We start from the raw sequence: 140,697 nt of genomic DNA, 5'->3' as shown, positions 1-140,697 counted from the left end.
CAGTATGATTTCCCTTCACGTTCTCATCATTGGAAAACCAGCACAAGTAATATCTATCTATATATCTATACACCCAAGCTGAATTGGCAGAGGTTAAACCACCCTTTTAGCAGAGCATCCAATATGCTATGCTGTTCTCAACAACATTACCCTCTAGGTTTTCACTAGCAAACCACCATTTGCCACTTCTCTACTTGCCCAGGTACCACAGCACAACAAAGCATCACTGTCCACAAGTGTGCAATTGTACATCTTTGTGTGATAAACAAGCCTTTCCCCCATCTCCTGAGAACCCTCACCTCTGGACCGACAGATTCCACTAGAGGGGTTAACAGAGACATTGATGAAATATTCAGCGACTCTTCCTGCTCCTCATCACTTTCACCTTCCAGGCTCATGCTCATTTCTTTCTTCAGCTTTTCTATGTCTGGACCATCCTCTTCAAGGATCTCAAAAATTTCATTGATCACTTTAGAGCTATTCATCTCATCATCCACACTCGTTTCAGTTTCATGTACTTCATCTAGGAGGTGATGGTTTAAGAACATTAGCAGCATTCAGAATAAATTCTCCATTCTCATTAACAGAGAGATACTAACAGCTAAGCCAACTACTTTTGCTCCTCAATTAAGCTTGATTAAAAAGCTAGGCATCTAGAACTCTGAAGGATACCTCCATGCCTGTCTTAATATACTATTATCAAATATATTGCATAAATTGATACTTTAAACAAATTTGAACTCAACCAGGTCTGAAATGTAACTGCAAGCCCCTCAGAGCAGTCATTTCTGTCCTTTCCCCATGAACTTTTAAGATCAGCATTTTAACATTCCTTGAAGGCTTGAATAGCATGAAAGAAGAGCTGCAAGAATGGAAGTTTCCTGACTGGTTTTGTACAAGCCTCATAACAAGACAAGCAAGTGCCAGCAGATGCCTGGGGAATCCATTGTTCACACTTGCAGGATATCAACACTCCACTGCACAACTGGCAACAGAGCTAAGTGCCACAAACAAATACAATACTCAATACAAACCTTTTGGTTTCTCTGCAAGTTGCTCAAGTTTTGAGACAGATGTCTCTTTCCCAGGGCTCTTGGGCTCAGTGTTCATCAGAGGACTGGGTTTATCACTTTCTTCAGATTTAGCAGTATCTAAGTTTATAAAGAGAAGTCACAGAAGATTAGAGCTAGCTTTTGAATTACAGTTAGTGAATTTTGGAGGTCTGGTAACAGCTAACCTACAAAAAGCCTGCTAGATTAGGTTTTCCAGCTAGCCTGCATTAAAATACATGTCCTCCATAGCTGAACTTCTACCTTACAATCAGAAAATTCATAGCACAAGAAGTCGAGATGAAATCTCACACTCGAGAGCAAAACAGGGAAAGTTTAAGCACAGTAAGAAACCCAGAACATGCCACAAATGTACTACACCCAAATCCAAGCCAAGAGCAGGATGTAACCCTGTTTTTCTGCAAGTTCACTCCTTCACACAAAATTGGAGGCTCCTCCACTCAGTAAGCACAGGAAAGGATGTTGCAAGCATCTTTTCACATTCTCTGCTCTATGATTACGAAGGGTTACTGACAAGGGAAGAGTTCCTTCTCATTAGATTGTGGAAATTCAGCTACTCAGGTACAGTACACATTCACAGTATCACCAAGGTTGGAAGAGACCTCAAAGATTATCAAGTCCAACCTGTCACCACAGACCTCACGACTAGACCATGGCACCAAGTGCCACATCCAATGAATCTGCAACTGACAATTGTGACTCACTCTCCCTGCACTTCACATCAAAGTATGAAACACAGCTAAAGCCACTGAGAAACAAAGGGGCAGTCTTGCCTTGTGAGTCTTTCAAGTGGTTTAGGAGTGCTGAGTATCATCACCCACAAGATTTAGACAAATCAGAGCCCAAAGAAGTGGTCCAGTTCTGTGCATGCATCAGTGGGATTAGACTTATCTGCTCATGAACATCAAGGGCACTGCTTCAGGCCAGCATTAGGGACAGTTCTTACCTGAAGACTCTGTGCTGGGAGACTTCACTGGCCTATCACATGCTGGTGTCTCTTCTGCTGATTCAAGAGCAGTGGCATCTGAACTGGGAGGACGTTTAGGACTAGTCTGAGCTTGGCTTTCCTGGCAAAAAACCACCACAATAGTATGTTTAGGAAGCAAATATTTAAAGTGACTAAGAAATCTGAAACAAACATTTTAAGACTGCTTGTCATTTAAACCAGAAAAAAGTTGTCTATCCAATATCAAGAAGGACTATATATATGTAAGAAGTTCAGCTGAAGCAGTAAATGCTAAACTAAACTCATAGAATTGTTAGGGTTGGCTGATCTTTGAGGTCCCTTCCACTTCCAAGCCCCCTGCCATGGACAGGGACACCTCACACTACAGCAGGCTGCTCACAGCCACATCCAGCCTGGCTACAAAAACCTCCAGGGATGAGGCTTCCACCACCTCCCTGGGCAACCTATGCCAGTCTCTCACCACCCTCATGGGGAACAACTTCTTCCTAACATCCAATCTCAATCTACCCATTTCTAGTTTTGTTCTATTCCCCCCAGTCCTATCATTCCCTGACACCCTAAAATGTCCCTCCCCACATTTCTTGTAGCCCCCTTCAGATCCTGGAAGGCCACAATAAGGTCTCCTTAGGGCCTTCTCTTCTCCAGACTGCACAACCCCAACTCCCTCAGTCTGTCTCCATAGGAGAGCAACTCCAGCCCTCTGCTCATCCTCGTGGCCCTTCTCTGGACATGTCCCAGCCCCTCCAGATCCTTCCTGTAATGGAGGCTCCAGAACTGGACATAGTACCCCAGGTGGGGTCTCAGCAGAGCAGAGGGGAAGAATCACCTTCCTGGCCCTGCTGGCTATGCTTCTCTTCATGCAGCCCAGGATGTGATTGGCTCTCTGGGCTGCAAGTGCATTGAGTGTTTGTGTGTGAGGAGCTTTTCCTTTTTAAAGTTGTAGAACATAAAACCCCTACACTTGGCATCAAAATAAATCAATTGGCTCAAAGCAGTTTCACTTGTCTCCATTCTGCAGGAGGTAAAACCCCCCCCAAGATCTCATCATTTGTTAACAATCACACAAGCCACTTGTTAAGTGGCGCCTGGCCATTCACAAAGCACAGGTTTGTCTCTCTTTTACATTTACAACTCCGTCCTGGCTTTCAGAGCATCTTAGAGCAATTCACAGCCCATCACCTTTAGGCAGGTGGAGGCAACACCTTACCATTTTAGCTTCAGGAAGTTTTCTCTTTGAACTCTCACTTTTGTCCACACTCCACAGATTGCCCCTGTCGAAGCGGCCACGCAGGCAGGCGAGCTCTCGTTCACGCTCCTAAGCCAGCAGAGGAGGGGGGAAAGCCGACAGCTGTGAGACGCCAAAACCTTTCAGCTGCCTCAGGTAGCTGCAGAGCAGCGAAAGAATCTTCCCCACGCGCACCAGCAAGCTAGCAATGTAGCAAGTCGTACCTGCTTAAGCTGAAGAGCTAAACTGGCAGTAGAGGAAGTTTCATTCTGTTTGAGAAGCCTCTCCTGGATTGTCCTGGTGTTTGGGGTGACAGTGGGAGTTCTGCACCCCGCAGTATTCGCAGCAGGACTCCGTGCACTGCGCTCTTGGCAGCGCTCCCGGCAGCGCTCCCCAAAGCGATCCAGGAAGGGCTTAATTCCTGATCCCCCTGCAAGAACGATTGTTTTGCCTTGAAAGAATCTCTCAAAGACACAGGAAGAAATCACTGCAGTTTTACATCTTGCTGAAGGCTCTCAATGAAGCAATTAAGCTGCCTCCTTTACAGCTCTTACTCTGTTATACTATAAACAAACTAAAGCTGGAGGGCAAATCACCGTGCTAACAGAACACTGATATTAATAAAGCAACATATCAGAGCAAATAGATGTCCTTCTCTTCCTAATATCCACATGTGATCCACCACTTTGCTTTTGCAATGTTTCCTCCACCATTAGCCTCCCTCACATCCTTCCTATTAATGTCTATCTAGTAAATAACATGGATACATTGTTCAGCATCCACCACTTATGCTGACAATGAAAGAAAAGCTCAGTGATCTCGACACGCACTTGTTCTACTCGTCATTATTTCAAGGAGTTCAAGCTGTTAGTGCAAGTTTCTGACCCAACAAGCAGTTGAATGTGATGATCAGTTACTTTGACAGCAATGGTACCACGGAAAAGAAAGATACTAGGCAAAGTTAGGAGCATTTAGCTTTGATGTCTTCTCACAGAAGAGTCTTCAAAGCTTCTTCTACTGAAGATATCTTCTTGTGCAGACTCTTTACCTCATATTGATTAGACACATAGCATCCACCAATTGAAAGGAGCTTTGAATAGTCTCAATCAACTGATGTTAGCAGAATACATTTGGGGTTTTTTTTACATAGAAAAGTTATAGGTTTTAGAAACTCTTGAGAGCAATCATGCTCATGAAATCACCATTGAGAAACATGGAAGCTGTTCATAATTATCACAGAACAATTCAGGACTTCACTTGGGTTACAGCAGAAACACAAACTATGTATTAGTAAAGAATATATGGTGCAAGACAGAACACATAAGCCTGAACATTTCTTGAAGCTGAAAAAGCAGCTTACCTGGTGTTGTGGGTTTCCCCTTAGGTTCAAGTTGTACATGTGTTCCTTTGACTGGCTCTTCTTTGGACTGAACTGGTTGAGGCAAAGGTGGTTTTGCTGCCTGTGCACGCTTCTCGGCTTTCTGAGGGCTGCAGGGGTTCTCCGTCAGCGGTTGTCGCACTTCAGATTCTTTAGAACGAGGAACAGGGACTCTTGAGGGTTGTGTTAAAAGACTCTTTGGATCCTTACAAAGGAAAAAGGAGTAACATTGAGGTGAGACTGTACATTCTTATTCTCTCAGGAGGAAAAAAGCATTGAAAGCATTCTGCACAGCATACTGTAACATAACACAGCATCTTTCCCCTCAACAACAGAAAGCTGAGCAGCTATTTTTTATAGCCAATATCTCCTGTGGTTCCAGCATTTTACTCTAGGTGCCTTTGCCAGATACTTTAGGTTATTTTCCCACATTTCCTTAGACAGGGCAGCACAGGGCAGATATTGTTATGTCATAAACTGAACAATAGGTATTACTATTCTGCCTGAATGTTCATACAGCAACAATATTTGCAATTTAAGCCAACAAACTCTATGAAGTGAAACCAAATACCTCCAGAGGAAGCCCCCTCCAAAAGAGCAACAATTACTTTGACAGCAACTTCTGCAAGGTTTATAAGCACACTCCTCTCTATAATTCAGGTCTGCTATTAAAAAAACAATAGCATGCAGGACAGAAATAAAGCAAAACCTGCAAATAGGCTCAGATTGCTCATACCACAACTTTAAATTCAGGTTAAACAGTTCTGAGTTAACATCTGTGTGTGTCTCCCCCCCCTCCACATTCAAATCAATTTTTAATCAGCAACTAAATCAGACACTCACCTCTATCTTTGAGTTTGCTGGTTTATTAATAGAAGCCTCAACAAGCCTTTGAGAACAGGATGCAGCTTCCTGCTTTACACTGCTACTATTGATTCTAGCAGATGCTCCACTTGTAGTGGACAATTTGGATAAACAAGTAGTGCCAGGCTGTTCTTGTGCATTGTTTTGCTTTGCAGATGGATGACTTAGGTCATCTTCCCAGGAACCAATGGTAGCAGCAAGGTTAGCTAAACGGCCCCTTCTCCCAATAGGGGTATCACTTGCCAGGGCATTAGATGTCTGCTTAGGTGGAGAAACAGACAGATCTTTTGACTGGAGGGGAGACAGAGCAGCACATTCAGAGGGATCTGGAAAAAAAAACCAACATGTTTATTCTGCTAATAAAATATAGAGAGATATATCAGCATCTTCTGCATTTTGCTATACAGAGAGTTGATCAGCAGTTAGATGCTCTTGCCATCACCAGAATCAAGCAACTAGCCCTGAAGACATTGAGACTAATCACGTTAAACTAAAGCTCACTGCAAAGCCAACATATTTGACCAAGTAGTTCCCTAGTTGTATGCCACTGTTGTGATGAGCAAAGCATCACACTAGTAGAGGAGGTAAAAAAAAAAAAAAAAATAAAAACCAAGGGGATATAATTAAGTTGTAGTCACTTTCATTATTCTAAGTCCTCCCCACAGCTGTCCAAGAATTGCTTATGAAAACATTAGCATTCACACACAAAATCATCTTCTGCTAGCAAACCACCATGGAGACAAACACTGAAAAACAGCAGAATAGCTTCACAGGTGACACACACCCTCGGTGTCCCAGCAGCGCCGCTGTTCTGCCAGCTTCTGCATTCGTGTCTTGACTGAAAGGGCTGCAGGAGTTCCTGACTCCATGTTTGTTTTCCCTTTCTCAAGGGGCTGAACCAACGAAGACCTGTTAGAAGCAGCTACGTGCAGCTCTGCAGTCGTCTCAGGAGAACGAGGGCTTGTGGAACTTGAAGGCAGTGGCTGTATGTTCTCTGAACTGGAAGTCTGAGCTTCCATGTTGTCAGGGCAGAGCCTCTTTGATGGTGATGGCTTTGTCCCAGGTTTTCCTGTACAGGTGAAAGCATTCAAGCCAATGAGTATTCAGAGTCTCTAAAATGTTTTCAGAGACAGCACAAAAGTGTCACGCAAACAACATGATGATTTATAAATATCCTCAGATGTGTCCCAGAACACTGCCCTTCCCAAGTTCTGCCAAGCACAAAGCACTATCACTGGCATGATACAACTACTTTTAAATAGCTTACTAATTTCTTAGAGCATCTGCTCTCAGGTTAAGCTAAACATCAGCCATATGCAGTTCTAGTGGCCAGGTAATTGCATCCATCACTGCTTAGTTTAAGGTGAACACTAAGGGTTTTCACTTACCCTTAGCAAAAAGGGGATGAGGCTTGCATCAAAAGACATTTTTTATTCAACTTGTTGCACATACCTTCTTCACCTGGAAGAGGTGCCTGGTTGCCAGTCTCTAACAGAGGCTCTCTGACCCTCTTGTTCTGCATGGGGGGTCTCGCTCCCATCTTGGGCCGCTCAGCCATTTTCTTCTGCAGGTTCTCTCGCCTGGCACGAGTTCTTTCAAGGAGTTTCTGGATAGTCAATACATCATGGTTTACTATACACTGCAACAAGTGTGTTAACTAGCAATAGCTCAGATTTGAAATGTTTCATTTTATACAGCACATACTAAGATATGCAACCCCAGGAGCATACAGTGAATACACAGTAAGACAAACACCTGTCAGATGTTGCTACCTCATCTACTGTGACACAAACAGTCAAGATCTGTTTCCTTCCTCCTAAAAGCAGCATTAACAACATTTGTTTTCTACACTGGCAACTACATGGTATGCTGTGCACACCCTCTTCCTCACTGTGATAACCCCTGATCTCTATATTTTGATTTCACTGTTGCAATACCCACAGCTCCTCCCATGCTCAGCAAGTGCCTGTTAGATAACATGCAGCTCACACTGTAGCACATGCCAAGCTACTTCCTTGCTATCTGATCAGAACACATGTGCAGGTTATCTGAAGTTCTTTGGCCTACCAGACAACAGGCTACAGCTTTCTCTTTACAGAAACAATGGTTTGGGTCTTTTCACCCAGCCACAAGCTTTCATGAAAATTATAGAAGCACCTACTCTCATCAAGAAGGGGTGAAGCTAGACATGGGGTTCCAAAGTCACATTCATTAAATCCACTACTGTCTCCCAGTAGCTTGGCTTTCCAAGGGAACTAGGCTAAAGAGACACAACCAATAGCTACATTTTTAAAGAAAAAGAGCCTGAAGCAGTCAGAAATGCCTGGAGGTTATAACATCTTTATGACAGCCTTGAACTGCCAAATCTTGCGAGGGGGTTTGTTTGACACACTGCTAAAGTACATGGTCAAGTTACCTGATTGAGACCAGCCCTCCAACAAAATAAACACTGAAGTGCTTGCCAAGGAGTCCTAAGAAAATGCAAACTGTGTGCCTGTTAACATTAAAAAACCTGTTGGCATCACACCTTCTAAATCAAAAGGTGAGTTTCTCTACCTCAAGCTTAAGTTTGAAGAACAGATGTTACAACTAGCTCTCTCAATCAATAAGCTCTTTATCACAATAGATCTGTATACAGAAGCACATACAAAATGATGCCCAACTGAGCGACCTGACAACATCCTCCTTGCTTCCCTGTTCTTTGGAAATCTGGATACTGTGATCACTCCTTCCACAAAATAGCTGGTTTAACTAGTGTTCCAAATTAATAGAACATTATTTCATGTTGAATCCTCATTTGAAATAGCTTGAGATTGTGTTTCTTTTCATGACTACATTTATAAATCATGATCACTCCGTTCCACCACATCTGAAGGATGCTCGGTTACTCCTTTGATCTGGATTTTAAAAGCACTTTGGGACAAGAAATTGTGTGACTGAACTAACGGCCTTTAAAGGGCAGCCTATAAACTGCACTTGTTTGGTGGCACATAAATTACCACGAGAACTGTGCCAGCCATTATCCGTCCCGTTGCACAGCAATTAAAAACACATTTCACATTTTTAACTGTCTAAAGCTGAAGTCTTGAACAATGTTCCATTGTAGGGCAACACAGGACAAATGGAATGTCAATCTCAACACTTTTTTTTTTTTTGGTGCAAGCACAAAAAAAATCAGCTTCTCTAACTTCCATAGAAGCACCAGGAGGGCTTTCAATGCAAGTTCCACGCTAGCTGTGGCCACAAGCCACGTTTCTTTATTTCAGCCTCCCAAAGGCAGAGTTAAAGTGCAGGTTAATGCCCATACAAACAAAATCGTCAAGGCTGTATAAATTAACAGCTCTTCCTGCACAACATTGAGTGCATCTCCCACAACAGTATTCCTACAGTTCTATTCAGATACAGGCACATTCCTTTCTGTTTTGTTAGCCGAGTGAAATGGAGTTTCAGTTGTCAGGAATAGGATGTCACTTCCCAAGAATGCACGCCTCTGTGGTAGAGCTCCAGCTCCCATTGGCTTTTTTGCACCTCAACTTTTCCATGCAACTGCCATAATTCAAATCTGCTATTACACATGATGAGTAAGCCAGTCACCAGGACCTGAGACTGACTTTTCAAGTTCATCAGCAAAGTATTTGCCAAAAAGCACGTCCTCCAAGTGTTCTGATGACAGCCAAAGTTTCAAAGTAGGACACATCTACTTAATTACAACTAGGAACCCGAGAACCATCATGTGGTAGTTATAAGATGACAGTTCGTGGTGCAAAAGCATCTTCTAAAGATCAGGAAAGGTCTTCCTACATTAAGCATTGACGGACAACGTTGGGTTTTAAGAAGTATACTTTAAAGCATATATTTAACAGCCTCAGAGAAGACAGTTAGGCTCACATGTGACTACAAAGATTTGTTCTAACTGCCCTGCTTTACCAGCAGAATGCAGAACAAGAGGCAGAGTCATCCAGGACACTGAAGACCCAGCTAACTTCAAATTGCACACATGCAAATTTCCCCCTGAGCAACTTAGTTCTTTGGTCAGTCTCCATGACAGCAAACCAAACTTTGCTCTAGGAATGTTAACATCTACCCCAAAGCACAAAATAAACTAGACTATTTCTAATCACAGAATGTTAGGGGTTGAAAAGACCCTCAAAAGATCATCCAGTCCAACCCCACCCTGCCAGAGCAGGATCACCCAGGGCAGGTCACACAGGAACACATCCAGGCAGGTTTTCAGTGTCTACAGAGAAGGAGACTCCACAACCTCTCTGGGCAGCCCATAATATTCTGTAGTACCAGACAAAGCCTTTTGTGCAAGAAAGGTGGTTTATGAAGTCAGCTAGAAAAGGAAAGCCACAAAGAGCATATCCATTGTGATCCCAAAAGAGTATTCACTACACCATCTCTTCAGTGTGCTCTGTATGAGTAATTTGGTGGAGATTCAAATGTTGGATTTTTTTTCCCTTGCAATGCTAACCAAAAGAAACTTTATTCCATAACTGTCTGATTTAAAAGCATTCCACTGAGTCTTACAGCAAGACTGATCTGAGCTGAAACACAGAGAGACCAGGCCAAAATTTGTTACTATAAAGTGATCAGCAAAGACTGAATTAATGGCATGCTTTGGATAATTCAGGCTCGAATTACACTGCTTTACAGCAACATTTACAATGCCTCACCAGCTCCCTACAAGGAATGTAGGCAAAGATAATCTAAAAATAATTACCATGGTGATTTGTAGACAAAGATTATCTGAAAACAGATAAAACTAACGAAAGGTTGTATTAAAAGAAACCCAGAACATAAATACTTCATAGTAGGTGGCAAAAAGCTTCCTTTTCAGATTGTTTTTGAGGCTATTCAATTGCAATACTAACACACACTGACATTAGCCAGCTTTTTACACAGCAGCGCAATCAATGCCCTCCACAGCAAGAACATTCTTGATAAGGCAACGTTCTAGGCACTTTGCAGTACCAGCTAATGGTGTTTGAGTTGAAGTTTACTCTGAGGAGTGGCCTCACAGTTGGTCACAGCTTTTCAAAGTCAGTTACTTACAAGAAGGGTGTGTTGGGCTTGGAATATCTCCCAGCATTCAAAACAGTTTTAAACTCGATTCAGCGGTCTGGGCTTGAAGTTTATTTAAGGCTAGTTGGATCATGCCACTCTCTACCAATTAAGGAAGGTGGCTTTAAGATGTTTACACTTAGGAAGCCTTTACAAAGGGGTAGGGCAAATCTGTCTTGGCACAACACATTTAGTAAGTACGTTCAGATCAATAATTTATGTTCATTTTTGTAAACTGAATCGTTGTGGTCACCCTTTTTGGGGGGACACTCAGTTTATTTAAAGTAGGTCAGTTTGATACACATATTGTTTCCAAAGTTTAGGCAGGCTGTGAGGCACGTTAATTTTTACTGTCATAGAATCAATAAGGTTGGAAAAGACCTCAAAAGATCATCAAGTCCAACCTGTCACCCAACACCTCATGACTAACTCAACCATGGCTTCAAGTGCCACTTCCTGTCCCTTTTTGAACGCTTCCAGGGACGGTGACTCCACCACCTCCCCGGGCAGGACATTCCAATGACTAACAACCCTCTCTGTGAAGAACTTTCTCCTCACCTCCAGCCTAAACTTCCCCTGATGCAGTTTGACACTTTTCAAAGCAGTCATAGAATCACAGAATTGTCAGGGTTAGAAAGGACCTCCAGGATCATCCAGTTCCAACCACCCGGCCATGGCCAGGGACACCTCACACTACAGCAGCTTGCTCACAGCCACATCCAGCCTGGCTGCAAAAACCTCCAGGGATAAGGCTGCCACCACCTCCCTGGGCAACCTGTGCCAGTGTCTCACCATCCTCATGGGGAACAACTTTCTAACAACCAACCTGAATCTACCCATTGCAAGTTCTGTTCCATCCCCCCAGGTCCTATCACTTCCTGACACCCTCAAAAGTCCTTCCTCAGCTGTCTTGTAGCCCCCACTCACATGGCAGCTGCACTGCTCTACATATCACAGAAAGTCAGACTACAGTAGAGCATCTTTAAGAACACTACAGATGCAAGTCAGTAAGTTTCACTCCTTCTGTTACACTTCAGCCTCCAACACTCGAACACACTACAAACAAATCCACCCTGACAAACGTCTACTAAAGTCTGTTTTCAAAAAAGGGGAACTGCCTGCCGACCAACGTGCCCAATCACAGGAGGCAGGAACAACAAACAGGGCGCATTTTTCATCAGATGGTCGCTGCTTTGCCCAGATTTCACACTCGACCTCCAGATGAGGCATGTGTCAAGACCACTCCCAACAGCTTCCAGCGCGTCCCCTGTTCCAGTCGGAACCTGCCAAACGCACGTGAAAGGACAACACCAAAGCGCCAGTCAGGTAGCAGCCTGATTTAGAACAGCTCCTCTCCGAGGCAAAGCCCTGCACGAATAACCCCTCCGTGCTCTCCCGGAAGGGATCTGACCCCCCCACAAACGCCCGGGCGACTACAACATGGGAGGCACCAGGACGAGAAAGACGAGCGGGCAGTCTCCCCCCGGCAGAGAAAAAGGCTCTTGACAGCCCCTCGAAGCACGTAACAGCCGGTGAAGGGCGCCGACAGGCCTGAACCAGCACTGGGAGAAACTATTCTGCCCCACATGCGCTGACACAGGGAGCAGCTTCCCCGGCCTGGCCTCACCGCCTATGGCCGCCGGCACTGACAACTCGCCCCCTCCCCAGATCGTTGCCTCCACAGCTCACAGGCCGGGGAGCGGCCCAGGCCGTGCCCTCACCTCAGTGAAGGGGTCCATGGCTGCTGCTTCTGCTAGCCGCTCTCAGGCCGCCGGCGTCAGGCCGAACCTCCACCCCAACCGCTGCTGCGATTTGAATTTCAGCGCCCGCCGCGCCCGCGCATGCGCCCGCCCACGCGCCCCGCGCACGCACGTGACACCGGGGAGGCGTGCCCCACCCCGCCCCTCCTGACGTCCCCGGTAGAGTCGCGCCCCGCGCCGCCGGCCGAGCACTGATTGATAGGAGCGCTATCCAATCGAACCGCAGTCTTCCCTGATGGCCCTCCCCCCCCCCCTGCGGGCTGCCCCCACCCTCCCCTAGAGAGAGGGCGGGAAGGAGAAGGTGCTCAGGGGTTTGCTTGGTGGGGTACAGTGTGGCTGCCGCGCTGGTCTGTGTGGCGATCCGGCTGGCCTTCCCTTTCCCGGTGCTGAGAGACGGCCTGGATTCACATCCTGCACCCCCCGGTGCAGCCCCCTGCCGCCCGGGCTGCGCGTGTGCTGGCGCGCAGGGAGCGCATCCAGCCGCGGCAGCCATGTCGCCTTTTACACTCCTTCCACTCGTCCCTGCCAGCCCTGCCAGGCGCCAATTGTAGGGGTATTTTAAATAAAGCTCTCTGACAGGCAAGCAAAGCAATACTGCCTTTTTGACCCCCACGTCTTGGCAGCAGCTGCTGGGTAGGGGTGTCCCGGGAGCCTGTTGATTTGCAGCTTCGCTTTTCAGCTGGCATTGACAGGAGAGCCCTCTAAAGCCTCCGTGCGAATGGACAGGCTACCAAGGGCAGTTCTGGAAATCGCAGCTTCTTCCCTGACGGCCCGTGGTCTCAAAGCTCAGCCACCGCACTGCCCCTCCGTTGCGTTGCTAAACCTCTCTTGATGTGCAAGCGTTCGGGATGCTTGTGCATCCAGGGGGATGCAGAGGGCTGCAGCTGCTCTGCTGTGAGGACAGACTGAGGGAGCTGGGGCTGTTCAGTATGGAGAAGAGAAGGCTCCCAGGAGACCTAATTGTGGCCTTCCAGTATCTGAAGTGGGCTACAAGACAGCTGGGGAGGGAGTTTTGAGGGTGTCAGGGAATAATAGGACTGGGGGGGATGGAGCAAAACTAGAAATGGGTAGATTGAGATTGGATGTTAGGAAGGAGTTCTTCCCCAGGAGGGTGGTGAGAGACTGGCACAGGTTGCCCAGGGAGGTGGTGGAAGCCTCATCCCTGGAGGTTTTGAAGGCCAGGCTGGATGTGGCTGTGAGCAACCTGCTGTAGTGTGAGGTGTCCCTGGCCATGGCAGGGGGGTTGGAACTGGCTGATCCTTGAGGTCCCTTCCAACCCTAACCATTCTCTGATTCTGTGCTGAATTGGCAGAGACCCATCACGAGGGTGCTCAGATCCAGTCCTTGCATCTGGGCACCATCTCAAACTCCCCATGTTGAATGCAATCACAAATAGAGCTGTTGGGATTTTTTGGACTCTGCTGTTCCCCCTGAGAGGCTGCTACAGGCCTGACTGCCCAAATAACTAAACCTCCTCAAATTGTCAGTCTATCCATACATACTAGCACCCTTTTATACATGCTTCTTGCATACAAATAGTGTTCATTACTCTGCACCACTGCCCTTCCTTAGTGCTGCGCTTCTTGCCAGCTGGATTATTTGTAGGCAGCAGCCATTTCTTCTTCCAATCACTTTGCCTTGCTAACCATTCTAATTATCTCTCATTAGAAAAGCTTCCCAATGCCTTATTTACAAACAGCATGGCATCAGCATGCGTCAGGATCTAAAAATAAAATAGCAAATAATCCTTTATCTGAAGAAATCCTTAGGGACTGGACGCCCTGGCTAACAAATGTGCCTGCAATGAAGCAGTAGGGAATCAGTGCAGGCAAAAACCAGGACACAAAATAGCCTATATGGAGCTCAAAGATGTCAGCAGAAAATAAAGAGAGAGTTACCATGAAGTTTTCTCTTTCCTCTGGCATCTCAAATGAAGAAAAACCATGCACTATTTGAGTCCTTTAAAGGAAAAAAAACCCAACAATACAGAATTACTGCAATTTGATACCTGCTTTACATCAGATTTATGCATTGTAGCTCCAGCTATCATTGGTGGATTTCCAAAGGTGGTTCCATCCATTGCTGTCGTCTTCCAAATGATGTTCAGCCTTGGGGGGTGGGGGGGACAAGCAAAATGGTTGTTAGCTGCACTGTTAGTGTACACAATAATCTCATCTGCTATTTCCTATTGGGAATAAAAAACATAGGGAAATAATCATGCTTTATTCTGTAAAATAAATTTCTAGTGAAAAAAGTACTTGGAAGCACACAATTGGAAGAGACCTCAAGGATCATCCACTTCCAACCCCACTACCATGGGCAGGGACACTTTCCACTAGTCCAGGTTGCTTACAGCCACATCCAGCCTGGCTGCAAAAACCTCCAGGGATGAGGCTTCCACCACCTCCCTGGGCAATCTCTGTCAGTCTCTCACCACCCTCATGAGGAAGAACGTCTTCTAACATCCAATCTGAATCTACCCATTTCTAGTTTTGCTCTATCCCCCCCAGTCCTATCACTCCCTGACACCCTCAGAAGTCCCTCCCCAGCTTTCTTGTAGTCCCCTTCAGATGCTGGAAGGCCACAATTAGGTCTCCTCTGTTGTGAAATTGCAATTGAGAATCCTATGAGTGTATAATTGCTTAAAACACCAAGGCAGTGTGCATGTGACAGATGTCCTTTCCTCCTGGTGGCTACAGAACCACTTACTTCTTCATCACTTTGATCCAGACTCAACGAGAGCCTGCCAGAATTAAACAGAATGCTTAGTTTCTCATCTTCTCAAAGGGGTCACATCTGCCTTCCATAAAAGCAATGGGCAGTAACTATATCTTAGCCTTTTCTGGCTCCAAAGAGCTGAGGAAAAGTCAGTCTGGGAGTATAAAGTGGCCATGAGATCCTTTGGCTGTGTAACGGTGAGGAGCGCAGCCTGCAGCAACAGACTTTCTAGTCAATACTTATTTTATTCCTTAATAAGTTAATAAAAACTCTTTGCAGCTTCTGGAGGAAACCAATTAACAGTTCACAATCTGAAGGCATAAAGAAGAAAGAAAAAAAAAAGAGCATACAAAAGAGGGAAATCAAATGCAGTGTTGAAACCAGCCGAACAATGAGCCAGCCCTGCCTGCTGAACAGCACCGTGTTCTATGCCACCCCTTTTGAATTCCAGAGTTATGAATCACACCCTTCACTGTCTGCTTAGAAAGAAGTTCCTCACAGACAGAAAGAGAGATTGGCCACTGGAATGTGCTGCCCAGGGAGGTGGTGGAGTCGCCATCACTGGAGGTGTTGAAAAAGAGCCTGGCTGAGGCACTTGGTGCCATGGTTGAGTTGATGAGATGGTGTTGGGTGATTGGTTGGACTTGATGATCTCTGAGGTCTTTTCCAGCCTGGTTAATTCTGTATTCTGTATTCCTCACCCCATGTAAATGGTTTCAGATTCTTTTTATTCTTCCCCAGGGGTAAGGTGGTGAAAAGTAATCTCTTCTGTAACAATAAATAACACAATACAAAGCTCTTTGGGAACGTTGGGGTGGGTGGGGTGGTTGTTTTTTTTCTGCCTTGCAGTTTTCCTGGGAATTGAAGGCATGAGCATGGAAAGCAGTCATTTATTTTCTAACATGAAAGAAAAAAAAAGCATTTTTAGTGTTCTGTCAATAATTTTTGAAGCACGTTGACTGTTTTCTGGGGAATATTTTCATGTTCAGAAGGTTATAGAAGCTTGCATCAACACTTCAATATCTGTGAAACCCTTCCAGTGTCTCACCACCCTCATGGGGAACAACTTCTTCCTAACAGCCAGTCTGAACCTCCCCATTTCTAGTTTGGTTCCATTCCCCCCAGTCCTATCACTCCCTGACACTCTCAAAAGTCCCTCCCCAGCTTTCTTGTAGCCCCCTGCAGATCCTGGAAGGCCACAAGAAGGTCTACTCAGAGCCTTCTCCTCTCCAGACTGAACAGCCCCAACTCCCTCAGTCTGTCCTCAAAGCAGAGCAGCTCCAGCCCTCTGCTCATCCTTGTGGCCCTTCTCTGGACACCTTCCAGCACCTCCAGATCCTTCCTGTAACAGAGGCTCCAGAACTGGACACAGTGCTCCAGGTGTGGTCTCACCAGAGCAGAGCAGAATCACCTCCCTCAACATGTTTTAAACACTATGGATGCGGTGCTGAGGGATGTGGGTTAATGGCAGTGGAAGTGGAAAAATAAGACATAAGGAGACAAGGAATGAGACAAAACTCATAGTTCATTAACTCAGCATCAGAAAAAATCCCTGGGTGGGTTAATGCTGCATTTTTACCAGGCTGTGGGACCTAAGGGACATTTGTGCACACTGAAAGGATTTATTGTGCTCACAGTTTACTTGGTATAATATTGAGTTTGCATTGCTCAAACATGCAAAGTTTCTCAGGACCTTTCGTTTAGGTCTCCCAACTGATTTACAAAAGAGAAGGGGTAACAGACTTCGTTCTTTTGTGTATCAGTTACAAAACAGTCACTTTGCTTTCTTTATCCATACAGTACAGGACACAGAGCTGTTAGAGTGAGTCCAGGGGAGGCCACCAAGATGATCCAAAAGCTGTAGCACCTCTGTTATGAGGATAGGCTGAGGGAGGTGGGGGTGTTCAGCCTGGAGAACACTCCAGGGGCACCTTGGAGCTGCCTTCCAATACCTGAAGGGATCCTACAGAAAGGCTGCAGAGGGACATTTCATAAGGGTGTCTGGAAACAGGGCAAGGGGGACTAGTTTGGAGCTGAGGGAGAGTAGAGTTAGACTGGAGCTTGGGAAGTTCTTCAGGGTGGTGAGACTGTGAATTAGGATGCCCAGGGAGGTTGTAGATGCCTCCCTGGGGGTGTTCAATGTGGATGAGCAGCAAAATCTAGCTGAGAGGCATCCCCACCCATGGTGGGGAGGTTAGAGCAGATGATCTCTGAGGTCCCTTCCAACCCAAGCCATTCTGCGATTCAATGAAAATTACCTTGAAGTTTTGAACACTGAAGTAGGTGCTCCAGGTTAAGCATAGTCTGTGTGCTTTGCTAAACAAAGAAAGGGCTAAGGATATGAAATGGGTTTTACATGACTTCATGATACCTTTTCTTTGGTTGGCTCTTTTTTTCCTTTCCAGGTCAATCCTCTGCAAAAATTCCACCCAGGAACATGAACTCTTCCCTGCAGTAGTGGCATATTTACACTAGAGGGTGTTACTTAGACAGGAGTTCAGGCTGCTTAGCAATCTGGTCTGGAAATCTCTCTATCAATATATGGGGGGGGGAAGGAAATGCATACCTGAAAGAAGGAGCAGCTAGGTTTGAACAAACACAATTAAAATGTATCAGAGGTGATATTTCCCAAGCATGTACCCATGAGGGACACTGGTAATAAAGTCATCTCAGCTTCAGTTGAAGCTAAAATACATAATTACACTGAGGCTGTGTTAGAGACAAGTAAATATCCCTAATATTCAGCCTGCTTTTGCTTAAAAATAAAGCTATTGTGACATGGAAAATAGACTAACCAAAGGAATAGGAGAATGACAGCACATGGCTTTGTTAAAAGAGGGACAGAAATGTCTGATGGGGTGAAACAAAGTCTATAGCACAAATACAGTGCTGTCTGGGGCTGATATGGTGGAGGGTTTCTCACCTTGCAATAAAGCATGAAAGAAGGCAAAAGCAATGGAAGTGCCCAAGGGGTTACTTTAAATAACTCTCTCCTTCTTCCAGTGGTGATGAGGATTGTCAGAGCCCTGAACATGTCTGTTCACAGCTCCAGGGACTTTGGCTGCCTGGAATCAGAGCTGACATGGGGATTGTGGAGGTCCTGAGCCACTGAGAGAGCCACTGCACCCTGACAGCAGGCCAAGTAAGTGGCTTGGTATGGGCAGCTTGTCTTCTTATACATCTTATCCAAAAAACCAACCCTTTAGAACTCAGCAGGTCTGTAAGAAGGCAGGATGGTGTGTGCCCTGCACTGTCCCCCACTCAGAGGCTCTGAGACTCCAGCAACACCCTGATAAAGTGGTTCCAAGGAATATCTAAAGCCAGACATGGGAAGGAGGAGAACAAAGTCTGAAAAGAACTCTATCTTGGAGAACAGGGTCTGAAAAGAACTCTGTCTTGGCTTATGCTTCTCCCAAACTTCAACACTATTTCCACCAGCTGAAGTTGTCACTGGTAGCACTCCAAAGGGATTATTCAGCAGGGAGTAATTAAAATAGCCGCAGCTGTTTTATAGTCCCACTAAACCCCACAGAATATGCAGGAACCTGCAAGGTAAAGCTTGATAGCAGTGGCAGGCAAGTACTTGGAAACTGGAAAAAGAGAGTGGATTTACACCTCAGGTTCTACCCCTCACTGAGCCCAGCACTTCTCCTCCAAAACAGGACTTACCAGAAGACACCACCTTCTCCAGATCAGGCAAAGCTCATTCTGCTCCATCCTAAGTGAAAGCCCCATCCTAAGTGAGAGCCCCTGGCTGGCTCATGACATTAAATACTTTGATGAAGCTGATCATCACTCTTTCCCCAGCTGCTGGGTCTTTGCTCACTGAGGTCAGCTGTGAAGAGTCCCCCACTCCCAGGACTAGAGCTCCAGCTCTGGGAGAGTGCTGGCCTGGGCATGCAGGTGAGGCCTCTTACAGCACAAGTTACATCATGTAGAAACCTGCCAAGACAGTGCTTTGTGTTTCTTGGATATCCCCTCTTCAGTTTCTGAGTCTGTTGTACAGCCTGGACCAGCAGAAATGAGGGGACCAGGTAGGCAGTGTGGAAGAGGAAGGGATAAGGAAATGAACAGCAACAGGGAGAGGAGCATTCTCCTTTTCTCAGCTTGGTTAAGAAAGAAGTGAAGTCCCCTCTTGGATCAGTCAAGAAGTGAAAACATTTGCTTTTCAACTGAAATTATCCCAGCACCACTAAAGAGTTGGCAGGCTTCAAAAGGTCCAAAGGAAAAAATATGAACACTTAGAAAGCTCTCATCCTTTGGGGGCAGATTGCCATTAGCCCTGCGTGCCTGAGCTGGGGTTTGTGTTGCCAGAGCAAATCATCTGTGACTCACCTGCAGCTGTGTGTGGCTCAGCAGGCTGCCTGCCAGTCCTGCCTGCCACTGCCCAAGGCAGCACCCTGCTTTTCTCAGGACACCTGTACAAGGCATTGCAGCAGAAGGAGGCAGGCAGACAGAGAAGGAAAGGAAAGGTCAAGAGGGGTGTTTTTGTCCATCAGTTCATAGTGTAAGCAAGTACATGCTTGACTGTCATTACTGTGTGCATATAACCCAGTTCTCTGCCATAGGGCAGCAGCCTCCTTCTTCTTAGTAGGTACAAGTGCATTTCTGGGTGTACAATAGACATCTCTAATGGTTTTCCCCTACATGATAACACCCAGCAGCCAGCTACATTTGTAGGGTCACATCAAGAGGATCTTACTCTGAGCTCTACTGCCCACACTAGTTTCTCCTAACAAGGGTTGTTCCCCAGCCCGTTGTTGGGCTGGGGTTACAGTTTTGAGCCTCCTTAGCATAAAGTGGAAACAAATTCAGTACTTAAATCAATCTGAGTGCTGGAGCTGCATCAAATTGTGCTCTTCAAGGCATCTAAAAATAGCAGTCCCATTGAAGAAGGCTGTGAGTAAGCAGCTCCCATAAGCATGTGCTGCTTTTGCTGGGTACTAGAAATGTAGGGCCCACATGGAATCAGATGGCAATGTTAGGACAATGCAGGACGAGTTTCTAGCAAGAATACATCTGGAAGGACTGGTCAGCTGGAGTCCCTTGGTCAGGAAGGGGCTGGTTCAGCCAGCTACGAGCCATTAAGTCAGGGAGGGGAGGCTAGTCTTGCCAGTGTGATGGCAAATTATGCAAAGTTAGTTAAGGACTCTCACTCTCAGCTTTCCTACTTCCTCTTCAGCACACAGAAACAGAAGCAAGCTGTTGGTGTGAATATGGAGGAGGAAGCAAGTAAACCCCAACACCACAACCGCCGTGGGTATAAATATGTAGATGGCTCTTTAGAACCCCAAAGCACATTACACACATCTATTTATAGCTGTGTCTCTGCTTGGCACTCTTGGCTTCTGACAGCTGCAGGGATCAATAAAATGTACTACTGCTCTTCCAGACTCTACCAGCTGCAGATATTCCTCTAAAGATACTCTTCTGCATGCAACACCTTGCAGTACAACCTGAAAATACCTCTGAAGACATAACCAAGGAAACCTGAAATGGTCTTTGGAAGTAATGTTATGTTGAAGCTGAAATGCAAGCTGCAGGTCAGCTTTAATTCTGTCTCCTAAGCGTGGAAACGTGGTATCAAGGCACAGGTCTGTGTGGAACTGTATTATTTAAGCTGTATTCCACAGCATGGCTCATCCAACCCTTACCATTTGTCCCCATGTTCCCTCACTTCACTGCAGTGTGATCCATGCCAGCACCAGTGATAGCCTCCAGGAATTTTTTTCATGACAGAGTAGCTCACTGCCCAGACAGACAGACAGACTTGCAAGCTAAGATGCCTTTGAGGTGAGAACTGTTAGGGGTACATTAAATGTTTATATAGCATCCTTGTCATCTTGAGATACTTGGTAATGTTTTTCCTGACTGAGCTTTCCATATTGTATTTTTAATCAATAAAGGTGACAAAGCTTGCTCAGAGCCAAAGCAGAAAAGAGAGGCAGGTGGCCTTTTAGCCTCCCTCCTCTGTGCCTTCTGCTGCTGCCTTTGGCATCCTCCTGCTACAGCCTGGAGCTAGCCTGACCTAACAAACCCTTCAAGCCACCCAGGAAAGGAAAGAGGCTAGCAGGACAAGAAAACATAAGATGGAAGCAGCAGATTCAGGGGTGACTGAATGCCACAGCATGTGGTGAGAAAGGACACCCAGAGACCAGGCAGGGAATGAGAAAGGCAAAGAGAAGGCAAGCACTGAAGGGAGCAAGGGAAGAGGACATGTGTCTAAAATACACATCAAAAGCTGGAGTTACCAATGTCATCCCTCTGGCTTCTAAGCATATGTGAAGAGCATCACATCTAAGGGGAGAATTTAGGGTCCACACAGCAAAACTGTTGGGGAGTTCTGACTTCACACCACAGCAGCCATCGATGGTTTCTTGATGTGCTGTGCTGATTATTTGCAGGGCTAGAAAAAGATTCACCAGTTTGAACTATTTTTTTCTGCTGTTGCCATGCATCACAAGCAAAGCCTAACCCATTTGTGATGGCTTTGTCTCTCTACATTTCCAAGTGTTTATTCAGTTCCCACAATGTGAGCCTGCAGGTTCCAGATCCTACAGCGTTAGCAAAGTACTTTGGAGTCACTTTAGGGTTTCAGGTTAAACTTAGACACCTTGACAGAGGAGAGATCTTCTCTGTGCTTCAAAGGATTCGAGTTAAAAGGGACATCAAACTTGTCAGCTAGGCAGAAGTGTGTTTCAGCATTAGCTCCTTATTAGCATGACACCTCAGCCCTTTCTCAGCTGGTCTTTGATGGGGGGGGGGCAGTGCTGGATAAAATGGAAATGCATGCTTTAAACTTTTGAATTATGGCCTGTGAAGATTTATATGAAAGCAAACAGAACTAGCTGGTCAGCCACATGATTGCATACGTGCAAGTGTCTATATGTAGGATTCATGAAGGTCAGTAGAATCTTTCCAGGTAGAACACAAAAAAGAGGTTCCCAGGTAGGACACAGAAAGGGGTTCTCAATATTATCCACAAGCTGTGAGCTGTGGAATTCCCATCTCTGCTACCTGATGATACATCCAGATCTTCCACCCCACAGGATGGTGTTATGGAGACAATCTGTGTGTGCATTGCACTGCAAGCATGGGTTTATCAATGGGAGGGAAGGTGGCAGACATCCCACCAAAGCAGCACACGACTTGCCAGCTCTCTTCTCCCTGGCAGATCACTGCATTCACATAATGTGTGCTGGGCACCAGTGTGCAATTGAATTGCTTTCCCCATTAGGTGTTGACCACTTAAGACAAGTAACTGCACTGACACACTAAAATAAATCCATCTGTAACCTGATCTAAAGCCATACAACTTGCTTTAGGTATTGCTGAGTGGGAAAGGTGGCCAGAGCTCTGTCTCCATACTGACTCGTGGATGGTGGCAAATGCCCTGTGGGGGTGGTTACAGCAATGGGAGCAATTGCCAGACAACAGCTCCTTGTGCTGTGTACCCAGGGTGGTGGATGCCCTGCTGAGCACTTTTGTCCCATACAGTACTTTTCCTATCTGCCTTAGATGCAGCAGGTAATTGTCAATTACACCAATTATTATCAGCGACAGCAATTATAATAGTTGATAATAATCTGTGTACTGCAATGCAGTTTCTGGATGCAGTGCATGTTATGCCTGCTAGTCTCTGGCAAAGGATGGTGGTGAAAACCCACTGATGTTCATAGAATCACAGAATGGTTTGGATTGGAAGGGACCTTTAAAGTGCATCTTGTCCAACCCCCCTGCAGTGAGCAGTGACATCTTCAGCTAGATCAGGTTGCTCAGGGCCCCATCCAGCTTCACCTTGAATGTTTCCAGGGATGGGGCTTCTACCACCTCTCTGGGCAACCTGGGCCAGTGTCTCACAACCCTCAGTGTAAAAAATTTCTTGCTTATACCTAGTTGAAGTCTCCCCTCTTTCAGTTTAAAACCATCACCCCTTTTCTATTGCAAGAGGCTGTGATACAAAGATCCTCCCCATCTTTCTTACAGGCTCCCTGGAGCCCCTTTTCTATTGCAAGAGACTCTGATACAAAGATCCTCCCCATCTTTCTTACAGGCTCCCTGGAGCCCCTTTTCTATTGCAAGAGGCTCTGATACAAAGATTCTCCCCGTCTTTCTTACAGGCTCCCTGGAGCCCCTTACATACTGAAAGGCTACAGCAAGGTCTCCCTGGAGCCTTCTCTTTTCCAGGCTGCACAACCCCAACTGTCTCACCCTGTCCTGACAGCAGAGGTGTTCCATCTGTCTGATCGTTTTTGTGCCCTCCACTGGACCAGCTCTAACAGGTCCATGTCTGTCCTGGGCTGAGGGCTCCAGAGCTGGACACAGCAGTGCAGATGGCTTCTCAACCTGCTGGCTGTGCTGCTTTTGATGCAGCCCGGGTACAGTTGGGCTTTCTGAGCTGTGAGCACACGTTGCTGTCTCATCTCCAGCTTTTCATCCACCAGTACCTCAAGTTCACCCCAGGGCTGGTCTCAATTCCTTCATCCTCCAGCCTGGATCAATACCAGGATAGCTTTGCCCCATGTGCAGGACCTGACCTCCTGAGGTTCACACGGGCCCACTTCTCCAGCTTGTCCAGGCGCCTCTGGACCTGTTGCTGGCACCTCACACCGAGCCGTCCCGGTGTGACACGGGGGACGATGGTTTTTTGGCTGCAGCTTGGTACCCAGCTGGCCGGGGCCATCCCGGGACACCGATGTGGCCTCTCCATCCCCCGCACTACAGCTCCCAGGGTGCAGCTCGCCCCTGGCCTGGCCACGCCGCAGCTCGGGCGTCCCGGAACCTGTAGTGTGCAGGGCGGGCCGGGCGCTGGGCTCCGGGGCCGGGGCGGCGGCAGGGCTCGGGTGAGACGGCGAGACCGGCAAAGCCGGCGCCGCGCCCAGCGCCGCCTCCCCCCGGGGCTCGCCGCTCCTCCCCGCACGGGAGGCGGCAGCCCACCGCCCGCGCAGGGCGGGAGGCCAGCGGGGAGAACGGCGGCGGTGCCGGCGGAGCACCATGCTGGAGTCCATCCGTGTCACCGGTGAGTACCGCTCCCGGGCCGGCAGCCTGCGGCGGGACCGGGCACCGGGCGGCTTGGGCGTTACCGGCTTGGCGAGGGGCTTGCGGTGGCAGGAGGAGGGGGCACTGGGGCGCTTTGACGCCCGGCGAGGTGCCGAGGGGTGTCCGTGAGCGTAGCCGCTCCGTGGGGACCGGGGCACGCTGCCTCGCGTCTCCCTGTCCTGAGGAAGGGCGGTGCGAAGCTGGCTGCCCGAGGGCCCTGCGCCCGGCCAGGCACAGCGGGGAGCGGACACCCAACTATCAGCAGGGCGAGGGGTGCAAGGTGCAAACAAACCCGCTGGTAGAGCACAGTACACATGACGTGGGTGCCTTTCCCGGCTTGACTCTCTGCTTTGCCCTTTTTGCAGCTAACTTGCCAAATCTTTATGACCCGCGCCTATCACACCTTGTATTTCGACTACAAAAGCCTAAGGTGGAAGGAAGGGGCTTGTGTGGTGTCAAACCCTCTTCCCATCAGGGCTGTGTGTATGCAGGAAAAATCTGCAACACCGTTGCTGCTGCTGAATACGTTTTTCACTCGGATGTTTTCCTTGTCTGCATTTGGCATCATCTCATTGTGTCATTTCTTCAGCTGCCTCAAGCCGATGTTATTCTGTCGTGGGGAAATCTGTCTAGATGAGAGCTAGTAGAGAGATCTTCCAGCTCACAGAGGTGTCTCACCATCCCCTCATGCACCACTGTCCCAGTCAGAATCAGTATTTCTTACAGCTACTCTTTTTGTTCTGGTGTGTAGTTTACACACTGCTCCATCTGTGCGTGGGTAGGAGTAGAAATAAAGTCCGTGGAATCAGACAGAGCATCCCTAGGGCTGTGCAACAAGAGCTGCAATCTTCAAGGATTAAGATTGCTCAAAAGGAAAGAGTTATTTGAGGTCTATCCTCCCCCATCAAATACTCCAGCATGTAGCTGGGCTGCCGTTGAGCGCGCTAGAGCTTTGCTTGGATGGGAATTTCATCCTGGGCTGGTCTGTCTGTAAATCAATTGTGTGATTAGATCCTGGGTCTATTGAATGAAGCAGAGTTTGTTAGTTGATTCCATTAGGGCCAGTTCTTCACTTCTAGTTGTTGTTACTGTGCTATATAATTTAATTTGAGAGAGTTGGCAAGTTATTCACAGATGCTGGCAGTTAATAAATCAGACATAAAAAGCTGGCTTGTGGTTGAAACATGCCCTTGTTCTTGCAGCCCTGTTGCATGACAGGAGGAAAGCAAGGAGGTGGATATCTTTTAGGGGGGAAATTATCACAGTATACTGTGATAATTCTTAGGTTAAACATCAAAACAGTTAACCACTAGCTGTGAAAGTAGAAAGTAGCAGCACAGAATCACAGAATTGTCATGGTTGGAAGGAACCTCAAGGATCAGCCAGTTCCAACCCCCCTGCCATGGGCACCTCACACTAGAGCAGGCTGCTCAGAGCCACATCCAGCCTGGCCTTAAAATCCTCCAGGGATGAGGCTTCCGTCACCTCCCTGGGCAACCTGCTCCATAAAGCTTTTTGCAGGAGCTCACTGGCTAATTCTACAGCAAAACCATTTTCAGTCACAGAGGTTCCAGTGCTGTGGAGTTTGAGTTGCCTGACCCTTTCTACTCAAATCAAGGCTGTTTGTAAACCTTCAAGGTGTTTTATAGTGGTGAGGAAACTGGTCTGTTCTCCCAGGCAGCCAGTACCAGAACAAGAGGACACAGTCTCAGGCTGCTCCAGGGGAGGTTTAGGCTGGAGGTTAGGAGGAAGTTTTACACAGAGAGAGTGATTGCCCATTGGAATGGGCTGCCCAGGGAGGTGGTGGATCGCCATCCTTGGAGGTGTTCAGGAGGAGACTTGACAGGGTGCTTGGTTGCATGGTTTAGTTGGTTGGGTGGTGTTGGATGACAGGTTGGACACGATCTTGAAGGTCTCTTCCAACCTGGTTTATTCTATTCTATTCTATTCATAGCGTAGACAGATAGATGGATAGATAGAGAGGATTCTGATCAGATTCTGTTATTCCACAGACACAAGTATTTGACACAGACACAAGTATTTGAGAGGCAGTGGAACAGTATGGATACATAAATCTCTCCATTGCCTGCTTGTTGCAGGATATTCCTTCTACAGCCCTCTGCACCCACAGACCATAGAGCCTAGGGCTCATAAACTCCCTGTAGCTGCTAGTCCATTCACAGCACCTCATTATTGAAGCTTAAGAAAGGGTCTTTGCAATGTAGTTGTGCACTTGCATAATGTAGCAAAGGAGGAATCTTGCTTGCCATGTCTATATACTTTCCTCTCCTTTTTCTCAGTTTCAAATGCCACTGTTTCCTTGTTGCTCACATTGCTCGAATTCCTGTACATTAGAAAAATCAAGTCAAAGCTCTTTGGTTCTGATTTTGGACAAAAAGAAATCATACAATCAATTAGGTTGGAAAAGGCCTCAGAGATCATCAAGTCCAACCTATCACCCAACACCTCCTGACAACTAAACCATGGCTCCAAGTGCCACATCCAAGCCTTTCTTGAACACCTCCAGGGATGGTGACTCCACCACCTCCCTGGGCAGCACATTCCAATGGCCAATCTCTCTTGCTGGGAAGAACTTTCTCCTCACCTTCAGCCTAAACTTCCTCTGGCACAGCTTGAGACTGTGTCCTCTTGTTCTGGTGCTGCTTGCCTGGGAGAAGAGCCCAACCCCCACCTGGCTACAACCTCCCTTCAGGTAGTTGTAGAGAGCAAGGTCTCCCCTGAGCCTCCTCTTCTCCAGGCTAAGCAACCCCAGCTCCCACAGCTTCTCCTCATAGGGCTTGTGCCCTTGTGTTCTAAAATGCTCACTGCCCAGCATCCTGGTGGTGTGTTTGATGCTCTCACCCTGGCTACATGTTTGATGCTTTTTCCTTCCGATGGGAACCGTGGTTCCTCACCACGACAGCTCATGGTAAAGCAAAGTAAGCCAGGCAGGCAAGTTGTCTTGTATGTAATGAGGGGGATCTGACAGAATTTGAGTAGGAATGCCAAGGAGCATGTTCCTGTGCCAAGTGTAGAAAGAGGATTCACAAACTTACTGTGAAAGAAAACTGAGCTTGCATTCTTTAGTAGGAGGGAATGATGCAGTGCTCCTATCTTCCTCTCTACTCCACTCTGGTGAGACTGTGTCCAGTTCTGGAGCCTCTGTTGCAGGAAGGATCTGGAGGTGCTGGAAGGTGTCCAGAGAAGGGCCACGAGGATGAGCAAAGGGCTGGAGCTTCTCTCCTATGAGGACAGACTGAGAGAGTTGGGGTTGTTCATTCTGGAGAAGAGAAGGCTCCGAGGTGACCTAATTGTGGCCTTCCAGGATCTGAAGGGGGCTACAGGAAAGCTGGGGAGAGACTTCTGAGGGTGTCAGGGAGTGATAGAACTGGGGGGGATGGAACAGAACTAGAAATGGGTAGATTCAGATTGGATGTTAGGAAGAAGTTGTTCCCCATGAGGGTGGTGAGAGACTGGCACAGGTTGCCCAGGGAGGTGGTGGAAGCCTCATCCCTGGAGGTTTTGAAGGCCAGGCTGGCTGTGGCTGTGAGCAAGCTGCTGTAGTGTGAGGTGTCCCTGGCCATGGCAGGGGGGTTGGAACTGGCTGATCCTTGAGGTCACTTCCAACCCTGACAATTCTATGATTTTATCTCTCTTTTTCCAGTGTAGAAAACACCCAGGCTGTAGTTTTCCCTTCATATGATCATGCAGATGGGACCTCTGTCTTTTTAGGACAGCATTTTTCAGGAGAACCAAAGATCACAGGTTGACATGGAGCTGACACAGAGGTCCAGGAGCATAAAATAGGTTGTCCTGGTGCTTGTATCAGGAGCAAAATCTAATTTTCCTTTGAAAACAAAGCTGAAATGAAGCTACCATAAATTAAACTACCATAGATTATTAATTTATTTCCCCCCCCACCCTAGGAGGCATTTAATGATTTCTTGCTAATGTTCCATTCAGAGTATAATTACTGTATGTGAAGTAATTACAGCTCAGCTATGTATATCTGTGGGCTAAAGCTCAAATCCCTTTTGCAGGCTTTAATCAAGCTCTGGCCACATCTCCTGCTCTTTGGATCCTTTTGTTTTAGGAGCAGCAGTAGGAGGCATTTCTCTGTGGCAGGATTCATTTGTGCCATTCCTCCCAGCTCATAGAATAGAATAGAATAGAATAGAATAGAATAGAATAGAATAGAATAGAATAGAATAGAATAGAATAGAATAGAATAGACCAGGTTGCAAGAGACCTTTGAGATCATCAGATCCAACCCATCATCCAACACTACCTAATCAACTAAACCATAGCACCAAGCACCCCATCAAGTCTCCTCCTAAACACCTCCAGTGATGGCAACTCCACCACCTCCCCAGGTAGCCCGTTTCACTGGGCAATCGCTCTCTCCATACAGAATTTCTTCCTAACATCCAGTCTAAACCTCCTCTGGCACAGCTTGAGACTGTGTCCTCTTGTTCTGGTGCTGGTTGCCTGGGAGAAGAGACCAGCCTCCACCTGTCTACATAGCTTCCTGCTCAAGCAGAGGGGGGTTGACTATAGGACCTTCAGAGGTCCCTTCCCATCCCTATCATTCTGTGATTATCAGTTTCACAGGTAGCCAACTCAGGTCAGCTGTTCTGGCTGGCTCAGAGATGCTAGCAACCTGCAGACCATGGCTAGTCTAGGATCCTGTCCCAGGAAGACCAGGACAATGGCACAACAACTTTCCCAATAGTCAAGAAGGTTTTCAATAGGAAGCTAAGAAGACTTTCAGTGTACTTAGAACCTAGTACTCATACACATCCATAGTTTTAGATACTGAAAGATCCAGTTCTGGAGTCCATATTACAGGAAGGATCTGGAGGTGCTGGAAGGTGTCCAGAGAAGGGCCACGAATGTTCTAGGATGAACTGGTTGGTGAGAGGAGATGGTTAGAGCTAGCTAGTGAAGAGAGTTCTTTCTAACAAACCAGGACAAACAGCACAGTTTTAAACCTCAGTGACTTTTTTTTGTGCAGCTGCCCTGTGCCAGAGACCTGGCTTCCTGGTCAGAGCAAGAGAGGTGGCTCTGTGCACTGAAGGAATCTTACTTGCATAGAATCATAGAATGGTCTGGGCTGGAGGGGACCTCCGAAGGTCATCCAGTCCAATTCCCTCTGCAATCAGCTGGGACATAGAATCTTAGAATTGTTAGGGCAGGAAGGGACCTCAAGGATCATCCACTTCCAACCCCCTGCCATGGCCAGGGACACCTCACACTACAGCAGCTTGCTCACAGCCACAGCCAGCCTGGCTGCAAAAACCTCCAGGGATGAGGCTTCCACCACCTCCCTGGGCAACCTGTGCCAGTCTCTCACCACCCTCATGGGGAATAATTTCTTCCTAACATCCAATCTGAACCTACCCATTTCTAGTTTGGTTCCATTCCCCCCAGTCCTATCACTCCCTGACACCCTCCAAAGTCCCTCCCCACCTTTATTGTAGCCCCCTTCAGATACTGCAAGGCCACAATTAGGTCTTCTCTGGGCCTTCTCTTCTCCAGACTGAACAGCCCCAACTCCCTCAGTCTGTCCTCATTGCAGAGCTGCTCCAGCCCTCTGCTCATCCTTGTGGCCCTTCTCTGGACACCTTCCAGCACCTCCAGATTCTTCCTGGAATAGAGGCTGCATGTGTGGTCTCAGCAGAGCAGAGCAGAGGGGGAGAATCACCTCCCTGGCTCTGCTTCTCTTGCTGCAGCCCAGGCTCTGGTTGGCTTTCCGGGCTGCAAGTGCTCACTGCTGGCTCATGTTGAGCTTCTCATCCACCAGCACCCCCAGATCCTTTTTTTCAGGCTCTCAAGCCAGTCCCTGCCTAGCCTTTATCCGTGCCTGGGATTGCCCTGACCCAGCTTCAGGACCTTGCCCTTGTTCTTGTTGAACCTCATGAGGTTGTCATGGGCTCAGCTCTGCAGCCTGTCAGGGTCCTGCTCATGTAATAGTAAACAGAAAGTCCTACACTTGTTTTGCTGGATCTTCTAAGCCCCAGTCTGATTGTCCAGAAGTGATAGACACACACAAGCCCCCCACGTGTCTAGAAGTCAAGGTTAACTTGGTGTGCCTGCAGTTCAGTTCTGTGTTTCATTTATGTTGCAGTTCTGAGTTCTTAAGGTTAGTTTTGCTGTGTGAAAGGACCAAACTTGTCCACAGCATCTCTTTATGTTTTTGTTTTCCCCTCTCCCCTCCATGCAGAAAAACTTCACTGGCCTAAGACAGAGCTTTCTAAGAAATCAATCCTGAGCCTAGAAGTACACAAGCTGAACATCAACAATGAGAACAGCCTCCAGCACCCGCCTCCTGGCATCCTTAAGGACATCTTTACCACCGGAACCAGCAGCTACAACGTCCTCCTGCAGAGCAAAGAGGAGAAGAAGCACCACGCTCAAAAGCAGCCGGCTGCTCACCACAAGAAGCACAGGAAAGCCCCCAGGTGCTCTGCCGCCTCCCGGGGCGGCGAGCAGCGCAAAATCCCGGGGCCGCTGCCCTTGCTGAGCGGCGGCTGGTACCGCGCCGGCCCCCAGCCCTCCGGCGGCCTCCCCGGCCCGGGCGCCGCCGGCGCGAAGCTCCCCAGCGGCATCGCGGTGTCGGGGGGCGGCGCGGCGCTGCCTTCCCGACCCAGAGGCAGAGCCAAGAGGCATTTACACCCGGCCAAGCCGAAGCACTCGCAGAGCTCGAGGAGCCCCGGGAAAGAAGGGGATGCCCCCGGGCAGAAGCTCTGCTTGCTGACTGCCATCAAGCCTTGCAACGTGGAGCAGGAGAAGGAGAAATTCTTCAAGTCGGACTTCACGTACAACCCTCAGTTTGAGTATGCAAATCCTGCTCTGCCAAACGTGTTAGCTAAGCACAGTCATGCATCTGACAGGTTTCTTAAGCAGGTATAGTTGCCTTGCCCCCCTCCCACCCCCTCATTTTTCACTGTTTGGGTTTTTTAAGCCCTACGTCTCTTAAGGTGCAGTTTGGCTTTGTTTGTGGCAACTTGCTTCTCCTTTTCATCCTCCTGCACCCTGCATTCATGAAAGATGACAATACAGTAGTAGAACTGAAAATGGGGGGGGTTTGTTGATTAAAAAATGGAAAGCTTTTCTAATGGTTCCAGGCTTCTGGAGGAAAAGGCACAGTTCCTTATCAAATGGGTTTACAGGAGGCATAAGTGAATTCCAGAAAGCTTTTTAGGCAATGAAGCAGAGGCCAATAGAGGGGAAAATGCCTCAATAGGCTTTAATGAAGAGGGGGGGGGGGAAAAGCCAAGTAGAAATCCTGCCAATCCTCTTGGTGACACAGGGATTGGGAGGGGATAGGAGTTATTTGAGGTCATAGTTATTGGATAAGCATATGTTGATGTTCCTTCTTTTAATCAACTTTGAAAGGATATTTGCATATACATTAAGCTCAATCAAGCAGTGCTAAATTTCATTCTAGAGGGAAGTAACATTTTAAAAGACTCTCCCTCCTTGGTTTTTGTTTCTTTCCCTTACTCTGCAGCCACACTGCTAACATGCTACAGATGCTCCCATCCTGTGTAACTCATTCCTTGGCTTCTGTGAGTTATCAAAACCCAAAACCCAGCAGGAGCAACAAACCCATGCTTTCAACTTTGACCTAAGTGACAAAAACCCCACTGCTTATTAATATCATACCAGGACCAGTCCTCTTTCCACTATTAGAATGAATATGGTTAAGTCTGACAAACTTTTCTAAATGGAGACTCTCTTGCTTCAAGTGATATTTAACTTGGAAAGAGATCCTGCTGCACCATGAGCTATCCTTTGTGATGTGAATATTGGCCATTGGAATGTGCTGCCCAGGGAGGTGGTGGAGTCACCATCCCTGGAGGTGTTTGAAAAAGGCTTGGATGTGGCACTTGGAGCCATGGTTTAGTTGTCAGGAGGTGTTAGGTGGCAGGTTGGACTTGATGATCTCAGAGGTCTTTTCCAACCTTCTTGATTCTATGATTTCACTTAACATCCCCTCCCCAAATTCCTAGTGAAGAGGATCCCAGGATGTTAGGGGTTGGAAGGTACCCCAAAGATCATTGAGTCCAACCCCCCTGCAGAGCAGGGCCATAGTATCCAGCACAGGTCACACAGGAACACATCCAGACAGGGCTGGAACAGGCTCCAGAGAAGGAGACTCCACAACCTCTCTGGGCAGCCTGCTTCAGGGCTCTGTGACCCTCTCAGTGAAGAAGTTACTCCTGATACTGAGGTATCATAGTATCAGTCAGGGTTGGAAGGAACCACCAGGATCATCTAGTTCCAACCCCCCTGCTGTGGGCAAGGACACCCCACACTAGATCAGGCTGGCCAGAGCCTCATCCAGCCTGGGCTTAAACACCTCTACTAGATCAGGTTGCCCAGAGCCCTGCTGAGCATCACCTTGAACATCTCTAGGGATGAGACCCCAACCATCTCCCTGGGCAACTTGTCCCAGTGTTCCACCCCCTTCATGGTATCACAGTATCACAGTAACTAAGGTTGGAAGAGACCCCAAGGATCATCAAGTCCAACCTGTTCCAACAGACCTCACAACTAGACCATGGCACCAAGTGCCACGTCCAATCTCCCCTTGAACACCTCCAGGAACGGTGACTCCACCACCTCCCTGGGCAGCACATCCCAATGACGAACAACTCGCTCAGTGAAGAACTTTTTCCTCACCTCGAGTCTAAACCTCCCCTGGCACAGCTTGAGACTGTGTCCCCTTGTTCTGGTGCTGGTTGCCTGGGAGAAGAGACCAGAACTTGTTCCTAGCATCCAATCTAAATCTACTCTTCTCTCATTTCAAACCACTGCCCCTCACCCTATCCCCACAGGCCTCTGTAAACAGTCCCTCTGCAGCCTCCTTGTAAGCCCCTTCAGGTGCTAGAAGGCTGCTCTTGGATCTCCCAGAGTCTTCTCTTTCCCCAGGCTGAACCACCCCAGCTGCCTCAGGCTGTCCTCAGAATCTAATGTTTCCTGCACCAAGGAGGATGCAAATTCTTTCATCGAATTTAATTCAAGCTGCAGCAGTTCTCAGCAAGAAAAGCTCTTCTTCAAAGATAGCTCCTCAAAATGCTGAACACCAATCTCTTGCTCTTGACATAAATGACCAGAAAGAAGCAGCTTTTAACACAGCTCCCAGCCCAGCAGATGGCACTCACTCAATTTTGTCTACCACTAGCTTCAGAAATGTTCCTCTCCATGCAGATCTGAGTTTACAGGAAGGCAGGAAGCCTATTTTTATACAGACAGGTTGGATGAGGTCTTGAGCAAGCTGATCTGGTGTAAGGTGTCCCTGCCCGTGGCAGCAGGGTTGGAACTAGATGATCTTTAAGGTCTTTAGAGCTACCAGGATGACTAAGGGACTGGAGCACTACCTGATGAGGAGAGGCTGAGAGATCTCTGGAGAAGAGTGGACTGATGGGGGGGTTTAATAAATGTTTATAAGTATCTGAGGGATGGGGGTCAGGAGGGAGGGGACAGGCTCTGCTCAGTTGCACCCTGGGATAGGACAAGGGGCAATGGATATAAACTGCAGCACAGCAGGTTCCACCTCAACATGAGGAGGAACTTCTTCACTGGGGGGGTCACAGAGCACTGGAACAGGGAGGAGTTTGCAGTCTCCCTCTCTGGAGATATTCAAAACCCACCTGGATGTGTTCCTGTGTGATCTGCTCTAGTTTGTATCCATTGCCCCTTGTCCTACCACAGGGTGCAACTGAGAAGAGCCTGCGCCCTGGGATAGGACCAGGGCAATGGATGTAAGCTGCAGCACAGGAGGTTCCACCTCAACATGAGGAGGAGCTTCTTCACTGTGAGGGTGACAGAGCCCTGGAGCAGGCTGCCCAGAGAGGTTGTGGAGTCTCCTCTGGAGACTTTCAAGCTCCATCTGGCTGTGTTCCTGTGTGACCTGTGCTGGATTGTCTGGTCCTGCTCTGGCAGTGGGGGTTGGACTTGGTCCCATGCTGTGTCCCTTCCAACCCAAACCATTCTATGAAGCTATGAACATATATATATTTAAATAACACTTTTGTTATGGAAGTAATCTGCCCCCATGAGAACAAACAATCCAACCCCAGCCCACCACCACCACTACCCACCAGGAAACCACTACCAACCCAACCCCTTGCTTTCAACTTGGACCTGAGAGACAAACCCCAGTGCTTATCTGTATAATGACAGAACCATCCTCTTCCCACACTGGTTTTATCACCATGCTTTGGAAAGGCAGTATTGAACTCTGACAAGCTTTTCCAAACAGGGAACCTCATGTCACAGGGGATACAGGACAAGGGGCAGTGGGGACAAACTGGAACACAGGAGATTCCCATCTGAACAGGAGCAAATATTTCTCTGAGGGTGCCAGGGCACTGGGAAGAGGCTGCCCAGAGAGGCTATGGAGTCTCCTTCCCTGGAGACTTTCAAACCCCAGCTGGACACAATCCTGTGCAACCAGCTCCAGGTGAACCTGCTTCAGCAGGGGGATTGGACTGGCTGATCTCCAGAGGTCCCTTCCAGCCCCCTCCCATTCTGTGATTGTGTGAACTGGTGGCACAGATCTCCAATGACCAAGAGCAGCTTTCTGTTTACACCTCACTTTCTGATTCATTATTGATGCTGGGCAGCATAAGCCCTCTGCTCCCATGTCAATAGAAACTTAACTGTGGAGTCTCAGGTGCACTGAGAATGGCAATCACAACAGTGAGACCCAGTAGGTAGATTCTCTGCTTGCAGATTGCTTAACACCCCCAAAATGATAGCCTTCTTTTTTTAAGCTAAGCCAAGCCTTTGTGTTGAAATAATCTACTCTAATTATGCTTCTTGAAAAAGAAATTCAGACCCAGCCAGGAGGCCCTTCCAGTTTAACAACAAGTATTAGAGGCAGGCAAAGAAATGCTAAACACCAGGTGCAGTATTTCTCTGGCATTCAGGTAAGTGATAGCCAGCAGGGTGAGGGAGGTGATTATGCCCTTCTAATCCACTCTGCTGAGACCCCACCTGGAGTGCTGCATCCAGTTCTGGAGTCTCCATTACAGGAAGGATCTGGAGGTGCTGGAAGGTGTCCAGGGAAGGGCCACAAGGACAAGCAGAGGGCTGGAGCTACTCTGCTGTGAGGACAGACTGGAGCTGTTCAGTCTGGAGAAGAGAAGGCTCCCAGGAGACCTAATTGTGGCCTTCCAGGATCTGAAGGGGGCTACAAGAAATCTGGGGAGGGACTTTTGAGGGTGTCAGAGAGTGATAGGATTGGGGGGATGGAGCACAACTGGAAGTGGGTAGATTGAGATTGGCTGTTAGGAAGAAGTTCCCCATGAGGGTGGTGAGAGACTGGCACAGGTTGCCCAGGGAGGTGGTGTCAGCCTCCTCCCTGGAGGTTTTTGCAGCCAGGCTGGCTGTGGCTGTGAGCAAGCTGCTGTAGTGTGAGGTGCCCCTGGCCATGGCAGGGGGGTTGGAACTAGCTGATCCTTGAGGTCCCTTCCAACCCTGACAATCCTAGGAGTCTATGATCTCACTCTGTTCACTTTTCTACAGGAGTTTAAGAGTGCCTCTTACTGGCATTTATGGATTTGGGTAGCAGTTTCTCAGGGTTGCTTGGTTTCAGCTTGAGAATTAAACAAAACAATCAGAATGAGCTGGTTAGTAACTGAGAGCTGGAAAATGAATCCTATTTTTTGTGGGCAATAAACCAGTCTGGAAACAACAAGCATCTTCCAACAGCTTCATGCAAGGATCTAAGTGTACTCTGTACAAAGAGATTCAGTCTGCACTATTTCCACCTTCATTAGCAGTGCTTTCTTTGCAGGAACAGCAAGGTTGGACTTGATGATCTCTGAGGTCTTTTCCAACCTTGTTGATTCTATGATGATTATTTTTCTTTTAAGAGTCATATCAGTCATTTTATTTTCTCTGTGAGGTTCTTGGAAGCTTCTGGTGCCTTGTCTATGACAAAAGCTGTTCCCTGTAGCTGGGCAAGAAGCATATTCTAGGCCATAATGGTGGGAAATGACACACTGGGAAGGAGATTTCTGGGGATGAGCATTTGGTACCTCACCAGGAGCATCTTCAACACACAGAGCTCAGATCACCTTATAGGCATTGTTCTGTTCCAGGCCATATTTTCTTCTAGGGGTTTGAGATGACACACTGGGAGGTAAATTTCTGGGCATAAGCAATTGGTACCTCACCAGTCACATCTTCCACATGCAGAGTTCAGATCATAGGCATTGTGCTCTGCCTTCCACCCCCAAGCAGCAGAAGTGTTGATCCTGCTTTGTCTGTCTAGTGAAACCTGCCTCTGTCATTTGGAAGGAAGTATGATGATTTAAATTAAAGGTTTCATTGAAAGCTCTGTGATTAAAGTTTCCTCTTCTCTCCCTTCTCCTTTCTGAAGGAAGATTTCATGGCAAGGAGATATTTTTTTGGTGGAAATGTTATTATTCTAGCTACAGGTCTGCCTGGCTAAGACTCAACTTTCCTGGATTAGAAACTGCCAAGAAATGAAGCCAGGTGACAGTGATAGAATCACAGAGGGTTGGAATCAATCAGGATTGGAAGGGACCTCAAGGATCAGCCAGTTCCAACCCCCCTGCCATGGCCAGGGACACCTCACACTACAGCAGCTTGCTCACAGCCACATCCAGCCTGACCTTCAAAACCTCCAGGGATGAGGCTTCCACCACCTCCCTGGGCAACCTGTGCCAGTCTCTCACCACCCTCGTGGGGAACAACTTCTTCCTAACATCCAAGCTGAATCTACCCACTTCTAGTTTTGCTCCATCCCCCCCAGTCCTATCACTCCCTGACACCCTCAGAAGTCCCTCCCCAGCTTTCTTGGAGCCCCCTTCAGATACTGCCATCGCTGATCTTTGTGAAGTTCTTCAGAGAAGCATAAAAAGAAACCTGCTGGCAATCTGCAAATGTCTTTATGACTTGGGACATCTGCTGAGACCACAGCTGGAATACTGTGCCCAGTTTGGGGCTCCTCAGTTCAAGAGAGAGCTGCTGGAGAGGGTGTAATAGAGAGCAAAACTTGAACATCTCTCCTGTGAAGAGAGACTGAGAGCTCTGAGGCTGTTTAATCTGGAGAAGAGAAGGCTGAGAGAGATCTCAGAGAGATCTGATCAATGTCTATCAATATCTGAGGGGTGGGGGTCAGGATGAAGGTGCCAGGCTCTGTTTAATGGTGCCCAGTGATAGGGCAATGTACAAACTGGAACACAGGAGGTTCCACCTCAGCATGAAGAGACTCTTCTTTGGGGTGAGGGTGACAGAGCCCTGGAGCAGGCTGCCCAGAGAAGTTGTGGAGAATTTCAAAACCCTCCTGGATGCATTCCTGGGTGGCCTGCCCTGGGTGATCCTGCTTTAGCAGCAGGGGGTGGACTGGATGATCTCTGGGGGTCCCTTCCAACCCCTAACATTCTGTGATTCACAAGGCAACTGTGCAACATTCCCCAGTTTAAAGAGAAAAGAGGTAAACATGACATTGATAATCTGGGTTGAGCTGATGTACATGGGTCCAAGATGAGCTGATCAGAATCTTCCCCCCCAGTACTTTGGTGTTAGCCTGAAGCTGGTATAAACTGATTCCAGAGTGTGTCAGCCTGTACCTAATGGCTGTGGCTTGATAGTGACTCCCAATGAGTTAGGGAAAAAAAGCAGAAAGATTTAAGAAAACCAACAGAGATATTGAGAGGGAGGGAAGGATATAGATCTAGCAACCTGATCTAGTGTGAGGTGTCCCTGCCCATGCCAGGGGGATTGGAACTGGGTGATTCCTGAGGTCCCTTCCAACCCTGACAATTCTACCCCAGGATGACCACACACTGCTCAGACTCCCAGGAAGGTGAGATGGATTAGGAACTGGTTACACAGCAGTCCAAAGAGTGGTGGTCAATGGTGCCAAGTTCAGCTGGAGAGCTGTTAACCAGGGGAGTCCCCCAGGGATCAGTGCTGGGGGTTGGGACTGGATGATCCTTGAGGTCCCTTCCAACCCTGACAATTCTATGATCCCATGAATACCTATGGCCAGCCTGACACAGCCTTAGACTGATGCCTAGGAAACTTTCCACTGATTGAGTTCATATTTGCTGTGCATTTGTATTTTGTAGTCTATTAACATTATGGAGAGGACACTGCAGAAATATGGAAGCTATGAGAGGTTTGAGCAGGCCACTGGAGGCAGCTTGCTGACCAAAAGTCGCATCTGGAATCACGTCAGGAAGTACATGGTGAAAGAAGGCTGTCTTGGGGAGGTAAGTCCTGCACTGGGTCAGGAAAGAGACAGTTGGGAGCTTGATGGGAAAACCCCAAGGGTTTCACTGCCAGAAGAGTATTTGTTCTTCTGAAGTGGTGCTGCAGGTGCTGAGCACTCAGCCTGTGACAGGGGGGAAAGGGTTGGGAAAGGATAGCTGCTTTAGAGCACAGAGCTGCAGAATTTGAGAGCTCACCTGTCAAATACTTGAGGTAGAACTGAAGAACAAGTGATAGAAGGAGTAGACATGGCCTCAAGCTGCAGCAGAGGAGGTTTAGACTGGACATGAGAAGAAACTTCTTGTCTGCAAGGGTGCCCAAACATTGGAACAGGGGAGGTGGCCGAATCCCCAACCCTGGAGGTGTTTCAAAGAGGCAGAGAAGTGGTGCTGAGGGTCATGGTTTAGCCTCAGCCTTGGCAGAGCTAGAGAAGGGTTGGACTTGATATCTTAAAGGGCTTTCCCCACCCAAATGAGTCTATGAGTGTATGATCTCTGTAGATGTTAGACCTGAGGGCCCATTTGGGAGGCCGTTCCTCCATCACTGGAAGATTATTCCATCCGTTGCTTTTTGATCCTGGCTGTGCCCAGTCTAACTCTTGACCAGCTGAATGCAGCAGGAATAGGGGTGAGAAGAGAGCCCTTTGCCTACCTGCCCTCTCTCATTTCCAGATCGTGGTCCACCTGACAGAGGACCTGCTGTCCCGAGCCTCCATGACGGTGGTGAACGGCCGCCCCACGCTCACCATCAACATCTCCACTGCACGAGAGCACTGGCTGGAGGGGATGCTGAGACACGAGATTGGTATGAGCAGGGCACGGGGCAGGGCCTGCAGGCATGCTGGCTGCCTCTGCAGGGATGGGCCAGGCACTGCACAGACACCCCAGCAGGGAAGGGCCCTCTCTAAAGAACCTGGCCTGGAAGCGTGCCTGGGGGAAGGAGAAACCTCTTGAATCACAGAGTGTTAGGGGTTGGAAGGGGCCTCCAAAGAGATCCAGTCCAGCTCCCCTGCCAGACAGGATCACAGGAAAGATCACAGGATGTTAGGGGTTGGAAGGGACCTCCAGAGATCTTCCAGTCCAACTCCCCTACCAGAGCAGGACCAGAGAATCCAGCACAGGTCACACAGGAACACATCCAGACGGGGCTGGAAAGCCTCCAGAGAAGGAGACTTCACAACCTCTCTGGGCAGCCTGCTACAGGGCTCTGTGACCCTCACAGTGAAGAGGTTCCTCCTCATGTTGAGGTGGAACTTCTTGTGCTGTAGTTTATATCCATTGCCCCTTGTCCTATCCCAGGCTGCAGACTCTTCTCAGTTGCACCCTGTGGTAGGATAAGGGGCAATGGATATAAACTAGAGCAGATCACACAGGAACACATCCAGGTGGGTACTGAATATCTCCAGAGAGAGAGGTTCCAAGCCCCTCCCTGGGCAGCCTGTTCCAGTGCTCTGTCACCCTCACAGTGGAAACTTTTTTCCTCACATTTCCATGGAACTTCCTATGCCTCAGCTTTGAGGAGCTAATCCTCTGGAGGATCCCTAGGGTTCCTGTGCAGCAGCATCTTGGGGCACTGCAAGCTTTTGCAGGGAGTCTACCAGTTAGTCCCACTTACTGCACTGAGGTTCCCAAGCCAAAGGAATCTTGGAGCAGGCAAAGTGTAACCCTTTCAGATGATGCCTGCCCAGAGGCTATGCTCCAGGGCATACCTTCTGTGCTGTCACTGCTCTGGGCTGTTTTGCTCATGAGAGACAGCTAAAGGCAGTCTGGAGTGAAAAATGACCAACCCAGGACCACTCAAGCTCAGCCCCAGCCATTAAACTGTACAAGCCTGCTTCTGTTCTGCTGCACTGGTTGCCAGTGTAGGCATGCTTTAGGGGTGAAGGATACACCCAGCAGCCTCTCAGCTGGTGTGAGACTCCCTTGAATTTTACATTGCACAAGGCTGGCCCAGCCCCATGGAAAATCTCTACAGCTTTTCAGGGAGTCTGCTTGAATGAAGTGCATCAGACCTGCAGAAGCCCTGCAGTGGCCTTGAACCACTGTGACTCACATTGTGAGGGGACACAGCCCCTGGCCAGGATGCAGTAGGGCTCTTCCAGCAGGCAGCACTTCTGCCCCTTGCCTTCGATTCTGCTCACCACAGTGCCTAGCCTGTGCTAGAGGCATTCAGTATGTAAGAGACTTGGAGAATTCCTTGCCACTGATGTGGGGAACTCAAGTCCTGCTGCCATTTGCATTTCTTAGGCATTTTGGGGAGCCCCACTTGCAGGCAGTTAGGATGTTAGGAACAAGTTCTGCACCATGAGGGTGGTGGAACAGGTTGTTCAGGGGGGTGGTTGAGGCTCCATCCCTGGAGACATTCAAGGTGAGGCTGGACAGGGCTAGTTGAGGACACCCCTGCTGACTGCAGAAGGGGTTGGACTGGATGACTTTTGGAGGTCCCTTCCAACCCAGAGCATTCTACGGTTCAGTAGGTAAATGCCCTGTGACCAACTTCCCCCATGACAGACTCCTCTGCTGCAGACCAGGCCCAGCTTGGCACTTTCCCCAGTGCCCAGCCTTCCGGCCTGGGCATCCCCTTCCTGTCAGTTTGCACTTTGCTCTGCTCACTGGGTGCCACCATGCTCAGTGCCTCCTCCCTTGCTTGGCAGGCACTCATTATTTCCGGGGGTTCAACAACAGCAGCCAGCCCTGGTGCACGTGGCACGGGCGCAGGAAGCACGGCCTGAAGCCCATCAACCCCACCGAGGAGGGCCTGGCCAGCATCCACAGCGTCCTCTTCCGCAAGGACCCCTTCCTCTGGAGGGCTGCCCTGCTCTACTACACAGTCTACCAGGCCAGCCAGATGTCCTTCAGCCAGCTCTTCCAGGACGTGGGCAAGTTTGTCAAGGACCCCAACACGAGGTGGGACTACTGCGTGCGAGCCAAGCGGGGCTGGACTGACACCTCGCAGCCAGGTGGGGCCCCTCTGCTGCCTGCCTGCAGCCTCTCACACCGTGACACCCTTGCAGAAGGGACAAGTGGGAGGCACAGGATGGAGCTGGTTAAAGGAGACCGCCAAGCTCAGCCAGTCCAGCCCTCGACCCTGCACTGCAGGGTCAGCACTAAGCCATGTCCCTGAGCACCAGCTCCACAGGCTGCTGGAACACCCCCAGGGGTGGTGACTCCAGTACTGCCCTGGGCAGAACATTCCAAGGTTTGAGAGGCCTTCCAGTGAAGAAATACTTCCTACCATCCAGCCTGAACCCTTCCCTGGTACAGCTTGGAACCACTGCCTCTGGTCCTGTCTCTTGCCACCAAGGAGCAGAGGCTGCCCCCTCCTCACTCCCAACCTCCCTTCAGGTAGTTGTAGAGAGCAATGAGGTCTCTCCTCAGCCTCCTCTTCTCCAGGCTGAACACCCCCAGCTCCCTCAGATGCTCCTCATAGGCCATGTGCCCCAGGCCCTTCTCTAGCCTCATGTTTGGTTATTTTCTCTGGCTGGAGGGTTTAGCCTTGTGGTTAGTTTTGGGGAAGGCTTTCAAGGACTGGGGTTTAAACATTGAGGGGTTTTCATAAACTTGTGCTGCTGATAGAATCTGAGAATGATTTGGTTTGGAAGGGACCTCCAGAGGTCATCCAGTCCAATCCACAACTAGATCAGCTTGCCCAGAGCCCTGTTGAGCCTCACCTTGACTATCTCCAGGGCTGGGGCCCCAACCACCTCCCTGGGCAACCTGTTGCAGTGTTCCACCACCCTCATGGTGCAGAACTTGTTCCTAACATCCAATCTAAATCTGCTCTTCCCTAGTTTGGAGCCATTGCCCCTTGTCCTGCCACTGCAGGCCTTGGTTCTGCCCAGAGTGGCTTTTGAGAATGAGCCTTGAAGACCCCCTGACAGAGTGCAATGTGTCTTGGTTCCTTTCAGGCTGTTTCAACAAGGACCAGGTGTACCTGGATGGCATCCTCCGAATCCTGAGGTACAGGGAGTCCATTGATTTCCATCTCCTGACAGCCCTTGGCAAGGTGGGTGGACTCCCTTCTCCCAAGGGGCACAGTTCTGTCACTGGGCCAGGCCTGCCTGGAAGAAGCTCTTGAGCCGCTGTGCTCTGATGTGGAAAGCTCTCCTCTGTGCACCACCTTGCATTAGCACCCTGCCAGCTACAACATATCTGCAGGGCCTAGAAGAATTTCTACCAGTTTCCCTTCATTCCTCACTTACCAGGTTAAGATTTTGTGGTCATGTGTCTCAGCCTTGCCTTTCCTCACTTTACAAGGCACTGGGAGGGACCTCAGAGATCATCTGCTCCAACCTCCCTACCATGGGCAGGGACACCTCTCAACCAGACTCAGCTGCTCAAGGCTTCATCCAGCCTGGCCTTCAACAGCCCCAGGCAGGAGGCAGCCACAGCCTCCCTGGGCAGCCTGTGCCAGAGTCTCACCATCCACATACTGAAGAAGCTCCTAAGCTCCAGTCTAAACCTACTCTCTCTCAAGATCATCTAGTCCAAGCCCCATGGTTAATGAAGTGGGCTCAGCTAGACCAGGTTGCCCAGGACCAGGTCCAGTTAGGCTTTTGGAATATCCCCACTTCTTCAATACTTCCACAACCTCTCTGGGAAGCCTGTGCCAGTGTTTTAAGCACCCTCACTGTGTTCAGACAGAATGTTGTGCCCCCCAGCTCTTGCCCTGCCAGTGGGGAATGCAGAGAAGAGCCCAGCTGCTTTGTCAGTCCTTGCTCCTTGCCCTCAGGTGTTTCTACACACTGGTAAAATTCCCCTGAGCCTTCTCTTCTCCTGGCTGAACAGTCCCAGCTTCCTCAGCCTTTCCTCACAGGAGAGATGCTCCAGTGCCTTAATCCCCCTAGTGACCCTCCACTGAGCCTGCTCCAGTCTCTCTCCATAAACTCTCAGGAAAAACAAGTTCTGTGAGCAGAGAAATGTGAAACTTGCCCTGAGCCCTAGCCTGTGGTCATTAGGGGTTTATCCAGACTCTAAAGAGTGATTTCCTTGTTTGGTGAGGGTAGAATAGGGGGACCAAGTCATTCCAAAGGGAGTATTAAGCCCAGCTGGTGTGTCTTCCAGGCTAAGAGCAAGGACACAGAAATTAAACATGGAAAAGCCCAGCAGAGAGGGAAGAAAATTCCCTGCCTTCTGAAGAGTCTCAGTGCTGCCTTGCAGCAGAAGCTCATCCTTCTCTGCATGCCTGCCTTGGGCATGGTGTCCTTGCAAATGCAACCAAAGCCACCAGTGTGCCCAGGTGGCCAAGAAGGCCAAGGGCATCCTGGCCTGCATCAGGAACAGTGTGGCCAGCAGGAGCAGGGAGGTCATTGTGCCCTGTGCTCAGCACTGGTTAGGCCACACCTTGAGTCCTGTGTCCAGTTCTGGGCTCCTCAGTTTAGGAAAGATGTTGAGTTGCTGCAAGGTGATCAATCTGCACACAGCTATTTTCAAAAGCCCAAGAGCTCTCACTTGGCAGCAGCAGGAAGATGTTGAGATGCTGGAAGGTGGCCAGAGAAGGGCAAGAAAGCTGGGGAGGGGTCTGGACACAGCCCTGTGAGGAGAGGCTGAGGGAGCTGGGGTTGCTTAGCCTGCAGAAGAGGAGGCTCAGGGGAGACCTTTCTGTCTACAGCTACCTGAAGGGAGGTTGTAGCCAGGTGGGGGGTTGGTCTCTTCTCCCAGGCAAGCAGCACCAGAACAAGAGGACACAGTCTCAAGCTGTGCCAGGGGAGGTTTAGGCTGGGGGTGAGGAGAAAGTTCTTCCCAGCAAGAGAGATTGGCCATTGGGATGTGCTGCCCAGGGAGGTGGTGGAGTCACCATCACTGGAGGTGTTCAAGAAGAGCCTGGATGAGACACTTGGTGCCATGGTTTAGTTGATCAGATGGTGTTGGATGATAGGTTGGACTGGATGATCTCAAAGGTCTTTTCCAACCTGGTTAACTCTGTATTCTGTAAAGCCTGAACAGAACAGGGGACAAAAGCAGTCCCCTGGGTGCTTTGGCAAGTAGGTAAAACAGCTGTGAAATCACAGCCCTGCATTTCAGACAGAGCAAGGCCAAAGCCTCTGTGTCCTCTGCTCTCATCTGAGTGCTGGAGCCCTGGGCTGATGGGGGCAGCCATGGCTCCCTGGTGCTTCTGACACTGCTTTCAGTGTGGCAGAGAGCAGTGTGTGGAAGCAGAACACATGCAAGCTGTTCAGTGTACCTACAAGTGACTGAGGAAAGGGCTTGAAGCCTGAGGAGAGAAGCTTTTAAGAAGCAGCAGCTTTGAAGCTGCAAACCATTCCTCTAGCAACCGCATGCAGGGGAAGAGAGCTGGAATGCAGATGCTGGAGTGCAGATGTTGGAGTGCAGCATCTCTGCCAGGGTCTGAAACAGCAAAAGGAGCCAAGTGTCACCTCCTACTGTGTTTCCCACAGATGTGAGCATGTGGCAAAGAGCCTCAGCAAGCCTGGTTTAGCCTCAGCCTTTTTTAACCTGGGCCAATGATTTCAATTCCATGTGGGAAGGGAGACAACCTCCTGCCACAGTGGGTGAGATTTTGTGTTCAGGCTCCTCAGGATGTCAGCTTTGTCCTTTTGTTTTAGCAACTGCAAGGCCTGAGGCAATTCATCCTATTCAAACCATGCCTGGGGTCACAGGGCCTTGTTTCTTGCTTGCAGCAGTAAATCATAGAATCACAGAGCTGTCAGGCTTGGAAGGGACCTCAAGGATCAGCCAGTTCCAACCCCCTGCCATGGCCAGGGACACCTCACACTACAGCAGCTTGCTCACAGCCACATCCAGCCTGGCCTTCAAAACCTCCAGGGATGAGGCTTCCACCACCTCCCTGGGCAGCCTGTGCCGGGGTCTCCATGTCACCACCAGAGATGTGAAGCAAGTCTGGTCCCAGTACTGATCCCTGAGGGACTCCACTTGGCCAGGAGAGGGAAAGGTTCCTTCCTCTTTCCTTTGGGAGGAGAAGAGGCAGGATTTCAGGGTGAGGCAGGAAGGAAGGTCAGTATTTAATCTCTTTCAGTGCTGTTATCTCCAGACTGAGAGGAGACAGCTCCTCCACATCGACTTCCACGTGTGGTGTTCAGCTCTCATGCCACACCACCTTCAAGCAGCAGCCTGGGCATGGCTGTGGGTTTGGTTTCTGTCACTGCAGCTGAAAACACACACAAGGCTACCCAGATGCACCTTCATTCTCCTTCTGGGCTTTGTTGCCAGGAGCCTCAGTGAGATGCACCTCTCTCTGCCTGCCCCTGTGGATCAGGCTTAGCAACCAGGATGACACTGCCCTACCTTACCAGAGAGCCCTCCTGTGCCCTTCACACACTCATGCTCACTTGAATCTTTCCTGAGCAGAAACCACCACCTGCTGAGGTGGCAGGCTGCTTCCAGGGAAGCCAGGCTGGGCCCTGCTCAGCTCCTGAGAAGGAACATGGGCTCAAAAAGGTTGAAAGGAGCAGGCTTCACCCTCAAGCCACCTGGCACAAGCCTGTGGGGAGGAAATAGGCTGTGCCAGTCGGTAAGCACAGCCAGGCTGGTGGGCTTTGCCAGCACATATGCTTCTGTCTGCAGGGTGCCCAGCAATGCACAGCTTGTAGACAAAGCAGCAACCACACACATTTCATCAGGCTGGAGAGCTGCCCAAAGAGTCCTCTGCTGGGTTTGCAGGGCAGCTTGTGTAGCTGTTGCACAGCCAAAGCTTTCGTCCTTTCTGCACCATCATTCACAGCACCTTGAGCTGCTGCTACCTCAGGACTTGAAGTCCTAATTTGCAGCACCATAAGACTATACAGAAGACCTCAGCAGTCATTAGAAAAAGGCCCTCTAGTAGCTGGGAAATGTTTGAGCGCCACTCCTGCACCCAGAAGGTTCTGATGCCAAGAGGCAAACCCAATCTCTACCCTATCATCGAATCATAGAATCAATAAGGTTGGAAGAGACCTCAAAGATCATCAAGTCCAACCTATTACCTAATGCCTAACACCTCCTGACAACTAAACCATGGCTCCAAGTGCCACATCCAGTCCTTTCTTGAACACCTCCAGGGATGGTGACTCCACCACCTCCCTGGGCAGCACATTCCCATGGCCAATCTCTCTTGCTGGGAAGAATTTCTTCCTCACCTCCAGCCTAAACCTCCCCTGGCACAGCTTGAGACTGTGTCCTCTTGTTCTGGTGCTGCTTGCCTGGGAGAAGAGACCAACCCCCTCCTGTCTACAACCTCCCTTCAGGGAGTTGTAGATGGCACTAAGGTCTCCCCCTGAGCCTCCTCTTCTCCAGGCTAAGCAACCCCAGCTCCCTCAGCCTCTCCTCACAGGGCTGTGCTCCAGACCCCTCCCCAGCCTCCTTGCCCTTCTCTGTACACGTGTGCCTGCCCATGGCAGGGGGGTTGGAACTGGATGATCCCTGGGGTCTCTCTGATGCTAAGAGGATTCAGAGGTGCAGCAGAGAGGGGCCAGGACTACAATGCAGAACTCAGCCACGTCCTTCCTTGCAGATCTCCTACGAGGACGTGGAGCGCCTGAAGGGCCTGGCCGTGACTGAGAACAGGAGGGTGCCACACTTCCTGCAGGACCATGCCCGCTACATGGAGCACCTGCAGAAGATCATGGATGTCAATGAACTGACTGATGAGGAGCTCCAGGATCTCATCAATTAGCCACAGGAGCCCACCAGTCCCTTGACTCGGGGAGGCTGTGCATCTGCCCCTCCCAGAGCTTGCAGAAGTGGGCTAAGGGGAGGTGGGGAGGGAGGGAGGGAAGGGAAGGGTGGACAGAAGATGTGGAATTGAGAGCAAGGCCTTTTGTGTTCCCTTTGGATTGTGAAGCCACACTGATTATTTTTGAGGAGTTTGTTTTAGAAGAGTTTGGTTTAGAATTCAGCTTAGGAGTTGCCCTGCAGTGCTGTGTCCAGCCACCTACTCTGGTTTGTGTGCTTGGGTGTAGAGCTTGACACTGCCTGTGGTAATATCCTGCCTTTTCCCACAGGTTTAGAGGTGGAGGAGGTGAGAAAGAAGAGAAATTCCCCCTGGTACATGGCTTTCACAGCTCATGACAACAGAAGTGCTGTAGATCACTCTGCATTGCTGTCTGCCTCACCCTTACCCATCAGGTCAGAGAGGGAAGCCCTGCAAACGCTGCACAGCAGCAGGGTTTGAGCTCTGTGGTGCTACTGAAGGGGGGTTTTGTTTTACTGGCAGACTCAGCTTTTACAGAAACCAAGGCAGGTGTTGCTGTTTTAAAGGCTGTCAGCAGGCAGCAAAGTTCTCCCCCATTATCCCCTCAGAAAGTGACACTCTTCCACCTCTTCAGCTGTTCAGTCTGGTTAGCTGGACTCTGAAAAGGGGCAGGAGCAGAGCATGCCCAGGAAGCTCAACACAGCAGAGTTTTGGGAGGAGAACTGGGCAGAAGTGTGGGGTGAGCTGCTTGAAACAGATGCAGGGACACGATTCACCAGAGCTAGCACCACTCACTCCTGCTCCGGGCCAGCTTTTCGAGCAGTACCTCCATGCTGCAGCAGGCTTGAGCTGGCAGAGCTTGTTGAAGAAGCAGGATGTGAATGGGGGGTGGGGGGGAAAGAAAGACTCACAAGTGCCCTTTCCCTCTGTGCCAAGGGAAGTGCTGCACCGCTCTGAAGCAGCCTTGCCTCTGTGTTAACTGCTGCTGCTATAGCCCGAGGCAAGGATCAGGGTTGTCAGGCTTGGAAGGGACCTCAAGGATCATCCAGTTCCAACCCCACCTGCCATGAGCAGGAGCACCTCTCAGCCAGACTCAGCTGCTCAAGGCCTCATCCAGCCTGGCCTTCAACACCCCCAGGCAGGAGGCATCCACAGCCTCCCTGGGCAGCCTGTTCCAGAGCCTCACCACCCTCCTACTGGAGAACTTCTTCCTCAGCTCCAGCCTAAACCTAAGCTCCAGGCCAAGTCAATGATTGCAGTCAAAAGCTATCCTGGGAGTAAATCAGGCAGAGTTGTTCTGAGCTACTCCACAGAGCAATGTGTCTCACTTTGCTGGCCAGGGCCAGTCCTTCATGAAAGGGATGCTTCTGAACTGATTTTGTTCTTAGAGGAGAGATCCCCACCTTCCTCCAGTGACTTCTGCACAAGCCAAGTGCTTTTCTTTCTCCCTCAGTCTGTATGTGCCATGTCCTGGAAACCAGGAGGCTGTGCTTGGTCACCCTGCTTTGCCATCAGGTGCCATGCCTACAGCCCTTCTTCCAACAGCCAGCAGGCTCCTTTCACTGCTCTGGAGCCCTAAATGTGACCTCAGCCCTTCCTGCTGTCCTAAAAGACCTGCATCACATTCTCTCGGAAGCAGGAGGTGAAGAGGTCTGCCCAGTGCAAGCCTGGAGTCTGGAAGTGGCCTTTTCCCCAGTGGTACTGTAGCAACAGGGGAAGCTGTCAGCCTCTGGCTTTGGCATCAGCTTTGTCCTTCCTCCTTTTGTACAAGGAATTTGGCACTGTGGCTTCTGTGCATTTCCCCACCTTGGTTTTTCCCCCCCCACTGTCAAGAAGCTGGTTGCTAAGGGCATAGATTCATTGACTGGATTGGAAGGGACCTCAAAGATGATCCATAAATGCTAGTGAGAGGCACCCCTAAAGCCCTGTAGAAATGTGAGGAGAGACAGAGATCATAGAATCATCAGGGATGGAAGGGACCTCAAGGATCATCCAGTCCCAGTCCCACCTGCCATGGGCAGGGACACCTCACACCAGCCCAGGTTGCTCAAGGCCTCATCCAGCCTGGCCTTCAACACCTCCAGGGAGGAGGCAGCCACAGCCTGCCTGGGCAACCTGTGCCAGTGTCTCCCCAGCCTCACTGCAAAGAATTCCTTCCTATTCCTAATCTCCAGTCTCCATCTGCCCTCCTCAAGCGTCAATCCATTCCCTCTCATCCTAGCACTCCAAGCCCTTGTCAAAAGTCCCTTCCCAGCTTTCCTGTAGCCCCTGGAAGGACAAGTTGTGCAATAAAGAGCATGGAGAGTAGTGCAGGTGAGCTCCCACCACTGCACCTCTGCCTGATGTCAGGGATGAGCTGACAGCCTTCCCTAGCAGCCTGGCTGAGTTGCTTTGCTGTGCATCCACACCTCACCACTTCTGTGTTCTCCCTACCCAGGAACCTGGTCAGACCTGGCTGGAGCAGTCTCCTCCTTTCATCAGAGCCCTTTTAAGAGGCATTTTGTACAGCTTTTACAAATAAAGATAAACCCATGCAGGACAGAGCTGAGAGGACTCAAGTGTTACACCCAGCTGTGCCACTGTTGCTGTCTTTCACAGGGTGGGAAGGGGTTGGGAAGGGACCTCTGGAGATCATCCAGTCCCACCCCCCTGGGCTCACCTACAGCAGGTTGCACAGAATCACATCCAGGTGGGTTCTGGATCTCTCCAGAAGAGGCTCCACAGCCTCTCTGGGCAGCCTGCTCCAGGGCTCCCTCACCCTCAAAGGGAGGAAGTTTCTCCTTGTGTTCAGCCAGAACCTCCTCTGTTTCAGTTTGTGCCCACTGCCCCTTGTCCCATCACTGATCACCACTGACAAGAGCCTGCCCCTGGACCCCCACCCTTTAGATATTGATGAGCACTGGTAAGATCCCCTCTGTCTTCTCCAGACTGAACAGCCCCATGTCTCTCAGGCTTTCCTTGTAAGAGAGATGCTCCAGACCCCTCTTTGCAGCCCCCCACTGCAATCTCTCCAACAGTTCCCTGTCACACTTGAACTGAGAAGCCCAGGACTGGACACAGTGCTCAGAAGCAGCCACACTAGGGCAGAGGGGGAGGAGAATCATACAATCACAGACTTGTCAGGGTTGGAAGGGACCTCAAGGATCAGCCAGTTCCAACCCCCTGCCATGGCCAGGGACACCTCACACTACAGCAGCTTGCTCACAGCCACAGCCAGCCTGGCTGCAAACACCTCCAGGGATGAGGCTTCCACCACAGCTTCCTGACAGGTTCCAGAGAACCTCCCTTGAGCTGCTGCTCACACTCTTCTTCATACACCCCAAGCTACCACTGCCCTTCCTGCCTCCCAGGGCACACTGCTGCCTCATCTCAGGTCACAGAATCACAGAAACACTCAGGCTGGAACAGAGCCTCAGGATCACCAAGGCCAACCCAGAACCCTACTCCACAAGGGTCACTCCTAAACCATAGCCCCAAGCACCACATCCAAACCACCTTGAAACACAGCCAGGCTTGGGGACTCCACCACCTCCCTGGGCAGCTCATTCCAATCCCTGACCACTCCTGCCATGAAAAAAGGTTTCCTACTCTCCAGTCTAACCCTACCCAGTCACAGCTTGAGGCCATTGCCTCTTGTTCTATCCCTAATTACCTGTGAGAAGAGACCAGCAGCAGCCTCTCCACAATGTCCTTTCAGGGAGTTGTAGACAGCAATGAGGTCTCCTCTCAGCCTCCTCTTTTCCACACTAACCATCCCCAGCTCCTTCAGTTGCTCTTCATCAGATTCATTCTCCAGGCCCTTCCCAGCTTCCTTGCCCTCCTCTGCCCTGGCTCCAGCCCCTCCACATCTCTCTTGTGGTGAGGTGCCCAAACCTGGACACAACACTCCAGGAGTGGCCTCCCCAGAGCTGAGTGCCAGGGGACAATCCCCTCCCTGCTCCTGCTGGCCACAGCATTGCTGATCCCAGCCAGGATGCCTTTGGCTTTCTTGGCCACCTGGGCACACTGCTAGCTCCTGTTCAGTCACCTCAGGCCCTTCCCTGCAGAGCTGCCCTTTGTGCCACCCTCCATGGTTGCTTCCAGGGCAATGCAGCTGCAGGCAGCTGGGCCAGCCTAGCTCCTCCTATGAGCATCTTGAAATCAAACATGCCAGGCAGGTTTGCTCCCACAGTCACAGCCACAGTCAGCACTTGTGATTCTGAACCACCACAATGTGACAAAGTCTTTTGGGAACTCTCAACCCCCCTCATGGTCCTCCAAGGATGTCACACACCCACAACAAGCAAAGCAAGCTCCTTAACACCAGTGGAACCCTTGAGCTGTTCAGGCAATGCAAATCCCCAGCACTCAGGCACTGAACTCACACTGATGCTCCACACAAGGCAGAGCTCCCCCAGCAGCTACCCAACACCTCCATCCTCCCCCTTCTGACCCTGTAGGACTCACCTTACTCCAAGGCCTCTTTCTGTTCACCCAACAATTACCATTGCAGCATCCCCACTTCCTCCTGGCAGGCTGGGCTGGGCTGGGCTGGGCTGGGCTGGGCTGGGCTGGGCTGGGCAGAGCAACCTCCTCAACCTTCCTTCCACCTCACACATGGCTTATAAGGGTTGGCTCAGCTCCTCTCCCCTACTTGGCAGCCCATGCTAATGAGCAAGGGCCCCTCCTGCGACTCTGAGCACTGCTGCTAGCAGAGCATCACCTGCGCAGGAGACCTCTCCAGGCATTGTTGCCTCTGCATTTATGTACACCTGCAGCAGGTTAAATGGGATCTGCTCCTTTCAGGTTTGGTTTTCCAGAGCTATGAACTCCTTTCAGCCTCCAAGCAGATTTAAAGCAGGGGGGCACTACCAAGCACTGTATTTAAAGCAGGGGGGCACTACCAAGCACTACCCACTGGGCCAGTGCTTCACCACCCTCAGTCTAAAGAAATCTCTTCCTTCCACCTAGTCTAAATCTCCCCTCTTGCAGTTTCAAACCCTCACCCCTCGTCCTGTCACAGCAGGCCCTGATCAAATGATGGTTTCAATCTTTCTTGCAGGCCCCCTTCAGGTGTTGAAAGGCTTCAATAAGGTCTCTTGGGAGCCTGCTCTTCTCCAGGCTGAACACTCCTGGCTCTCTCAGCCCTTCTCCACAGCAGAGCTGTTTCTGATCACTGTTGTGGCCTCCTCTATGACCTCCTCTGGACCACTCCATCACATTCCTCACCTGGATTTTGCAGTGTTCCAGTGAGAGCTGCCTGGGGGGGGTCTGGTGCTCCTCAGACTGGGGCTGGGGGGAGGAAGAGCAAAGCCATGCAAAGCAGCAGGACAAAGCAGCAGCAAGGATCCAGAAGGGAAGTGGGTGCCAAGATCCCCTGCTGGCTTCTTTAATGACCAGAGACAAGTGCCTGCACCTCCCATTTTCATGAGGGAATGCTGAGCAAGTACAGCTGCAGCTTTGCTCTGGACTCTTAACCTCCTGCCCCAGCAGTGGAATCTCCCTGGGTCTGAGAGTCACACCCAGAGAGTGAGTCCTGCATGCAGTCAGGAAAGCTGTTTGACACATTCAGCTGAGTGGGGCTGCATTCAGCTCTCACCCCCTGGAACAACATGACACTCCAGGAAGCTGGAAGCAAGGAGAATGCTACAAGCATCCAGCACTGCTTTGCTCTCAACCCCTCAGTGAAGACCTCTCCTTTGGTCTGGCACTGCTGTCAGGAGCAGTTTCCCCCTTCTGGCCCAATGAGCTGTGCCAGAGGTCTTTCTTCACAGCTCAGCAGCAAAATGTGTGCTCACCTGCAGCCTGGAGCAGAGGGGGCTGGGCTGGTGAGCAGCTCAGCACCTTTCACACTCCACCACTTGCTTCTGCCGCTGCTGATTTGCTTTTCCCAGTCCTTGCAGGTCTCCCTCTGAGGTCACTGTTTTATTAACTGCTTGCTTGAATGATTTTATGGAGGTAGCAAATCCAGTGCTCCATCCTTGGCAGCTTGCTGAGTGGCGTTCTTCCTACCTGGGACATGCAGGGAAGTAATCCTCACTCCATCCAGGGCTTACCTTACTCAGACCTTATTGTAGCCTCCCAGTATCTGGAGGGGTCTACAAGAAAGCTGGGGAGGGACTTTTGAGGGTGCTAGGGAGTGATAGGACTGGGGGGGGATGGAACAAAACTAGAAATGGGGAGATTCAGATTGGATGTTAGGAAGAAGTTGTTCCCCAGGAGGGTGGTGAGAGACTGGCACAGGTTGCCCAGGGAGGTGGTGAAAGCCTCATCCCTGGAGGTTTTGAAGGCCAGGCTGGCTGTGGCTGTGAGCAAGCTGCTGTAGTGTGAGGTGTCCCTGCCCATGACAGGGAGGTTGGAACTGGCTGATCCTTGAGGTCCTTTCCAGCCCTAACAATTCTCTGATTCTACCCCAGGATGACCACACACTGCTCAGACTCCCAGGAAGGTGAGATGGATTAGGAACTGGTTACACAGTAGTCCAAAGTGGTGGTAAATGGTGTCAAGTTCAGCTGGAGAGCTGTTAACCAGGGGAGTCCCCCAGGGATCAGTGCTGGGTCCAGTCCTCTTCAATATCTTCATCAATGACACTGATGAGGGAGAGACAGAGTCTGCTCAGCCAGTTTGCTGATGATACCAAGCTGGAAGGCTTGGCTGAGACACCTGAAGGCTGTGTGGCCATTCAGAGACTTGGACAGACTGAGAGCTGAGCAGAGAGGAACTACTGAGGGTCAGCAAGGATGAGAGCAGAGCCCTGCAGCTGGGAAGGAAGAATAACCTGCAGCAGCACAGGCTGGGAGGTGAACTGCTGGAGAGCAGCCCTGGGGAGAGGGACCTGGGAGTGCTGCTGGACAAGTTCTGCATGGGACAGCAATGTGCCCTGGGGGCCAAGGGGGTCCTGGGGGGCATTCAGAGGAGTGTGTCCAGCAGACCCAGGGAGGTTCTCCTCCCCCTCTACTCTGCCCTGCTGAGAACTCATCTTGAGTACTGCATCTAGTTCTGGGCTCCCCATTTCAAGAGGGACAGGGATCTGCTGGAGAGTCCAAGGGAGGGCTACAAGGATGCTAAAGGGACTGCAGCACTGCCTGGGGAGGAGAGGCTCAGAGCCCTGGGGCTGTTTAGTATGGAGAGCAGAAGAATGAGAGTGGATCTGATCAATGTCTATCAATAGCTGAGGGCTGGGGGTCAGGAGGGAGGGGACAGGATCTGCTCGGTTGCACCCTGGGACAGAACAAGGAGCAATGGATCTAAACTGCAGCACAGGAGGTTCCACCTCAACATGAGGAGGAACTTCTGCACTGTGAAGGTCACAGAGCCCTGGAGCAGGCTGCCCAGAGGGGTTGTGGAGTCTCCTTCTCTGGAGCCTTTGCAGCCCTGTCTGGATGTGTTCCTGTGTGATCTGTGCTGGATTCTCTGGTCCTGCTCTGCCCAGGGAGTTTGGACTGGAAGATCTGCAGAGGTCCCTTCCAACCCCTGACATCCTGTGAGCCTGTGAACTGCCTGGTCCTCCAGAATAAGCTGAAACCTCCTGAAGGATTGATGGGCAGAGTTAGATGCAACAGGGGCATCAGTCTTTGTAAACCACATCACTGTGGGCTCATCTCCAGCCCTCCCACCAGTGTGTGACCTGTTTCTGCCCCATGCAGAGCCCTGCTTAGAACACTGACTCCTAGACAAAGATTCAGGGCTCTCATAGAATGTTTTGGGTTGGAAAGGACTCCAACTCCCCCTGGCAGTGAACATTTCATTAATGCCAGTTGCAGGGCCAGGGGACAAAGGCTGCTCCTGTAAGGACCTCACCAGGGAGCAAAGAAAAGGGCACTGGAGAAGTGGTCCAGGCTCTCCAGAGGGACAGGTCAGTGGCTTCCCAGCTCCTGAAGGCTATCATGCAGGACAAAAAGCCCAAACTGAGTGCTGCACACCAAACAGAAAGCTGAAACCAAGCTCCAGGAAGCCCTTGTAGGACCTCACTGCTGCCTACAGCTACCTGAAAGGACACTGTGGAGAGGCTGCTGCTGGTCTCTTCTCACAGGTAATTAGGGATAGAACAAGAGGCAATGGCCTCAAGCTGCCACTGGGTAGGCTCAGACTGGAGAGTAGGAAACCTTTTTTCATGGCAAGAGTAGTCAGGGATTGGAATGAGCTGCCCAGGGAGGTGGTGGAGTCCCCAAGCCTGGCTGTGTTTCAGGGTAGTTTGGATGTGGTGCTTGGGACTATGGTTTAGGGGAGAGCCTTGTAGGGAAGGGTTCTGGGTTGGACTTGGTGATGCTGAGGGTCTGTCCCAACCTGAATGTTTCTGTGATTCTATGAAAACACATCCTGTCAGGAGCCTAAGGGGAGAGGAAGGGAAGGATGAGAGGTACCCACATCCATAGGGGGCTGTGGAAGAATGGAGCCTCTCCTGCAGGGACTGCTCAGGCCTCCTTTCAGCTCTGGCAGCCTTTGCAAGTGCTGAACCATATTTGCTGCTTGCCCAGACCTTCCATTGGTACCTCTCTTTTGGAGGAGCCTCTCTTCTTCCCTGGAGTCCCAAGGAAGCAAAGAAAAACCACCATCACTTTCCCCTCACCCTGCCAGCACAGCCCTGCCCAGCTGCCTGTCAGCAAGGACCCCACGGAGTATTAAAAGTACACTTTATTTCCTGTACAGTTCTCAGCCAAATCTCCAGGTGGGGACATCTCCAGGTGGGGACATCTCCAGGTGGGGACATCTCCAGGTGGGGACATCTCCAGGACAGGAAGTCTCCAGGCATGGAAATCTCCAGGTGTCCTCAGAGCAAGCTGCAGCTTGCCGTGCTGCCCTGAGAGCCCTCACCAGTGTCCAGGAGGGGCACCAAGCCGCTGCCACCCAAACCAAGGGCTGATGCTCCCTAGGTGCAGGTAGGAGAGCGAGGAGGAGGGGGAGGGGAGCCAGTCCTGCTGTGCTGCTGATGCCTGTGTGGCAGAGGCTGCAGCTGCCCCCCGGGGAGCAGCAGGGGAGCTCTCCCCTGGGTGTCACCGCTCGTGCCTGGCGTGGCAGTCGCTGCGCTCCACCGTCAGCCCGTTCCCGTTCCGCGGCACCTCCTTCCTGCTCCACTCCTTCTCCAGGTAAAATTCAGCCAGCACAGGGCAGTGGTCTGAAGCCACCCCCCCCCAGGACCAGTTGTCAGGGATCCAGGGGTTCGTCAGGCCTTCTCTCACCACAGCCCAGTGGCCTGCATGGGAAAGAATCACCGAGAGAAGCAAGGTTAGCCCAAGCCTGGCCCCGGCTGCCCGCCCAGCCCAGGCTGTGTGCCAGGTTACCCCCAGCCCTGGAGGGGCTGAATAGAACCTAGCCCCTAGCTGCACAGAGAAACCTGACCCAGGAGGGTCCCCCTCCCAGGGGTCCATTCCACTCCCCCTTCCTGTCCAGCAGGCCTATTTAAGGGAAGCAGATGAATGCAGCAGCTCCTGAACTTAGGACAAGGGGCAATGGATGGAAACTCCAGCACAGGAGGTTCCACCTTAACAGCAGGAGGAACTTCTTCACTGTGAGGGTCACAGAGCCCTGCAGCAGGCTGCCCAGAGAGGTTGTGGAGTCTGCTTCTCTGGAGCCTTCCCAGCCCTGTCTGGATGTGTTCCTGTGTGCCCTGTGCTGGATTCTCTGCTCTGGCAGGGGGGTTGGACTGGAAGATCTCCAGAGGTCCCTTCCAACCCCTAACATCCTGAGTGAGAGCTGTGATTCCTGTGAGCCATTTTCTGTCCCTTCCTCTCGCTCCTGCTCCTTGCATACCTTTTTTCCTTACACCTTTGTAACTTCCCTTTTACTCAAATCACAGAATCACAGAACTGTCAGGGTTGGAAGGGACCTCAAGGATCAGCCAGTTCCAACCCCCCTGCCATGGCCAGGGACACCTCACACTACAGCAGCTTGCTCACAGCCACAGCCAGCCTGGCCTGTGTATTTTGTTAAACTTAACCTTTTTTGCTTCCAAATTGATTCCAGACTCTTTCTTTTGTGGTTTTTACCTCTCTTTTTCTCCTGCCTAATCTGCTTTTCCCCTCCTGGGAAGCAAGGGAGAGGGAAGGCAATCTACATCTGTTCCATTTGGGCTTTTCATACAATCAGACCCAATAAGGTGGGAACAGACCTCAGAGATCATCCAGTCCAACCTATCACCCAGCACCTCCTAATCAACTAAACCATGGCACCAAGTGCCACATTTAACCCTTTTAAGAGCACCTCCAGGGATGGTGACTCCACCACCTCCCTGGGCAGCACATCCCAATGGCCAATCTCTCTTGCTGGGAAGAACTTTCTCCTCACCCCCAGCCTAAACCTCCCTTGGCACAGCTTGAGACTGTGTCCTCTTGTTCTGGTGCTGGTTGCCTGAGAGAAGAGACCAACCCCCACCTGGATACAACCTCAGGGAGTTGTAGAGAGGAAGGAGGTCTCCCCTGAGCCTCCTCTTCTCCAGGCTAAGCAACCCCAGCTCCCTCAGCCTCTCCTCCCAGGGCTGTGCTCCAGACCCCTCCCCAGCTTTGTTGCCCTTCTCTGGACACCTTCCTGCATCTCAACATCCTTCCTAAACTGAGGGGCCCAGAACTGGACTCAGGACTCAAGGTGTGGCCTAACCAGTGCTGAGCACAGTGCAGAATGACCTCCCTGCTCCTCCTGACCACAGCAGGACTCCAGGAGAAGCTTAAACCACAACAGGGATTGACCACCTCAACCCTACCTGTGAAAACCTTCTTCAAGCTCCTGCTGATCCAGATGTTATCCAGGGATTTGGAGCCCTGGGGGTTCTTTGTGCTGATGTTGGTGAAGGTGCTGGAAGGCACCAGGTGATGGAACTTCTCCTTCTTCAGGATGTCATGGTCGCTGCTGTCTGGAGCCTGGTTAAAGTCTCCCAGGATGATCACATCTTTTTCTCCTAGCAAAGAGAAGTAGAAATAGAATCATTGACTCAATAAGGTTGGAAAAGACCTCAGAGATCATCCAGTCCAACCAATCACCCAACACCATCTAATCAACTCAACCATGTCTCCAAGTGCCACATCTAACCCTTTTAAGAACACCCCCAGTGATGGTGACTCTACCACCTCCCTGGGCAGCACATTCCAATGGCCAATCTCTCTTGCTGGGAAGAAGTTTCTCCTCACCTCCAGCCTAAACTTCCCCTGTTAGGAGGGGAGAGACTATTTGCAAAGGCCTGCAGGGATCGGAGGAGGTGAAATGGCTTCCAACTAGAGCAGAGCAGATTTAGATTGGATGTCAGGAACAAGTTCTGCACCATGAGGGTGATGGAACACTGGAACAGGTTGCCCCGGGAGCTGGTTGAGGTCCCATCCCTGGAGATATTCAAGGTGAGGCTCAACAGAGCTCTGGGCAGCCTGATCTAGAGGACAATGTCCCTGCTGACTGCAGGGGAGTTGGACTGGATGAGCCTTGGAGGTCCCTTCTGGCCCCGACCATTCTATGATTGATTCTATGACTGCTCTGCCATGGAGCTCATGGATAAAGCTCCAATTCATGCTGTTGCTGTAGGAGCAGCTAGCCAGGAGAGGGAGCAGAACAACGACAAAATCCATCCCACTGCTGCTTTGCAGGGCATGGAAGATGAATTGGGGAAGGGCAGGAGAGCAGCCAGATCGATAGGATGTGACTTACAAACCCTAACACTTCAAGACTTGCTGCCTGCTAAGGTGCAGAGAGGGCTGATGACAAGGCAGTGAAACTATTTGTGGTCCCTCTACCCTTGGCAAGTCACAAATCACCCTGGAAATGACAGGAGGTTTAAATATCATTCTATAAAGTGCTCATTACAGTGACCTTTAAAAGCAGCAACCCTCCCCAGACCTGAACCTGAGCTGGTTGCATCTGCATCAGAACCCAAAAAGCCAAACCAGCTCTTGTCAAGAGGGCTGACAGTGCCTGCTGGGAGGTGGTCAATCTGCACACAGCTTGTTTCAAAAGCCCAAGAGCTCTCACTTGGGCAGGAAGATGTTGAGATGCTGGAACATGTCCAGAGAAGGGCAGCAAAGCTGGGGAGGGGTCTGGAGCACAGCCCTGTGAGGAGAGGCTGAGGGAGCTGGGGTTGCTTAGCCTGGAGAAGAGGAGGCTCAGGGGAGACCTTCTTGCTCTCTGCAACTACCTGAAGGGAGGTTGTAGTCAGGAGGGGGTTGGTCTCTTCTCCCAGGCAAGCAGCACCAGAACAAGAGGACACAGTCTCAAGCTGTGCCAGGGGAAGTTTAGGCTGGATGTTAGGAAGAAGTTCTTCCCAGCAAGAGAGATTGGCCATTGGAATGTGCTGCCCAGGGAGGTGGTGGAGTCACCATCCCTGGAGGTGTTTAAAAAGAGCCTGGATGAGGCACTTGGTGCCATGCTCTGGTTGATTAGTTAGGGTTTGGTGATCAGTTGGACTTGATGAACTTGGAGGTCTCTTCCAACCTGGCTGATTGTGTGAGAGACTAAGCCAAGGCCAAGCAGGCTGTGGTGCTGTGCCTATGGTTTGCCAGCACAAACATGGCAGAGGAGCTGTGGTTAGGGAGCAAGACCTGCATCCCACGAGGATGGAGGAACCTGAACCTCCTCTGTTGTGGAAGACTGAGCCAAGACCAAGCAGGCTGTGGTGCTGTGCCTACCATTTGCCAGCACAAACATGAGAGGGGAGCCCCAGCACTGCCAAGCTAAATTTAGCTGTGGTGGGAATGCAGCTTTCAGCAGAGCTGCACATTGGTCTGTGCCTCACTTCAGCCTTGGGGGATTAAACCAACAATCCTTTTGTTGACTTTCACCCTTTCCAATTTCAAGGTACATGCACAAACACTTCCAGCAGTGGCACTTAAAAATAGCTCTGGCTGGCTTCTTGCAGCTCCAGAGGGAACAAAAAAAGCCCAGCAGAGGGTGCATAAAATACCTGCAAATCCCTCTGGTGGTCATGCTTCCATGTGACCAACCTGGCTAATCGGGGCCAAACTGCCAGCCACAGGACCGCAGGATTGTTTCTGTTGGAGAAGACCTCTGTTTTGATTTCACAGCATCCCAGCTCTCATTCCCCTGGTAAGCCCAGAGCTGAGCTGCAGGCAGTTCTGCCATCCATGGAACCATCTAGGCCTTGCTGCATGTGTTTTGGAGATGCCTTTCCCTTGTTCTCTTGAAGCTCACACCAGTGGCTGGCTGCTGGTGGAGTTCCCATCTGTGCTGCCCCATCTCTGGTGTGTGTCCATCCCACAGACCAAGGACTGGGTACCTGCAGCTGTTGTCTCTCTAGTTCCTGGCTCTCAGCTGCTCTCTCTCATGGGTTATATAGCCAGAGACTCATAGAATGCTTTGGGTTGGAAGGGATCCTTAAAGGTTCCTAGTCCAACACCCCTGCAGTGAGCAGGGACATCTTGAACCCCATCAGGATGCTCAGAGTCCTGTCCAACCTGACCTGGAATGTTTCTAGGAATGGGGCTTTTACCACCTCTCTGGGCAAGTGTACCACCAGGGGAGGTTCAGGATGGATACTAGGAAATATTTCTTCACTGGAAGGGTTCTCAGACACTGGAATGTTCTACCCAGGGCAGTGCTGGAGTCACCATCCCTGGGGGTGTTCCAGCAGCCTGTGGAGCTGGTGCTTAGGGACATGGGTTAGTGCTGACCCTGCAGTGCAGGGTCGAGGGTTGGACTGGCTGAGCTTGGAGGTCTGCTCCAACCAGATCCATTCTGTGACTAGGAGAGTCTAGAAGACAATGAGCAGAGGAGAAGCACATTTGCCAGGCTATGGATTGCTCAGACTCAGATAGCAGCAGTGACACATGAAGCTGAATGCAGAATACAGAATTCACCAGGTTGGAAAAGACCTTTGAGATCATCGAGTCCAACCTATCACCCAACACCATCTAATCAACTAAACCATGGCACCAAGTGCCTCAGCCAGGCTCTTCTTAAACACTTCCAGTGATGGTGACTCCACCACCTCCCTGGGCAGCACTTTTCCAATGGCCAATCTCTCTTGCTGGGAAGAACTTCTTCCTAACACCCAGCCTGAACCTCCCCTGGCAGAGCTTGAGACTGTGTCCTGGTGAAGGTATCTGTCAAACCTCCACTGAGGCAGATCTTTTGTTTCCAGTTCCTTTTGAGTGACCACATGCATGTGATAGGTGCCAGTTAAACCCCCCTCCCCCAAAGCCCCCAGCCTGTACCTTTGAGAGTCTCCTGCAAAGTCTGTGCAAAGGCTGCCAGCTTGTGGCTGTCGTGGCTCTTGCCGGCGCCGTCCCCCGCCGAGGGCGGCAGGGCCAAGTGCAGGTTCACCAGCGTCAGATCGTTCAAACCAACCTGGCAGAGGGAGGAGGAGAGATCAGTGCCACCCAGGCAGGGCAGGGCAGGGCACCAAGCAAAGCCATGTGCTTGTTCACAGCCCTTTCAGGAGCAAACCTGGGCGAGCGGGGGCTGGGGTGGCTCCCTGCGAGGTGTGCTTGGTTGGGGCTGGTTTTAGGGAGGGCAAAGGGCTTTTGGCAGCTCTGTGTGCAACCTCCTGACACCCTTGTCGGTTCTGGGGGAACTGGTTTGCACAAGCAAACAGCCTCTTTCCACCAGGGTTGCAGAAAGGAGCTGACTGCTTTTGAAAGCCAGTTGTTCATAAGCTGCAAATGACGTGGTGGTCATTACAAGGCTAATTAGGACTCCTGTGATTAGCCTGGGCTCGTCACAGACACAAACCAAGAAACTTAATGTACCTTGAAAGGAGCTCTTGGCTCCCTGCCATCTTCTGCTTACCTTCTGGGACTTACTTTGTCACCTGGCACGAGTAATAGAATCTCAGAATCATAGAATGGTCTGGGTTGGAAGGGACCTCCAAAGGTCATCCAGACCATCCCCCTTCAGTCAGCAGGGACATCCTCAGCTAGGAGCAGGTTGCCCAGAGCCCCATCAAGCACCACATTGATTAGCTGCAGGAGTAAGGCCTCAACTACCTCCCTGGGAAACTTGTGGCAGTGTTCCACCACCCTCGTGGTGCAGAACGTGCTCCTCATACCAACCTGGTTAGGTTATTATTTCATTAATCTTAATTATCAAGAGCTATTTATAGAATGCTGGACTGGTTTGGGTTGGAAGGGACAGGTTGTGTAATGACCACAGCATCATTTTTTGTTCCCTGCTGAGGAAGGGACTGATTGTCTCTACTCTGCTCTGCTGAGACCCCACCTGGAGCACTGTGTCCAGTTCTGGAGCCTCTGTTACAGGAAGGATCTGGAGGTGCTGGAAGGTGTCCAGAGAAGGGCCACGAGGATGAGCAGAGGGCTGGAGCTGCTCTGCTGTGAGGACAGACTGAGGGAGTTGGGGTTGTTCAGTCTGGAGAAGAGAAGGCTCTAAGGAGACCTGAGTGTGGCCTTCCAGGATCTGAAGGGGGCTACAAGAAAGCTGGGAAGGGACTTTTGAGGCTGTCAGGGAGTGATAGGACTGGGGGGAATGGAACAAAACTAGAAGTGGGTAGATTGAGATAGGAGGTTAGGAAGAAGTTGTTCCCCATGAGGGTGGTGAGAGACTGGCACAGGTTACCCAGGGAGGTGGTGGCAGCCTCATGCCTGAAGGTTTTTGCAGCCAGGCTGGCTGTGGCTGTGAGCAACCTGCTGTAGTGTGAGGTGTCCCTGGCCATGGCAGGGGGGCTGGAACTGGCTGATCCTGGAGGTCCCTTCCAAGCCTGACAATTCTGTGACTGTGGTGATCTGCCATGCATGGCAATGTCTCATGGGCTTGACCTCTAATCAAAGCATGAGACTGTGTTGAAGGGATGGGATGGGTTGAAACCTCGTGCAACCTTCTACCTGTTAGAGGACTCTGCATCTTTAAGGCAGCATCTTACCCCAGCATTTCTTAACACAAGCTCAGTTCTGCAAGGGTGGTGGGCACAGTGGCATTTACCTTGAAATGTGCCAGGTATGGGTGAGGGTATGAGTGCCTCCCGTTGCCATTGGTCTGGGCAGCCTCCTGAGATGAAGCATCTTTCAGTTCAATGCCAGCTGTGGTATCCCACAGGAAGCCAGAGTATTCAGCTCCCTGGAATTAGAAAAGGAAAAGGAAGATACTTGAGAAAAGCCAGTAGTAAGAAGGCTAAACCCAAACCATTCTGCCCAAGCCCAGCTTCTCAGGTGGAACTTTTGCCCCCTGTTGGGTGTACCCCTCCCCCCCCCCAAAGACATAGATGCAGTACAAGCTGAGCCACCTAGGCTTGGCTCCTGCTGAGAGCAGGAAGCTCAGCCTGCTGTGCACAAGTGTAAATGAGAAACAGAGGCCTAGGCTACCAGGAGGAGATAAAGAAACAAGCAGAAATGCTTCTTTATCTCATCCCAGATGCCTGAGGAGTGCTCCCTGGGCAGCCCCACACTGAGCTGAATCCCATCGCAGGCCATCGGGCACCCAAGGATCTCATCCTCTGGTTTATCTCTGTCCTGGTCTGAGCTAGAACAGAGCTAATTCTGTTCAGTGGTTTTACTTCTCAGCTCAGTCCCTTCTGACTGACAGCACCTTCTGAGCACTTTCACATAGTGTCTGCTTCTAGAACACTCCATGCTTGTAGCTGCTGCCAAGGACTGGGATGCAGAAAGGCTCTTGCTTGAACTTGCTCTGATGGACACCAAGGTCACTGCCACATCCTGTGTGCCATGCTGGGGGTGCAGTAAGAGGTAGCACTTGCAAGAAGGAGTGGACAGGACAGACTGACCCTAAACTGACCAGCAAGGGATTCCATTCCAATGGCATCCTGGCCTGCATCAGGAATAGTGTGGCCAGCAGGAGCAGGGAGGTCATTGTGCCCCTGTACTCTGCATTGGTTAGGCCACTCCTTGAGTCCTGTGTCCAGTTCTGGGCCCCTCAGTTTAAGAAGGACATTGAGACACTTGAACGTGTCCAGAGAAGGGCAACAAGGCTGGGGAGAGGCCTTGAGCACAGCCCTGTGAGGAGAGGCTGAGGGAGCTGGGGTTGTTTAGCCTGGAAAAGAGGAGGCTCAGGGGAGACCTCATTGCTCTCTACAACTACCTGAAAGGTGGCTGTAGCCAGGAAGGGGTTGGTCTTTTCTCTCAGGCAACCAGCACCAGAACAAGGGGACACAGTCTCAAGCTGTGCCAGGGGAAGTTTAGGCTGGAGGTGAGGAGAAAGTTCTTCACTGAGCGAGTCATTCGCCATTGGAATGTGCTGCCCAGGGGGGTGGTGGAGTCACCATCCCTGGAGGTGTTCAAGAGGGGATTGGACGTGGCACTTGGTGCCATGGTCTAGTCATGAGGTCTGTGGTGACAGGTTGGACTCAATGATCCTCGAGGTCTCTTCCAACCTTGGTGATACTGTGACACAATTCTCCTCCCAAAACCAACCGCAGAACTGAACTGAAAGCTACAGGAGCTAAGAAAAGCAAGAGCTGCCAAAGCAGGGTTGCAAAACGTTTCACTTTCAATGCTCAAAACGTGCTAGAGGGGTGGGGAAAAAAGGAAAAGCAAAAGCAAGAGCTCAGGCTCAGGGATGACTGTACCTTGTGGAGCTGGCCTGAGAGGTTCTCAGAGACAACACCCTTCCAGCATCCCCTCAAGCCCTTCCACCTGCGGATGTTCGGCAGCGTCGGCTGGTTCAGCTCCATACAAAACTGCAGAGAGAGGAAAGGGAAAGGACAAAACCAGCAATTAATATATATGTATATATGTATAAATCAGCTTTGTGTGATTCTTGCAAAAAATGCAAAGCAAAGCATGCAGCAAGGCACTGGTGAGAGGCACCTTGGAGCAGAGGCTGTGCTGCTGCTGCCCTCCCTCCCTGAAGGCTCGCCCGGGAGGTGGTCCGGGCAGCACCCCAGGCTGACTCAGCTCTGACTGGACACCACTGGGAGGTAAACACAAGTTGAAATAACTCAGTGCAAATGCTGGCAGTGGAATTGTGCCCCCTCAGACTCACTTTTCCCCCTCTACATCTACTTGTTTGACTCATGGTTTCTTCTCTGCTGCCTCCAGAGATGCTGGCTGCCTGTATTGCACCCACTGAGGGGCTTCACAAACACTTGCTGAGTATTCCCAGGCCCAGGATGTTTTTATTAGTCCATTTTGATTTCAGAGCATCCCAGCTCTCATTCCCCTGGTAAGCCCAGAGCTGAGCTGCAGGCAGTTCTGCCATCCATGGAACCATCTAGGCCTTGCTGCATGTGTTTTGGAGATGCCTTTCCCTTGTTCTCTTGAAGCTCACACCAGTGGCTGGCTGCTGGTGGAGTTCCCATCTGTGCTGCCCCATCTCTGGTGTGTGTCCATCCCACAGACCAAGGATTGGATACCTGCAGCTGTTGTCTCTCTAGTTCCTGGCTCTCAGCTGCTCTCTCTCATGGGTTATATAGCCACGGACTCAAGAGGGGACAGGCTCTGCTCAGTTGCACCCTGGGATAGGACCAGGGGCAATGGATAGGAACTCCAGCACAGGAAGTTCCACCTCAACATGAGGAGAAACTTCTTCACTGTGAGGGTCAGAGAGCCCTGCAGCAGGCTGCACAGAGAGGTTGTGGAGTCTCCTGCTCTGAAGCCTTTCCAGCCCCATCTGGATGTGTTCCTGTGGGACCTGTGCTGGATTCTCTGCTCCTGCTCTGGCAGAGGGGTTGGACTGGAAGATCTCCAGAGGTCCCTTCCAACCCCTAACATGCTGCAAGTCTGTGACAAGGAGGCATGCAGAGGGTTTTCATGCTCTCCTCTCAACTGATTGCCACCTTGACACACACAATAAATCACAGCTGCAACCATTATTCACTCCTGACGGCATTCTGATGACTGCAAGCAGCATCAATTTGGTGAGTGAGTTTCCTAACATCTGAATAACTTAAACTAGCAAAAAAAACCCCAAAGCACCCCCCCAACATTGTTGGAATTAGAAGTTGAACTGTGGCCCCAACAAAAGAGTTATCTGTGGGCTGCAGCTGCCTGGAGAGCGCAGCCAACCCAAAGTACACAACGGGGCTGAGTAAATCCAACAGAATCCATCTCTTTATTAGAAAGGCCATCTGCAGCTGACTAGTTTGAATCCATTCTTTCCTCCCTCCACATTGAAATGATTTTTAAGGCCTAGCCTTAACTTTGCTCAAACACAAAGATGACAAATAAGATTACATGGCTGGCTCAGAACAAAGCCAGCGGCCCCATCCCGGCCTCGGCTGCGGCAAGCGGGAACTTGGCTGCCAGCAGCTGACTTTAATCTGTGCCCATTTTGCAGGGCTTAGAGGCACAGAGATTTGGAAGCTGTGACAGCAGACTTGCTTAGGTCATGGGATTTGGGTTGGTGGTGGTTTTTTTGCTGAAGTGGGAAGGGCACTTCTCAAATCATGTTACTCTGCCCACAAACCCCACTGTCAAACAGCATTACGCTGCCCCTCGTGCAGTGAAAATAGGCAGGCAAGCTTGGGGATGAGGAAAAAAATGCCTTTCCTCCTTTGCAAAGTCCAGGCAGGGCTGTGCCTGTCCCCTTGGAGGAGCAGGTCTTCAAGTGGTTAAAACAAAAAAAAGCCATCAATTAAAATCTGAGTAAGCCTTTGCCCCCCCCCCCCCCCAAAATCCTGCTCAGGCAAAGAAACTTGGAGCTGTTTTTCTCTGTAGAGATTTTCCAGGCTGCAAGTTTCCTGACATTCATTCAACACAGTCAGAAATAATCCAAGGCCTCATGGGCACAGACAACACCTCCATGTGCCTCTGCATGCTATGGCTACAGAAAGCTCCTTTGTAGGGATAACATCCATGCATGTTGGGGGCCCCAGCTGAAGGCACCTATGGCTTCTCCACCAGCTCGAGCAGGCCTCCTTCTTTCCTGGGCAACTGCATCTTCTGCTTCTTGAAGAGCATCCCAGTCATTCAGACAGACACTTACATCAGCTCTCCAAGCCCCTTTGTGAGCCTGGCTGTGTTTGGAAGCAGCCCATAGCTGTGGATCCAGCTGGACACCAGCCTCTGTCCTGCTGCTGCATTACTCACCCATTGTACTCCATGGAAGTGCAGGAAATCATTCTGGTGGTTGGCTGAACCTTATCTCATGAACCAACAGTGTGGAATGATTTCTTTCCATACACAAAACCTGCTTGAATCAAGTCAGGCTTTAGTTGGAGATCAGTTGGAGAGTGCTAGCAGGGTGAGTTTGCACTCCCAAGTTATTTGCTTCCCTTTTCAAGTACTTCTCTTGGAAAAAATGAGCTGAGTTCCTATGCTGCCCTCCCAGGTGAATTGCAGCCTACCACAGGCATCCAACTGCTGCACTCCTTGGAACATCCAGAGGAAATGACTCTCTTTATCTTCAAATGTGTGAGTGAAAAACCAGACTGTAGCCTACAAAACCAGTCCTTTTGCTTGCCTCTGACCACAGTGTTCCCAGCACAACAATGCAGATCATTCCCTGGCATGTTCCCCAACCTTCATCCCAAACAACAAGTGGTTATTTATATCAACAATGTCTTTTTATAGACCTTCAAAAGAAGACAGGGAGACCTAATAACAACCTTCCAGTACCTGAAGGAGGCCTACAAGAAGGATGGAGAGAGACTGGTTACAAAAGGCCTGCAGGGATAGGATGAGAGGCAATGGCTACAAACTAGAGCAGAGCAGATTTAGATTGGATGTGAGGAACTAAATTCTTCCCCATGAGGGTGGTGGAACACTGGAGCAGGTTGCCCAGAGCTCTGTTGAGCCTCACCTTGAATATCTCCAGGGATGGGGCCTCAATCACCTCCCTGATCTAGCTGAGGATGTCCCTGCTGACTGCAAGGAGGGGTTGGACTGGGAGACCTTTGGAGGTCCCTTCCAACCCAGACCATTCTATGATACCTTTACTGCAGACCAACAGAACAACATCAACAACTGGAAGACACAATGCAGTAACTCTTCTAACACATTTTAAGTGTTAGAAGACATCCCCATTGATGGATTATGGGATGCTCAGCTACCTGCTGTCCAAATGGGATACTAACTTCTGGTGAGCCTCTGGAACAGGCTGCCCTGGGAGGTTGTGGCTGCCTCCTCCCTGGGGTGTTGAAGGCTAGGCTGGATGAGTTCTTGAGCAGCCAAGTCCAGCTGAGAGGTGTCCCTCCCATGGTGGGGAGGTTGGAGCAGATGATCTCTGAGGTCCTTTCCAACCTGAGCTTTCAGGCAGTCTGCCATTTCCTCTGAAGGAGCTGCCTTCAGAGGTGTGTGGTAGGGATCAACTCTGTCCTTTCCCTAGCAAATGCCAACACTGCCCAACATCCATGCAGGACAAGTTTTGTAGGTTCTTAATTCCTCATGTTTCCATTCACAAGCTGAGCTTTTCCCTTGCACTTCTGAAGGGAGGTTGTAGCCAGGTGGGGGTTGGTCTCTCCTCCCAGGTAACCAGCACCAGAATAAGAGGACACAGTCTTAAGCTGTGCCAGGGGAGGTTTAGGCTGGATGTTAGGAAGAGGTTCTTCATAGAAAGAGGGATTTGCCATTGGAATGTGCTGCCCAGGGAGGTGGTGGAGTCCCCATCACTGGAGGTGTTTAGGAAGAGACTGGATGGGGTGCTTGGTGCCATGGTTGAGTTGATCAGATGGTGTTGGGTGATAGGTTGGACGTGACGATCTCAAAGCTCTTTTCCAACCTGGCTAATTCTGTTCTATTCTATTCATGGGACAGACTCATTTCATAAACAACATTTCCTGACTGCTACTTTTTGTCCACTTAGGGATTCTTTTTTCTTTTGTTTTTAGACACAGTGCAGGAGTTAAGGCTCAAGAGGTTGTCAAGGACGGTCACGAATCTTCACCATCTATTCTTCAAGCCTTTCCAAGGGAGTGTTTTATCCTGCACAAGCAGGCAGGATAAGCACTGCCAGGAATAAGGACATGCTAAAGGAACTGATGTGACCTAAAAGAATAAAAGGAAGACCTCATGACTATGAGGCTGCCTTCCTCACCCAGCTGCTTCTGTGAAAGATGAGTGGTTGAGTTCAAACATTTGCCCTGCAGTGGCACCAAACAGGGCTGCTCAACAGCGCAGCTGTGCTGAAACTGCAGGCACACTGTGCAGCCATGATGGGCTTCATAAGATGGAAACACTCAAGTGAGAGTGATGCTGCTGGCCTGGGCTATACCTGTAGCCAGCTCAGCTGCCCTGCCTGACTCCAAACTGCTAACAGCCTGCAGACCACAGCTGACCTAAGATTCCGTCCCAGCAAAACAAGGTCATGCAGCTACTGCTGCAAGCAGTGACTGGCACAACCCAAATCCAGCTCATGCACAAAGTGAGCTGTTGCACAGCTAGCCAGAGGAGACTTCTTTATCAGCAGTGTGCCCAGGTGGCCAAGAAGGCCAATGGCAGCCTGGCCTGCATCTGGAATAGTGTGGCCAACAGGAGCAGGGAGGTCATTCTGCCCTGTGCTCAGCACTGGTCAGGCCACACCTTGAGTCCTGTGTCCAGTTCTAGGCTCCTCAGTTTAGGAAAGATGTTGAGATGCTGGAAGGTGTCCAGAGAAGGGCAACAAAGCTGGGGAGGGGTCTGGAGCACAGCCCTGGGAGGAGAGGCTGAGGGAGCTGGGGTTGCTTAGCCTGCAGAAGAGGAAGCTCAGGGCAGACCTTCTTGCTCTTTACAACTACCTGAAGGGAGGTTGTAGCCAGGTGGGGTTGGTCTCTTCTCCCAAGCAACCAGCACCAGAAGAAGAGGACACAGTCTCAAGCTGTGCCAGGGGAGGTTCAGGCTGAATGTTAGGAAGAAATTCTTCCCAGGAAGAGATTGGCCGTAGGGATGTGCTGCCCAGGGAGGTGGTATCACAGTATCTAAGGTTGGAAGAGACCCCAAGGATCATCAAGTCCAACCTGGTGGAGTCACCATCACTGGAGGTGTTTAGGAGGAGCCTGGATAAGGCAGCTGGTGCCATGACTGAGTTGATGAGATGGTGTTGGGTGATAGGTTGGACTTGCTGATCTCAAAGGTCTTTTCCAACCTGGTTAATCCTGTATTGTGCTTTAACCCCTTACATCCACTGCTCCCCACAGCCATGCAGTGTGCAGCAGATGCTGGGAGACCTAAGCTCCGTGCTCCTGTGGACTAGCTAGAAGGCAATGTGCAAGCAGGAGCCAAGGGCTTCCTGGGAGCTCCTCTTATTTATTTTTCTCTTTAATCTCTGGGCCAATCTTTTCCTCATAAAACCTGAGAGTCAGGAGTCCGTCCCCGCAGCGGTGCGGCGTAAAACCACGCACAGCTTTACTCACCCAGCAACCACTGGGACTGCACAAGGTGCAAATCAGTTTATCAGATCCTAGCCCTGAGGAGGAAAGCAAACAGAAAAATCACCCTATGAGTCATGAGACCCAAAAGTGATAAGAAAGAGTGTTCTGTTCACCAACTGAACTAGCCACCACCAAACAAAGCGGTCACTGAGCTGTGTCCATGTGCCATGAACCTCCCTGCCCGCACTCTGCCTGCAGCCAGAGGGAAAGAGGAGGTGGGGGGAGAAAAATACAATACAAAAGAAGAACAAAGGGAACAGAGCAATCACCTTTTGAATGTTATTAATCAAGGAAAGCTGCCTAAGCATGTAAGATAACCAGGCTGTGTCAGAAGATGTGTGACCAGCAGGATGAGGAACACGATCCTCCCTCTCTGCTCTGCACTTGTGAAATGCCACCTGGAGCACCGCATTCAGTTTGAGTGCCCCCAGCACAGGAGGGACATGGAACTGCTGGAGGGGCTGCAAGATGATCAGAGGGCTGGAGAGCCTCCCCCATGGGGACAGGCTGGAAGAGGTGGGGCTGTTCAGCCTGGAGAAGAGAAGGCTCTAAGGAGACCTTAGAGCAGCCTTCCAGTACCTGAAGGGGGCTACAAGAAAGCTGGGAAGGGACTTTTGACAAGGGCTTGTGGTGACAAGATGAGAGGGAATGGACTGAAGCTGGAAGAGGGCAGATTGTGACTGAAGATTAGAAAGAAATTCTTTGCAGTGAGGCTGGGGAGACACTGGCACAGGTTGCCTAGGGAGGCTGTGGCTGCCTCCTGCCTGGAGGTGTTCAAGGCCAGGCCGGATGAGACCTTGAGCAACCTGGGCTGGTGGGAGGTGTCCCTGCCCATGGCAGGGGGTGGAACTGGATGATCCTTGAGGTCCCTTCCAAGCCAAACCACTGCATGATTCTACTCCATCCCCATTGTGAGAGCATGCTCATTTCCAAAGGGGTCAGCAAGTGATCTTGGGGGGGGGTCTGTGTGGTTTTAGCTGTACTTCAGAACTGTGCCCTTCTGGCACATACCTGGAGGTGAAGACCACAGCAATGTGCAGGATGAGAAGGAGTAGGAGCAGTGTGTTGGGAAAACTGCAGTGACCCAAGGGAAAAGGCACAACAATTATTACACCACCACAATGTGGCCACCTCTCCAGAGCCTTCCATCAAAGCCAGTTATTCCCTGGGCATTTTGCTTTCCTGCTGGTAGTACTACTGGCTTCCCCAACTGATGTCCATCTCTGCTAAGAGCCAGCATTCTTTTCCATGGTGAGAACACAAGAATGAGGAAAAGAAATGTATACATATATAAAAATAAAATGACTCATGACTATTGCCAGCCTCAAATATTTATTCTTCCTTCAGGCACTGATTACAGCACCATCCAGAAGACTGTGCCACATTCTGTGAAGTTAGTTAAGTCTGTCTCACTTTTAATCATTTTATTCCATTCCTCATTTTCTTTTCCCCCTCTGGATGTTTATCATTATGAGGAACCCTTCCAGGCTGCTAGCATTAGGATGTGAGGAGATGTCAGCTCAGCTCTTTGAAAAACAAAACCTCATGTGCTGCTTCTATTCTTTTTCACACCTCCAGCCTTTAAAAAGCCCAATTTGGCACCAAAATAACACAGGTCTGCATGGTAGATGGTTTTGTGTCCAGCATGTCCTCTACAGACTTCACTGCACTGTCCAAAGATCATCCATAGGATCATAGAATGGTCTGGGCTGGAAGGGACCTCCAAAGGGCATCCAGTCCACCCCCCCCCCCGGCAGTCAGCAGGGACATCCTCCACTACATCAGGTTGCCCAGAGCCTTGTCCAACCTCACTTGAATATTTCCAGGGATGGGGCCTCAACCACTTACCCTCCATGCTTACCCCCCTGCAAATGGAAAGCTGCACCTGCCTCAAACATCAAGAGGCCTGGAGCACAGCCCTGTGAGAAGAGGCTGAGGGAGCTGGGGTTGCTTAGCCTGGAGAAGAGGAGGCTCAGGGGAGACCTCATTGCTCTCTACAACTTCCTGAAGGGAGGTTGTAGCCAGGTGGAGGTTGGTCTCTTCTCCCAGGCAACCAGCACCAGAACAAGAGGACCCAGTCTCAAGTTGTGCCAAGGGAGGTTTAGGCTGGAGGTGAGGAGAAAGTTCTTCCCAGAAATAGAGATTGGGCATTGGAATGTGCTGCCCAGGGAGGTGGTGGAGTCACCATCCCTGGAGGAGTTCATAGAATGGCTTAGGCTGGAAGAGACCTTAGAGAACATTTAATCCAACCTCCTTCCCCCAGGCAGGGACACCTCTCAAGTAGCCCAGGTTACTCAAAGGAGATGTTCAAAAAAGGCTTGGATGTGGCACTTGGAGCCATGGTTTAATTAGTCAGGAGGTGCTGGGTGATAGGTTGGACTTGATGATCTCTTGAGGTCTTTTCCAATCTGGTTGATTCTATGACCAAAGTGCTTCTGGGGGCAACCCCTCACAAATAAACAACCTGCCCTGCTCTGCTCTGCGAGGCCTTTTATAAAGAACAGAGATTACAATGGGCTTAATCATGATTAAATACTGATCTGGCTCAATCTACTCAAAAGCAGACAAAAGAGAAATCAAAACCTCCAGCAGATGCATTTCATACTGGAAATTCTGGAACCTCGATTGACGTCACACTTGTTATGTTCAGATAATATCTGGAGGAAACAGCAATGCTGGATGGAGAAAACAAAAGCAAATTTCTAGTTAAAATTCTCCCTGTGCTGCTGAGAAAGGAGAAGGCTACAGCAGGGAACACACAGGGGCAGCTCAGCCTTGCACAAACTCGTTTTTGACCGCAGCCGAGATGGCAGCGGCAGAGCGACGCTGCTAGGAAGGAGCAAGCGCTCCCTTCTGCCCTCATCTCCTGGGGCTCACCAACACCAGGCATGGCATTTCCCCTCAGACAGGAGCAGCTTCTGATCAGTGACAGGCAGCCTAACGCTGTTTTGACTCAAACAATGTCACCAGGTCAAGAGGGACAGGGATCTGCTGGAGAGAGTCCAAGGGAAGGCTACAAGGATGCTGAAGGGACTGCAGCACTGCCTGGGGAGGAGAGGCTGAGAGCTCTGGGGGTGTTCAGTCTGGAGAGGAGAAAACTGAGAGGAGATCTGATCAATGTCTATCAATAGCTGAGGGCTGGGGGTCAGGAGGGAGGGGACAGGCTCTGCTCACTTGCACCCTGGGATAGGACAAGGGGCAATGGATGCAAACTCCAGCACAGAAGGTTCCACCTCAGCATGAGGAGGAACTTCTTCCCTGTGAGGGTCACAGAGCCCTGCAGCAGGCTGCCCAGAGAGGTTGTGGAGTCTCCTTCTACTGGAGGCTTTCCAGCCCTGTCTGGATGTGTTCCTGTGTGACCTGTGCTGGATTCTCTGCTCCTGCTCTGGCAGGGGGGTGGACTGGAAGATCTGACATCCCTTCCAACCCCTCACCTCCTGGGATCCTATGGTTACACTTGCTCGTTCCCACAGCAGCCTTACCTTACAAAAACCTGGCAGAAGGTTACTAATTAGGATGCTGTACAGATCATTTCAATTTTCCTCCATAACCTACCTCCTGAAGGAGAAATGAGCTCAAGAACCTCAGGTTAAGACCTGGGAAGTGCTGGGCATGGGGGGGGAGGGGAGGGGAAGAATCTGACAGACTGCAAAGAAGTTTTTGTTTTTCTCACACATCCTTGCCCATCCTGCTGGCACCAATGAGAACAATCATTGTGGCATACTTGCTGCCTGTGAAAAAAGGACTTACAGATTTATCCTGGCTGTCAATAAAGACTGAGGGAAGAGGTGATAGAAAGCAACCCTGTGGAAAATGACTTGGGGGTGCTGATGGATGAGCAGCTGGACACGAGCAGGCAGTGTGAGCTTGCAGCACAGCAGGCAAATCACACCCTGGGCTGCAGCACAAGATGCACTGCCAGCAGATCCAGAGAGGTGATTCTGCTCTGCTCTGGGGAGACCACACCTGGAGTGCTGCAGCCAGCTCTGGAGCCCACAACATAGGAAGGACATCACAGAATCACTAAGGTTGGAAGAGACCTCAAAGATCATTGAGTCCAACCTGTCACCACAGACCTCATGACTAGACCATGGCACCAAGTGCCACGTTCAATCCCCTCCTGAACACCTCCAGGGATGGTGACTCCACCACCTCCCTGGGCAGCACATTCCAATGGCCAATCTCTCTTGCTGGGAAGAACTTTCTCCTCACCTCCAGCCTAAACTTCCCCTGGCACAGCTTGAGACTGTGTCCCCTTGTTCTGGTGCTGGTTGCTTGAGAGAAGAGACCAACTCCTTCCTGGCTACAATCCCCCTTCAGGTAGCTGTAGAGAGCAATAAGGTCTCCCCTGAGCCTCCTCTTTTTCAGGCTAAACAATCCCCTGGACATGGTCCTGATGGAGAGGGTCCAGAGGAGGGGCAGGAAAATGATCAGGGGGCTGGAGCACCTCTGCTACAAGCACAGGCTGAGGCAGCTGGGGGTGTTCAGCCTGGAGAAGAGAAGGCTCCAGGGAGACCTAATAGCAACCTGCCAGTACCTGAAGGGGGCTACAAGAAGGATGGAGAGAGACTGGTTACAAAAGGCCTGCAGGGATAGGGCAAGGGGCAATGGCTTCAGACTACAGCAGAGCAGATTTAGATTGGATGTGAGGAACAGATTCTGCACCATGAGAGTAGAAACATTGGAACAGGTTGCCCAGGGAGGTGGTTGAGGCCCCATCCCTGGAGATGATTCAAGGTGAGGCTCAACAGGGCTCTGGGCAACCTGATCTAGTGTGAGGATATCCCTGCTGATTGCAGGGGAGGGGTGGACTGGATGAGCTTTGGAGTGCCTTCCAGCCCAGCCCATTCTATGATTCCCTGATTTAAATGCTAAAACAGCCACCAGTGTGAAATGTCACCTGGTTAGGCAGTTCAGCCTGCTAATTACTTGCACAGATTTATTTTCACACTATAAAAACAGCATGTTCCTTGGGAGGATTATTTAGATTTCCCCCCCACACCTTCCCCAAATAAATACAACTAACACTTCCCCAAGTGGAATTCTTCAGCTGTAATTAAGGACTTCCCAAAATAAGACTTGAGCCATGTACTCAAAAACATGCTAGGGCAAGAAGTGTCCCTGAGGCTCTCTCTCTCTCTCTCCAGGGCAGTTCCTCTGGAAGAGGAAGAGATACTTCATGCAGGACACAGAGCCAACAAACCTGCGTGCCTGGGAGAGCTCCTCCTGAAGCCTGAGTGGCCTTGAACCCTTCTGGGGGATGAGGCTGTCGTGACTGCAAGCCCTCCTTTGGCACTTTCTCATCACAGGATGTTAGGGGCTGGAAGGGACCTCACAGAGGCTTGGTTGCCTTTTTCTCAAGCCCCCAGCAGTTCAACTTCTCACCTCCTAGAGAATCACTCAGGTTTTGAGAAGGCTACAACAAACTGCATTTTGCAGGGCCAGGGAATCACAGAATGAACCAGGTTGGAAGAGACCTCCAAGACCATCCAGTCCAGATTCACCCAGCCCTATCCAAACAACCAGACCATAGCACCAAGTGCCTCATCCAGGCTCTTCTTAAACACCTCCAGGGATGGTGACTCCACCACCTCCCTGGGTAGCACATTCCAAGGGCAAATCTCTCTTTCTGTGAAGAACTTCTTCCTAACCTCCAGCCTAAACCTCCCCTGGCACAGCTTGAGACGGTCTCCCCTCCTTCTGTTGCTGGTTGCCTGGGAGGAAAGACCAGCCCCCACCTGGCTACAACCTCCCTTCAGGGAGTTGTAGAGAGCAATAAGGTCTCCCCTGAGCCTCCTCTTCTCCAGGCTAAACAACCCCATCTCCCTCAGCCTCTCCTCACAAGGCTTCATTATCTCCTGATGCTGTCTCAAGGCCCAACAGACTCACTACATGCACGCTTCACTTCACTGGGGCTTGATTTAATGGAGCTAGTCAGCAGCACAAACACCAGTGAGTGCCCTCAAGCCTTTTCAGAGGGCCCAGTGCTTCCAACTCCCTTTGGGTTTCCATGCTAAGCATCAAAAATATATAACACCACCTTCAAATTTGTGAGAAATAACCTCACAAAAGTTCCAAACCATCTGTGACAGCCTAGAAAGTGTCTGATAGGAAAACCACTTTGAGGTTACTGTGTTTAAGCCATAACTAAGATGTTGAGATGCTGGAAGGTGTCCAGAGAAGGGCAACAAAGCTGGGCAGGGGTCTGGAGCACAGCCCTGTGAGGAGAGGCTGAGGGAGCTGGGGTTGCTTAGCCTGGAGAAGAGGAGGCTCAGGGGAGACCTTCTTGCTCTCTTCAACCACCTGAAGGGAGGTTGTAGACAGGAGGGGGTTGGTCTCTTCTCCCAGGCACCCAGCACCAGAACAAGAGGACACAGTCTCAAGCTGTGCCAGGGGAGGTTTAAGGTGGAGGTGAGGAAGAAATTCTTCCCAGCAAGAGAGATTGGCCATTGGGATGTGCTGCCCAGGGAGGTGGTGGAGTCACCATCACTGGAGGTGTTCAAGAAGAGCCTGGATGAGGCACTTGGTGCCATGGTTTAGTTGATGAGATGGTGTTGGGTGATAGGTTGGACTTGATGATCTCTGAGGTCTTTTCCAACCTGGCTAATTCTGTATTCTGAATCATCTTTAAGAGAGTGTCCCTCCAACCCCTAGAAAACTCAATCTTGCAATGACTATTAAAAGATTCTAATTGAATACTCCTCCCTACTCCTGCTCTGTAAGGCAGGTAACTGCTGATTTCCAAGTACAACCCTCAGCCCCTGTGACTCTGCCAGGGGGCAGGACAAGGAATTTCGTTCTAGTCTGGTTTATTATTTCTTTCTTTTTGCCCCTTCCTGCCTTTAAAAGAATAAAGACAGCCAAATTCCTTTGAATTTCCATAATTCCACTCTGTTATGTTCCAGAAGGGCTAAACTGCCCTTTTAAGTGCTTTGAGCTTGGCATTGTATGAAAGCAGATATCAAATAGTCAGAGAGCTCCCTTTAGAAAGATCATTTTTCTGAGGCTGAGCCTTTCTGAAGAGCTTCCTGCACAACTCCAGACAATGACTGCAACAGCCATTCCCACCAGGCTTAGGTCACTCACTCACTTCCCAAGCTGTGTTTTAGGAGGCACTGGGCCAAAGGGAGGTGCAGGCCTGACAGAAAGGAGATAAGTGCAGGGGGTGTGAGGTGCCAGGGAAGCAGCCTGCTGCAAACAAGGACAGCTGGTGAAGATTAACCTGTTTGGCAGAATGAGTGGTGGAGAAACACATCACCTCTGCATGCAAAGCAGCTGCAGGGCCACCTGCCTAGTCCTCTCTCCCTGCCTTTGAACAAAATACAGAATGGAATGCAGAATTCACCAGGTTGGATAAGACCTCAGAGATCATCCAGTCCAACCTATCACCCAGCACCATCTCATCAACTAAACCATGGCACCAAGTGCCTCAGCCAGGCTCTTCTTGAACACCTCCAGGGATGGTGACTCCACCACCTCCCTGGGCAGCACATTCCCATGGCCAATTCACCTACCTGGGCCAAAATCCCAAACCAGTGAGGAGATGCCACCTCTTGAATTAACTGGGTTGTAAATAGGACCTCTGATAAACACATCTCCAGACAGAAAGCTGAAGCACCTCACAGGCTCACAGGCTGTTAGGGGTTGGAAGGGACCTCCAAAGAGCATCCAGTCCAACCCCCCTGCCAGAGCAGGACCAGAGAATCCAGCACAGGTCACACAGGAACACATCCAGACAGGGCTGGAAAGGCTCCAGAGAAGGAGACTCCACAACCTCTCTGGGCAGCCTGCTCCAGGGCTCTGTGATCCTCACTCACAGTGAAGAAGCTCCTCCTCATGTTGAGGTGGAACCTCCTGTGCTGGAGTTTATATCCACTGCCCCTTGTCCTATCCCAGGGTGCAACCGAGCAGATCCTGTCCCCTCCCTCCTGACCCCCAGCCCTCAGCTATTGATAGACATTGATCAGATCCCCTCTCAGTCTTCTCCTCTCCAGACTAAATAGCCCCAGAGCTCTGAGCCTCTCCTCCCCAGGCAGTGCTGCAGTCCCTTCAGCATCCTTGTAGCCCTCCCTTGGACTCTCTCACAGTGCAGAAGTTCCTCCTCATGTTGAGGTGGGACCTCCTGTGCTGCTGGATTTCATTTTACTCATTATTCCTAGAGCACCCAACACTTGCAGCCTTAACACAGTGCTGCAGGACCTTCTCCTTCACACAGACAGGATGCATTTGAGGAGGGAGAAGGTGTTCTCCTTCCTTTCTGAGCTTTCCCAGGTCACTCCTGGGTACAGAGGAGCTGTTTGGGTCAGCACCACTTCAATGCACTGCCATAAGGCAGCAGTTTACCCAGCAGGGCTCTGAATCCTACCAAGCCTCTCATATTTCTATGCTGCCTCCTTGGACTTCCAGCTGGAGGAGGAGGTACAGAAAGCAAATGGAAACCACCAGTCCCAGCATGGGTAGTGGGAGTCCAAAACCAGAATCACAGAATGCTGGGGATTGGAAGGGAGCTCAGAGCAGGACCACCTAGAGCAGGTCACACAGGACCATGTCCAGGTGGGTTTTGACTGTCTCCAGAGAAGGAGTCTCCACAACCCTTCTGAGCAACCTGTTCCAGCACTCTGTCACCCTTACAGGGAAAAGGTTCCTGCCTTCCAGGCCACCAAACCCACAAACCAGTCAGGTATACAACATTTGATTCTTCACACAGAAGGTAATGCTCTACAGGACACTGCTGGGGCTGCAATTCCCTTAGCTGAAGACCACCACCAGGTTTTGTTATCATTGAATCAGAGCCCTGTCCAACCTGATCTGGAATGTTTCTAGGCACCACCTCTCTGGGCAACCTTTACCAGTGTTTAACCACTCTCAGTGGAGAAAAAAGCCATCCTTTATCTAGTCTAAATCTCCCCTCTTTTAGTTTAAAACCATCACCTCTTGTCCTGTCACAACAGGCCCTGCTAGAAGGATTATGCCCATCATTCTTAGAGGCACCTTTTGCAGTACCAATAACTCACCAACCCTCCAACCTTTTTCTTCTGTGGCTGCTGACTTTGCTGTGGCTTCACAGGTGGGACCTCAAGCTGCTGAGCCTTGGCTGAGCCAAGGAAAAATCTTAGACACTGGGCTAGGGAGATGCACCCCCTGAAGAGGACTACACTGCTTGGATGTAGGAAGCCATGAGCTCAGCACTGCTCTGCCTCTGTGACTGACATGAGCCAAGCACAGGCTGCCTGCAAACCACACCATCCCTGGGCCAGTTGATGGACAGCACATCCCTCAGCTCCCTGGAAGCCCAGGCTTTGAGGCAGCCCTATCCCTTCACCAGGCAGACAGGAGGAGAGCTCAGGCTAACAGCCATGAGGATGGTGTTGAGCTGTGAGTTGCTTTGATCCATTCATCACTAAATTAAACCACACCTCTGCCAAAGCATCTCATAGAATCAATAAGGTTGGAAAAGACCTCAGAGAGCATCAAGTCCAACCTATCACCCAATACCTCAGGACTAACTAAACCATGGCTCTAAGGGCCACATCCAAGCCTTTTCTGAACACCTCCAGGGATGGTGACTCCACCACCTCCCTGGGCAGCACATTCCAATGGCCAATTGCTCTTTCTGGGAAGAACTTTCTCCTCACCTCCAGCCTAAACCTCCCCTGGCACAGCTTGGGACTGTGTCCTCTTGTTCTGGTGCTGGTTGCCTGGGAGAAGAGACCAACCCCCACCTGGCTACAACCTCCCTTCAGGTAGTTGTAGAGAGCAAGAAGGTCTCCCCTGAGCCTCCTCTTCTCCAGGCTAAGCAACCCCAGCTCCCTCAGCCTCTCCTCTTGCTATTCCCCTGAGGTGGATGGTCAAAAGTGGCTCCTTGGGCACTTTGTGCTTCAGACATTCATCCTTGTTGGTTCACATTGTCTGCTTAGCAGCTGGAGTAACACGGGGTGCTTTTAAAGTCTGAGTGTATGATGGTAGCTGTGTTAGAGAGATATTTTTAATACCTTTTCCAGGGCTTCTCTATCGACCAGCTCCTGCACAGCCAAAAGCTTGATACTGCAAGAAAAGGAGAAAAAAAACAACAACAAATCACTCAATTGCAAGAATTACAGCAACACAAAAAGACAGCAGCACTGAATCTCTCTTTTTTATCCTCTCACTTCACAAAGAGGTCAGTGTAGAGGCACAGATAGAAAACAAAGAGTGCTCAGGATGTAGCACAGTAAAACAAGAGAGGCCCAGTGTGGCTTGGGTTTGCTTTGAATTAGCTGTTCCAATTGCTTTCTGGATTTACCTTACAGAGAAGCTGCACTAATCATCACATGTTCAATACCCTACATTAACTCTGAAGGGTCTGCTGAAGAACAAACACAAGGAAACCACTCTGAGTATTGCCATCCTCTTCAAGTTCAACTTTGTCCTTCAATATCAACAGGTTTCTGTGGGTCCCACATCAGACATTGCCAGGGATTGAGAGGACTGTGTCCAGTTCTGGGCTCCTCAGTTTAGGAAAGATGTTGAGATGCTGGAAGGTGTCCAGAGAAGGGCAACAAAGCTGGGGAGGGGTCTGGAGCACAGCCCTGTGAGGAGAGGCTGAGGGAGCTGGGGTTGCTTAGCCTGGAGAAGAGGAGGCTCAGGGGAGACCTTCTTGCTCTCTACAACTCCCTGAAGGGAGGTTGTAGCCAGGTGGGGGTTGGTGTCTTCTCCCAGGCAATCAACAGCAGAACAAGAGGACACAGTCTCAAGCTGTGCCAGGGGAAGTTTAGACTGGATGTTAGGAAGAAGTTCTTCCCAGCAAGAGTAATTAGCCTTTGGAATGTGCTGCCCAGGGAGGTGGTAGAGTCACCATCCCTGGAAGTGTTCAAGAAGAGCCTGGCTGAGGCACTTGGTGCCATGGTTTAGTTGATGAGATGGTGTTGGGTGATGGGTTGGACTTGATGATCTCTGAGGTCTTTTCCAGCCTGGCTGATGCTATGATTCTATGACTCTGTATGAGGTACAGTAACTAAGACAACCCAGTTCAAGACATTTAAAGGAGAGATAAAGGAAAGGTGCACAACTGCTTGGAAGCAGAGAGAGAATCCATAATTCCTGTAAAGCCATTTGTATCATCAAGCCCAGATTCCCCCATTTACTGACTCTTAGCCTACGTTTACCTCTAGAGGATAAATCCTGCACACTAAATTTCATTCACCTCAGTAGGGTTATGGAAGTTTCTCACACAGGATTTTGCCCTGTAGAAGGGCTGAGGTTGGAGGGGACTTCTGTTCAAGCCTTCCCACCACGGGCAGGGACACCTCTCAACTAGATTCAGCTGTTCAAGGCCTCATCCAGCCTGGCCTTTGTAGGAAGATGAACACCCCCAGTCAGGTGGCAGCCACAATGTCCCTGGGCAGCCTGTTCCAGAGTCTCACCACTCTCCTACTGAAGAACTTCTTCCCAAGATCCAGACTAACCCTGTTCTCCCTCAGCCTCAAACCATCCCCCCTTGTCCTGTCTCTAGACACCTTTATGAGAAGTCCCTCTGCAGCCTTCCTGTAGGATCCCTCCAGGTATTGGAAGGCAGCTCTAAGGTCCCCCTGGATTCTCCTCTCCTCCAGGCTGAACACCCACAGCTCCCTCAGTCCATCCTGCACCTTGCTCAGAGGTGAAGAACCCACACAGAATGTTCACATCCCACAAATACAGTGCACAGGGAGGGCCAGAAGCAAATCTGGACTGAGCATTGCTGCATGATTTGCAGCAACAGTGGCTTGCCCCTTGGTGAGAAAAAGGCTCCCCTCTGCTGTCACGAGTGTGGAGACTGCCCAACAGGTGGTTTTTCCTTTTCAGTCTCTTCAGGTGACATCAGATGGTTTTCCCTGGGTCAAAAGGAATCAGGAAAAACAAACACCACCCATCACACAGCCAGCTGCAGGATGCTTCTCTCCTTGAAGCACCAGCAGGGACGCTGGCTCTGCCTACTGGATTACAGTCAGCTGCCTGCAAAATTGCTCCTAAGAGCCAGTTCTTTACTGCTTCTCCCTCCAGCAATTCCCAGCAACATCAGTAGGTGCTCCTTTACCCAGAGTGGACATGGCAATGCAGCTCCTTTCAAGGCTGATGTGTTTTTTGTCGGGGGGGGTGTTGATGCTTTGGAAGGAAATCAGGCTGCTGAATTAGGCACTACATCAGCAATCCTGCAAACACTGCAAGCAGCTGTTTGCAACTTGTGCTCACCAAGGGTTTCACAGTAGATGGGAAATAAAACCAGACAGAAGAGGGGGTGGGAGGAAAGAAAAATCTCTCTAATAAAGCAGAAATGCAAAAAGAGTCACCAAAAGCCAATGCTGAAGCCCAAGCTCTTGCTGCCTACAATGCTGCGGCACTTGAGGACTCCGTTTCGTTGCCGTGCTGGCATTGAATAGAATAGGCCAGGCTGGAAGAGACCTCAGAGATCATCAAGTCCAACCCATCATCCAACACCACCTAATCAACTAAACCATGGCACCAAGCACCCTAGCAAGTCTCCTCCTGAACACCTCCAGTGATGGTGACTCCACCACCTCCCTGGGCAGCACATTCCAATGGGCAATCACTCTCTCTGCGTAGAGCTTCCTCTTGACCTCCAGCCTAAACCTCCCCTGGCACAGCTTGAGGCTGTGCCCTCTTGTTCTGGTGCTGGGTGCCTGGGAGAAGAGACCAACCTCTGCCTGTCCACAACCTCCCTTCAGGTAGTTGTAGAGAGCAATAAGGTCACCCCTGAGTCTCCTCTTCTCCAGGCTAAGCAACCCCAGCTCCCTCAGCCTCTCCTCATAGGGCTGTGTTCCAAACCCCTCACCAACTTTGCTGCCCTTCTCTGGACACCTTCCAGCAAGTCAACCTCCTTCCTAAACTGAGGGGCTCTGAACTGGACACAGGACTCAAGGTGTGGCCTAACCAGTGCAGTGTACAGGGGCAGAATGACCTCCCTGCTCCTGCTGGCCACACTGTTCCTGATGCAGGCCAGGATGCCATTGGTCCTCTTGGCTGCCTGGGCACACTGCAGGCTCATGTTCAGCCTACCATTGACCAGCACCCCCAGGTCTCTCTCTGCCTGGCTGCTCTCCAGCCACTCTGACCCCAGCCTGTAGCTCTGCATGGGGTTGCTGTGGCCAACGTGCAGAACCTGGCACTTGGATGTGTTCAATCTCATGCCCTTGGACTCTGCCCATCTGCCCAGCCTGTCCAGGTCCCTCTGCAGAGCCTCTCTACCCTCCAGCAGATCAACTCCTGCCCCCAGCTTGGTGTCATCAGCAAATTTACTGATGCTGGACTCAATGCCCTCATCCAGATCATCAATAGAGATGTTAAAGAGGATGGGGCCCAGCACTGATCCCTGGGGCACACCACTGGTGCCTGGCTGCCAGCTGGCTGTGGCACCATTCACCACCACTCTCTGGGCTCAGCCTCCAGCCAGTTCCTAACCCAGCTCAGAGTGTTGCTGTCCAAGCCATGGGCTTTGATCCTCACCTGCGGCTCGCAAATGCTAACTCCTGAATAAAGCCATGGGGGGAAAAAAAGTCTTTTCCTAAAGAAACCTTTTGGTTCCTGGAGCACCTGCTCTAATCTATCCTCTTTGAAGTAGCCTGCTAAGCAACTTGCAGTGTAAATTACCCCTGCTGCCCTGATGGAAGTGGCCCCTGAAAGCCTATTACAAACACTCAACGAGTTGCAGGACCTATTTAAACACGGCTATTGAAACGAATACCCTGGCACCTCAGGCACACTCGAGGTACTCGAAAACACGCGGCGATCAGGACGAAGGACTCTCCCCCAGCAGCAAAAACAGGCAAACAAGATGTGCTGTCAAGGAAACACATGACTCCCTGGGGTGGTTTTTTGGCCAGGAGTGCTGGCATGGCATCCTCCACTAAGGGAATTCCTTCTGGTTTCCAGGAGATTAGTCACGGTGCTAAGCGAATGCCTTCAGCTACAGGCACATTTCTGCTGCTCAGGGTAGGATTGCAGTCCTCTCCCTCCAAGCTCCTCTTGGAAACACGGGTTCCTCTCTCCAACCCCTCCTACACACTAATAGTTTAGGCTGTTCTAGCAACTTTCTGCAAGGCTGCAGGCTTGCTGGTAGGTCCCTTGCTGGTTGGCAGCTTCCTAGTCACCATCAGCACGTTTTCTTTGCATGCTGCTTCACTCCCCAGCTGGAGTCCACATGGTCCAGAGAATTCCATCTGCTCTTGCAATAAGGAACGCCAAGGCCGTCCCTAAAAGCCACCCCAGGGTCATCTGCTTGCAAAGCAGTGAACCCATGGCTGTGCAGCAAGGCAGATGGGGGTCAGTGAAACCACTGCATGAGGCAGAGCCAACATCCATCCATGCAGAATGCACCTGAGTGAGGTCTTAGAAGCAATAGAATCAACCAGGTTTGAAGAGACCTCCAAGATCATCCAGTCCAAACTATCACCCAGCCCTATCCAATCAGCCAGACTAAGTGCCTCATCCAGGCTCTTCCTAAACACTTCTAGGGATGATGACTCCATCACCTCCCTGGGCAGCACATCCCAATGGCCAATCTCTCTTGCTGGGAAGAATTTCTTCCTCACCTCCAGCCTAAACCTCCCCTGGCACAGCTTGAGACTGTGTCCTCTTGTTCTGGTGCTGGGTGCCTGGGTGAAGAGACCAACCCCCACCTGGCTACAACCTCCCTTCAGGTAGTTGTAGACAGCAAGAAGGTCTCCCCTGAGCCTCCTCTTCTCCAGGCTAAGCAACTCCAGCTCCCTCAGCCTCTCCTTACAGGGCTGTGCTCCAGACCCCTCTCCACTTTGTTGCCCTTCTCTGAACACCTTCCAGCATCTCAACATCTTTCCTAAACTGAGGGGCCTTGAACTAGGCACAGGACTCCAGGTGTGGCCTAAACAGTGCTGAGCACAGGGCACAATGACTTCCCTGCTCCTGCTGGCCACACTATTCCTGATGCAGGATGCCATTGGCCTTCTTGGCCACCTGGGCACACTGCAGGCTCATGTTCAGCCTACCATTGACCAGTACTACCCCCAAGTGTCTCTCTGCCTGGCTGCTGTCCAGCCACTCTTGACCCCAGTCTGTAGCACTGCATGGGGTTGTTGTGGCCAAAGTGTAGAACCCTGCACTTAGCCTTATTAAATCTCATCCCATTGGCCTCTGCCCACCCATCCACTTGCTCCTAGCTTGGTGTCATCTGCAGCAGACACCTAAGGAAGAGAAGCTGCTTCCTCCCAACCCATCTTGAGTGGTGCCCTGGTACAGGGTTAGAGAGGATTTAGGATAACAGCCAGTTTCTGGACCATCCAGCATTGTAGCCATTATGGAAGCAGGTCACTTGGCCACCTCTATCAATGAAGAAAGGCTCCAGAGCAGAGCACTACATCAATGAGCAGAGTGACCTGCATCTGCTGAGCTGACCCCAGAACGGAGCTGGGGTTCCCATTCTGTGCAGAAACTGGTAATTGGCAGTAAGAGGAGAAGGTGAGGGAAATGTGAAGCATTAGGTTCAGTGATCAGAGAGCCTCTGAAGTCTTTAAGCAAATGCTTGGCCTCATGATAGCATCCAACAGAAGCTTCTGTGCGCTGCAAAGGTAGAGCAGCCAGAGCCCAGCTGGATGCTGGCACTCCCAGCACCTGTGCCTGAGCTCCCCATGCCTTGCAAGCCTGCAAACAGCTGGTGCATGGGGGTTCTCCAGGCATGCTAGCACAGCTTTTCCTCCCTGGCAGCCAGGCTCCCTCCTTAGCCTGAAAGAGCAGAGCTGCTGGGGCAGCCAGTGCTGCATGCTGCCTGCCTGCAGTCCAGCGCAGCTCTCAGCCAGCCACCACCAGGCCCAGTTCGCCATCCAGCAGCCATGCCAAATAAGGATTGGTCTCAATTTGCTTTGTAAGCTCACACATCTTTGCCTGGGGCCTGAGCTTTTCCAAAGCCCTCCTGCTTTCTATTAGTCAGTGCATGAGGATGCACTGAAGCTCAGAACAGCCAAAAACAGCCCTTTGACTTCTGAGTCTTCTGGCTCTGCAGCATCGAGCCACGCTGAATCATGCTTCAGCTGGACTCACGGACACATAAACAACCTGTGCAAAACACTCACCCCCAAACTATTACTCTGAACATCATGAACTCATTTTCTCCTTCCTCCCTTGCAGTCCATAAACTTCTCCTCTTAGCCCTTGAGACAAAATCCCATAGCCTGTTTATGGCCCCTGGTGAAGTTTTATGGTTGCCTTACACATCCAGGAGTAGAGAGCATAGAATCACAGAATTGTTTTGGTTGGAGGAGACTTTGAAAACCACCAAGCACAACCACTAACCCAACACTGCCAAGTCACCACTAAAGCATGTGCCTCAGCACCACATCTGCAAGTCTTTTAAGTATCTCCAGGATGATCAGGGGGCTGGAACACCTCTGCTACAAGGACAGGCTGAGGCAGCTGGGGTTGTTCAGCCTGGAGAAGAGAAGGCTTCAGGGAGACGCAGTATAGAGCCCTTCCAGTACCTGAAGGGGGCTACAAGAAGGTTGCAGGGGGACTGTTTGCAAAGGCCTCTAGGGGTAGGACAAGGGGCAATGGTTTGAAGTGAAAGAGGAGGAGACATAGATTGGATATGAGGAACAAGTTCTTTACCATGAGGGTAGTGGAACACTGGAAGAGGTTGCCCAGGGAGGTGGTTGGGGCCCCATCCCTGGAGGTATTCAAGGTGAGGCTCAACAGGGCTCTGGGCAAGCTGATGTAGTGGAGGATGTCCCTGCTGACTGCAGGGGGGTTGGACTGGATGACTTTTGGAGGTCCCTTCCAACCCATTCTCTGTTGACTCCACCACTTCCCCGGGCACTCTGTTCCAGGGCTGGACAACCCTGTCGGTGAAGAAATTTTTCCCAGTATCCAGCCTAAACTTCCCCTGGCACAACTTCAGGCTTTGAGGCTGTCCCATCACTGTGTAACAGAAGTGCCTGATGACAGACTCGGGCTGGGTTTAGTTAACCAAAAGAACAGGCCAAGATCCCCTGGGTCATCAAATTTGTGTGCTAGAATCAGATTTGCATATCTGCACAAACTGACCTTGCTCATCAATCACTGCTGCTCTAACAGATGGGCATGGAACATGGAAGGGAAGAGAAGCCAAAACAAATGCAGCTGAGCTGTGCTAATGGCCTTTGGTGCCTGGGAGGGAGCACTCCTCATCAGCTGCCTGCTGTCCCCAGAGCTGCCCTCGGTCCCCAGCTCTCCTGCCGGGAGGGCACGCTCCATTTCACCACCGTTCACGCCACAGCCTCTGGCCCTCTGCCGTTTGCCAGATGACAGGGTGAGCAGAGATAAGGTACAATTTCCCTGCAAGGGCTGTGGCATGTCCCAGCTGCAGCCAGCTGTTGACAGCCCGAGGTGAAGGGCTGTGACTAATTGTTTTCTAATTGCTTTAAGCAGGGGCAGCAACTTAGGCACCGCCGAGCAGGAGGTGCGAGGGGAAATGGAACAGCAGAGAAGTGGCGAGCACAGCAAATGAACTCATGCTGCTCAAGTGAACTGGGGGGAGGGTTCTTTGGGTTGGGAGGTTTGGTTTGGGGTGCTTTTTAGGTTTGTTGAGGTGGGTTTTTTTGAGGGACTTGTGAGGGTGTCAGGGAGTGATAGGACTGGGGGGGGATGGAGCAAAACTAGAAATGGGTAGATTGAGATAGGATATTAGGAAGAAGTTGTTCCCCTTGAGGGTGGTGAGAGACTGGCACAGGTTGCCCAGGGAGGTGGTGGCAGCCTCATCCCTGGAGGTTTTTGCAGCCAGGCTGGATGTGAGCAAGCTGCTGTAGTGTGAGGTGTCCCTGCCCATGGCAGGGGGGTTGGAACTGGCTGATCCTTGAGGTCCCTTCCAAGCCTGACAGTTCTGTGATTCTATGATTTATAAAGTTGCCTTCCCCTCCAAAGATCCTGCTCACTCAAACCCTAGCAAAAACCAAAAGCAGACAGAAGTGGGGGGAGAGAGGGGGAAAAAAAAAGCATGCTTAATGACTTTCAGCCTCATAAAGCTTCCTCCCTACAAAGTCTGACAACGAATTGGTTTCTCCTTTCCCCACTAAAAGCATCTGCACCCCCTCCATCACTCCTTAAATGGATGGAAAAATCCTGTCCACTGCCACGTCCTAACAGCTGCTGGAAGCTATCAGAGAGCTTATGAAGGAAGCTAATGGGCTTGGATGGGAATACCACACCATATTGCTCTGGGACTAGCTGCCAGCTAATGACACAACAAAATGACTTGGAAGAGCCTGAAGGGGAGGGAAAAAAAGAGATATAGCTACAGTAAGAAGAAATTAGGATAAAACCAGGGAGAGCTGCGTGGCCTTTTAAAACATGTTTTGCTTCCCAGCCTTCTCCTTTCTTCCTGACCTTCATAAAATTACAGGTACCATACACATGTAAACTTACTTAGGGGTCTGCTTTTGGCAGTTGCCTGGTTTGGATGAAAGCAGCAGATCTCTGATGTCTGCTCACTGGTGATTTGCCTCTGCAGAACAGCTGGCCACCAGAAAGCAGAGCCAGGCACTGCAGACAGGAGCGCATGGGAGAAGCTGAAATCCATCCAGCAGACTGCTGCCTTTGAACTAAAAGAGGGCAGATGTGGACTAGACAGAAGGCTTTTCTTACACTGAGAGAGGTGAAGCACTGGCATAGGTTGCTTGGGGAGGTGGCAGAAGCCCCAGTCCCTGCAAACATTCCAGGTGAGGCTGGATAGGGCTCTGAGCAACCTGAACTGGTTTGGAGATGTCCCTGCTCACTGCAGGGGTTTGGACCAGATGAGCTTTGGAGGTCCCTTCCAATCCAGACCATTCTATGATTCTATGAACCCAAAGCATTCTATGCTCTTCTTGGTTGCACCCTGTGACAGGACAAGGGGCACAGGAGGTTCCACCTCAACATCAGGAGGAACTTCTTCACTGTGAGCGAGGGTCACAGAGCCCTGGAGCAGGCTGCCCAGAGAGGTTGTGGAGCCTCCTTCTCTGGAGCCTGTCCAGCCCTGTCTGGATGTGTTCCTGTGTGACCTGTGCTGGATTCCATGCTCCTGCTCTGGCAGGGGGGGTGGACTGGATGCTCTTTGGAGGTCCCTTCCAACCCCTAACATCCTGTGAGCCTGTGTGTGACTGAAGGTTGGACTTGATCTTAGAGATCTTTTCCAACCCTCCTGATTCTATGATTTTACAGCTCTCTTTCCATTTCAGCCATTCCTTGGCTCTCTCTTCCACACCGCTGCTCTCTTTCCTACGCCTGCAGCTAACCCACCATGTTGAAGGACCTATGGACTTCGCATGGAGGGTCTGGTTTAGGTTCAGCTGATGTTGTGGTTTCAGCACAGCTCTACCATGGCAGGAACAGAATGATGATTCATAAACCTGGGATGTTTTGTATTCCAAAACAGGAGCCAGAAACCAAGAAGGGAGGTTGCAAGAACAGCACACATAGAATCATAAGGGATGGAAGGGACCTCAAGGATCAGCCAGTTCCAACCCCCCTGCCATGGCCAGGGACACCTCACACTACAGCAGCTTGCTCACAGCCACAGCCAGCCTGGCTGCAAAAGCCTTCAGGGATGAGGCTTCCACCACCTCCCTGGGCAACCTGTGCCAGTCTCTCACCACCCTCATGGGGAACAACTTCTTCCTAACATCCAATCTGAATCTACCCATTTCTAGTTTTGCTCCATTCCCCCCAGTCCTATCACTCCCTGATAAGTCCCTCCCCAGCTTTCTTGTAGCCCCCTTCAGATACTGGAAGGCCACAATTAGGTCTCCTCAGAGCCTTCCCAGCAGTCCAGAGGGGAGTGTTAAGACATGCTCACAACCTGACCCAAACCACAGCTAGCAGCAGAAAGCCTGAATCCCCCCTAACAATGGGAACACCCCTAACACCCTCTTTCCACAGGGATGAAATCCACACTGCTGCACAGACATTTCCCACCTCAGTAAGCAAAGCAGGTCTCACACAGTGCAAATATGAGGGGAGCTGCTCAAAACTCCAAGGCTCCAAGCTTCACTCTTTGCTTGTCAATCTACCCAGAAAACATGTCTGGAGTTGTGACACATCAATAGGCTGCTTCTGCAGATTCTGGAGGGTTCTACCATAGGATAAAGAGGAGCAACATTCTATTTACCAACTCCTCTACACACAGGATCATGCCTCAAGCCCAACTGTTGCTTTCCACCTCCCTCCTTATTATGCAAAGAAACAAAGGTTGGACATTGTCTACTCATTTCCACTTGCAGGAAGTCTCCCTTTCTAGAGAACCCCTCAAACTAGGAACAGAACAGACTAGGTTGGAAAAGACCTCAGAGATTATCCAGTCCAACCTATCACCCAACACCATCTAATCAACTAAACCATGGCTCCAAGTGCCTCAGCCAGCCTCTTCCTAAACACCTCCAGTGATGGTGACTCCACCATCTCCCTGGGCAGCACCTTCCAATGGCCAATCTCTCTTGCGGGGAAGAACTCAACATCTTTCCTAAACTGAGGAGCCCAGAACTGCACACAGGACTCAAGGAGTGGCCTAACCAGTGCTGAGTACAGGGCAGAATGACTTCCCTGCTCCTGCTGGCCACACTGTTCCTGATGCAGGCTGATAGGAGTTGCAGAAAGAGCATCCTCTCAGGTGCACATAAATACCCTCATTCATCACTAAGTTCATGGAGGTTCTGTAACCCTTCTCAGTGTGGGGTGCAGAGCACTGAAGTCAAGTGCTCAGCTAACTTATAGACCATCCTGTGGCCTCTCCTCTTGCTGCCCTCCTGTTGTTCTCTGCTGTTCCCCCCTGCAAGCTGGTGCAATGCCAGGAGACTGGCAGCAGTTAGAAAAGTTAAGAGTCATGGAAGGCTTCCAAGGGCCTCAGAAGAAATGCTGGTTATTAAGGGCTGGGATGCATTGCACTTGATTGAGCAGAACTAAAGCTGATTCCTCAGAGGCAAAGGTTAATTAGACAAATGGCTCAAAAGGATCAATCTGTTCCAACTCATTATTTGTTGGGTTTCTTTTATATATCTTTTTTTTAATTTTAAATGGGATGAGGCAGTTGAAAATAACCTCCAAAATCCCAAATGCATGAGAGGAAGCCATGGAAGGCCTGGAAGCGCCATAATGATTACAGAGTGGTAGCCTAACGAATAAAGCAGCAGCAAATCAAACACCAACATCCAATGACACCCATAGAACCCAAGAATGGCTCAGGCTGGGAGGGACCTCAGAGCTCATCTGCTCCAACCTCATCACCATGGGCAGGGACACCTCTCAGCTAGACTTGGGTGCTCAAGGACTCATCCAGCCTGACCTTCAACACCCCCAGGGAGGAGGTAGCCACAGCCTCCCTGGGCAACCTGTTCCAGAACCTCACCACCCTCCTACTGAAGAACTTCTTCCTAAGCTCCAGTCCAACCCTGCTCTCCCTCAGCTCCAAACCATTCCCTGTTGTCCTGTCTCTAGACAGCCTGAAGAAAAGTCCCTCTGCAGCCTTCCTGCAGGATCTCCTTCAGCTATTGAAAGCCAGCTCCAAGGTCCCCCTGGAGTCTTCTCTTCTCCAGGCTGAACACCCCCAGCACTGACTACAGCAATCTCATCTGAACATATCTACCAAGGGGACCACTTACAGGCAGTGGTAATGCAGCTTAAATCCCAGCAGTGTTCCAAACTCATGGTGACAATGCAGAAAGCCTCTGTCACCACTTCCACCTACTGCTTCACTGATGACTCCTGTGCTCAATGCTTCACTCTATGGTAATTCCAGCAGTAGAAGAGAATGCTGCTGCAAGCAGACCGACAACAGCACCAGAACAAGAGGACACAGGCTCAAGCTGTGCCAGGGGAGGTTTAGGCTGGAGGTGAGGAAGAAGTTCTTCATAGAAAGAGAAATTTGCCATTGGGATGTGCTGCCCAGGGAGGTGGTGGAGTCACCATCCCTGGAGGTGTTTAGGAAGAGCCTGGCTGAGGCACTTGGTGCCATGGTTGAGTTGATGAGATGGTGCTCAGTGATAGGCTGGACTGGATGATCTCTGAGGTCTTTTCCAACCTGGTTAATTCTATTCTCTTCACTCACAAAACAACCAACCAACCCATCCCAAAACACAATCCATGAGTTGTTTCAAGTCCCTTTTGACAGAGAGCAAACCAAAACCAGTTGCTGGGATTACACAGACAGAACGAGGGGGTTGGGTTGTAGTTTCATTTAGGCACTGATGAAATGCATTCTTCTTCTCCCAGGCTGCATTGCTCAACTCTCTTTAGCTAGAAGTAATACCTCCCTGCAAACCAGTTCACCTTGTGCCCAGTGGGCTGGAAATTGCAGAGAATGTTCTGTGCAACGTTCACAGCCTCAGGATTTTGATTCCTTCCTTTTTCAACAGATGCTTGCTTGCCTAATTCTGCAGGATGAGAGAGACACAGAGAGAGGAGAGAGGCTCACAAGGAGGGTTGTGTTTGCAGCAACATTGATTTCTTCTGAGTCATTACAACTGGACCTGGTGGAGCTACTTAGCTTGCACTGAATGATTCCAATCTGGCCAGCAAGGGAGGAGACCCAAGACTGAAAGCAAAAAATCAGAGGACCACTAAAAAGAAAAAACATAACAAAAAGGTGACTTGGAGCTGCCAAATATAGGCATTATGTTAGAGTGGAACTTCTGGCTCTTCTTCTGGGTTTTCTGAATCATTCCCTGCTGGGGTAAAGCTTCTTGACTTCAGAAAGAGCAACTGCTCCAATCCAGCCCTGCCCTACTGCAGCAATGGAAAAACTGAGCAGCCCTTCATGTGTGGTGGGCACACCATCATGGCAGAGAGAGGCTCTCCTTCCCCTCCACTCTGCCCTGCTGAGGCCACATCTGGAGTACTGTGTCCAGTTCTGGGCCCCTCAGTTCAAGAGGGGCCTCAGGGAACGGCTTGAAAGAGTCCAGTGCAGAGCCCCAAAGATGATGGAAGGAGTAAAGCATCTTCCTCATGAGGAGAGACTGAGGGAGCTGAGGGCTCTGTAGCTTGGAGCAGAGGAACCTGAGAGGTGACCTCATTCCTATTGACAGAGTTGTGCAGGGTGAGTGCCCAGAGGCTGCAGCCAGGCTCTGCTGGGTGATGCCCAATGCCAGCACCAGGGGCAGTGGTGGAAGATGAGGCAGAGGAAGTTCCATGGAAACAGCAGGAAAATTATTTCCCTGTGATGGTGACAGAGTCCTGGAACAGGCTGCCCAGGGGGGTTGTGGAGTCTCCCTCTCTCGAGGTATTCAACACATGCCTGGATGAGCTGCTGTGTGATCTGCTCTTGATGACCCTGCTCTGGCAGGGGGGTTGGACTGGATGAGCTTTCAAGATTCCTTCCAGCCCCTAACATTCTGTGATCATTCTGGCTTGAGGAGCAAAGCTACCAGCAAAATTATGGGGCCTTGGGAGGCAAAGTGATTAATAGAGACTCTTCTTGAAGCATTAAGCTGTGTCCCTGCAGAACAGACTTGAACTTGGGAAGCAATAAAAAGAGCTTTGAAATAATTTGCTTCCATCTCTCTGTCAGGTGCATGAAGCATCTGCTACCAGGCTCTTCATATCCCCTTACTTGCTCTCACAAACTGAATCATAGAATCACAGAATCAATAAGGTTGGAAAAGACCTCAGAGATCATCAAGTCCAACTTATCACCCAACACCTCCTGACAACTAAACCATGGCTCCACATCCAAGCCTTTTTTGAACACCTCCAGGGATGGTGACTCCACCACCTCCCTGGGCAGCACATTCCAATGGCCAATCTCTCTTGCTGGGAAGAATTTCTTCCTCACCTCCAGCCTAAACCTCCCCTGGCACAGCTTGAGACTGTGTCCTCTTGTTCTGGTGATGGTTGCCTGGGAGAAAAGACCAACTCCTGCCTGGCTACAACCTCCCTTCAGGTAGTTGTAGACAGCAAGAAGGTCTCCCCTGAGCCTCCCCTTCTCCAGGCTAAGCAACCCCAGCTCCCTCAGCCTCTCCTCACAGGGCTGTGCTCCAGACCCCTCCCCAGCCTCGCTGCCCTGCTCTGCAGTGCTGCCTGGTCACACATGCATGTCCTGCTCTCAGGGACATCAGTGTGCCCACTTGCCAAGGACCCCAGTGGAAGCCAGTTTGCTTTACTCTCCTTTCCCAGAGGCAAGACTCCACACTTGCCCTTGTTGTAGCAGAGGAGATTTAGCTCATGGGGCACTTGGAGTGCCACTGATGTAACTTCAGCCCACAGAGCAGAGCAGACACTCTGTCAGCCCAGTTGTTTTCTGCTCTGATGATGACTTTGAAGGGTCATGAGGGCTATGCAAAGCTTAAGCCCTTGGTTAGCCAAAAGCCACAACCTCACATAGCCTTTGCCCTGAGTATCAGAGTAAGGCTGAGAGGTTTTGATTTAAGCCTCCAGAGGATGCATCACATAGCTGCAGCTCTAATCTGGGAGGGAATTAATCCTTCCTCAACTCTCAAAGTCTGGAAAAAACAGCTGAGTCAGCAATCTCCCAGCCAACTGCCCTCCTCCAACCAGCCTCTGCTCACCTTGCTGCTAGGATTCCCCAGCAGACCTCTGCTGAGCAGAAGGGACAGACCAATCAAAAAAGAAAGGCTGGAACCTAAAGACAGAGCAGAGCAGAACGTGGCCTAGTTCCACAAGCTGCTGCCAATCCCTTTTCCTGCTGCACCTTGGGAGGTTCCTAGAGACTCCATATGGCAAAGAGAAGGATCCTCCACCAACCAAACCCTGGGGCTCTGCCTCCAGGACTGCTACAGAACCACAAACACAGCAACATCACTCAAGAGACAGGCTGATGCAACCACCCCCTCAACAGGGGGCTATCAAGAGGTCAGCTGTGGCTTGAAAGCCTCCAAAGGACTAAGACTCAATGGATCTGGAGATAACCTTTTCTAGTCCTGAGTGAGGAAGCTGCTTCTAACATCTGCTCTGAAGATCTTGAACCAGCCAATTGCCCACAGCTAGTGAAACAGGAAGAGAAATGGAGAAAGGAGGTTGTAGACAAGTGGGGGTTGGTCTCTTCTCCCAGGCAACCAGCACCAGAACAAGAGGACACTGCCTCAAGCTGTGCCAGGGGAGGTTTAGGCTGGATGTTAGGAAGAAGTTCTTCCCAGCAAGAGTAATTAGCCTTTGGAATGTGCTGCCCAGGGAGGTGGTGAAGTCACCATCCCTGGAGGTGTTGAAAAAAAGGCTTGGATGTGGCACTTGGTGCCATGGTTTAGTTAGTCATGATGTATTAGGTAATAGGTTGGACTTGATGATCTCTGAGGTCTCTTCCAACCTGGGTGATTCTGTGAAAATGAGGCTCAGAGGAGACCTTCTCACTCTCTACCATCACCTGAAAGGAGGCTGCAGTGAGGTGGGGGTCTCCAAAGTAACAACAGACAGGACAAGAGGAAGTGGCCTCAAGTTACAGCAAGGAATGTTTAGGTCTCCCTGGAGTCTTTTCTTCTCCAGACTGAACAGCCCCAACTTGGGCTTTCAATGATGTGTAGGTGTGGTGCTGAGGGACACAGCTCAGTGGCAGTGTTGGATCAATGGTTGCACTTCATCATCTTAAAGGTCTCTTCCAACCAAAAGGACGAGGAGACCTAATTGTGGCTCTCCAGTATCTGAAGGGGGCTACAAGAAAGCTGGGGAGGGACTTTTGAGGGTGTCAGGGGGTGGGACAAAACTAGAAATGGGTAGATTCAGATTGGATGTGAGGAAGAAGTTGTTCCCCATGAGGGTGGTGAGAGACTGGCACAGGCTGCCCAGGGAGGTGGTGGCAGCCTCATCCCTGGAGGTTTTGAAGGCCAGGCTGGATGTGGCTGTGAGCAACCTGCTGTAGTGTGAGGTGTCCCTGCCCATGGCAGGGGGGTTGGAACTGGCTGATCCTTGAGGTCCCTTCCAACCCTAACAATTCTGTGATTCTATGATTCAACCTGCAGGTAAAGGACTATGTCCTTCCTTTGGAACATCATAAAGCTGCTGTTGACCCAGCTGAGTCTCTCCAGGATCTTCTGAAGTGAATGGCTGCCATCTGCCAGGGCAGCCACACCCCCACATCACACACTGCTATGAAAATGCAATCACTTCTCACCCCTCATAAAGGGCAATGACCCCATGGAGCAAATAGCACCACAACGGCTGTGTTGACATAGGAAGAGCTTTATCTGAGCAGACAAATCAGTCATGTAATGTTTGCTTTCTCCCAACCCAAGCACAGCTTGTGCCAGGTTCTCCAGGGGACACAGTGAGACACACAGGAAGGAAGACAATCAGCTTCTCTGCTTTTCTCCCCACTCTCCCAACACAGAGCAGGATGCCACCACTGTCCACACAAACATCTCATGTGGTGGTGGCCCAAGCTTGCTGGGCTGCAAGCTGCTGTAAAGATTGGAGCCGCTCTCCACAGATTACAGCTTGATCAAAGACCCTAGATAAAACCATGCTCATGTCAGCCACACCTCAGCAGCAGTGGAGGTGGAGGGCAACTAATCCTTTATTTGTTTTATTTATAGTGAGGAACAATCCTCACTATCAATACAGACGGGGGGAAGAGGTGATAGAAAGCAACCCTGTGGAAAAGGACTTGGGGGTGCTGATGGATGAGCAGCTGGACATGAGCAGGCAGTGTGAGCTTGCAGCACAGCAGGCAAATCACACCCTGGGCTGCATCAAAACCAGCCTGGCCAGCAGCTGGAGAGAGGGGATTCTGAGACTTTGCTCTAGTGAGACCTCACCTGCACTACTGCAGCCAGCTCTGGAGCCTTCAGCACAGGAAGGACATGGAGCAGGGCCACAAAAATGATCAGGGGGTTGGAGCAGCTCTGCTATGAGCAAAGGCTGAGGGAGCTGGGGGTGTTCAGCCAGGAGAAGAGGAGGCTCTGGGAAGACCTAGTAGCAGCCTGCCAGTACCAAGTGCCACATCCAAACCCCTCTTGAACACCTCCAGTGATGGTGACTCTGCCACCTCCCTGGGCAGCACATCCCAATGGCCAATCTCTCTTGCTGGGAAGAACTTTCTCCTCACCTCCAGCCTAAACCTCCCCTGGCACAGCTTGAGACTGTGTCCTCTTGTTCTGGTGCTGCTTGCCTGGGAGAAGAGACCAACCCCCACCTGGCTACAACCTCCCTTCAGGTAGCTGTAGAGAGCAATGAGGTCTCCCCTGAGCCTCCTCTTCTGCAGGCTAAGCAACCCCAGCTCCCTCAGCCTCCCCTCACAGGGCTGTGCTCCAGACCCCTCCCCAGCCTCGTTGCCCCTCTCTGGACACATTCAAGTATCTCAATGTCCTTCTTAAACTGAGGGCCCCAGAACTGGCCCATGCAGCAGCTGTGAGCAGATGCCACAAGTGCCCACCCGATGGACCCCACCCCACAGCACATCCCCACAGTGTGAGCCACCCCCTGCCTGTGTATTTCACACTGGGGTCTCTCCAGCCCATCCCCTGCAGGCCTCCACACCTTTCACCCTGCTCCCAGCAGCACTGCCCTCAACACCTACAACCAGGGCTGAGTTTGGCTTCCTCGAGACCGCAGATAGAGTGGTTTGAGCAGTGCAAGCCCCAGACAGCAGCTGTTTAAGGGAAGCCAATTTACCTGGCAGACAAGAAGCTCCCAGATTAACCTGGATCAGCTCCTGGCCCTGAGAACAGGAGAAGCAAAGCAGCTGGCGAGAGGGGCTCTGAAACACGTGGCACTGAGAATGTGATGCCACTCACCCAGGGGCATGGCACAGAGGGGGATGGGGCAGAGCCATGGTGGACATCCTCTTTTAGACCACCTCACTTCTTAGTGTCTCCTTTAGAGATTTTGCAGTGCATGAAGGCATACACATTAGATGATGCTGGTTACACAGCCTGCTCTGCCCTGCAGAGGTCACACCTGGGGTACTGCAGCCGGTTCTGGGCTCCCCAGATCAGGAGGGACAGGGATCTGCTGGAGAGAGTCCAAGGGAGGGCTATGAGGATGCTGAGGGGACTGCAGCACTGCCTGATGAGGAGAGGCTCAGAGCCCTGGAGCTGCCTAGTCTGGAGAGAAGGCTGAGAAGGGGTCTGATCAATGTCTATCAATAGTTGAGGGCTGGGGGTCAGGAGGGAGAGGACAGGCTCTGCTCAGCTGTGCCCTGGGATAGGACAAGGGGTAATGGGTGGAAACTCCAGCACAGGAGGTTCCACCTCAACATGAGGAGGAACTTCTTCCCTGTGAGGGTCACAGAGCCCTGGAGCAGGCTGCCCAGAGAGGTTGTGGAGTCTCCTTCCCTGGAGGCTTTCCAGCCCTGTCTGGATGTGTTCCTGTGTGATCTGTGCTGGATTCTCTGCTCCTGCTCTGGCGGGGGGGGGGGGGGGGGGGGGGGGGGTTGGACTGGGACCTCTCCAGAGGTCCCTTCCAAACCCTGACCTCCTGTGAACCTGTAAAGGACTCCAACTTCAGATTTAAGGAAAGCACAAAGCAAGGCTGGACCAGATGACCCTGAAGGTCCTTTCCAACCTGACAATTCTGTGATGCTATGAAATCCCCAAGCACTGAACAGCTCCAGCTTAGTCTTAAAAGGCCAGCAGCTCTTTAAAACAGAAATTAAATAAAACACACAAACATGCAGAGCAAAAGCAGAGCACCTGAGGAATCACACAGGCTGGGAGGAGGGAAAGGGACATTGCATTGAGAGACTCTGCAACTGCATGAAGAGAGGCTGTAGTGATGGTGGAGGGGGAACCATCTCTTCTCCTAACTAGCATGTGGTAGGGAACCACCCTCAAAGTGCACCAGAGGAGGCTTCCAGCATGGACATTGGGAAACAATTCTACACAGAAAGTGTTGTCAAGGCCTGGAACAGGCTGCCCAGGGAAGTGGCAGAGTCACCATCCTTGGAGAGATTTCCATGGCACATAGGTGTGGTGCTGAGGGACACAGCTCAGCGGTGACTTGGCAGTGCTGGATTCATGGGAGGACCTGATGATCTTAAAGGTCACTTCCAAGGAAAACAACTCTGGTATCATCACACAGCTCTCATGAAACACAGATGCCTACAAACTGCTGCAGCTGTGGCAGGACACAGCCAGCACACAGTTACCATAGGAAGCTATAGAAACACCAAAGAAACACCCCAGGGCTGTGTCTAGGGAAGTGTCTGCTACTATCCACCAAGCTCTCCAGCAAAGTTTAAGGTCTAAAGCAAGGAGGACTTGTATCTGCTTCACCAGATGCATAACACAGGATCATAGGATTACAGAATTGTCAGGGTTGGAAGGGACCTCAAGCATCATCCAGTTCCAACCCCCCTGCCATGGCCAGGGACACCTCACACTACAGCAGCTTGCTCACAGCCACAGCCAGCCTGGCTGCAAAAACCTCCAGGGATGAGGCTGCCACCACCTCCCTGGGCAACCTGTGCCAGTCTCTCACCACCCTCACAGGGAACAACTTCTTCCTAACAGCCAATCTCAATCTCCCCATCTCTAGTTTTGCTCCATTCCCCCCAGTCCTATCACTCCCTGGTAAGTTCCTCCCCAGCTTTCTTGGAGCCCCCTTCATATCCTGGAAGGCCACAATTAGGTCACCTCAGAGCCTTCTCTTCTCCAGACTGAACAGCCCCAACTCTCTCAGTCTGTCTCCATAGCAGAGCAGCTCCAGCCCTCTGCTCATCCTCATGGCCCTTCTCTGGACACCTTCCAGCACCTCCAGATCCTTCCTGTAATAGAGGCTCCAGAACTGGACACAGAGCTCCAGGTGGGGTCTCAGCAGAGCACAGCAGAGGGGGAGAATCACCTCCCTGGCCCTGCTGGCTCTGCTTCTCTTGCTGCAGCCCAGGCTCTGGTTGGCTCTCTGGGCTGCAGGTGCTCACTGCTGGCTCCTGTTGAGCTTCTCACCCACCAGCACCCCCAGGTCCTTTTCTTCACAGGGCTGCTCTCATGTCAGTCCCTGCCCAGACTATGTCAGTGCCTGGGATTGCCCTGACCCAGCTGCAGGACCTTGCCCTTGGTCTTGTGGAACCTCATGAGGCTGTCATGGGCTCACCTCTGCAGCCTGTCCAGGTCCCTCTGGATGGATCCCTTCCCTCCAGAGGATGACAAAGCTGACTGTGCTGTGTGACGTCTCCAAAGGCAAACCTTTGGTGACAGAGGACCCGGATAAAAGCCCAGAACCCCCAGCCCAAGCCCTTCCGGTTTCAAGAGGCTTGGTGGGGATCGAAAAAAGTTTTAAAAAACAAAGAAGATAATATAAAACAAATATTCTCAAAGCCTTCCTAACAGCCATGGAAAGGAGATTTGGTTAAACACATGATTTTCGCCCTCTCCTTAAGCTGCGGGCAGGCAGCGCGAGCAGGGCAGAGATTTAAGGCGCTTTGCGGGCTGGCACGGGCTGCCCGAGCGTGAACTCCCTGAACTGGAGTAACCCTGCGCAGACAGGGAGCCAGCCAGACATCTTTGGGGTTACTAGGATTCATGCCCAAAGAGGAGAGAGGCACTGACACTCTCTGTGTCTCACTAATAAAGGCTGCCCAAGGCAGAGGTCTCCACGTGCCGCAACCCCGGCGGAAGCTCTGCGGTCGGCGTCGCGCCGCCGCAGGCTTTCAGAAGGGGAAGTTTTCTGATCTGCCTTGGTCAGGCAAAATGAAAGGGACTCAAAAAGCCATCTCTTCCCAGCGTTATAGGGAAGAGAGAAACCCAGCCCCCACGTCACAGCCCCTGCACCGGCGTGAGGGAGGAGGCAGAAGGAAGTTGCTGGTGTTACGCAAGTCCCCGCGGCACAGGAAAGGTTAACAGAGGTTACTTGACTAGGGGCTGGCTCTGGAGAGGCTTCCCGGCCCAGGCACACCAACACTGGAGCTCAGGAAGAAATGCTTCACTACAAGGATGCCAAGGCTCTGCAATGGACTGTCCAGAGAGGCTGTAGGTGCCCCCTCCCTGGAGATGCTCAAGGCCAGGTTGCATGTCAGGAAGAAGTTCTTCCCCATGAGGGTGGTGAGAGACTGGCACAGGCTGCCCAGGGAGGTGGTGGCAGCCTCACCCCTGGAGGTTTTTGCAGCCAGGCTGGCTGTGGCTGTGAGCAAGCTGCTGTAGTGTGAGGTGTCCCTGGCCGTGGCAGGGGGGTTGGGACTGGCTGATCCTTGAGGTCCCTTCCAACCCTAAGAATTCTAGGATTCCATGGTGACCCCACCACTTCCCTGGGCAGCCTGTCCCAGGGCTTGACAGTTCTAACAAAGAAATTTTGCCTCACATCCCTCCCTGCTGTGACTTGAGGCCACTTCTTGTCCTATTGGTTGTTACTTTGGAGACCCCCACCTCACTGCAGCCTCCTTTCAGGTGATGGTAGAGGGTGAGGAGGTCTCCCCTGAGCCTCATTTTCATAGAATCACAGAATCAGCCAGGTTGGAAAAGACCTCAGAGATCATCAAGTCCAACTTATTACCTAATACCTAACACCTCCTGACAACTAAACCATGGCTTCAAGGGCCACATCCAATCCTCTTTTGAACACCTCCATTGGGACAATAGCCTGTAGCAGGGAGGTTGGATTAGATGATCACTAAGGTCTCTTCCAGCCTAAGCCATTCTATGACCAAAAAGGTGATTTCCTTTGTTTCCCTGCATGTTCCTCCATGGTGTGGATGTGGTGCTGAGGGACGTGGTTTAACAGTGACCTAACAGTGTTGGGTTAATGATTGGACTTGATGATGTTAAAAGTCTCTTCCAGCTAAGCAATTCTATGATTCAAGCCTTCTGCCTCCACACCCATTCTCCTTGGAGTCAATGATCAACTCCCCCTGCCATCTGCCATGACATAGAAGGGCAGTTATGTGCACCACCTGTAAGGCACTGGTGCTTACAGACACACAACACACTGATTCCTCCAGTAGGGCTGATGGGGAATTGCAACCCAGCTGGCCAGAGCATCCAGTGAGGAGCAAACCTCCACATCTCCTCCCAATGAAGGCAATTCAGAAGGTGCCTGTCCTCCAGCCAGGCTGGCTGCTCTCCCACCATGGTGCTAGCCAGGCATCTAGAACAAGGCAGCAGCCAGCTACCACAGGTCCTACCTAGAGTCCTTTGGTTGCCCACCAATCTTTCACTGCTTTAAGCAGTCAACTATTCTTCAGATGGTAACTCTACTACGTCACAGAGGTAAAAGACAAAGAAAACCATCCCCTCCCCTGTGCCCCTGACCCCAGTACTCAGGAGAAGCTCAGCCATGTCACAGATGATGAAAAGAAAGCAGGGACAGCAGCACTCAGCTGCACTTCACTGAAGGAAAAAAGCCGAGCAGAAGACTGCAGTTTGGCACCTTGCTCTCAATAAGGTCCCTGGAGAGCAGCACTGTCCTCAAGGGAGTGAGTTCAAGGAAACAAAAAGGGAGTCTTAATGCAGTGGAAGAGTGGGATGGGTCTCTGGGTGACACTGCTGAGCAAAGCCCATCTGTTATTGAGGCTCCATGGCTCAAGATGAATGAGCTCAGCGCCTGAGGCTGGGTGATGCCACCTGGGATCACACTGCTTGTGCAAACAGCCACATCGTGACACAGGGGGATGAGGGAAGGCTACAAACAAGAAGAGGTGGCAGGCATCCCTTCCTCTTTTAGGAGAGCACAGAGCAGACATGACAACATTTGTAACACCCCATGACACCACCACAGAGGAAAAAGCAGAGTAGAAGAAAATAGCAGGAAGGAGAATTTCAAGTTTTCCTTGAAAGAAAAGAATTCAGCCTGGGGCTGAAGTACAATTTAATAGCCAGGATGGACAGACAGATCCATGCAGGGAAAAAGAGGGTGAGCAATCACTGGAGCAGACCCTCAGCAGAGATGCTCCACACTTCACTGCAGAGACAGGACCCTGGGCTGGGTGGCAGGGATGCTCTCTTCCCATAGACCCAGAAAGCAGCATGAGGATCACCACCAAGCCTCCCACCAGCTGAAGTCTGACAGACCACAGAGCGGGCACCGCCAGGCAGTGAGCAGCAAATGGCCTACTTGATGCCAATGCAAAGCAGCCAGGTTACTGCAGAGCAGCTGCCACTGCCTGAAAGACAAAGGCAACCTTTGTGGTGCTGTTTTCCAGGTTTGTAAGAAGCTGCTCTCCATATGCAGGCATGGCATCACAGAATGGCTTAGGTTGGAAGGGGCCTTAGAGATCATCATCATTTTGTGCCCAGGTGGCCAAGAAAGCCAAAGGCATCCTGGCTGGGATCAGCAATGCTGTGTCCAGCAGGAGCAGGGAGGGGATTGTCCCCTGGCACTCAGCTCTGGGGAGGCCACACCTGGAGTGTTGTGTCCAGGTTTGGGCACCTCAGCACAAGAGAGATGTGGAGGGGCTGGAGTCAGGGCAGAGGAGGGCAAGGAAGCTGGGAAGGGCCTGGAGAATAAATCTGATGAGGAGCAACTGAAGGAGCTGGGGATGGTTAGTGTGGAAAAGAGGAGGCTGAGAGGAGACCTCATTGCTGTCTACAACTCCCTGAAAGGACATTGTGGAGAGGCTGCTGCTGGTCTCTTCTCACAGGTAATTAGGGATAGAACAAGAGGGAATGGCCTCAAGCTGCCACTGGGTAGGGTTAGACTGGACAGCAGGAAACCTTTTTTCATGGCAGGAGTGGTCAGGGATTGGAATGAGCTGCCCAGGGAAGTGGTGGAGTCCCCAAGCCTGGCTATGTTTCAAGGTGTTTTGGTGCTTGAGGCTCTGGTTTAGGGGTGAGCCTTGTAGAGTTCTGGGTTGGACTTGGTGATGCTGAGGCTCTGTTCCAACCTGAATGTTTCTGTGATTCTGTGATCTCCTCCAACCTCCCCACCACAGGCAGGGACACTCTCAACTAGACTCAGCTGATCATGGCCTCATCCAACCTGGCCTTGAACACCCCCAGGCAGGAGACATGCTAGATGGACAGACTCACAGTGTTGTGATCAACAACTCGGTGTCCACACAGAGACAAGGGACAAGTGGAGCTCCTCAGGGGTCTGTACTGTGTTCAGTGCTGTTTGCCAGCAATGGGGACAGTGGCATCAAATGCAGCCTCAGCAAGCTTGCTGATGACACCACCCTGTGTGGTGCCTCACTTGAGGGCAGGGATGCCATGCAGAAGGACCTTGACAGGCTTGAGAAGTGGGCCAGTGCCAGCTGCATGAAGTTCAACAAGTCCAAAAGCAAGGTCACGCATGGGGGTCAGGCCAGTCCCGGGCACAAATCCAGGCTGGGTGCAGAGTGGGTCGAGAGTACCTCTGAAGAAAGAGACCTGGGGGTAGTGAGTGGTGAGAAGCACATCCAAGTCAAGGTTGGTTGCCCTGGCACACAGCAAGAAGGCCAGCATGTGGGAGACAACCTCTGCTGATGAGTAAGCAGGGCTGAGGTGTGCCTGCACAGAAGCAGGGCCAGCAAGCAAAGGGAGCTGGGTAACACCAAGAGGTGAGCCAACACTTGGCTGGGATCAACCCCCCAGCAAGAACACACTGCTATCGTGAATTAACCACAAACTACCTCACTGCCAGCTCCCTGCTGAAGCAGCCTCTCATGTGGTGGGCAAACCAGCCCATTTCCTAAGCCAGCAGAGCCAGGGTGTGCTGAGCTTTTGCTTTCCTCTCCCTCCCACCCCCATCCCAAACACAGTAATGCTCCAAAACACCCTTTCAAGAAGGGGAACACCCATCATGTCTACAGGATGTGAGAGGCAAAAAGGGATGTGGGTTAGCTGGAGGAGGTGCAGCAATGTGCCTCCAAGTCATACCAGGATGTGCCCCAAAGCTCACAGCAGGCAGCAGCAATCTCAGAATCAACCAGGTTGGAAGAGACCTCCAAGACCACCAGGTCCAACAGATCACCCAACCCTATCCAATCAACCAGACCATGGCACTAAGTGCCTCATCCAGGCTTTTCTTAAACACCTCCAGGGACACTGACCCCACCACCTCCCTGGGCAGCACATTCCAAAGGCAATCTCTGGGAAGAACTTCTTTCTAAGATCAAGCCTAAACTTTCCCCTGGTGCAGCTTGAGACTGTGTCCTCTTGTTCTGGTGATGGGTGCCTGGGAGAAGAGACCAACCCCCAGCTGGCTACAACCTCCCTTCAGGGAGTTGTAAAGAGCAAGAAGGTCTCCCCTGAGCCTCCTCTTCTCCAGGCTAAGCAACCCCAGCTCCCTCAGCCTCTCCTCACAGGGCTGTGCTCCAGACCCCTCCCCAGCTTTGTTGCCCTTCTCATGCATCAAGGTATGGCCTCTGTGTGCAGCATCCTACCCACCTCCCATGTCAGCTCTCCTTTCCCTGGGGCAGAATGCAGCCTACTGCACAGGGCACAGCTCTGAGGGATGAAGGCAAAGGGGTGAGATCATGGTGGATGACAAAACTTGCCACTGTAGCCCCAAGTTAATCCCATTACTGTTTTTAGAAGCTACCTTCACAACTGTTTGGATGTTCAGAACAAGCAGTTCTTGAAGATTAGGGCTCAACCCTGCAAAGGTGACTCCTACATCTACACCACTAATTCAGGGATCCCAGCTGAGCTAGCTGGTGCCCACAGGCAAAGTTATTTACAGGCTCTTGTAATTGGAAGGAGATACAGTGAAAAAATCCCAAGCTATCAAACTAGAAATACAAGCTCCTCTAGCACACCTCTGTGCACCTCTCAGCACAGCTTCATTCCTAGCTCAGCCTCCCTCTCCATAAATCAGCTCCTTTAGGCCACAGCTAATAATATCAGAAGGTGCAGCAGAGCAAACAGAAGCATACTTGTGCTTACTGGGAGAAGTTCTCCCTTCACCTGAGCTGCCAGAAGGCAGGAAGAGGCCAAAGCATAGAATCAGAGAGTGGTTTGGGTTGGAAGGGATAGATCATCAAGCCCATCCTCCCTGTAGTGAGCAGGGACATCATCAACTACAGCAGGTTGCTCAGAGCCCAGCCCACGCTGACCTGGAATGTCACCAGGGATGGGACATCTACCACCTCTCTGGGCATCTTGTTCCAAACTAACTTAGCCAGAACTGATTTCCTTTTCATCCTTTATTTGCTGTCTCCTTAGACTTTGAGAGCTGCACAGAATCTCCTGGAGCAGCACCTTCAGGCAGCAGGTTCATTGGCCTGGAGGTCATCATGGTGCAATCCAAGCCTCCAAGGTCAAATCCCTGCACTGAAAGATGTCCTTGTAGAGGCATTTGAATATATTTATATATCCATTGCCTTGTTCTTTTCCCCTCTCTCCTTGTACCTGAGTTTGGGAGTCCAAAGCTCCCCTCCTCCCTGTGCCATTAACCTGCTTTTATCTCCCCTGGCTACAGGAAAGAAATAGCAAACCAGCAGCAAATCTCCCCCTGAGCAACTGCAAGCGGAGTCAAGAGCGAGGTGTCATTTCTTCCTGCCAAAGCCTTGCAGCCCTGGCACACTGAACATTTGTGCTTCTGGATGGCAGGTCAGCAAGCAGAGGAAGGGAGCACTGCCATGAGCCAGCCCAGTGAGCCAAGCACCCCTGTGCTGCAGGGCAGAGCGCTCGTACCACCCTCACGCCACGCAGCCACCCTCCTCCGCCTTGGCTCATCCCTGATGCAGGGTTACGCTGTTCCCATGAACTGCTGCTTGTCTTCCTGCCTGGAAAGCCAGCAAAGGAACATGCTAGCCTCCCAAAAAACCATACTCTGTGAGGAGGAGGGGATTGGGAGGGAACAATGTTGGAGTGTCTTCAGTCGGCTGGATGCGATCCCAGCTTCCAGCTGCACAATGACCATGCAGGAAGGAGATCTGAAAGCTTCCCAGTCACAGAGTAGCCCTGTGTGCCAGGCTCAGAGATGTCTGGACATAAGAATGGCCTTTAAAGCATAAGGATGCAAGAAGACTGCAGAGCCCTGCACACAGAGGAGCCCTTGCACAGCAGGGAATGGTGGCTCGAGCTCAGCTTTTCCTTCCTGGCACTGGGTGCTAATTGTGTAGTTCAGATCCTTAATCTTATTTAGGTCAGAAGCTCCCACAAAAACCAGTCTTCTGTGGGAATGGGACAGCCTGACCATCCAGACCCAGAGCTCTCCAAATACTGGAGCTGAAGAGGCATGTTAGGAAGGGATGACAGGAGGCTGCAGACGATGGGGCAGAATCCTGCCTCGTGCAGCTCTGCACCATTCACACGTTTTGTGACAAGCTCCAAGGTGGATAAAGCAGCTCTGAACCAACTACACCTGGGGCATGAAACAGGATTGGATGGGTGCTCTCCATCAGCTGGCCTCAATGCCCTGCCAGCCACTGAAATGTCATCCCCTTCTTCCAGTCTGCCACAGATCATCTCCCGCTTGTGGCTGTGATCTTGTGTGAGGTGTCCCTGCCCATGGCAGGAGGGCTGGAACTGATTGATCCTTGAGGTCCCTTCCAACCCTAACAATTCTATGATTGTATGATAATGGGTGATAACCCCCCAAAAGTGGTGGGGAAATGGCAAAGGCAGCAACACAGACCCCCTCTGGGAGCAGGAGCAAGAACACTGCGGGCTGAGCCCCAAGGACTGTTTCATTGGATTCAATATTAGACACAAAGCAACATAAAGAGGGCTCCAGAGATTCTTCTCAATGGTACTGATGCACCTACAAAGTCCACAGAGCAGAAATTATCCCTTCCACAACACTGTTCCCATTCCCTACCTCAGTTATTCCAAGGGGGAAAAAAAACCCTAGTAATTACTGCTCCACAGAAAATACCTCAGGTGATTGGAAGAGCTGTGCCTCACCCAGGGTCACTGTCTCCCAAGGTTGTGCCACAGAAACAATCCATTCCAACAATTAAACCAAAGGTTTAGAATAGAATTAACCAGGTTGGAAAAGACCTCAGAGATCATCAAGTCCAACCTATCACCCAACACCATCTAATCAACTCAACCATGGCACCAAGAGCCTCATCCAGGCTCTTCCTAAACACCTCCAGTGATGGGGACTCCACCACCTCCCTGGGCAGCACATTCCAATGGCCAATCTCTCTTGCTGGGAAGAATTTCTTCCTCAACTTGAGCCTAAACCTCCCCTGGCACAGCTTGAGACTGTGTCCTCTTGTTCTGGTGCTGCTTGCCTGGGAGAAGAGACCAACCCCCACCTGGCTACAACCTCCCTCCAGGGAATTGTAGAGCAAGGTCTCCCCTGAGCCTCCTCTTCCCCAGGCTAAGCATCCCCAGCTCCCTCAGCCTCTCCTGGTAACACCTAAAGGCAATCACCCAGCACTGAAACACCAGACATGCCATGGATGCCAGCATGGAAACCAGGAGGGAGCAGCAGGGGTGACACATGAAGAAGCATTTGACTGAGTGCAGCATCCAGGAGGATAGAAATAGGGGAACAAGTAAACTGTCCAAAATTTCACCACCAAAGGGAACAAACTCCTGGATCTGGCAGCAATTCCCCAGGGGCAGACCTGGGAGGTGAAGCTTGAGGCAAGCACTGGGGACGACAAAAACGGAAGGAACAATCTGGGTGCTCTTTAGATGGTGGATAAAGAGCTTTTGTGCCACCCTTGCTCCTCATGAGGAGGAAAAGAAAGAAGTCGGTCCCCCAGTCCCCAGAACATTGCCATTGTCACATGGCAAGACTGTGCTCCAGGAGGCCTGAGCTTTTCAGAGCATCATACTTAGGCTCCTAGCAAGTCTCACACGTACTGAAAGAGCCCCAACACTTGGAGAATCATAGAATGAGTTTGGGTTGGAAGGGACCTCCAAAGCTCCTCCAGTCCAAGTCCCCTGCAGTCAGCAGGGGCATCCTCAGCTAGATCAGGTTGCTCAGAACCTTGAATACCTCCAAGGATGTGGCCTCAACTATCTCCCTGGGCAACCTGTTCCAGTGGTAAAGAGCTTGTTCCTAATATCCACTCTAAATCTTCATCCTGATCTGGCTCCAGACTCCAAAATGTGCCAATAAATACTGTTAAAACTGAGGCACAGGGGGTCTGGCATGGACAACTCAGGCTCTCCCCTGCACATCTTAGAATGGTCTGGGTTGGGAGGGACTCCAAAGCTCATCCAGTCCAATGCCCTCTGCAGTCAGCAGGGACATCCTCCACTAGATCAGGTTGCTCAGAGCCCTGTTGAGCCTCACCTTGAATATCTGCAGGGATGGGGCCTCAACCACCTCCCTGGGCAACCTGTTCCAATGTTTCTCCACTCTCATGGTGCACAACTTGTTCCTAATATCCAATGTAAATCTACTCTTCTCTAGTTGGAAGCCATTTCCCCTCATCCTGTCCCTGCAGGCCTTTCCAAACAGTCTCTCTCCATCCTTCTTGTAGCCCCCTTCGGGTACTGGCAGGCTGCTCTTAGGTCTCCCTGGAGCCTTCTCCTCTCCAGGCTGAGCACCCCCAGCTCCCTCAGCCTGGCCTGATAGCAGAGGCATCCCAGCCCCCCTCAAGCTGTACCTCAGCACTGAAGACAAACGCTGTGGCCATGACAAAGCTGCTAAGTCCTCCAGCACCTTCTATTTTTAAGGGCCCTTCTGAACAGCATGCCATGGTGAAGGGCTGCTAGACACCAAGATCCTCCTGATATATAAATTCATCAATCTCTCTTCACAGAGCTGACGTCTCCAGGCACTATCTTTAGGAAGATAAGATGCATGTGGAAGAGGAATTGTAACGTGGCAGTGCAGCCTGCACCCACAGAGCATCATCAGATGGGCTCAGCTGAAGATAAGGGGGGGAAAAAAATGAAGGCTGAGGGCTTGTGCTGCTGAACTCCTGACATCCATACAAACTCCTTCTGAGCAACCCCTCTTGGAGGTTAAACATCAGCCCACCTCCAGCACAGCTGGAAGTTAACAAGGGCATTTTTCTGCAGAGCTTTAATGACATCTGAGGAAGAGAACTGAAAAACATCCATACCTTCCCCCCCCCCCCCCCCCCCCCCCTTTTCTCCTTTAAAGCAATGGTAGAGGAGCCTCCTCTGTTTGCCAGCATTCATAACATCCCCTTGGCACAAATGGCAAAGCTGCACTTCTCAAGAAGATTTTTTTTCCTTTGCCTGAAACTTGAGATATCTCTAAAGGTGCTGATTTTCAAACTGCCTGGCAAGAGGCTTCAGCAGAGGAGAACAATAACACTGCAGCACATCTAGGAACGAGAAGACAGTGTCAGAATGGTCTGGGGAGAGGGGGAATTATCACAGGGGATCCACAGAAACTGAGGTGGGAGGTGACACCATCCAAACCTCATGGTACCAAAGTAAAGGCTTGCTCAAGAAGCATTTGCAATAATTGGAAGCACTCAAAGTCTGGCAGGACAGGTTAAAAGCCAAGCAAAGCCATTAAAGGCTTCAGGTTCATAGAATCATAAGGCTTGGGAAGGGATCTCAAGGATCATCCAGTTCCAACCCTCCCTTTGCCATGGGCAGGGACAATTCACACTCGATCAGGATGCTCAGAGCCACAGCTCAGCAGGACTAGAATGAAATAGGTCAAGGGGGAGTGAGCTCTCTACAACAAGCTGAAAGGAGACTGTAGTGAGACTGAGGTCAATCTCTTCTCCCAAGCAACAAGTGATAGAGAAACAGCCTCAAATTGAATAGAATAAACCAGGTTGGAAGAGACCTTCAGGATCATCAGGTCCACCCTATCAGCCAACACCACCTAATCAACTAAACCATGGCACCAAGCACCCCATCAAGTCTCCTCCTGAACACCTCCAATGATGGTGACTCCACCACCTCCCTGGGCAGCACATTCCAATGGGCAATCAGTCTCTGTGTAGAATTTCTTCCTAACCTCCAGCCTAAACCTCCCCTGGTGCAGTTTGAGACTGTGGCCTCTTGTTCTAGTGCTGGCTGCCTTAGAGACCAACCTCTGCCTGTCCACAACCTCCCTTCAGGTCATTGTAGAGAGCAAGAAGGTCACCCTTGAGCCTCCTCTTCTCCAGGCTAAGCAACCCCAGCTCCCTCAGCCTCTCCTCACAGGGCTGTGCTCCAAACCCCTCCCCAGCTTTGTTGCCCTTCTCTGGATATCTTCCAGCAAGTCAACATCCTTCCTAAATGGAGGGGCCCAGAACTGGACACAGGACTCAAGGTGCAGCCTAACCAGTGCAGTGTACAGGGGCAGAATGACCTCCCTGCTCCTGCTGGCCACACTGTTCCTGATGCAGGCCAGGATGTCATTGGCCCTCTTGGCTGCCTGGGCACACTGCAGGCTCATGTTCAGCCTACCATCAACCAGTTCCCCCAGGTCCCTCTCTGCCTGGCTGCTCTCCAGCCACTCTGACCCCAGCCTGTAGCTCTGCATGGGGTTCCTGTGGCCAATGTGCAGAACCCGGCACTTGGATGTGTTCAATCTCATGCCCTTGGACTCTGCCCATCTGCCCAGCCTGTCCAGGTCCCTCTGCAGAGCCTCTCTACCCTCCAGCAGATCAACTCCTGCCCCCAGCTTGGTGTCATCTGCAAATTTACTGATGCTGGACTCAATGCCCTCGTCCAGATCATCAATAAAGATGTTAAAGAGCAGGGGAGCTTCAGGTTGGACATTAGCAGTAATTTCATCACAGAAAGGGTTGTCAAGCCCTGGAACAGGCTGCCCAAGGAAGGGGTAGAGTCACCAGCCCCAGGGGGATTTTATAGGATATGTCCCTGTGGTGCTAAGGGATATGGTTTAGTGGTGGACTTGGCTGTGTGGGGTTAGCAGTTGGACTCAATCTTAAAGGGCTCTGGGCAACGTGATCTAGTGGAGGATGCCCCTGCTTACTGCAGAAGGGCTTGGACTAGATGACCTTTTGAAGCCCTTTCCAACCCTGACCATTCTATGACTCTACCAACCCAAATGATTCTGTGATTCTATGCTCAAGCTACAAGAGCAAGCTTTGAAGGTCAGGTCAAGGGTAGAGGAAGGTTTCCTTTCAACCTGTGGACAACCACAACACAACAAGTGCCCCACTTCTTACTGTCCCTTTCTTCTTGCCACAGGCTGGGCGACACAGAGGGCTACCATCATCCCTGCACACAACTCCTCCAGAAAGCTGCTCCACTCTACAAGCACACACAAGAGCTACAAGTGGATGGAGAAGCAAATGAAACCACAGCCAAGTCCAAGTGGTCTCACATTACAAAAGAAAAACAGAGAGAAATGGGAAACATCACATGCTTAGAGGTGGCTTTTGCTTCTGCAGCACAACCTTCATCCACCAGCAGCACTGCCAGAAGTCTTTCACTGCCAAAAGCAATGTGTGGAAGTCATCCAGATTACAGCCAGAAGCTGCTGACTGAGGACTGCTCAGTCTCTGAACCTTTACCTTGTCCTTTAAGCCATGGTTTCCCTCTCTGCAGTGATCCCAAAGCAGAGCAATTAAAACAAGAAATCATGGGGGAGATTTTTGGTAACCAGGGAGGAATCTTTATGCAGAGAACAAGTGCAAGGTCCTGCAGCTGGGTCAGGGCAATCCCAAGCACTGACACAGGCTGGACAGGGAGTGGCTTGAAAGTAGCCCGGTGAAGAAAAGGATCTAGGGGTGCTGGTGGATGAGAAGCTCAACAGGAGCCAGCAGTGAGCACCTGCAGCTCAGAAAGCCAACCAGAGCCTGGGCTGCAGCAAGAGAAGCAGAGCAACCTCACACTGCCTGCTCCTGGCCAGCTTCTCCATTGCCAGCCCTGCTCTTCAGGGCTGCTTTCTATCCCCTTCTCCAGCAGCTGGAGCTGATGGAAGGGGGGAGACCAAGAGGGGGGAGACCAAGAGGGGGGAGACCAAGAGGGGGGAGACCAAGAGGGGGGAGACCAAGAGGGGGGAGACCAAGAGGGGGGAGACCAAGAGGGGGGAGACCAAGAGGGGGGAGACCAAGAGGCTGCTTCTAACCCTGACAATTCTGTGATCCCTCAGAGACATGTTAGAAACAGGGTTGGGCTACCTGGCAGCAGTATCAATCCCTTCACCCCCACCCACACCAGACGCCGTTTGTTGCTCAATGCAGAGCAGGCAGCACAGTCTGCACTGATGATGGAAGGGGAGCACAAACACAGCTAAAGATAAGGAAAGGATCCATACAAAGGGCTGGCAGGAAGATATAGATAGGCAGAGCAAAAGCTGCACTCCCACTGGTGCCAAAATCATAGGTAAACTTGGGCTGGTCAGTGTCAAGGGTGCACAGGGCAGTCAGGCACCACTGCAGCATTTTCCTGCTGATAACATTTATTTCAGCACTTCATTCAGCAGCAGCTCTGATGTTTTACACATGGTGGAGGTCTCTTGCAGACACAGTGTGCTTCCTCTCCCATGTGTTGTTGTGCTGGTATGAGCCTCACCACTATCAGCCCCATGTGCCACAAGAGGCAAACTAGTCTCAGACATGCCTAAGGTGGTCCTCCTTGCTGGTGGGACCCCACGGCTGCCTAGGGTAGCTTAAGATCCCATCTCCACTGGAAAACTGCTGCCTTGGTTCAAAAGCAAACTATTTTAAATCCTAGAACTGTCAGGGTTGGAAGGGACCTCAAGGATCAGCCAGTTCCAACCCCCCTGCCATGGCCAGGGACACCTCACACTACAGCACCTTGCTCACAGCCACAGCCAGCCTGGCTGCAAAAACCTCCAGGGATGAGGCTTCCACCACCTCCCTGGGCAACCTGTGCCAGTCTCTCACCACCCTCATGGGGAACAACTTCTTCCTAACATCCAAGCTGAATCTCCCCATTTCTACATCAAGTAATCTGGGTCCTTCCCAGCTAAGGCCTCCCTGACAGCCTCACACTTTCCCATATTTTTTGTCTGCTTGGAAGGAGAGAGGGGGGGGAAAATAATGTAAGAGCAAGACAATAATTTTACATGCTATGAGCAGTGGGTTTGACAGTACAGCTATGGAACTGTCCTTGCAAGCATTAATTAGGCAAGTTTCTGTCTGTTGGGTTCGTTTTTCAAGGGCAAATTAGAGCTGCTCTTGCCACAACCCTCTGCAGTTCGCTGGCAGGGAGCTGGAGCCACGCTTGGGTCTCATTTGCCTAAACTGAACAAAGAAACCAAACACAAAGGTTCTAAGTTAACACCCAGTGCATACCCAGCAGCAGCAGGCTGCTTTCAGCTGGGCAGAGAGCTGGCTAAGCTCTAGGCCAGCCAAGCCTGGGCAAGGGAGGGAGGGAGGGAAGCAGGGCACTGACCGGCATTGCCCTGAGCAAGGCTGAGGAAGCAGAGGGGGGAAAACAAGGCTACAAGCATAAAGGAATTTAAGGTGGGTGTAGTCAGGAGGTCAAGAGAGGTTCTCCTCCCTCTCTACTCTGCCCTGCTAAGGCCACATCTGGAATACTGTGCCTGGTTCTGGGCACCCCAGCTCAAGAAGGACCTCAGGGAACTGCTTGAGAGAGTCCAGCGCAGAGCCACAAAAATGATGGAGTGGAACATCTCCTTCATGAGGAGAGACTGAGGGAGCTGAGGGCTCTGTGGCTTGGAGAGGAGGAGACTGAGAGGTGACCTCATTCATGTTGATAAGATGTGCAGGGTGAGTGCCCAGGGGCTGGAGCCAGGCTCTGCTGGGTGATGCCCAATGCCAGCACAAGAGGCAGCGGTGTAAGCTGAGGCAGAGGAAGTTCCATGGAAACAGGAGGAAGACTTTTTTCACCGTGAGGATGACAGAGCCCTGGAACAGGCTGCCCGGGGGGCCTGGGGAGTCTCCTTCTCTGGAGATAGTCAAAACCTTCCTGGATGTGTTCCTGTGTGACCAGCTCTAGGTTGATCCTGCTCTGGCAGGCGGGTTGGACTGGATGATCTCTCGAGGTCCCTTCCAGCTCCTAACATTCTGTGATTAGTCTGAAAGCAACAGCAGCAGGATAGGTTTATGCCACCCCACCCCCCCTCCTTGCTAAGCCAAGGGTGGCCCTGCAGGGCTGGCAGTGTGTCGCAAGCATGAGGGATTTAGGAGAGGGAGGCTGCTGCCAGTGCCACAGCAAAAGCCTTGCTGATCAATTAGCTGTTCAGTAACCCACTAAGGACCTGTTCAGCTGTGAACAGATTGGACAGCTGCTGTAGCTAAATTTGCACAGGAGCTGGAGCACGTTACCTGAAACGCCTATAGAAACACGGCAAAAAATAGCCAGGCAGAAGCAAAAGGGAAAGTTTGCAACTCCTCCTCCTCATCCATAGCCATAAACCCACAGCATGGACTGCTCCCAGGAATAGCTTTGCCCCATGAGATGTTCCCTACAAAGAGTAGGAAGGCATTACTGTGCTCTCTCTCCTCCTCAGTCGGTGAGGGGCATGGAGAGGGGACAGCTGGACAGCAGAGCCTCGAGGCTCAGAGGTTCTCCAGCCCACTCTGCATAAGCTGGCTGCACTTACTCCAGTGCATTTGGTAATCCAGCCACCCTTAGCAGAGATGGCAAGATAATCCCAGATCTGTTTCCCCCCCACACTCCCCAGGAATTAATTTTTTCAGATGATATTTTTATACAGAGTTGTACTGCTGGAACACACAGAGGCAGGGGGCACGAGCAGGGTAATCACAGAATTGTCAGGCTTGGAAGGGACCTCAAGGATCAGCCTGTTCTAACCTCCCCTGCCATGGCCAGGGACACCTCACACTACAGCAGGTTGCTCACAGCCACATCCAGCCTGGCTGCAAAAACCTCCAGGGATGAGGCTTCCACCACCTCCCTGGGCAGCCTGTGCCAGTCTCTCACCACCCTCATGGGGAACAACTTCTTCCTAACATCCAATCTCAATCTCCCCATTTCTAGTTTTGCTCCATACCCCCCAGTCCTGTCACTCCCTGGCACCCTCAAAAGTCCCTCCCCAGCTTTCTAGTAGCCCCCTTCACATACTGGAAGGTTGCTATTAGGTCTCCCCAGAGCCTTCTCTTCTCCAGACTGAACTCCCTCAGCCTGTCCTCATAGCAGAGCTGCTCCAATCCCCTGGCCTCTTCTGGAGCTGCCCCATTAGGTCCATGTCCTTCCTGTGCTGAGGGATCCAGAGCTGGCTGCAGCACTGCAGGTGAGGTCCCTCCAGAGCAGAGCAAAGTGGCAGAATCACAGAATCCTAGAATGGCTCAGGTTGGAAGGGACCTCAGAGATCATCTGCTCCAACCTCCCTGCCATGGGTAGGGACACCTCTCAGCTAGACTCAGCTGCTCGAGGCCTCATCCAGCCTGGCCTTGAACACCCTCAGGGAGGAGGCAGCCACAACTTCCTTCAGCAGCCTGTTCCAGAGTCTCACCACCCTCAAAGCAAAGAACTTCTTCCTAAGATCCAGTCTAAACCTACTCTCCCTCAGCTTCAAACCGTTCTCCCTTGTCCTTTTGCTACACACCCTTAAGAAAAGTCCCAGTGGCTTTGAGCTTAGGTCTCTCACTACCATTTGTGATAGTTCACTCCTAGTATGGGCAGCATCACTTTGGGCAGTGATGCTGCCTGCTGAATCTGAGTATGCTCTCCTTGCATCCCTGCTGAAGTTGGAGGCAGAAAATACACAGAGGATGCTGAATGTGCTCCCTCTGCCAGTGCTAGCTTTGGTATTTAGCAGCGTTTGCTCACCCCAGCTTAGTCTGACCCAAGCAAAGCAGCTCCCCTCACACAATATGCAGCCCAAAACATTGCTGAACTCATACAGGTGGAGGCCACACAGACAACCCAAAGCAGCAACTACCAACAAAAAAAACCCAAACCCAAAGTAGCAAGAAAATCCCACCCAAACCAAACCAAACCCCAAACAAACAAATAACAGCACACCAAACACAACATGAAACCTCACTGCTGTCTACAGCTCCCTGAAAGGACATTGTGGAGAGGCTGCTGCTGGTCTCTTCTCACAGGTAGGGATAGAACAAGAGGCAATGGCCTCAAGCTGCCACTGGGTAGGTTCAGACTGGACAGTAGGAAACCTTTTTTCATGGCAAGAGTGGTCAGGGATTGGAATGAGCTGCCCAGGGAGGTGGTGGAGTGACCAAACCTGTCTGTGTTTCAAGGTGGTTTGGATGTGCTGCTTGGGGCTGTGGTTTAGGGGTGAGCCTTGTAGAGTAGGGTTCTGGGTTGGAGTTGGTGATGCTGAGGGTCAGTTCCAACCTGAGTGTTTCTGTGATGCCATTTTTTGGTTGCCAGAGGCACTAGAAAGTGCCAGTGACTGGTGGCTGTGCATGCCTCTGTATTTCTGGGGCTCATTAAAATCCCTCAGCAAAGAGCACATTGAAGATACCATCACACAATTCCTTCTTTCCCCTGCTTTTTCCTGAGGTTGCAGGAGGCAGGATTTCCTCCCTGTTGCATAAGGAGAAGAGGGTGTATTTGTTCTTTGGCCATGTAAGACTTATTAGCACAGACAGGTTACTGGAGCCAGGCCCTCTTTCCTGAGCTTTTCTTGCAGGGGAATTATTCTTGGCAAGGCTCCAGCATCGTATTAACCCAGTGGAGAAAAAACCAAGCAGCTGCAGAAAGTTAAGAGACATAAAACAGATGCACCCTAGGGCTCTGCTGGGACACCAGGAGCTGCAAGTGACAGAGTGGAAATCATAGAATCACAGAGTTGTCAGGCTTGGAAGGGACCTCAAGGATCAGCCAGTTCCAACCCCCCTGCCATGGCCAGGGACACCTCACACTACAGCAGCTTGCTCACAGCCACAGCCAGCCTGGCTGCAAAAACCTCCAGGCATGAGGCTGCCACCACCTCCCTGGGCAACCTGTGCCAGTCTCTCACCACCCTCATGGGGAACAACTTCTTCCTCACAGCCAATCTGAATCTACCCATTTCTAGTTTTGCTCCATCCCCCCCAGTCCTGTCACTCCCTGACACCCTCAAAAGTCCCTCCCCAGCTTTCTTGTAGCTCCCTTCAGATACTGCAAGGCCACAATTAGGTCTGCTCTGAGCCTTCTCTTCTCCAGACTGCACAGCCTCAATTCCCTCAGTCTGTCCTCATAGCAGAGCAGCTCCAGCCCTCTGCTCATCCTTGTGGCCCTTCTCTGGACTCCTTCCAGCCCCTCCAGATCCTTCCTGTAATAGAGGCTCCAGAACTGGACACAGTGCTCCAGGTGTGGTCTCAGCAGAGCAGAGGGGGAGAATCCCCTCCCTGGCCCTGCTGGCTCTGCTTCTCTTGCTGCAGCCCAGGCTCTGGTTGGCTTTCTGGGCTGCAAGTGCTCACTGCTGGCTCCTGTTGAGCTTCTCATCCACCAGCACCCCCAGGTCCTTTTCTTCAGGGCTCTTCTCAAGCCAGTCCCTGCCCAGCCTATGTCAGTGCCTGGGATTGCCCTGACCCAGCTGCAGGACCTTGCCCTTGGTCTTGTTGAACCTCATGAGGTTGTCATGAGCCCTACTGCAGCCTGTCCAGGTCCCTCTGGATGGATCCCTTCCCTCCAGCATGTCACAACAAATACGGAATACCAAGTAACAAATGCAAACTGATGCTGAGCTTCCAAAACACTGAAGCACAGCCTTCACTACTGCTGTGATCACAAGGGACAAAAAAAATCCCCACAGAAATAAAGATACAAGACAGAGATCTTCACAAAGTTACCACTCAGCATCCCAGAGCATAACAAAAACCAGCTGGAAAACCTCTGCTGCAAACGGTGCCCAGCTGGGTCACTGCCCTCAGCTCCCAGCACACACTCAGGCAAGCAATTAGAGGATGCTCTGTGTATTGTCTGGGGTGGCACATGCCTGTGTCATGCTTCTTGAGGCAGTCACCCAGTGGGTGCCCTGGCACATGACTGCTGGAGGGAGCAGTCACAGCCTGTCATTAGAGTCAGGAGCTTGCTTTATGGTCAGGAAGTAGAGGCCTGGGGCAGGTAGAAATGAGGGGTGGAAAGAGTGTCCTTCCCTATGGATCTAGGCTATGGGGCAGCTCTGGAGTACTTCAGCCAGAGAAAACATCTCTGCTGGGGCTACTTATCCTCCCCACAAAGTCACCTGCAGCCTTTCCCCTCAACTTGCTCACCCTTCCAATCCTGCTGCTCCAGCCCTACACACTTGCAGCCTTTCCCCTCAACTTGCTCACCCTTTCAATCCTGCTGCTCCAGCCCTACACACTTGCAGCCTTTCCCCTCAACTTGCTCACCCTTCCAATCCTGCTGCTCCAGCCCTACACACTTGCAGCCTTTCCTCTCAACTTGCTCACCCTTCCAATCCTGCTGCTCCAGCCCTACATCTTCCTCTCTTTCCTGGTGAGAGGTTGCTGCCTTCTTCCTTCCCTCGAGAAGAGGGAGGACATGCAGGTCACCTGCACCCCAGCTCTGACCTGCTGTCAGTAAACCCCAGATTCTCCAGACACCACCTGCAAGAAACCCCTCAGGTTTGAGGCAAATTCAGCCCAGATTGGACACTTTGATCCTGTTATGCATCAGGCTCGCCTCCACATTCATCATCTTAATCCCTTCTAAAATTACCCTCTGGTCCTCTGAATGAAAACACCTCGTTCCTCCACTCCAAGCACTGTGATAAACATAGAACCTTGTAAGATGAGAAAGAGGGTGAGGACCTCGCTGTATTTCATTATTTTTGTACTGCAGTGATGAATTTCAAAACAGCCAGGCAGTAGCAGTCATGCTTACTGATTTGGGATGCGTTCCCCCTGCTGCTCTTCAGAAATTCACCACTTCTGGCCACCAGTAGGAAGGGTTAGGTTCAGGTTTGCTTCCCCTTCCCCCCCTTCAGGAGGATATTCTCTTGCCTTTTGTTTGTTTTGAATGAAGGCATGGGCCTCTTTCCTTCCTGCACAACGGGTTTCCTCAGGGCAAAGACTATGTAGGGCTGGAAGACCTTCATCTTCTAGCCTCACCTGGAAATGAGCAGTAATTGTCCTGGTTGTTTATGCCTGAAAGAACAAGGCCAAGGCATCTCAGAGCTACCTGCTGTGAAGTGGTCATGAATAAAAGAAAAACAAACGCCAAAGCAAGCCTTAAATGAGCCTTCCACCTGGCACCAAAGTCCCTGAGCTCTCAAGATTCTTTAGGCAGTCTGAATGCCGTCTTCTGGACTTGCTGTGCTTCAGTCCTAAAAAGGACCTTCCCCTGAGGCAGCTCCTCCAACAATAGTGCACCAAAGCAGTACTCCAGGTCCTTGAGACCACCCCAGACTGAGACCATCCCAGGCTAGGAGAAACCAGCATGCAGAGGAGCACATGAAGGTGGTGACTGTGCACAAGGTGTCTCAGCAAGCAGCAGGTGTCCATGAGCTGGAGGAGGGGACATTCAGGCTGGATGTGAGGAGGAAGTTCTTCACCATGAGAGTGGTGAAGCCCTGGAATGGGTTGTCCAGGGAGGTGTTTAAGCCCAGGCTGGATGAGGCTCTGGCCAGCCTGATCTAGTGTGGGGTGTCCCTGCCCATGGCAGGGGGGGTGGAACTCGATGATCCTTGTGGTCCCTTCCAACCCTGAATGATACTATGAGCATAGCTGATGAGAGCACTGCCTACTGTCCAGCTGAACAGCCTTCAGACTGGGCAACAGCTTGGAGACTTCAGCAATGCTTGTGGGACATCTGCTGAGCACTCAGAGCACCTTAAAAACTCGCCCCATGGGGCTGAAGCGCTGGTGAGCCCCATGCAGCAGTGTGTTCTTGCTTGCAGAAGCCAGAGGTTTGTTTCTTCTGCTAAGCATCAACTGCAGTTGATTTACCTGGGCTAATATTAGCTTGTGAGGCATTTTGTCAGTTCCCAAGGTACACAGCTGGAGCTGGGAGGGAGACCATGGGGCTCACACACAGAAAGGAGGCAGCTGGTGGTCTCAGCTGTGGCTGGTTTCCAGCTGCAAAGCTCCCCTGCCCTCAGCAATGCTAGCACCAGCAAGGGAATGCTCCTCCCTGAGGTGCCCAGCATGACTTTTCCCAACTTGAGACTCTCTTCCCCCTCCCTGCATCAAGTTGATTGTATTTGTTTGTTTTCCTGTTCCCACATTTGTTTTCCCACTAATGTTTTGCAGGGCTTGTCTGTGGATGGACAGAAATTTCCATTTCTTTCCAGCTTCTCACAATGTCCCCAACAGTCAGAAAGTACAGAAAACAATGGCATTATCCTCTCCTGTGTGACTGATGGCACACGTGGGCTGCTTCTAAACTTCAAGGTATCAGAGAGACCTTTCACACCACCCCGTACAACCAAGTACCAGTTTGCTAAGCTGCATGGAAACCAAGCACCATGCAGTTTGAGAGTCCAAAATGCCTAGGGCCACACTCTGAATGCCCAGTAGCCAGCTTGGGCTAATGGAGGTTTACAGCCTAAGCCACTTTCTCTGCCTAGATGTTTTAAAAGGGGGTGGGGGAGGGGGGGGAGGCAAAAATGTGCTCAAAAAATACTGAAGGTGCAGAAGTAACAGATCAGACTGTACTGGGCAGGGTCCTTAAAAACCCCACTGTGTAAGTAAGTACATGAAAACCAATCAAAGTCACTTTTCTTCCAAAACAGGATTCTGAGAAGAATCCCGAGGCTGCTGATAATCAGCAATTGTCTGCCTGCCACTGCCCTCTCTGCCCATGCCCAGCCCCACCAGACTTCATCCCAAGGGCTGCTCCAGCTAACCAACGACTCAGGGAAGAACAGGAGCAGTGGCAAAGGGGGAAGGACAGGCTATCTGAACTAGCAGAGCAGCCAAGGAATACTGAAAGATCAATACTGAAGGGATCCTACAGGAAGGCTGCAGAGGGACTGTTCGTGAGGGTGTCTAGCAACAGAGCGAGGGGGAATGGTTTGAAGCTGAGGGAGAGTAGGTTCAGGCTGCATCTTGGGAAGAAGTTCTTCAGTAGGAGGGTGGTGAGACTCTGGAATAGGCTGCCCACGGAGGTTGGGAATGCCTCCTCCCTGGGGGCGCCGAAGGTGAGGCCTTGAGTCTAGCTGAGAGGTGTCCCTGCCCATGGTAAGGAGGTTGGAGCAGATGATCTCTGAGGTCCCTTCCAACCTGAGCCTGTCTGTGATTCTACACCAGGCTGAAGCCATCATTGTAACATCTGAAACACCCCTGCTGGGCTATCATCTCCATTTTGGCTATCACACAGCAATGACTGGGAGATGACAGATGCCTCCTAGGCGGGAGCACCGGGCTCCCAGGCAGCGCACAGCAGAGGGTTCCTCAGCCACAAACGCCGCACCGCGGGATGCCACATCACTGCCACCATCCTGCTCATCTGCTTGACCTCCACAATCACACCCACAAGAGCCATTATTCAGCACATTACTGGGGAAGGACAGAGCTCTCTGCGCCACCAGAGGTAACAGTCGATCAGCACTTCCCACAACGACCCCTTTGCAGAAGCCCAAGGGTCCCCTGCCCTGATTCGCCTCCAGCTGGAAGTTTGAAGAGCAGCCAGAGGGAAAAGTTTCCCTATGCCGCAAGTGAAACAGCAGATCAGCCGGCACAGATTTCACACACAGAAGGCAAAAGGGTGAGAGTTACTTCAGAATTCTTCTTGCATTCTTACATTTCTGTCTGCAGCAGAGAGTTCATCAAGAGAGACATACCCGGCAACGTTAATTGCTTACCACATGAAGAAAATGTAGGTCTCAGCTTCTCAGCAATTAACACCACGAGTACCACCTAACTAACCTGACCACACCACAAACAGACCTTGCTCAGGGCACCCGGGGGGTCCCCCTGGTGCAGGGACAGCACGGCCTCCCCAGGCAGCATACCCAAGGGTGAGTAGTCCCTCCAGGTCAGCAGATGCCCCATCACCTCTCGTTAACCAGCTGTGTCACCCTTGTGGCTCCAGCCCTGCCATTCCACACTTGTTACACAGCCCAAACCATCCTGACTGTGCTCTCAAGCCTTTTCTTATGTGGGGAGCACCTCTGAGAGAGGGCAGACTACAACCCTAAAGCTGAAGTTAAGGAGATCACCACTCAAACGAGACTTTCTCCGGAGAAGAGGCAGCGGCAGGTGTCAGCTTGGCAGCTCCAAACAGGCAGATCTAGCACAGTGTCTTGCCTCCCAAAGTCATAATATGGTGCTCTGTGAAACACCCTAAGAAACAGGGTGCAGGCAGAGCAGCCCTTACCTTGCTATTTGCCCCCCAGCTGCTGGCAGGAAAGACAGTTCAAAAAGCTCTTGAAGAGCCAATCCTTGACCCGTGTGACCGATTGTAACAGCTCAGTCCCCCGTGCACACGAACACCCCCCTCAGGAGGCTCCCCACCTTTCAAGGCATACAGCAGCTTTATGAAGGGACAGGCACTACAGACCCAGCGTTAAGACTCAGCCAGGGTTCCATACAAGCATTTAGCAATCCTGGGAGCAAGAAGCCAGTCCCACTTGGGACTCTAGAGCGCCCAAACCGTGCACGGTGCTGGGCTTGCAGGTCAGGTGCTACCCCTTACCTGTTCTCCAGCAGCGTCATGCACACCACCTCCCGCACGCCTGGGTTGTTGGCTTTCTCCACCGAGCAGCTCTGCAGGTTCCAGGTAGCCACCCTCAGGACAGGTCTTCCGTCTCTCACCCCACCAAACATCTCCACAGAGGGGCGAGTGGATATGAGCTGGGTCGGACCACCAGGAGGAAAGTCCAAGTCCTCACTCTGGAGGCTCAGAGAAGTGGGGCTGGGGTGAGGCTTAGCAGTGAAGTTGAGGCCACCGTTGGTGTTGGTGGAAGGAGGCCGGGACCTCTCTGCAAAGATCTGATGCCTGATTTTGTCCAGAAAGGAGGAATTGATGCAGTCCATCTTCACCAGGTCCTCGATACTTTTGAAGGGGCCGTGCTCTTTGCGGTAGTCCACGATGCTGTTGGCGATCTTCTCGGTGACGCCGCGGATGCTCATGAGCTGGGCCGGGGTGGCGGTGTTGATGTTGATCTTGGTGGCGGAGAGGTGGTGCTCGGAGGCCAGGTCCTTGCGCAGGGAGCTGGGCGAGTGCTGCGCCGAGCTGCCCTTGCTGCTCACGCAGATCTCGAACTTCACCTGCTCCAGCTTGGCCGCCCCCACCCCGCTCACCAGCGCCAGGTCCTCCACCTTCTTGAAGCCACCGATGTACTCCCGGTACTCCACGATGTTCTGAGCCACTACCCGGGTGACCCCGGGGAGGGTCATCAGCTCCTCCTCCGTGGCCGTGTTAATGTTGAGCCTCTCCTGGTTGACGAGGATGTTGCTGAAGTTACACGCCGCGCTGAACTTGCGGCTGTGGCACAGGTCCGCCGGGTCGCGGGGGATGGAGCGGTGGCAGCCCAGGCTTCCCCCCATCTCACCGCCTCCGCGGGCCGCCGCCGGAGCCGGGACAGCAGCGGGCGAGGGGCGCTGCCGGGGCTGCCCGCCCGCGACTCATGGAACCCCCGCTGGAGGCCGGCGACGCCCCGCGGCTCCTCGGCAGGGCACGGCGGAGCGCGGCAGCTGCGGGGCACCCTGCGGACAGACCCGGCGCGGCCGGTCAGGCGGACCCCGCGCAGGAGACCCTCGGCTTCTTTCTTCTTCTCCCGCCTCGGCACCGGAGGTGCCGCCGCAGACGCTCCGTACCCGCCCGCCTGAGACCCGGGCGGCAGCTCCGCTTCAGCGCCCGGTGACTCCTCCCGCTCCCCCGCCGGCGGTAGTAGTAGCTCGGCGGCAGCTCCCGCCCCTCGGCCGGGCGAGGCGGGGCCGGGCACCAACGCCACCGCCTCCCTCCCGGGGCGTCACCGGGCGCCGCCACCGCCTCCCTCCCGGGGCGTCACCGCGCCGCGCCCGCCTCCAGCCCGGCACCGGTGCGGCCTGCCCGGGGTTGCAGGGGGAGCGGCTGTGCTGGGGGCGCTCTGCCCCCACGCGGGATGCTGCCCGCTGCCCCTACCCGGGATGCTGGCCTCTGCCCCTACCCGGGATGCTGCCCGCTGCCCCTACCCGGGATGCTGCCCGCTGCCCCTACCCGGGATGCTGGCCTCTGCCCCCACGCGGGATGCTGCCCGCTGCCCCTACCCGGGATGCTGGCCTCTGCCCCTACCCGGGATGCTGGCCTCTGCCCCTACCTGGGATGCTGCCCGCTGCCCCTACCTGGGATGCTGCCCGCTGCCCCTACCCGGGATGCTGGCCTCTGTCCCGGCCCTGTCCCAAGCATGCAGCTGGCGAGGAGGAGGGGTGGGCTGCGTCCTCCTCGCATGGGCGCACAACCCTAGGAGGGGGGTTCGGGCTCGGGCTCGCAGCACCCATGGGCACCCAACATGGCCACCTGGCTGCGCGGGGCAGGCTTTTCGCTCCCATCGGGTGATTGGGAAGTCGGGGGGCGCCGGGGGCTCCGGGACTCCGGCGCTCTCTGCAGCATCCCCCATCCCTCGGGTGTCGTGGGCTCACCTCTCCGCGGCTGGCAGGGCATAAGCGGTGGGTTTGGCCAGGGCTGGCTTAGTGGTTGGACCGAACGATCTTAAAAAGCCTCTTCCAACCGAAACGATGTGATGATTCTAAGTGTGTTTTTCAAGCCTCACCAGTCATCTCCACTCCCTGTTTTGTTGCTCTATGCTTTCATACAACCAAGAAAATTGCCTGTTTCCTTTTTTTCTCCTTTTTTCTTTGCATTCCCCCCCACCCCACCCCCCGAGGGCTGCCCAAACTGAAACTCCCCACAGAATGATGCCTTTGGATCGATTAGATCTGCATACTAGGTCTGCCTCAGCCCACAGTCTCTGGTCTGTTGCCCCTAGCCTTTTCCTGAGATGGGTTCCACCATCCTGCACCAAAATCTTGGTCATCTACCACCCACGTGCCAGAGCTGGCTTTCACATACTCTGTTTGTACCCTGAGAGCCACCACAGCCCGTGCTGCTGAAATATATCAATCAAATCCTGGGTTCAGTTTTGGGCCCCTTGCTACAAGAAGGACACTGAGGTGGCCAAAGAAGAGCAGCAAAGCTGGTGTGGGGTCTGGAGGACAAAGGCTCATGAGGAACAGCTAAAGGCACTGGGGGTTGTTTAGCCTGGAGAAAAGGAGGTGTGGGGGAGAGCTTATTGCTGTCTACAACTAACTGAAGGGAGGTTGTAGCCAGGTGGGGGTTGGGCTCTTCTCCCAGGCAACCAGCACCAGAACAAGAGGACACAGTCTCAAGCTGTGCCAGGGGAAGTTTAGGCTGGAGGTGAGGAAGAAATTCTTCCCGGAAAGAGAGATTGGCCATTGGGATGTGCTGCCCAGGGAGGTGGTGGAGTCCCTGGTGGTGTTCAAGAAAGGCTTGGAGGTCTTATCCAGCCTGGCTGATTCTGTGGTTCTGTATTGAAGTGAGAGTCAGTCTGTTCTCCCAAGTAACAAGTAGTAGGACAGGAGGACATGGGCTCAAGTTGCACCAGAGGAGGCTTACGTTGGACACTAAGGCAAGGGTTCTCAAGCACAGAAACAGACTGCCCAGGGAAGTGGTGGAGTCACCATCCCTGGAAGGCTTTCAAAGAGGTGTGGATGTGGTGCTTAGGAGCATGGTTTGGTGGTGCCCTGGCAGCGAGGGGTTAACTGTTAGACTCCATGATCTTAAAGGTCTCTTCCAACCGAAAACGGTTCTGTAGTTTACTCAGCGACTGCTGCATTGAGTCCCATGCTGCACTGTCTGCAATGCTATCTGGAGCCAAATTAGCTCATTTGAAACTAGCTTTACTGCCCACACAGGAGTGACTGCAATGTCAATGAATCCCAAATATAATCAGGGGGTGTAGTTGAAAGAAGGGGGGAGGAAGGACCGAGAGAAAGAGCAACCTAGGCTTGCAGATGCCAGCTACACACCCTGCTGCTGTCAGCACACATAGTCCTGTTAGCTGTACACCTATATTTTCAACATCCAGGCTCTTGCTGGGCCCTTTAGTGAAAATTAATCAGCCCCAAATAGAATCATAAAATCATTTAGGTTGAAAAAGACCTTTAAGATCATCATATCCAACCATTAATGTGGTACTGTTGAGCCTGCCACTAAGCACCGCAGCCAGCAGCTGATACATGCATAGTGCATGGCAAGGTAATGGGAATGATTTATGTTCACCTACAGTAAGAGGTTGCACTCGTTCAGCTTCTTGGGGAAGGAGAATGCAATGTGGATAAGATCTAGGGAGGTTTCCCCCCGCCTCTGCTCTGCCCTGGTGAGACCTCACCTGGAATATTGCAGCCAGTTCTGGGCTCCCCAGGTCAGGAGGGACAGGGATCTGCTGGAGAGAGTCCAAGGAAGGGCTACAAGAATGCTAAAGGGACTGCAGCACTGCCTGGTGAGGAGAGGCTGAGAGCCCTGGGGCTGTTCAGTCTGGAGAGGAGAAGGCTGAGAAGGGATCTGATCAATGTCTATCAATAGCTGAGGGCTGGGGCTCAGGAGGGAGGGGACAGGATCTGCTCACTTGCACCCTGGGATAGGGCAAGGGGCAATGGATAGAAACCCCAGCACAGGAGGTTCCACCTCAACATGAGGAGGAACTTCTTCCCTGTGAGGGTCACAGAGCCCTGGAGCAGGCTGCCCAGAGAGGTTGTGGAGTCTCCTTCTCTGGAGACTTTCAAGTCCTGTCTGGATGTGTTCCTGTGTGACCTGTGCTGGATTTTCTGGTCCTGCTCTGGCAGGGGGGGTTGGACTTGATGATGTTTGAAGGACCCTTCCGACCCCTAACATCCTGTGATCCTGTGATCAGGCTGCACCAGGCTTCCAGCTTGCAGAGGGACACTGGCATGAGATACTCTGCTGCAGGTCACACATTTCTCCCCTCCTCGCCTGAGCAATGGAGCTAGCAAATGATCATTACGGGAATGGGTACTGGCTGCAGCAGGGCACTGGCTCTGTGCTGGCTGCTGGAGAGGAGAAAGTGCTCGCTGAGGTGATTAAATGCTACCGCGGCTGCTGCAAAGTGCTCTGTGCACGGCGATAACGGCCGCCAATGCAGCAGGAGCCCCGCGGGGCCTAATCCTGCTGGGGTGCTAGCAGCACGGAGCTGGAAGCAATTAACCACTGAAAGGAGGAGTTCTTGCGAGGCATCATTATTAGTAGTACGGTAATAGCTCCACAAGCTGTTATCTCAACGGAGAATGTACTCCTCTGCTCTCTGCAGCAGGCTCCTTCGCATTGATCCAGGCTCATTAAAGAACTTGTGAAGCTGAAAAGCACCAGGAGTTTATCCAGGACAGTATCCACCCTGCAGGCAGCGCTAGGGGGGTTTATGTTTTCCAGTAAGGAGCATCTCTAGAATGAAAACAACAAATGCCCCTCTCATCCAACACTTTCCGGTGTCAGCAGCTCCTCAGCATCTTTTGAATCTGCAGCACCTGGCTGACTTGGGAGATGGGATGCAGCAGAGGAAGCAGAGCTCAGAGGGATGCTCTGGGTGATAGGATAGAATAGAATAGAATAGAATAGAATAGAATAGACCAGACCAGACCAGACCAGACCAGGTTGGAGCCTTTGAGATCATCAACTCCAACCTATCACCCAACACCATCCCATCAACTAAACCATGGCACCAAGTGCCTCATCCAGGCTCTTCCTAAACACCTCCAGGAATGGTGACTCCACCACCTCCCTGGGCAGCACATTCAGTCAGTCTCTCTGGGGAGAGATCAAGTCCTCAGAGATCAAGTCCAACCTATCACCCAACACCTCAGGACTAACTAAACAATGGCTCCAAGTGCCACATCCAATCCCCTCTTGAACCCCTCCAGGGACGGTGACTCCACCACCTCCCTGGGCAGCACATTCCAGTGGCCAATCTCTCTTGCTGGGAAGAATTTCTTCCTCACCTCCAGCCTAAACCTCCCCTGGCACTGCTTGAGACTGTGTCCTCTTGTTCTGGTGCTGCTTGCCTGGGAGAAGAGACCAACCCCCACCTGGCTACAGCCTCTCTTCAGGGAGTTGTAGAGAACAAGAAGGTCTCCCCTGAGCCTCCTCTTCTCCAGGCTAAGCAACCCCAGCTCCCTCAGCCTCTCCTCCCAGGGCTGTGCTCCAGACCCCTCCCCAGCTTTGTTGCCCTTCTCTGGACACATCATCTACCCATCGAATGGTTTGGGTTGGAAGGAACCTATAAAGGTCATCTATTCCAACTTCCCTCCACCTCCGCCTTGCATCTTCAAGTAGATCATCTTGCTCAGATCCCCATTCCACCTGAATCCAGAGTGTGAGCCCCGTTAAGGGTGCAGGGAGGGAAGAAGAAGCATTATCACTTCATTAGCCCCTTAACTGTTGGTTTGGGGTTTTTTTTGTCAAGGCCGTGAAAATGACAGCTCCAGGGAGCTGCCTGAGCTCCAAGCTGCCTTTTGACGTGGTCAGCACGTTGGGGAAGTGCCAAAAGATGTGCAAGAGGTACAGGTTTGATTTATTTTGGGGTTGTTTTTGTTAAAGTTCATAAATAAATGAATAAATAACTCAAAAGAATGACAATAAAAGGAGTCAGCTGGCTTAGCAGCAGCGTTGGGCAACACCTTGACAGGAGGAAGCTAAAAGTGGGGTGCAGTCACTAAAGGATTGGGAAAAAAAATCTAGTGGTGAAATTACTGACAGCCAGTTGCAGGCAAGAGAAAATAAACCTTGTGAAACCTAGGCAGAGACTAGATTTTTATCTGTGACCCAATCCCAAGCTGAGTCTACCTGAATCTCTTGAAGAAATGGTTGCTTGTGGGCTACTGCTGCTCACTGGCTGGCATGTAGCCTCCCTGAGCTGCTCAGCACCTAACTAATGTGGCAAGGGGCCACAAATCCAGGATTCCTGGAGCTGTGTCAGCCCCAGCAGTTTAGAGGGCTTGCTCCTCATCTTCCTCAGCTCACTGCCTACCCAGCAGCTGGCTGCCTGACAGAGCTGCCTGCAAAAGCCCTCAGCAAAGGCAAAATTGAGTTTTGCCACTCTGAGGGTGCAAAGCCCTGCAGAGCCAGGCAGTAAGGGGAGAAAGGAGGAGCCCTGCAAAAGGTCCTCAGGCAGCAAGGGGGAAAGGAGGAGCCCTGCAAAAGGTCCTCAGGCAGCAAGGGGGAAAGGAGGAGCCCTGCAAATGGTCCTCAGGCAGCAAGAGGGGAAAGAAGGAGCCCTGCAAAAGGTCCTCAGGCAGCAAGGGGGGAAAGGAGGAGCCCTGCAAAAGGTCCTCAGGCAGCAAGGGGGAAAGGAGGAGCCCTGCAAAAGGTCCTCAGGCAGCAAGGGGGAAAGGAGGAGCCCTGCAAAAGGTCCTCAGGCAGCAAGGGGGAAAGGAGGAGCCCTGCAAATGGTCCTCAGGCAGCAAGAGGGGAAAGAAGGAGCCCTGCAAAAGGTCCTCAGGCAGCAAGGGGGGAAAGGAGGAGCCCTGCAAAAGGTCCTCAGGCAGCAAGGGGGGAAAGGAGGAGCCCTGCAAAAGGTCCTCAGGCAGCAAGGGGGAAAGGAGGAGCCCTGCAAAAGGTCCTCAGGCAGCAAAGGGGGAAAGGAGCCCTGCAAAAGGTCCTCAGGCAGCAAGAAAGGAAAGGAGGAGCCCTGCAAAAGGTCCTCAGGCAGTAAGGGGGAAAGGAGGAGCCCTGCAAAAGGTCCTCAGGCAGTAAGGGGGAAAGGAGGAGCCCTGCAAATGGTCCTCAGGCAGCAAGAGGGGAAAGAAGGAGCCCTGCAAAAGGTCCTCAGGCAGCAAGGGGGGAAAGGAGGAGCCCTGCAAAAGGTCCTCAGGCAGTAAGGGGGAAAGGAGGAGCCCTGCAAAAGGTCCTCAGGCAGCAAGGGGGAAAGGAGGAGCCCTGCAAAAGGTCCTCAGGCAGCAAGGGGGGAAAGGAGGAGCCCTGCAAAAGGTCCTCAGGCAGCAAGGGGGAAAGGAGCCCTGCAAAAGGTCCTCAGGCAGCAAGAGGGGAAAGGAGGAGCCCTGCAAAAGGTCCTCAGGCAGCAAGGGGGGAAAGGAGGAGCCCTGCAAAAGGTCCTCAGGCAGCAAAGGGGGAAAGGAGCCCTGCAAAAGGTCCTCAGGCAGCAAGAGGGGAAAGGAGGAGCCCTGCAAAAGGTCCTCAGGCAGTAAGGGGGAAAGGAGGAGCCCTGCAAAAGGTCCTCAGGCAGTAAGGGGGAAAAGGAGGAGCCCTGCAAAAGGTCCTCAGGCAGCAAGGGGGAAAGGAGGAGCCCTGCAAATGGTCCTCAGGCAGCAAGGGGGGAAAGGAGGAGCCCTGCAAAAGGTCCTCAGGCAGCAAAGGGGGAAAGGAGCCCTGCAAAAGGTCCTCAGGCAGCAAGAGGGGAAAGGAGGAGCCCTGCAAAAGGTCCTCAGGCAGCAAGGGGGAAAAGGAGGAGCCCTGCAAAAGGTCCTCAGGAGCAGCTATTGCCCATCGTGCAGAGCATTTCCATGCTTCACTGGCAGCAGTGTGAAGGAAGCAGCTGTGGAACAAGAGTTTTATCACTACTCAGCAGCCATTTGTTGATCTGGGACTTGCTTTGTCACTGCCTAGAGCCCTCCTAGGTTGAACAACTCGCAGGTTCCTGGGCAGCTGAGTGGCACTGGGACAAGCAGGGCCAGCACAGGATCACGGAGTGTAGGGATTGGAAAGGCTCTCTAGAGATCATCTAGTCCAAGCCCCCTGCTAAAGCAAGTTCCCCTGGAGCAGGTTGCACAGGCTCATGTCATCTGCTTGCCAGCTCTTGAGGTTTCAGACTCCTCTTCCCTGCAGGGAAGATCAAACCTTAGCTTTTTCCATAGGTAGGAGGGTCTGCAGCACTTGAAGCCTGCAAATGCAGTGCTTAAGAAGGATGTGGAGTTGTTTGAACCACAACAATGGAGTGGGTGCAATGCTTTTTGGCTTAATTCATCCAAAGACTCAACCTAGAGGCTACTGCATTTCAAAGGTCTAACTTCTCAAGATTTTAAGATGGTCTTCAGAAAAAAACCCAACCACCAAACAACAAACCACCACCACCACTATGAAATCTGCTTTCACATTTGCCAAAATGCAGCATTGACACTGCAGAGACACTGAACAAAGCAGCTCTGTTTCATCATGAGGGCTGGAGGGAGCCAGGAGATGTTGAGCTCCACAGAACACCCCAGAGTTGCCCTCTGGTACCTGCCACCTTCACTCTTCAGGGCAGTAACTTCAGTTCCTACCAGCCCACCGTGTGACAGCAGTGCCTCTTCCAGCTCTGGCTTACATGGCCTTTGGGAGCAGAGAGCTTGGTGCTGAGGAGCAGTCCAACCTCTTAGGAGCTGTGTTTGCAGAGCTGCTGCACAGGGCTGCTCTTAACGGGCAAGGACTCGAAAAGGCAGCTGCTGAGCTGCAGTGCCTGTGCTTTGATTGGAAGGAGTTATTAAAGTAATTGTTTTCCTTCAGAGAGGACTGCTTCAGTATCACTTGTAACAGATGCCTGAGGCAGAAGACAGGCAGTGTTTTTATGAAGACAAGTAGTAACAAGCAGGAGTTAGCAATTTCACAAGCAGTGGGACTCAGGAAGTCTGATTTCTGGTGGCTCTTTCCTCTGTTGGTTCTCTGATGTGGAATTGCAACCCTGAATATCACAGAACCTCAGAATGGGCTGGGTTGGAAGGGACCCCCAAAGGTCATCTAGGCCAGCCCCCTCTGCAGTCAGCAGGAGCATCCTCCACTAAATCAGGTTGCCCAGAGCCTTGTCTTGAATATCTCCAGGGATGGAGCCCCAGCCACCTCCCTGGGCAACCTGTTCCAGTGTTCCACCACCCTCATGGTGCAGAACTTGTTCCTAACATCCAATCTGAATCTGCCCTGCTCTAGTGTCAAACCATTGCTCCTTGTCCTGTCCCTGCAGGCCTTTGCCACCAGTCTCTCTCCATCCTTCTTGTAGCCCCCTTCAGCTACTGGCAGGCTGCTATTAGGTCTCCCTGGAGCCTTCTCTTCTCCAGGCTGAACACTCCCAGCTCCCTCAGCCTGCCTATGTAGCAGAGCTGCTCCAACCCCCTGAGCATTTTTGAGGCCCTCCTCTGGACCTGCTCCATCAGGTCCATGTCCTTCCTGTGCTGAGAGCTCCAGAGCTGGCTGCAGTACTGCAGGTGAGGTCTCATATCCTTAGTCTCTTAAAGGGCTCACTAACTTGGATGTCTCTGCTCTATGTAGCCATGATTTTTCATGGCACTCATAGGAAACTCTGCATTCTTCAGACAATTTGCTGGCCAATTTGCTTGGAGTTAGCCCACAAGCTAATAAAAACCCTGTGGGGAGGGGATGATGAGCACACAACCACATGAGCTTTTCCTTAGGAATCCAGTGTCTGTGGTGTGAGCTTTTTCCTGTAAGTCATTTTAGGTGGCTGCCAAACTTGTTGCAGAAATGCTGAGTGATGTCACCAGTGCTGCGCTGCCAAGTCACAAGTGTCACATCCTGCAGAGAAAAACAGTCAGAAAGGTGAGCAGAAGTGACTCATCCACCCTTACACCTTGGTTAGGGCTTCATTTGTGGTTGGTGTTGGGTCTGAAACCCAGACCTCTCCATTCAACAGCCCCTGGCCCACTCTCCTCTCTCATCAGTGTGTGGTGGAGTGTGCTAGAGGAGATGTTGCCCAGCAGAGCTTGGGATGTGGCTTTCAGTTTCCTTAAGCAGCAGGGGGATTTGGTCTTCATCTCCCAAGTCTGAGGTGACACTTAGTTACTGGAAAGGAATTAAAAAGATATCACAGAAACATTCAGGCTGGAACAGACCTTCAGCATCACCAAGTCCAACCCAGAGCCCTACTCTACAAGGCTCGCCCCTAAACCAGAGCCCCAAGCACCACATCCAAACCACCCTGAAACACAGCCAGGCTTGGGGACTCCACCACCTCCCTGGGCAGCTCATTCCAATCCCTGACCACTCCTGCCATGAAAAAATGTTTCCTACTCTCCAGTCTGAACCTACCCAGTCACAGCTTGAGGCCATTGCCTCTTGTTCTGTCACTAATTGACTGTGAGAAGAGACCAGCAGCAGCCTCTCCACAACCTCCTTTCAGGGAGTTGTAGACAGCAATGAGGTCTCCTCTCAGCCTCCTCTTTTCTAAACCAACCACCCCCAGCTCCTTCAGTTGCTCTTCATCAGATTTGTTCTCCAATCATCCTCCTTTCATTCCATTCAGTCACTGAGTCCATGCTTACAGAAGCTTGCCTGCTCCAGACCTCCAGGGGAGGCATCTCCTCAGCTTCCAAGATGAGAAACATGGGATACAGTGGACTTGTGTCACAAATAATGCTTTCTTTGATGCCTAGTCTGGCAAACCTCTAGCCAAAAAAAGCCCACAAATGACTCCTCAGTGGCTCCTGCAGGGGAGAGAGTCAGAACTTGTGACTTGGGAGCTGAGTCTAAGCTCTGACCTTGGACAGGCTTTCTGTGGTTCCACCCAGAAGCAAGCATCAAGTGGGTGTTTGTGGAAAGAGAGCAATGAGACTTTAGGCTCCTTAAGGTAAGCCACCATGCTGGAAAGAGACACTTATAGCATCCAGGGCTTTGGTTGTCAACAGTTGGCTGCTCAGCCTATCAAACTATCAGCCTATTGCCTCTCACATAGACCTCTTCCTACGTCTTTAGGCAATGCCTCTTGGTGTCAGGTATTGGAAATGCAAGCAAGCCAGCTCCATGGACACAGGGAGTGCACTTTGTTAGGGCCCTTCTGAACCTTTGCATTCCAAAGCTCAATGATGTTGAGTGCCCAAAACAATGCCAAGTACAGAGGCCTAGCTCCTGATCATTCTGCCAAAGCACTTCTGCCCACACATACAACTTCTGCTAGCTGGATGTTTGTTTTGCTCTGGGGTGGGGGTTTGGGTTTTGGTTTTCATTGGGTTTTGTGTTTGGTTGGTTTGGTGTAGGCTTTGTCTGGGGGTTTATGGTTTGGGTTGGGTTTTGTGTTTGGTTGGTTTGGGTTTAGGTTTTGTTTGGGGGTTTTTGGTTTGGGTTGGGTTGGGTTTAGGTTTTGTTTGAGGGTTTTTAGTTTGGGTTGGGGTTTTTGTTTGGTTGGTTTGGGTTTGGTTCGTTTGGGGGTTTTGGGGTTGGGTTTTTGGGTTGGGGTTTTTGTTTGGTTGGTTTGAGTTCAGGTTTTGTTTGGGGGTTTTTGGGTTGGGTTGGGTTTTGTGTTTGGTTGGTTTGGGTTTAGGTTTTGTTTGGGGCTTTTTTGGTTGGGTTAGGTTTTGGTTTTGTGTTGGGTTGGGTTTTGAGTTGGTTTGGTTTGGGTTTAGGTTTTGTTTGGGGGTTTTTTGGTTTGGGTTGGGGTTTTTGTTTGGTTGGTTTGGGTTTAGGTTTTTTTGGGGGGTTTTTGGTTTGGGTTGGGTTTTGTGTTTGGTTGGTTTGGGTTTAGGTTTTGTTGGGGGTTTTTGGTTTGGGTTGGGTTTGGTTGGTTTGGGTTTAGTTTTGTTTGGGATTTTTGGTGTGGTTTGAGTTTTTGGTTTGTGTTTTGTTTGTTTGGGATTTTTTGTTTGGGTTGGGTTTGGGTTTGTTTGGTTGGGGTTTTTGGTTTTGATTGGTTTTGGTTGGGATGTTTGGTTTGGGGGTTTTTGTTTGGGTTTGTTGGGGGTTTTGGTTTGGGTTATTTAGGATTTTTTTGTTTGGTTTGGGGTGTATGGTTTGGGCTTTTTTGTTTGGTTTGGGTTAGGTTTTGTTTGTTTGGGGTTTTTTATTTGGTTTGCTTTGGGTTTGGTTTTTGTTGGGGTTTTTGTTTGGCTGATTTTGTTTTGGTTTTGTTTTGTTTGGGACTTTTGGGTTGGGTTTCTTGTTTGGTGGGTTTGGTTTGGTTGGGGTTTTTGGTTTGGGTTTGGGTTTTGGTTTGGTTGGTTTGGGTTTGGTTTGGTTGGGGTGGTTGGGTTGGTCTGGGTTTGGTTTAGTTTGGTTGGGGTTTTTGGTTTGGGTTGGGGTTTCTGTTTGGTTGGTTTGGGTTTGGTTTGTTTGGGGTTTTTGGTTTGGGGTTGGGTTTGGTTTGTTTGGGGTTTTTGTTTTGGGTTGGGGTTTCTGTTTGGTTGGGTTTGGTTTGGTTGGGTTTTTTTGTTTGGGTTTTTGCCCTTCTCTAAAAACTTCAAAGTTCAACCTCCAATTCTCATTCCCTTGAACAGTTGTGCTTCATACCCTGAAATTATTCAGAGAGAAAAGACCTGGACTCTTAGTCCTCCTGATTTTCTCAGGTGTGAGGAGAGGTCAGCTCTCTGCCTCCTTGACTTGTTCATTTGTTTCCTGCCTTGGCCTCTTCATGTATAAACCTTTGGTTTCTTAGGGAGAAAATAAACCATGGAAGCAGAGTCAGATTTTCCCTTTCCCAAATTCTCAGAGGAGCTCTGCAGAGGGCAGAGCCTCAGCATAAAGGCAGAGCTTTGTTGGGAATCAGGTCATTGGCTTACAAGACAATAAATGTTTTGTTTAAGCCCTTTCACACCAAACCTAGCATCTGGTGTAAATGAGCATCTCTGTGCTGCTGGGCAGCAGAGCATCTGAGCAGTACTGGACTGGTGGAGGACAAGCAAGTGCCTAAGCACCAGGAGGTGAACAGCTCTGTGCTATTGAAAACTGAAAGCAAAGCACCTATTAAACCTGCCTTTGATCCCTGCAAACAAATAAGGATTTTAAGTTCTTTGAACATAATTAGGTGTTAAAACAAGGACCCCAACCAACCAAACCAACCACCAGCATGGCTTCACCCAACTTACTTTTTCCTTTCAGGAGAGAACTGGATTGAGGAATATGATAGAAGCAGCCAATTAATGGGAGAGGGAGTGGAAGGGAATATACTTACAAAGCTGGTGGCTGGCACCAAGCTGGAGGGTCTACAAAGACCTGGACAGGTGTGATCAAAAGATCAGAATGGTCTGCACAGATCAGAGGGACGCTCCAAAACTGACAAAGATGAGTTCTGAGAGAGACCTGAGGAGGAGAACTCCCCTGCACCAGTTCAGACTGAGGAATGACTGAGCCACAGATGGGGCAGAAAAGGCTCAACCATGTAAACAGGTAGCAGCAGCAGGGTTGCCCATTAGGTAAAGACCAAAGGCTGTTTGTAGCTGACCTCATGGATCCTGACTACATGATTAGGAAGACAGCTATGCAGCGAGACAATTACAGTCAAGAACATGATGCTTAGAGCCATCATACCAAAGTATTGAGGAATTACTGGCAGATGTTATACAAGTTGCACAAAACCAAACAGCTCTCCCAACCCAATCCCCCTCCCCCAGCCCTGAAGTTCTTGCTGGTTTAAGCTTAGATCTGAGACCTTGGCTGTATCAAGCAATATATACCCTGATTAACAGCCTAATTGAAATCACAGGCAGTAAAAAGTACTGTTGGAGAGCAATAAAGGTTGAACAGCCCTGGGTGAAGAGTTTACTGCCTCTATAAGGGCTTTGAGTAAGCCTCCAGATTGTTCTTTTCACTGTGAGCAACACTGTGGCTGAGGGCACGTCCACAGCCCCAAACCGTGCTCCAGCCAAGCATCAGCTGCTGTGGAGAGGCTTTTCCAGGGGCTGAAGAGCCATCAGGAAAAATAGGTGTCATCATCTGACACAACTGCACTGCACCAGCAGCATGAGCTCCCCAGGCTCTGCAGGACATTCATCCCTGCTCACCTGCTCTATTCCTTAGCGTGACTCACCAGGACAGCAGTGCAGCAGACCCTGCTCAGCTGGAACTGCCACGCAGACGTCATCCCTCAGCACTGTGGCACTTCTCTTTGTCCTGTGGTGGATTCTCAGGCTTTGCTGTGGTTCAGGAATGGCTCCCAGCACCTCCTCCTTCAACAGCAATCTCACCTTGCATCCTGAAGTCAGGTTCTAATCCTTCTCCCAAGTCGTCCCGGAGCAGGCAGTTGGTTAATTCTGCTTTCACACCACAGGTAACCACGTCACACACACCCCCACACTCTTGCCACCCAGTACACAAGCCACATTCCTCCCCTGTTAGTCATGAACCACATCTCCCATTAACCACCACCAAGGCAGACAATTATGGCCACAGGGAGCTCCTCCCATGACTCAGGAATCAGCTGTCTCCTGGCACTGCAAGGTGCTGGGCACCCCTTTCCTACCAGCTGCTGAGCAACAGCAGGGGATGCTCCTAGTGCCTCACCAGTATGACTCCTAAGGTAGGACAGAAGCAAGACAGGACACTCAGTGGGGACAATAAGCTCGGCTTAAGCTGACTAAGGCCCCATCTCAAAGGTGCCAGCTGCTGAATCTGACTGTTTCTCACGTGCAAGCTTGTTTTCAGCCAGCCGAGGCATCACTTACACTAATTTGTTCCCCCCAACAGCTTTTCCCATTGCATTTCACCACCTGCAGGCATTGCTCCTAATGGCAGAGGACAGCAGGGCTTTCAAAAGGCACGTGCCCTATGAGGAGAGGCTGGGGCTTTGCAGCCTGGAGAAGAGAAGACTGAGAGGGGATTTAATAGATGTCTATCAATATCTGAGGGCTGGGGGCCAGGAGGGAGGGGACAGGCTCTGCTCAGTCGGACCCTGTGACAGGACAAGGGGTAAGGGATATAAACTCCAGCACAGGAGGTTCCACCTCAACATGAGGAGGAATTTCTTCACTGTGAGGGTCACAGAGCACTGGAACAGGCTGCCCAGAGAGGTTGTGGAGTCTCCTTCAAGACCCACCTGGATGCATTCCTCTGCTAGATTCTGTGGTCCTGCTCTGGCAGGGGGGTTGGATCTCCAGGGATCCCTTCCAAGCCCTAGCATCCTGTGGGCCTGTGATGTTACCAGAGAACCCAGAATGGTCTCCACTAGAGAATTTCAATAGAGTCATTATCTATCACATCAACAGGGGGGTTGCAGGTTTCTAATGGCTGCTGGCCCAGCTCTGCAAGGTCTGTGGACCCGAGCCTGCCATTGCGTGCTGTGCATGAGGAGCTGCCATCTGCACTGCCCCCACTGAACCCAGCTTTCTCTAGCATGGTTCCAGCTAGCTGGAGAGCAGGGAACAACCCAAGCAGAGGAAGGGTATCAGCACGTAGCCCTCGCTGAGCGTGCTGGAGGCAGGCAGCCATGCGTGCTGACAGTTGGCAGGGACACCGCATTCACAGCCATTCACACCCATTGATCTTGATACCATCTGCTCCTCAAGGGGCTGACTCTGCCAAAGACAAACACTGGAGGGTTCTCACCATCTTTGTGGGAGATGGAAGAGAAAGAGGGAAGGAGTTTTGCTCCATCTGTGTCTGTCCATTTGTCCTGGCTGCTTTTAGAGAAGGCGACACAAATGTGCAGATCCCCTTTGGATTTCAGCTGCTAATTGTTTTGAGGCACAATGATGACTCTGTGCCACAAGCACCACTCATGAAAGAAACCTTGTTAGGGAAGAAATCCCTCAAAGCAGGGACAGCTCTGCATTTTCTCCTTCCTTAGGCTCTGAGCTTCGTTTGGTTTTGCCACGCAGAGGCTTTAGCAGGTGGAACTTGGGGTGCACTGCCCAGCAGAGGCATCCCACCAACCTACTGCACCATCAGAAGATGAAGTAAATAATCAGAGATGAGTTCTCCAAGGTTATTTCCAAGTCCCTCAGCAATGCCAGGGGCATTATTCCCTCTGGATATCAGGAAGGGTTAGAGAATCATAGAATCACAGAATTGTCAGGGTTGGAAGGGACCTCAAGGATCAGCCAGTTCCAACCCCCCTGCCATGGCCAGGGACACCTCACACTACAGCAGGTTGCTCACAGCCACATCCAGCCTGGCTGCAAAAACCTCCAGGGATGAGGCTGCCACCACCTCCCTGGGCAACCTGTGCCAGTGTCTCACCACCCTCATGGGGAACAACTTCTTCCTAACATCCAATCTCAATCTACCCATTTCTAGTTTTGCTCCATTCCCCCCAGTCCTATCACTCCCTGACACCCTCAAAAGTCATAGAACCACAGAATCACCCAGGTTGGAAAAGACCTCAAAGATCATCAAGTCCAAACTGTCTCCCAAGACCTCATGACTACTAAACCATGGCTCCAAGTGCCACATCTTGAACACCTCCAGGTGACTCCACCACCTCCCTGGGCAGCACATTCCAATGGCCAATTACCCTCTCTGTCCAGCAGAGAGACTCTCTAGTGAAGGAGAGCTGCCTTCTGTGGAGGAGCAGAGACAAGGCAGCTTTCAACCAGCAGTATCATAGAGCTTTCATTCTGCTGTCACTCTGCATGATCTATGGGGTTAATTTTAAGGGGGTGGGGGGAAACCCCAAAGCGGCAGGCTTTGTTTTGCCAAAGAGGGAGAAGTTGGAGCACTTCAGAACAACGGAAGCAAAGAGAGCTCAAGGGAATTATTCATCTTGTAAACAGCATTTGACTTTTCTAATGCAAAGAACAGGCTTTAATTACAGAGAATTGAAACAATGGGACATTTCCTTAGTAAAACCTTTGAGGGCTTTGTGGGTTTGGTGGTGGTTGTTGTTTTTTTATTGCTGTGATTGCTATGCAAAGGGCAAGTGTGTGCTTAGGAGCCCCAGCAATTAGTGTAGAGTTTAATGTCAGCCAATGACTTGAGAAATATTGCCAGGACTGCTCTGGTTTTTCTTGCTTCTCTTAAGGAACAAACACTGGACAGGAGCAGGCAGCCTGAGCTTGCAGCCCAGAAGGCCAATGGCACCCTGGGCTGCATCAAAAGCAGCATGGCCAGAGATGGAGAGAGGGGATTCTACTCCTCTGCTCTGGTAAGACCTCACCTGGAGTACTGCATCCAGCTCTGGAGCTCTCAGCACAGGAAGGACATGGGCCTGATGGAGCAGGTCCAGAGGAGGGCCAGGAAAATGATCAAGGAGCTGGAACACCTCTGCTAAAAGGACAGGCTGAGGAAGCTGGGGGTGTTCAGCCTGGAGAAGAGAAGGCTCTGGGTAGAATAGCAGCCTGCCAGTACCTGAAGGGGCTACAAGAAGGCTGCAGAGGGATTGTCTGCAAAGGCCTGCAGGGATAGGATGAAGGGCAAAGGCTTCACTCTGGAGAAGAGCAAATTTA

General features: G+C 51.2%; 3 protein-coding genes across 5 annotated transcripts in view; 1 reads left to right on the top strand and 2 right to left on the bottom strand.

Moving 5' to 3' along the window:
* Window positions 1–8,524, bottom strand: part of ANLN (anillin, actin binding protein) — a 29,469-nt gene extending 20,945 nt beyond the window's left edge. Inside the window, exons 1-10 of the mRNA XM_054177090.1 lie at window positions 8,504–8,524; window positions 6,957–7,143; window positions 6,289–6,573; window positions 5,484–5,830; window positions 4,623–4,845; window positions 3,487–3,692; window positions 3,245–3,352; window positions 2,017–2,137; window positions 1,035–1,151; window positions 300–523 (exon numbers count right to left, since the gene is read on the bottom strand). Of these exons, the coding sequence (XP_054033065.1) occupies window positions 300–523; window positions 1,035–1,151; window positions 2,017–2,137; window positions 3,245–3,352; window positions 3,487–3,692; window positions 4,623–4,845; window positions 5,484–5,830; window positions 6,289–6,573; window positions 6,957–7,143; window positions 8,504–8,524 (1,839 nt within the window). The remainder of the gene's footprint in view (window positions 1–299; window positions 524–1,034; window positions 1,152–2,016; window positions 2,138–3,244; window positions 3,353–3,486; window positions 3,693–4,622; window positions 4,846–5,483; window positions 5,831–6,288; window positions 6,574–6,956; window positions 7,144–8,503) is intronic.
* Window positions 8,525–23,902: 15,378 nt separating this feature from the next.
* On the top strand, window positions 23,903–47,037 carry MATCAP2 (microtubule associated tyrosine carboxypeptidase 2). 3 transcript variants are annotated; one of them, XM_054177153.1, is made up of 7 exons: window positions 23,903–24,065; window positions 30,309–30,991; window positions 38,200–38,343; window positions 39,013–39,145; window positions 40,995–41,300; window positions 42,249–42,346; window positions 46,811–47,037. In XM_054177153.1, the coding sequence occupies exons 1-7, from the start codon at window positions 24,041–24,043 to the stop codon at window positions 46,970–46,972; spliced, it is 1,551 nt and encodes a 516-aa protein (XP_054033128.1). In that variant the 5' UTR covers window positions 23,903–24,040; the 3' UTR covers window positions 46,973–47,037. The 3 variants fall into 3 exon arrangements, with proteins under 3 accessions (XP_054033128.1, XP_054033129.1, XP_054033130.1); XM_054177154.1 differs by having other exon boundaries at window positions 40,995–41,247; window positions 46,811–46,922; XM_054177155.1 differs by lacking the exon at window positions 40,995–41,300.
* Window positions 47,038–55,733: 8,696 nt separating this feature from the next.
* Window positions 55,734–124,373, bottom strand: EEPD1 (endonuclease/exonuclease/phosphatase family domain containing 1). Its single transcript, XM_054177152.1, has 7 exons — window positions 123,290–124,373; window positions 80,147–80,198; window positions 64,437–64,547; window positions 62,837–62,971; window positions 61,117–61,249; window positions 57,666–57,860; window positions 55,734–56,162 (listed from the first exon to the last, which is right to left on the bottom strand). The coding sequence occupies exons 1-7, from the start codon at window positions 124,141–124,143 to the stop codon at window positions 55,963–55,965; spliced, it is 1,680 nt and encodes a 559-aa protein (XP_054033127.1). The 5' UTR covers window positions 124,144–124,373; the 3' UTR covers window positions 55,734–55,962.
* Between the last annotated feature and the right edge of the window lie 16,324 nt (window positions 124,374–140,697).

The sequence above is a fragment of the Dryobates pubescens genome, chromosome 38 (genome assembly GCF_014839835.1).
Source record: "Dryobates pubescens isolate bDryPub1 chromosome 38, bDryPub1.pri, whole genome shotgun sequence".
Classification (NCBI taxonomy): domain Eukaryota; kingdom Metazoa; phylum Chordata; class Aves; order Piciformes; family Picidae; genus Dryobates; species Dryobates pubescens.
Note: the sequence above shows the minus strand (reverse complement) of the source record. Positions and strands in the feature narration are given on the sequence as shown.

Excerpts from the sequence above, each read along its gene's own strand:
- MATCAP2 (XM_054177153.1), top strand. The coding sequence starts at position 24,041 with ATGCTGGAGTCCATCCGTGTCACCG. Across the intron at positions 30,992-38,199 it reads CTGACAGGTTTCTTAAGCAG|TCTATTAACATTATGGAGAG; the intron begins GTATAGTTGCCT and ends TGTATTTTGTAG. Across the intron at positions 39,146-40,994 it reads GATGCTGAGACACGAGATTG|GCACTCATTATTTCCGGGGG; the intron begins GTATGAGCAGGG and ends CTTGCTTGGCAG.
- EEPD1 (XM_054177152.1), bottom strand. The coding sequence starts at position 124,143 with ATGGGGGGAAGCCTGGGCTGCCACCGCTCCATCCCCCGCGACCCGGCG. Across the intron at positions 61,250-62,836 it reads CATACCTGGCACATTTCAAG|GTTGGTTTGAACGATCTGAC; the intron begins GTAAATGCCACT and ends TCCCTCTGCCAG. Across the intron at positions 56,163-57,665 it reads CTTGAAGAAGGTTTTCACAG|GCCACTGGGCTGTGGTGAGA; the intron begins GTAGGGTTGAGG and ends TTTCCCATGCAG.